The sequence below is a fragment of the Xenopus laevis genome, chromosome 2S, assembly GCF_017654675.1.
Source record: "Xenopus laevis strain J_2021 chromosome 2S, Xenopus_laevis_v10.1, whole genome shotgun sequence".
Taxonomy (NCBI): Eukaryota; Metazoa; Chordata; class Amphibia; order Anura; family Pipidae; genus Xenopus; species Xenopus laevis.
The window spans coordinates 75,303,112-75,447,290 of NC_054374.1; the positions used below are offsets into that span (position 1 = coordinate 75,303,112).

General features: G+C 38.5%; 1 protein-coding gene across 2 annotated transcripts; it reads right to left on the bottom strand.

Moving 5' to 3' along the window:
• Positions 1 to 15,291: 15,291 nt before the first annotated feature.
• fhl3.S (four and a half LIM domains 3 S homeolog) lies at positions 15,292 to 65,366 on the bottom strand. Of its 2 annotated transcripts, none has more exons than XM_018248253.2 (6): positions 65,214 to 65,366; positions 25,234 to 25,407; positions 24,002 to 24,176; positions 18,435 to 18,604; positions 16,647 to 16,833; positions 15,292 to 16,269 (listed from the first exon to the last, which is right to left on the bottom strand). In XM_018248253.2, exons 2-6 carry the CDS (start codon positions 25,387 to 25,389, stop codon positions 16,118 to 16,120), a joined length of 840 nt encoding a protein of 279 aa, XP_018103742.1. In that variant the 5' UTR covers positions 25,390 to 25,407; positions 65,214 to 65,366; the 3' UTR covers positions 15,292 to 16,117. The 2 variants fall into 2 exon arrangements, with proteins under 2 accessions (XP_018103742.1, XP_041439945.1); XM_041584011.1 differs by lacking the exon at positions 65,214 to 65,366 and adding an exon at positions 43,510 to 44,140.
• Positions 65,367 to 144,179: the final 78,813 nt, after the last annotated feature.

Here is a 144,179-nt window from a genome sequence, read left to right on the forward strand (position 1 = left end):
TGGGATATTATAGGTTTGTGGATGATATCCTCATGTTGTGGGAAGGCCCAGACTCTGCCTTTATGGAAATGGTCAACAAAGCAAATGAGGCACACCCTACTATTAAGTTCACCACTGAGCAGGGGGGGCAGAGCATCAACTTCCTTGATGTTACTATAACTGTAAGCGATGGTAACATTAGTACAAAACTGTATCGCAAACCCACGGAGAAAAATAATATCTTGCATGCTTCTAGTTTCCATGCCCCTAAAGTAATGAGAGCAATCCCTAAGGGCCAGTTTATAAGGGCACGCAGGATCACTTCTGAAGAGGCCAACTATTCCCTTGCAGCAAATACCCTTAAACATAGATTTATCGAACGAGGCTATAAACCAAAAAATATTGAAAACTGTGTCAGGGAAGTAGGTACAATACCTAGGAAAGAACTTCTGACATATAAAGCTAAAGACAGAAGGGATGTCTTTCCATTTGTAAGCCAATACAGTGCTAAGAGCAAAGATATAGAACATATAATCCATAATTATTGGCCATTGGTATTACAGGAAAAAAACACTAAGGAGTTCCCTGACAAAACCTCCAATATTTAGTTACAACAAAGGAAGGTGTCTCCGAGATATATTGTGCCCATCGGAAGTTAACCCGCCCCGTATACAGGGTACCCAGAGATTTTTGGGTCAACCTAAAGTGGGAACATTTGCCTGCTTAAACTGTAATTGCTGCTCCGCCATCATCAAAGGAGAAACCTTGCGACATCCAGCAAATGGTACTCCTGTTAAGCTAAATCACTTTGCTACATGTGATACAAGCTATGTGATCTATATGTTAAAATGTCCCTGTGGGCTTGCATATATTGGTCAAACCATAAGAGCAGTTAAGACCCGTATAAAGGAGCATAAAGGGAATATAAGGAATTTTAAAAAAGGAGCAGCCACCGACACGACAGTATCTAGACACTTTAATACTGCCAACCATAACCAGTCCCAGTTAAGATGGGCTATACTTGAAGTAGTTAGCCCAATGCAGAGAGGAGGCAATCAGAGGAAAAAATTGTCACAGAGGGAGGCATACTGGATTAAAAAATTGGATACTCTCTATCCAAAAGGCATGAATGATAGCTGGAGTGTCAAATGTTTCCTATAATTACACTGTTGCATCCCTTATCTCTATTATGTGTAAACGATGATTGATAACCTTTTTTAACTTTTTTACAGCCTATCGAGACGTTCTTTGATACATTTGTAATTTATTCTCCCTTGAAACTTATACTTGATTTGTTTCTTTGCAGATAACAGAATTACTGAGCCCAAGATAGTTACATTATATGTACAACTAGTGGTAAGAATATTGGGAAATCCTTCTATGTAAAATAGACATGTGATCATGTTGCTTTAGTGGTAGGCCTAGAAATGGGCAGTTCCTTTTGTGCCCATTAGCATATTAGCACTTTAGTGAAACATTTTGTATATACAACCTGTGTGCAATACCCATGCAAATTTTGCAACCTTGGAATGAAGTCAAAAGATCCTTTGGACTATTTTTGTACTATTTTTACATTTTTATTGATTTTATGAGCACATATTGTGACGACATCAGCACTGTATCACGGTTGAACTATATTAATGATGCAAAAAGGCTATTATATTTTTATTAATATAAATTAAGATGACATCAGCACCGCACCACTGTTGATTGGCATACGATGTTTTATGATCTCACTTCCTGTTTTACACCTTAAAAGTTTGTTCACATAATGATTTGTACACTTGATAAAGGGCTCTGGGCCCGAAACATGTTGTGTGCAATAAAGAGCACTTAGCAGCAAGTTCTGCCTCTTCGTTTGCTTTCTCTCAGCTCTCTTGTTAATTGACCTAATTCCTACACCTGGAGCGGGGGTGCCTTGCTGAGATTGAGAGCATAGCTGCCAGTTCCCCAGTCACCCTGTTATATTGTCCAGAATTGTAAACTGGTAGTGACATAGTTAGAAGTAGGCGTGATTAGACACAAAGGAGTTATACTCGCTATTGAGAAGACCTATGACCCGCAAACCTGGAGAACCGCCGCCCCGCCTCTATACCTGCTCCTGAAACTTCTACCTGCTACCCGCATTGTACCGCAGGTTTTTTGCGGGTAACCCACGGGTAACTGCGGTACCCGACCCGCTACAGGACTCTAACAGGTGGGGATATGCCACTGGTCTCTGAAAAGAAGTGCAGATGCCTGCGGCAATACAGGTAAGGCATCACACACTGCATGAAGCGATTATAGGCATTTCACTTTGCATGCCTACAGTGTTGTTTGTAGTAAACAACCCCCTTTTGTCTTTTAGAATTTGGAAAAATAAATATATTTTAATAAGCAACTTAAATGGATTTTTCTACACGCTCATCATAATGAAAATGCTTAACTACCATTTGAATGGTTTAGTGAACAAGAGCAGTGCAGGGATTCACTGTTAAATTGTGTATTTTGCATTTGATTGAAAAAAAGCAAAGTACAGTGTATAATATGGGACCCCAGAATACAGATTATGATTGTCAACATCAGAGTAATACTGTTATCCTCCCTTTTTTAAAAGATCTCCCATGCTTGTTATATAAATAAAATATCCAAAAATGTAATTCCATCTTTTTTTGTCTTCAGATGTTCCTTACAGTGGCGTCAATTTTTGGAGGGACATATCAAATCCATCCCTGCCCCACATCTGTCACCACCACTGCCCCCATCACTGTCTGCTTGCATCCACACCTGCTTGGGCCAAGGTAAGAGAGGGGCTGGGGAAGCAGACCCCGTGGCTCAGGCCCCCTTGTCTCTCAGGGGGGAGCAGGTCAGAGATTAAATAATCTGTATTACTATGTGAAGTTGCTTGTGGCTGGCAAAAGGCTGTATGTATGCAAGTCATCAGCAATAATGATGAGTCACCATACAGAGAGGAGGTGCAGCGGTTAACAGACTGGTGCAGAGCCAACAACCTATCTCTCAATGTAGACAAAACAAAGGAGATGGTTGTTGACTTTAGGAAGACTAGGAGTGACCACCTGCCACTGTACATCGACGGCTCTAATGTGGAGATCGTCAAAAGCACCAAATTCCTTGGTATCCACCTGGTGGAGAACCTCACCTGGTCCCACAATACCAGCTACTTAGCCAAGAAAGCCCAACAGCGCCTCTACTTCCTGCCCAAGCTGAGGAAATCCCATCTCCCACCATCCATACTCAAAACCTTCTAAAGAGGGACTATCGAGAGCATTCTGAGCAGCTGTATCACTGTCTGGGCTGGGAACTGCACTGTCATGGAGCGTAAGACCCTACAGAGGATAGTGATGACAGCAGAGAAGATCATAGGTGTCTCTCTTCCTTCCATCATGGACATTTACACCACTTGCTGCATCCGTAAAGCCACCAGCATTGTGGCTGATCCAACACACCCCTCACACTCCCTGTTCACACTCCTGCCATCTGGAAAAAGATACCGAAGCATTAGGGCCCTCACTACCAGACTGTGTAACAGTTTCTTCCCCCAAGCCATAAGGCTCCTGAATACTCAGGGACCGGACAGATCTCCCACACACTCACACTCCATCTGACCTTATTGTATAAATAAATAGCCATTGGATACAATTGTTCTCTATGAGCACATCTGCGCTTTATCATGTTCTTTATCATGTTCCTAATACTATCATATCACAATGATACACCCATATACCCATGTCTGACGTTTAGTATTATTTACTTAACATATTACATCTGCTGAGTCTGCACTGTCATGTCCTGTCCCTGCACTGTGCTGTCCTGTTTTGCAGGAGTTGCATATTTTTGCACTTGCACTTTTTGTCTATTGTCCTGTACATCTATGTTGTGTGTAGCACCATGGTCGTAGAGGAACGTTGATTCGTTTCACTGTGTACTGTATAAAAGTGTATAGATTAAATGACAATAAACTCACTCTTGACTCTTGACTCATTTGAAAACCACCTTTCATACCATGCTCTCTCCTGTAGCGATGTGGACCCCCCTCTGGCCCTGGAAAGGTGAATGTGCAAGGGGGAGGGTGGGGCAGCAGCACAAAAGCTTAGGATGGCAGAGGTGTAAAATTTGCCCTGCCTAAATATTAGTACCATTGTATACATACACCCAGTGGCAGGGGATTTTATTGCACCTGGACCCGATAGAGTCATAAGTATATTGTGGGCTACAGGGCAGGGGAATTCTCTCATGACTTGCGTCATGTTGGCAAGTCATGATGCAAGTCAGGAGTGGGTCCAAGGAACCTTCAATCCACTCTCATCCACTCTATCTTGTATTTGACAGGCACTGCTAATGTATTGCTAGAGGCAGGATCCTCAATGGAGGAATCTTGTATTTATTGCTGGCCACATCCAGGTTTTTCATCATAAAACTTGCATACCAGTAGAAACTCTGCTTCTTTGCTTATCCGTCACTTTATAAACAAGAACAAATGTTTCAGTAGTGAGTAGCATTTTAGTATTTGTAGGGCTTTGTTCCATGCTCTGTTTACATGGGCCTAGTAGACGAAAGGGGGTTGTTTACTACAAGCAACACGGGAGGCAAAGTGAAAAGCCCACAATCGCTCAATGCAGTGTGTGGTGCCTTTTCCTGTATTGCCGCGGGCTACATATGGGTGGAGGCACATAGACATCCTCCCCACCTGTTATTTTAATACTTAACAAATATCTTTAAACTATGTTACAGAACACAACATGGATAATTGCACAGTATTAAGAGAATGCTTAGTGGAGAGAATTTACAGTTTATTATTGTGCCTGTTGCTAAACGTATTGGAATCATTCCAGTAAAGCTGAGAGCCAAATGTATAATCTGCTTTTTATAACGCATGGCACTTGGAGAGCTTCTTTTTCTGAAGTTGCCTCATGAGGAAACTTCGGGCGACTTCGGAAAACGAAGTGCTCCGAGTGCCATCCCGCCGGCGATTTAGATTCTAGACTGCGGGAAGGCAGGTCGGGGAGATTGGTTGCTTGAAGAAGAGGCAATTTGTCACCTGGTGACTAAATCTCCAGAATCTCCACGTGTGTCTCTGCCCTTAGGGCGAGACACACATGGAGATTTGGGGAGATTTAAAGGAGGCGATTTGTTGCCGGGCGACTAATCTCTCCGAATTTCCACGTGTCTCTGCCGTTAGTGTTCCAGTAGTCTTAGCAGCTATTTGAATTAAATATGTGTCATATTCTTCAAAGGAAACACAAGAAATGTGGCCATGCATGCACAGTTGTGGTTGGGCGTTCTAATTGGATTCAACCTTCCCCTGTGCATGTATAGGTATTGTGTGGGCAATACTGACAGACATGCTATCTATTAAGAACACAGGTCATTTCTCAGCATTTAACTCACAAGCGGATTAATCACATAACATTACATATTTTTTTATAAGTATTATTTATTAAATTCTAATGAATTAGTACAGAAAAGTGTTTTTTCTAAATTGCTCAGGGATCCCCACAGTAACATTTTTCTTTTAGTTTAAGGCACAGAAAGCTTCCTCTGGTAGCTTCAAAGGGAAAGTGTTGCAAAAATGAAAATGTAATATAAACTTCAGCTAGCCGAAATATTTACTAAATATAATCAATTAATGCAGAAATAGTTACTCTTCACTCTCCCCCTCTCAGTAATATCTTTCTCTGCATGCAGCTTTGCGTTGGAGTCGATTATTTTGAAAGACAGTTTGCTCTACTATATTGTTTTGGCAAAAGGAACACACGGTAATATATTAGTGCTGCATTAGGGCAGGGGCACATGGGGAGATTTGTCATCTGTGATTATTTATGAGTGGGTGCGGGCAACCAATTTCCCAAAAATGTCTCTGTAGGAAATCATTGAAATCGTTGGTGGTATGACAAACATATTGCTTAGTCGCCCGAAGTTTTCTCCAGAGGCAACTTTGGGCATCTTAGTGATATATTGGTCATACTGAAAGTGATTTCAATTATTTCCTATGGAGAGGCATTTTTGGGGAGATTTGTCGCCACGCTCGCTCATAAATAAATGGTTTGTCGCTTGTGGTTAAATTTGTGCTACTGCAGGTGACAAATCTCCCAAAAATGCCAACTTTCCCTAACACTTGAACCACCACAAGACAGCAATTCAACTTAATTGGGAAAATGTTACATTAAAAAATGACTTTAAGAGTGGCAAATCACTATTGGTGTTTTTAGGCTAATGTAACACAGTATATATTTGGGGGCTATCCACCCTGTGTGTGCGCAGTGATAGCCTACTTTTTGCTGCAATACATATATATAATTTAAAACATATGCCTGAACATTGGGAAATCTAAATAGCAAGTACAGTATGTGCATTTCCCAGCAGTCTTCCAGCACATACAGAATGTCGGTTCACTTGCCCTGTCTTTTACCTAATCCAATGAATGAATCATTTGCTCTGCAACTTGCTGATTTCACTTTTAGCTGACGTAATTCTCCATTTGCCCTATGGGATTTCCAGCTGTTATACTTTACAGAGTTTTTTTCGTGTAATGGTAAAATTGTTTAAAACTATATACATTTTTTTCCTATTATTGCTTTTAACTCTTTTAACTCCTTTGTATCTGTTCTTCCTCAAACTTTTAGGGTTAAATGTCCCCTGCAAAGTCTTTATTCTGCTCCTAGCAGTTTTACGAATGGTTAGGCTCTCTTGTCCATAATACAGATTGCCTGGCTGGCAATAGTGTCCTATTCCCAGTCACTCACTGGAGTCTGGCCATAAACATGTGACTGTTCCAAGAAGTGGCATATCGCCAGTTCAGTGAGAAAGCAAATTAGTCACCCATTCTGAGGAAGTGTACTGTATTATGATTAGCATTTATTTATATAGTGCCAACATATTGGCAGCACTGTTACAGAGGTTATACATAATTCACATCAGTCCAGTGGAGCTTACAATCTAATCCCTATCACACACACACATGCTATGTTCAGTTTTATCAGGAGGCAATTAACTTGCCTGTATGTTTTCAGAGTGTTGTGTATGTGGAAACTGGAGTACCTGGAGAAAACTCATGCAGATGTAGGGAGAACATCCAAACTCCTTGCAGTTTAAACCAAGGACCCCAGCACTGCACTGCTAACCACTGAGATTTCCACACAAAAAGGAAAACTAACACCCCCCCACACAAAAAGCCCCCCTAAATTTTCAGGCATTGCCCCACTCCCCTCTTCCTCCCTGCGATGTGCATTCATTTTAAAAAGAATTCTTTAAAAAAAATCTGAGCCTTAAATGCAGAGAAGCGCAGTGTAGCTCCCTGTTGCCATCTTCCGGCTCTTAGTATTGTCCTTTGGTCTCTTCACTGACATCGGGGGCGTAATTAAAGAGGAGGTAAAAGGGCCCCATGAGGCCCTAATTCATGTACATTTTGAATAAATATTGGTAAAACAAGTCAACCTCTAGATATTTTGGGGCCTGAAAAATAATTTTCTGTGGGGCCCAGTAATATCTAGTTACACCACTGGCTGACACAAAGCCTGCAGGAGCCAAATCAGGAGTCGGCTTCAACTGCGCATGCGCAAATTGAAGACCATACGAATAGATGGAAGATGGCTACCAGGAGCTCTGCTGCACTTCTTTGCATCTAAGGGTCAGATTTTTTTAAAGGGTTTTTATTAACTAATGCACATCTATCATAATATTGCCTTTGAAAGCTACTTAGAACTTTGCCATAAAGTATTTGCACGATACTTTTACATTACCTGTCTGATGCATTAGAATCTTTAACTGACAGGCTGAGATGGGACAGTCAGGTTTGCAACACAGTCAGGTTTAGGAACTTCAACTAACAACAAAAAACGATCTATATGACCTATAGTTAACTTTTAATGTGCATTCATATCTTAAAAAGTAGTTTTTAGTGTCAGTATCACTTTAAATGAGTATACCCTTCACCTGCACCTCTGTATTTTCCATCCACTATATTATATAGTATTAGGTTGCCACCTTTTGGCCCGGTTGAATCCGGGCATGGGGCAGGCCCATTGCGCAATGGGGGGGTTGTGATGCTGCTGGGGGATCGTGATGTCGGGGGCTGGGTTATGACATGGTGATCAGCTGATTGCCGCATCAATCATAGGGAATTCTTGTTTGGAAAACCGAGCAGGCAGCCTTTCAAAAAAAAAAAACGGGCTGTCTGGGTCAAAACTGGACAGGTGGCAACCCTATATAGTATTAATTATGTTGAACATGAACTGCACTACTGGTCTGATCTTGTGGCCTATGGGTCAGTAACTATGTTCAACTATTTAGATGCCCAGCCACATTTGTTAAAGTCAGTTCACACAGAAGACCTACATTATATGGTGGTGCAGACAGGGCTCAATCTATCATGTCAGTATATCCATAGTGGATCTCTCTTTTTTTTTGTCTGACTGCTATAATAGGTGGCTGTGTATCAGAAGACTATGAAATAATAAGATAGAAAGTCTGCACTAACCATTTCTTCCTGGTACTCTGGTTTCCTTCCACACCAAAATCATATGGGTAGGCTAATTGGCTTCTGATAAAATTGACCACAGAGTGTGTGAATTTGACAGGGTCCTTAGATTGTATGCTCCACAAGGACAGGGCCCGATGGTATTAATGTATAAACGATGTAACTACTGTGGAATATATGACAAAGCACTGTTATAGAGATTAGAGTACTTTCATATGGAGAAATAGTCCATCGCTTGTGGTATAATGTAGACTTCCTTGCACAGCAGGGGGGTGTACAGCTGCAAATGCACATTCCAGCTGCCAGGGCAATGCAATAATAAAACATAGCCTCTATTACTGCCCCTACAATTGTACAACCCCCACTTTTGCCAGTGAAAGAGTTAACATGTTTTTTCTGATTCAACAAGGTCTTTGGACAAGCTGTTGTGAGCCTTCTTCCACTGCGGAGACACAAAGCTGTGAGTATCTATGACAAGGATAAAATCCAGATGTGTCCTTGGGTCCCTCCCCCACTCCTAACTCAGCCCTTAACAAATCCTGTTTCATTTCCTTTTTTGGCTAAAATCACAGAGCTCCCAATCCATTTCAGGGGCACCCTGCAGTCTGTTTTTTATAAGCCCTTCAGTGTTACACAGAGCTTTTCTTAACTCCTATTCTGCTGCTTTGCTGGCCTCTCTAACAGCCTAAGAATTCAACCCCATAAATAATGGAGATTTTTCACTCTTTGGTCATATGCCAGAATAAACTCTGTTTTACTTTTGGCCCAAAAAATGCATGTCCACATAAAGGAAATGTGTAATTCAGCCCACACTCACATACATTTAACACTGTAAGGGTAAATGCACCCGTATTTCTGTTGGACATTTAGCAAAAATTAAATGGGCTGTAAAAAAAATATGTGTATAATTAAAGAGTATTTAATGGTAAGAAACCCCCAAAGTTGTCCTGCATGAGCAATTGTAAGTGTAACTAGTTGTTTTTGATTTCTAAATGTAGGTATAGGTATCGGAGCCGTTATCCAGGATGCATGGGACCTGGGTATTTCCAGATAATCATTCAAACGTTAAATAAACCCAATGAAAGTGTTTTGCCACCAATAATGATTAATTATATCTTAGTTGGGATAAAGTACATGGTAATGTTTTATTATCTAAGGTGATACGCAGTTCTTAAATGCAGGCTCCAGCGCATGCTTACTTGTAGGGGGGGGGTTTGTGCGTTTGCAAAGTTGGGCATGCCTTCACTAGGACCCCGTGGTCTCGGGCGGATTAAATTGGAAATCCAGGCCTGTATGGGTGATGGCCATACAGCAAACGGTCTTCCACTGTCGAGAAGTGGTCGCTAAACAGTTTTCGGGTTCGCAAAAGCTATATTAAATTCGTGCAAAGCAAAATTTGTTTGCGCAAAGACAACTTTCCGCATTGCGAATAGTTTTTCCGTTACTGACTTTTATTACATTCTCCTGTATGACACAGCTAGATGTTACTGAAAAAAACTTTTGGAGCAGGCACTCAATGAAGGCAATCTTCCACCAGGCAGATAAATTCAAAGTGAAGAGTTTATTGTGTCCACAGCCTTACGCGTTTCGTGATAAGCACTTAATCATAGGCTATGATTAAGAGCCTATGATTAAGTGTTTATCACGAAACGTGTAAGGCTGTGGACACAATAAACCAGGGGTGTCCAAACTATGGCCCGCGATCCATTTTTAATTGGCCCGCAGCAGGTAATGACGAGCTGCTTCTGGATGAGGAGGGGCTGCCCAAGAACCCAGATGTTCGCATCGTGCAACTCAAATTCCTGCTGAGTCTCCCCGAGCACCGCCAGGATGTACCGCTCCGCACTGAGCTCTTAGAGGCAGTGACTGTGAATAGTGAGCAGTGTAGGGGTAGGGTTGGGCAGTGGGTCGGGGGAGGCAGTGGGATCGGAGAGGGACGGGGGAGCGAGGGACTAGGCCTGCGAGAGATCTGTACTGTAATTTTGCCTGATGCTGCTGGGGAGCTCCCATTACTCAGCACTTGGGCCCCTCTGTCTTTAGCCTGGACCAAGGCTCCTCCTTCTGTCACTGAGCTCCCAGCATCCCCTGCGCTCTGGATGATTATTACACAAGCCATTGGGCTCCAGGCAGGTGGTGCTGGGAGTTGTAGTGTCTGATCTCAGCTTCTGCAGAAACTCTTCTCTGATGGGAATGATGTATAATCTCTGTGCATCACTGGGGAATATGTCAGAGCTATAGAAACAAAGGATAACAGTAGAAATGTCATGTGACTCCAAATAGATAGGGCCTAAATCGTTAGTTAGCTACCTCGGAAGGCTGAATGTGAAGCTGAATGGTCGGCCCCACACATTTTCACCTCACCAAATCTGGCCCTCGTTGCAAAAAGTTTGGACACCCCTGCAATAAACTCTTCACTTTAAATGTATCTGCCTGGTGGAAGATTGCCTTCATTGAGTGCCTGCTCCAAAAGTTTTCTTTTGCTTTGTCCGCTCCCCCGTGCTGAGGGCTGAGGGCTGTGCACCTGGGCCTCTTCCCTTGTGTGGTGAGTTATCATTTTCTACTTACAGACCCTAAACTACAGATTTATTACAGATAGATGTTACTTTGACATAAAGGTTAATAAGCATGCTGATTTCTATGGGCAAATGTGTGGTTCTGATCCCTATTCTTACAATATCAGGGATATGGCACAAAATTTCAGTTTGTGCATTGAACACTTGGCCGCACAGTCACTGCCGACACATGATTCCACACCATGTGCTACAAGCAGCAACTAAATACATTTTTGGCTCTTTGCCGTGGTGTTTCTGACAAATGTAAGAAAAACCAGTCAAAACATTGATTCGTTCTGTGCACCACCACCAAGTCCTGTTGAGTGCTACACTTTTTTTTAACTATATAAACCTGGCTATCTTGAGCACCAAGGTTATATTTACTTATTTAGTTGAAGTGGGTCAGCTGCTAGTCTGTAAGTATGTATGCATGCACAATGACAGGCAAGCAAAGTGAACAGCAGAAGGCAGTATCACTGGGTTTTCTCTAAAGAAGGATCCACCAGGTGTGCCACTTCTGGCTAATACAATGTATATGTAAAGGATTCTGTTTCTACTTATTGTGGAACCACAGAGTGAGTAGATATTAGCAACAACTCAAGGAGAAGGTACAGTACTGAAATTCATATCGGCACTGTTTTGTATATTGTCCGTGCAGATCCACTACATGCACACACACACAGCATACAGTAGGCATAGATCCACTGAAATAATTTTTATTATATTTCAAGAAACATTAACCAGATTTCCAATACAAACATTATACAGAATGAAAAAAAAGATAACATTAACATTTTATTTCTAAAGCTCTGATATGCCCGCATCAAAGTCTTCAAACAACATTTCTTCATAGTAAACCAGAATAGCGCAGGATAAAATAAAGCATGCATACAGTATGTGTGTGGGAAAGGGGATTTTTTAACTAACTGTAGCAGGGGCCTGAAGCTCTTTTATATGCTGTTAAAACAGCAGTTTAATGAGTAAGGAGATTTTATATAACGTCTTCTTCATGATAGATGTCTGACTGCAAGCAGAGAAGCAAACAAAAACAGGAATGCTGTAGAACTGAAGCAATGTGGAGTCTTGGCAGCTGTTGGAACATACAACTACCACAATGGTTGTGGGTGTGGATACCTATATGATCCAAACTTTGACCCACTGATCATATGCTCTGATTGCATGAAATCTGCCCACAGGTTAGCTATTCAAGGTCCTTCTTAATTCATGAGAACCAACAAACTGCTACACTGTCATGGGAGAGGCTGGTGTTAGATTTTCCTGTCTGGGTTGACTGACAAGATGATGACGATTGACTGAAAGATGAGCAGACAGTAGCACATGCACCAAATGGTTGTTCAACAGATCCACACATGGAGCAATACACTGAGCATGACAGGTAAACAACAGATGGGGCACATAGCTGCCTAATTCCTATGCACAACAACAGTTGTTGTCTCCTCTTGTACATAACAGATGTTTCTGTTTGTTGTGATTATACGCTGAGTTTATGGTGTTACAGAATGCCAACTCTTCTCAAGAGATAAGTAACTGAAGCAAGAATTACCTCTAAGATAGTGTATACCAAACCCAATGGGTTTGACCCAATTTGTATCAGCCCAATTTGGCTTGCCAACTGGATGGGCAAACTGGACATAAGATCTCCTTGTTTGGCAATCTTGTCAAACAATATGCTCTTCCAATGTCTGGTCAGCTTAAGACTATATTTTCCCTTTAAGGTGTACTTCACCTAGTTACAATATTTCTATTGTGCAACTATTTCTAATTATTCTATTTACAGTATATTTTTTCTTTTTTTTTTTTTACATTTCAATGGAGGTTTGTGAGCTTTTATATGAAACATTTGTGAATCGCATGTGTGCATGTATATAATATTATATATTTAATAAGTATCTATATATAGATTTATATAATAGGATAAATAAAGACGAATAAGCTAATATCCTTCCATGTCATAGTTTTCACACACAAAAACCCAAGGGGCAAAATATTTAACACTAAGGGGGTTATTTACTAGGCTCCGAATACCCGAAATCCGAAAAATTCGTGATTTTTTTTTATAATAAAATCGGACTTTTAAAAAAATCACGAATTTTTCGGAATTTATTAAACCCCGAGGGCTAAAAAGCCGAATATTAAAACACGGCATCTCAAACCTGTCGAGGTTGCAAAAACTATGTTTTCGGAGTTTTCGGGTGAAAACTCCGAAAAATTCGGAGATTTCGGGTAAAATTCACTAAAAAAACTGAGCTTTTCCCGCAAAGCAAATTTTCGGGAAAATGTAATAATAAATAAGCGTTAAAAACCCCAGCGGGCTTGATTGGAGTTTGTAGCAGCCGATATAAATAACCCCCTAACAGTTATTGCAGCACCTGAATAAATGCCCTTAAAGGGGACCCGTCACCCAAAAAAATATTCAAAATCCTATTTTATCACATTAATCAAGCAAAATGAACTTTAATTACACTATATCAATTATTTAATTCTTGCTTCCTTCAGTCTGGGATTTCAAAATCATAGCAAGCAGGCAGCAGCCATTTTGTGGACACTGTTATTAAGACAAGCCTTGTATCATCTCAGAATCTTGTTTGTGCACCAGAATGGGGGACCTGATGTCCATCCCCATGCCCTGGATACACAATTAAATGGTGAAGAAAATGGTGGAATGTGTGGAGAGCAGTGACATCTAGGAAGTGCTGAATGGAAAGTGAAAGTAATTGTCTGCCCCGCCTCTATGCCACTGGCATAGAGGAGTGGCAGACGATATTTGACAGCTGAGATTTTTAAATGAGCTTACAACAGCTATGAATGCTTTAATAAAAAATAGGAATTGGATTTCATGTTTAATTTGAAAAGGACTTTTATTATACAAATTTTTGTGTCTGGGTGACAGGTCCACTTTAATGACAGGCACAAAAGGTTAGGCACCACTTTACTGGGAAAGATCAAATGAAGGACCCAGTCTCTTTCTTTAATGCAAGTTAAATGGAAATAAATGCATTCACTGGGTAAAGTGCAGAGACATTTTACCACCAATGATCAGCACATTTTAATATCCCTCATACAGTCAGAATGTCAGCCTGGTGCTGAAAAATCAGCCCCAGGATGAAGGGCAGAAGCAGGACTTAAATAATACTGCTCTGTATCATAACACCCCAGGGCTAGGCTGAAAGTGTCCTACTAGCAGATTAGATGCATCGGGCAAAAGGGTATATTCATCAAAAAGCTCACCAATTTGCCAGAGGGGAATTTTGCAGCTCTCTATTTTCTGCTGTAGGTTTTTCATGCATATTGACCAGAAATTAATAATGAGGGCTCCTCTAGTGAACGATTATGGGTTCTAACCCATTTGTAACCTCATTTTAACCCTTTGATAAATATCACCCTAAATTGTGACTGTTGGGAGGTACACAACCTCAAAATATTTAGATAAAATGAGATGTGACTTCTGTGAAGTTCATGCCAGGGTCTCAGTCGGTTTCACTGATTAAGGGGCTAAGGATATTATACAGTTGTGTTCAGAATAATAGCAGTGTGTTTAAATAGTGAATAAAGCTCAAAATCCTTGTAATAGCTTTTATTTCCATACATACAAATGCATTAGGAACACTGCACATTCTAGTCCAAATCAAAACATAAAGAAAGATGAATCAAATTTGTGTTATTCCTTTACAGAAATTGAAGAAAACTGAATATTAGGTCTGGAGATTGGGTTGGCCACTCCATGGCCAACAATAGGATTTTTCAGGGGCTTCTTGAAGATAATTTGGCTTCATATAGGAGTCTTCTATTGTAACTGTACTGATAAGTAAGTTTGATCCTCCTGGAGCTGATCATTGGTTTTTTTGGCTATTCTTTAATCCATCCAAATGGTAGTTTTACGATTTCCACATCTTTCAGGTTGCCATTTTAAAGCATTTGAGATCATTTTAGCTGAGTAGCCTATCATTTTCTTTACTTATTTATACATTTTCCCATCTCCAATTATCTTTTTAATCAAAGTCTGAACAATGTCTGAAAAAAACCCATTTTTAAAAAGAAATACACTATAATCAGCATGCACATTAGCTGTCTTCCTTCCTTAAATAAGGGCCGCAATTGCCACCTGTTTTTTCACAGAATGAATGACCTCACTAATTTAACTCCACACTGCTTTTATTTGGAACAAGCTATTATTATTTTGAACACTGCTATTATTTGGAACAAGCCTCAATTAATGATTCAGTTACACAGAATCAGCAGCATGCATGTCATGACTGTTGGATCTGTTCGTTTTCTATTACTCTACTACACCTACTCGTAAATTATTTGCCATGTAGAAAATTTCTACCACAAACAGGGATTGATCAGGTTAGTGATGTCGGACTGCTATTATTCTGAACACAACTGTATTGCAGGGGAGACAAAATGCAGGTGTGTATACGATTACCTAATGACACAAAATAACACATAAAACATTTGAAATCAACACCTGGGCTTAATACTATAGTGTCTATATGTAATAGAAACAGTTTTCTGAAATTATATCTGAAAGGTATATAACATTGTCATCCATACATATGAGTAAAATCTAACAAACAAATACCATCGCATTTTAGCTCTTTAAATAGTAGCACTCCAGTTGCATAAAGCAAATCGTGCCTGGAAGCAGTATAACTTAGCATCACTATGCACCATTCTAGGCTTCTTTTCAATGATGACACAGAATTCCCATGCCTAACTATTAACACCGTTTGCTTTCACAGTGCAATCAAACAAGATGAAAAAAAAAAGAAAAAAAAAAAAAGAAGGAAATTAAATTACAGAGCATTTTTCAGGTGATTACTCAGCAGCATAACCACCCATTACCTCAAAAAAAGCTAAGACAGCCTACTACTAGCTCCAATCAACATCAACAGACACATATTGCTGGAGTTCAAAGCCATAAAAACAGATATAAAAATCACTGTGCAAATTCTAAAAGCCTGTTCTATAGGAAATAGGTGTATTTTCTTTTTTTGCATCTTGCAGTTTGTTACACAAGAAGCCTGTAACACAGGGCTGCAGGCCTCTGGCAGAGAAATGACACACCTTGACAACAGGCTCAATTAGATTATAAATCACTGTTACATGCACGGCAAAGAATGTCCTCATTGTCTGGGATAAAACCCTTCCCCACCAGCGAAGTAGAGCAACGGGAACAATTGAAGCAGCTGTGATGCCAGTGTCTCTCTTCGAAGGAGACATACTTAGCTCCCCCGAAACCTGGGGAAAAACAGCAAAAACAAAAGGAGTATTTTATAATTGCTATACTAAATGAAAGAAAATATCATCATTATATAAATCAAGTACAAACGAAGAAAGGGGTTGCAGGCAAAGTTTGGCAGCAATCAGCTGGGAGACAAAGAAGCAAGAGAAACAAAAATATATATTAAAAAAAGTATTTTTCAAAATTATTGTTTTGACAGAAAGTTTAGAGATATAACAGAAAAGTGAACATCCACTTTATATTCTTTATTGGAGCTTTCTATCCAGTTCCAGCCTTAAACTGTTTCTAAATTGCTACACTCCCAGTGACATGCCTTAAACGCCATGTTTAAACTATACTCTTTAAAAAGACAGCTGCGTTTTTAAGGAAGTACCTGTGATAGGCTTAGTGCACCCTGCACATTTCTTGGCATAGAGGTTCCCGAAGCATTTGACGCAGTATGGCTTTTCATCCTGGGAAGTGAACTGCTGCCCAGCCAGCTGGGTTTTACATCCGGTGCAGACAAAACATTCCTTGTGCCATGGCTCATCTCGATAAGTAACCCCTCCTTTGGTAAGAGACTGCATAGCAAAGGAAGATAAAAAGGGTTAAAAAGCTAAATGCTATGTTTACCAACTAAGAATATTCATAGCAGCAAACAAATATTTTCCCATCAAGCAGTTTCTACTAACAATTGTCATATTTCATGAAAAGCAACACTAATCGTTTCATCCATAACTACTGCCCTGTTTTCAGCCTATTAGAAAGCAGGCCATTTTGTTTATGGTCATTCCCAGAAATTAAATGGCTTGTCACCGCTTCACATAGAAAATCATGGGCAAGGCTTTACCTGCGACAGATGCAAGTGGTGAAAACAACTTGCTTAGACTGAAGGCAGAGTGCTTCCCACTTTTTTTAATATGTCAGTTAAGCACATTTTAAGACTGTGGTTCTAATGGGCCAACACTAGTGTTATGTATGCATGATATCCATTCCCAGCAACACTGGGGGCAACTTTAATATAGCTTTTGCAAACCCGCAAAACATTTAGCAACCACTTCCAACTGTGGAAGGAAGATTGTAAATTTTATAGTTTTGCCCCAGTGTGAAGTACAGGTAAGGGACCTGTTATCCACAATGCTTGGGACCTGGGGCTTTCCAGATAACAGATTTTTCCATAATTTAGATGTTCATACCTTAAAGGAATAGTTCAGTGTGAAAAGAAAAACTGTGTAAATAGATGCTGTGCAAAATAAAAAATGTTTCTAATATAGTTAGTTAGCCAAAAATGTAATATATAAAGGCTGGAGTGAACAGATCTCTAATAAAACAGCCAGAATCCAACTTCCTGCTTTTCAGCTCTATAACTCTGAGCTAGTCAGCGACTTGAAGGGGGGCCACATGGTACATTTCTGTTCAGTGAGTTTGTAATTGATCCTCAGCATTCAGCTCAGATTCAAAACCAACAGATATGGCCCATGTGGCCCCCCCCTCAAGTCTCTAATTGGTTACTGCTTGGTAACCAGTCAGTGGAAACCAAGAGAGCTGAAAAGCAGGAAGTAGTGATCAGACTGACATGTTATACTTCAAATCACTCCAGCCTATATACATTACATTTTTGGCTAACTAATTATATAAGAAACATTTTTTATTTTGCACAGCCTATCTATTTAACCAGTTTTTATTTTTACACTGAACAATTCCTTTAAGTCTTCTAGAAAGTCATGTAAACATGAAATAAACCCAAATAGGCTGGTTCTGCTTACAGTAAGGATTATTATATTTTAGTAGCTATCATGTATAAGGTACTGTTTTATTATTACAGGGAAAAAGGAAATACTTTTTTAAAACTGGATTAAATGGACTCTATGGGAGATGGCCTTTCCATAATTCCCAGTTTTATGGGTAATGGATTTCCAGATAATGGATCTGCTACCTGTAGATGTAATAAAACTTCTTCCGGATAGTTTTTTTGTTTGCTCCAAAACATTGCGACACCTTCAACACTTTACAGTGGGCAATTAAAATTAGCGATGCAGTAACTGTCTAATGAAAAAAAAGTGTACTTTTTTTCGTATGTGAATTGTTTTTGAACTTTTATTATATTTCCGAATGCATTAGTATTATTCATGTTCAGGTATCACAGATAGTCAATTATACAAAATTAAGTTGCACTACTTACCTTTTTGCAGTGTGTACAGCGTGGGGCTAGCTTGTTCTCATAACAAGGCATACAGTAATGGTTCTGGTTCTCTGGGATGAAAGAACGGGATCCAATTGGTTGCTGGCAGCTGTTGCAAATAAAACAGTGTTCATGCCAGGTCTGCCCATTGTATTCTAATTTGCGGGAGCCTGCAGAGAAAACATTTGTCTGTTTTATTATCCAGTCAAGCCTGTTAGCCTGTAAGGCATGTTTACATATAAAATATAAGCAAGGAGAAAGATTTCAAGTAAAGAAAAATAAGCTGCACAGGGAATTATTTGGGTTCAATTTGTGGCTAAAACAAATGGATAAAATTATAACAGTTAGGTACTTTCCCATATCCCCCCCCCACCCCTCGACAGCCTCCAGGCATGATAATCTTTGCTAATGAATAACCTGATATAGAATAACCTGAGAACCTCTTTGTATTACTCAACATGTGGCCCGACCCACTATTCTCTTTGCTTTATGTAATACATGCACCCCTATCTGACCTCGAACTACTTTTATATTTAAGATGGTTTGGGATGCATCACTGCCACTATCATCCGAATTGACACCTAGAAATTACTTAAGGTTATGTTTATTCACTTATATATATTTTTAACCAAAAGCCGTCACATGGAAATATTAATATTTAATACTAGAGTCTGTAGTCTGCCACTAGGTGGAGCACAAAGTGCAAATGAATAGTAAAAAACATCATGCTAAAATCCTTGGAAAATAGCATTGCAATTAAACTAGATCTCTCAGCCTGTTCTTTACTCCTCTAGAAAGATAATATTAGGATGGTACCGGTATGTACTCAGAGTAACTGGCATTAAAGGCAAGTTTAATTGTTGCTAAAAGTTCCAGTTACACCTAGGGTTATCACCTAGCTGGTATTTTGTTGGCCTAACTGGTTGATGTGCCCAATGTTCCACCCCAAATCCCCACTTCCAGCTCAGCAGCTTTCTTTCCTGCCCCTTTATTCCCCACCCTACCACTGAATCTTAGCTCCATTGGCCTGATCTGTTCTCTGTCCCACAATCTTATATGATAACCCTACCCATTTTATATCATCATGCCTCTTGTGGTCCCCTCCCGCACCTATATTGAGGAAGCCAGAATTTTTTTCAGAAGAAAGGTGGCAACCCCTTAACAACTGATACATTTGTCTACGTTATACTTCAGGACTATCAACAGACTAAAGTAGGTAGGTACAGACCATGTTATGGTATCTATAGTCTATGGTAGGAGAATGCAAGGCTACTGAACTCTTCAAGTTCATCCACAACAAAAATATATACAATTTTAAGCAGAATACAATTGAGTTTAATAGATGTATATGTTCTGTTTTATTAAATAAAGGATACAACAAAGCACTGGAGTCTCTCTGTGCTGACAGAGAACTTTATCAGTGATTCCCTTTAGAATACATCTGTTTTCTAGGAAAAACCCAGCTGAGCAGGGTATAATTGAAACATTTATCATTCGAGAAAGCCTTTAATCCAGTTTTGCTGTCCATGGAAGACTTTGCCTTTTTCAGGGAAGTCCAAAACCCCAAAAAGAACCAACCAATATCTCAAACAGTGAAATACTTAGGGGCAGATTTATCAAGGGTCAAAAAAATTCAAATTTCTAGCTATATTTGTGTACTTCGGCTATCGAAAAGGGCAAAATTCGATTTGAAGTTAATAAGAATTTGACTATTCGAATTTTGAAATTTATCATGTATTGTCTCTGTGAAACTTCGACTTCGACCTTTCGCCATCTAAAACCCGCCGAAACCTATTTGGAGTCATTTTGTGCTTGAAAAATCAAAGTTTTTTGGGGCAAATACTTTGATTCGAATTTGATCGAATGCACTAAAACTTCGATTGGAACGATTCAAATACAGCCTATCCACCCTAAGTTAACAACTTTAGATTATTTTTAATAAATTTCGATTGGTCTTTTTAGATTCGAATTTCAAATTATGGGAGTTAAAAAAAACTCCCATTACTTCGAATTTCGACCCTTGATAAATCTGCCCCTTAATATTATGCACTTAAAATTAAAGAAATCCAAAATTAAAAAGCAAACCATCCCACAAAAAACAGTGCTACGACATATATTAGCAATCATATTTAAAGAAAAGGAACACTAAGATGCAAATTTGCTTCATAGTAAGCAAAATGGATACCCTATTTAAAAAATTAACCAGCAAAAACACAGCAGGGGATAGTGACACTGCCATTTTAATCTGCTCCTATGTGTTTCTTGCATGGGCTTGATTTGAGTGCATTTGCAGAATATTCATTTTTCATTAGTGTAGTGCTTATGTGCTCAACCTAAGCAAAAATAGTGCCATTGCACTCCCAAGTTTTCCATTCAGTTCATTTTTTACAGAAGAGGTAACCTGGTGAATGGTTATCACTTGCCTTGTAATATTCTTTATAACCAAGGCAACACAATATTCTATAAAATGCAAGAAATATTCATCTACTACTCTCCACCTAAAAAACCTATGACACAATTCACTGTAGACTTTGCAGTTATAAACATAAATGGTTTTCTCTAAATCATAAAACAAGCCAGAAAGACCATAAAAATGTATGAAGTTTGCATGGTGCAGCATGTAGGAACACTCTCTCACGAGGCCTCAGCTTGAAAGGCAGCAACATACTGTATCTAGCAATGGTATGCAGCAACCTTTACAACAGCTAAAGTGAAGAACCAGCAGACATGAAATAATATGCTGTTGGTAGAGTGGAACAAGAGAGACACAAACATGCATTCCAGTGACGGCCATCTTCAATATCAATATTTGCTCCTTTTTTCTGGTCACGTCCACTTCCGATGATGTCATTTCCGGTACACAATGACAGCACTTCCGGTTTTACTCCCTTTTTTTCCTGATTATATCTACTTCCGATGATGTCACTTCCGGTTTATAACGACAGCACTTTCTGATTCTTGATGGTCAGCGGGTCCGGGTTGCAGAGAAGGTATTTGCGGGTCGGGTTGCAGGTCCAAGCGGGTAAGAATGCGGGTTGCGGGTGCGGGTTGCCGATTGCAGGTCGGGTCCCAAAAAATGGACCCGCGCAGGACTCTATTCCATGCCACACTACTTTGAGCCTCCCCTGCTGTGTTTTACTAGTACGCACCCAGCATAGTACATGCCAAAAGGAGGTCCCGAAATGTAGATTCTACAATTGTTGGTGTTTGGAGAGTTTAAGTAGATGACCAAGATAACAATTGATGATTGTATTGTACATAGTACAGTGGAATTAAATGACTTCTCCAAATTCTTACAAGTCAGATGTGAAAAACAAATTAACTGACCAGCTGGACTTGAATCTAATAAGGACCACAGTTTACAATGCAAAGAAAAACTGTGCATTTTTTTAATGGTTTTATTCCCTTCATATACAGTATGAATTCAGTGCTCTTGAAGGGACAGATAAGTAAATAGCGCTTGATCCAGAAAGACTTTGAACTGAGGAAGATGTGTGCTTATTAAAGGACATGTCAACTCCCCTAACACAAATTTTATCTGAGAAACGCCTTTTAGCATGATTTACATACCGACCACTGCAGTCCTTGACAAGTAATCCGTTAAGAAGCACTGTTGTTTTTCTCTTCCGGCTGGTTTCCAGCACTGTCAGCCTCTCTCCCCCCTCCCTTAGGAATGTGTGCTGTAATTTGGCGATACGAACATGCGCAGTTCACAAAAAAAATCTAGCACATGCGCAGATGACTGTGTTTAGCGTCGGCAAAATAATCAAGCTGCATTAAGAGTGACCTCTGAAGACACGCCTGTGGCTTAGTTCAGCCAATAGATAAAATAGTCTTTTGTTGTTGCTATGGGCGCTGTATTGTGCCGTTTTAACTCTCTGCTCCGCTGCTGCTAGCCCATATTTCATCTGACTGCAGCGAGGAGAGCAAGGGAGCAGAGAGATTAACTATTGCACTGCCAAAATCTAAGTAAGCTATTTTTAAAAAAGGTCAGGAGGATGGGGCTATTGGCACATACGCATTGATATCAGGAAGAGCGCATACAGGAAAAAATGGCCGCCGGGTTAGTCAGTGCGCAATGGTTCAAAGAATGCGACGGTGCAGGGAAACTGGAGCGCTTTTCAAAGCGCAACTAATGCGGTTCACATGGGGCTAAGGTAGGCTACACAGGGATACTAAAATAAAAAAGCGGCTTGACTTTTCCTTTAAATTAACGATTTGTCTGTCAGATGAAAGGGAATAACTGTAATGTTGCTTCTTCATCCCTATATCTAATGTATGTTCTGCTGAGCAAGCTCAGGTACTTTGGCTCTGAAACCGTTTTTGACAATTGATTTATATAACATTTGTTGATTTCCTATGGACTTTGACAATTTAGGGATGTGTTTTTCACAAAGTGTTTATTCTTGCACAATGCTTTACTGTTTTACAAGGCTATGGTCTTTATTACAACCTGAGTGAGTGACTCAGATTGCCAAGTAATTTAATTGTGCATCAGGGGAGCCTGGGTTTGGCTGCCAACGTAGGTAATCACTTAAAGGGATACGGTCATGGGAAAAACATTTTTTTTTCAAAATGAATCAGTTAATAGTGCTACTCCAGCAGAATTCTGCACTGAAATCCATTTCTCAAAAGAGCAAACAGATTTTTTTATATTCAATTTTGAAATCTGACATGGGGCTAGACATATTGTCAATTTCCCAGCTGCCTCAAGTCATGTGACTTGTGCTCTGATAAACTTCAATCACTCTTTACTGCTGTACTGCAAGTTGGACTGATATCACCCCCTCCCTTTCCCCCCCCCAGCAGCCTAACAAAAGAACAATGGGAAAGTAACCAGATAACAGCTCCCTAACACAAGATAACAGCTGCCTGGTAGAGCTAAGAATAACACTCAATAGTAAAAACCCATGTCCCACTGAGACACATTCAGTTACATTTAGAAGGAAAAACAGCAGCCTGCCAGAAAGCATTTCTCTCCTAAAGTGCAGGCACAAGTCACATGACCAGGGGCAGCTGGGAAATTGACAAAATGTCTAGCCCCGTGTCAGATTTCAAAATTGAATATAAAAAAATCTGTTTGCTCTTTTGAGAAATGGATTTCAGTGCAGAATTCTGCTGGAGTAGCACTACTAACTGATTAATTTTGAAAAAAATTTTTTATTTCCCATGACAGTATCCCTTTAAGATTAGAATACATAATACACCTGGGTAAAGTTCAAAATTCAAACAAATAAATAAATTACATTATTTAAATGACATCAAAAGCTTAGAAAATAGGGATTCTCCTTCCAGAAAAAGAGGTTCATTCTGTGCATATACATCGATATCCAGATTTTGTGCAGATACATCCAGATATAAATCCAAAACCATCTACTGCTGGACTCCATGTGTGTTAAGGTTGCCTATGATGGATGTGAAGGGCAAAGCAAACTAGGATAATGTTGGTTTAAAGCAAGTTTTTAGCAGTCAGTGCTAAGGAGGTCACTCACAAGCAACATATGAAATATGGAATTTGTCATAAATGGAATAACTGGCAAGTGAAACATTTACCACTTATACTGTACCTGGCATGACTGTTTTCTCACAACTGATGCACTTGGAGGAGAATTCATTGCTGTAACAGTCATTACATAAGAGTTCCTCATCCTGGCATGTGAAAGGCTCATCTGCCAGAGAATGATCACAACGAAAGCATCGAAAGCAATGCTCATGGTAATGGCGATCTTCGTAATACAACTCCTATAAAGTGCAAACACAATGACATCAGAGAGACTTGGGACACAGAGTAACTACTGGGAACAGAGTTACAAGTGAGTTAGCTGTAACTAAAATCCAACACATCAATAATGAAGCCACAGTCCAAAATGATTTATATTACTTAAGTCCTAAGAAGAGTGCGACACGGGACTGATTTTTGGTCTTGCATATCAGCTGACTCACAGACACTATGGGGCAAATTCACTAAAGGGTGAATTTTCACCAGAGAACGATTCATCACTTTGTCAGGCGCAAATTCGACACCACTACACTAATTCATTAAAATGCAATGTAGCGCTACTTCGTCAGCGTGAGCATTTCATAGCAAGCTTCGCTAGCGTTCATTTCTGCCGAAAATTCGTTAGTACTCTTACGCTTTGGTCAATTTGAATAGGGCGGGTACATATATGTCGTATAGATGTATTTATTAGACAATCTTTAATAGTTAGAACTGAAGGCAATCCGACTTTAAAATATGAAGAGGATGTAGCTTAATTTTATCAGTTCGCCAGTTATAAGGTGGCGAAGAAAACTCAGGGAGTGACGTTCATTTGCCTGTGCGAAAATCTGCCTGGCGATACTGAGCAAGTGATGGTCTTTTTTGCTAGAGAATTGTCCTCTACGCCTTTTAGCAAATTGGCACTGTCCCAGCGAATTGTATTTATGGCAAACTTTCGCTAGCGACGGCCACTTCGCCATTTAGTAAATCTGCCCCTATGTTGGCCTGAGTAAGAGTATGCATTTTGGTGCAGAAATTCTCTCCATGTAACAGCACAATTCTAAATAGCATGCAAAGACAATGTTATAGTAAAAGAGGTTTCTAAAGTAGTAAAAGATACTTTTAGTTTAGAGGTTTAATTTAGTTAATTAAGTACTAAAATCTACCCTCTTGTTCATATGAAGCACTGCTCTCTCAAAAAACCAAGAGCAATAAATGATAGAGATGTGTCCTGTTACAACTATAACCTGGATTATTTAGTGTCAGGTGATCAGTGAAAGCCCGCACAAAAGTCAGCTGTGTTCATTAAGCATTACCTACCCGACAATCATGGCCAATAAGTTCTTTACATTCATCACAAGTGTTGGCAAACAGGGAATCATAGCAAGGAATACAGTAAGGACCCTCTTCCATCTGGATATACTTGCGTCCGTACAAGGACTCCTTACAACTATCGCAATCAAATGGTTCACTCATGTCTTCTCCAGGGAGAGCCTGTAAAGAAATAAACACTGGGTCACTATTTCAAAAGACTCATGGGTTGGAATTCTAGGAATTTAGCAATCATTTGTGATGCATTTTCAACAACAGAGTGCAAAGGGAATTGCACATTTCTTAGCATCAAAATACATTAAAGGAGGCTATAAAAGAAACCCACAAAGAAGCCAGCTCTGGTGCGATAAATGATAGACTTTGTATTCCACGGTAAACAAGTGGCTGCATAATCTGCTTAATGAGGGAAACAAACTATTTTGGTTTGTGGAATTTGGTCTTGGTCTTTATTCTGCAGACTGCCAGTAATATAAAGCTGATGCACAAAGTATTCTTGGCTTGGTTTTTATTTTATTGGAACCTGTTAAATTATGTCAACTTGTTTATCTAAACAGACTGGTGGGGTGAACTGGTGTTTTGCTCCAAAATGTGCAAGTGGAAGGAATGGCTTTAGGTTATGGGCACACAGGCTGTTGGCTCCGGCTGTTGTTATCCTGTGTATTTTTGCAAGCTGAGAGAAGCAGATCTGCTCAGTGCCCCTGTTAATAAATCTAATAGGATTGTATTGTCACCAATATGGATTCATGCAGCTTAGTTACCATCAAGTACACGTTATTGTAACTGTGCATTACAGTATAGAGAGAAAAAGGAAATCATTTAAAAAAAAAAAAAAAAAGAATTATTTCATTAAAATGTACTGCGAGAGTATGTAATTTGGAGCTTCCTGGATATTTGGCTTCTGGATTAGGTATTCCATGCTTTTAATATATTTACAAAAAAACAAGTCTTTTGGCTATATTTTATTGTAATACTATAGTTGTCAACACATTCTACTGTACAATGATATTTGCATGGGCTACCTTCAAAAATGATTGACTGAACAGCAAATTGAGGTGTTCCACCTGCACTCCCTGTGCTTCCCTGTGTACCCTCTTTAGAAATTACAGATTCATCCGAATCATGAAATGTGTCCAGGGTTGTCTGCAAGATACCAGTAGCCTGATAATTATTTCTTTCCTACTTACAAAATGTACAGCACATGCATATTAGTGGTATCCAAAGAGATTATTCTGGTAAACTGTAGGCATTCACACCTATGGGACAATGAATAATTTTGAAGTCTCTATGTGAATTGCTTGGCACAGTGGAATGGTGCATGTCACTGAAAGCTTTTTATTCAGAAGCTTTCCAGTTTGCAATTTCAGCAGTCTGGTTGATAGGGTCCAAATTACCCTAGCAACCATGAGCTGATTTGAATAAGGGACTGGAATATGAATAGGAGAGGGCCTGAATTGCAAGATGAGTAATAAAAAGTAGCGACCACAACACATTTAAAAAAAATAAATAATGAAGACCATTTGTAAAATTGCTTATAATTGGTCACTCTATATAATGTTCACTTAAATGTGAACCACCCTTTAAAGCTAGACTAACAGACTGCCAGAATGTATTTTTTTCATACAAAAGACTTTCCATTATCTTGTCCTTCGTGTCTTACTTCACTATTCCAAAGCCGAATGGAAGTCATTCTCTCATTGGACCCTGCCAAGTAACTTGTCATATGTCCCAAACAGCTAAAAGTTGAACAGGATACTCATCTCAATAAAATGAGAACTTGGGGAGTGCTGGCAGGCGTTGCCCACAACAGAATCCGTATTTATTGCCTGCCCTGGGCAGGGGGTAAGAAAAGGGCTGCCATGCGCCATCCCCCAATGCTGCACTCTACACCCATTACCAGATTTCCCAAGCACTAAGGTCACATATTTTTGGGGACATATGTAAATCAAGTGGCATATAATATTTAGCATTGCCTGTATGATGATAGTGACTTTAAAAGACACATTTTGTCCTCATTAAATCAGTTTTGTCCTGGCATTTAGAGCCGATTTACCTTCTGGGAAACATACTGTATGAATCATAGAACAATGGTTATGTGTTTAATATAGTTCCTGCTTATAAACATTGCCTATGCACCTGTCTCAAAGAGCCTTTGTTTTCTCTCCTGAAGCAGAACACAGAGGCAGCATTTAATAACACAGGTCTGATTCACTGGAGCCCTATCAGAGTAATTCACACAAAGGCTGGGAAAGCAATCTGTCTCCTACAGAATGATATCTACTATGCAAACAGTTGTGCAAACACCAAAATCTCTTATCACATTCAGTTACAACTTTAAGGGTTGGGGCAGACGGGCAGATTCGGGGAGATTTAGAATCGCCTGCGCTAATGCACTCGCGGCACTTCGATTTCTGAGTGCATTAGCGCAGGCGATTCTTCATTCAAGCAGGCCGAAGGCAGATGGAAGGTAGTTTGGGGAGATTGTTACCCCGCAGAAGAGGCGATTAGTCGCCAGGCGACTAAATCTCCCTGAATCTGCCCGTCTGCCCCAACCCTAAAGGTGGCCATAGACACACAGATCGGATCGTACGAATCGAGGATTCGTACGATTTTCGGATCGTGTGTGGCGTGTGCCCACATCTTTCGCCCGGCGGAGATCGGTCGTTTGGTCAGGTTTGATTTTGACCCGACCGATCCCGCCGGAGCTCATGGCACATCGTAATCTGATCGTTCGGCCATACGGCCGAACAATCAGATTACCCCCGATATAGCCATGCCTGTTAATGGCATATCGGGGAAAGATCCACTCGTTTGGCAACATCGCCAAACGAGCGGATCTTTGCATCTATGGCCACCTTAAGGGTGAAGACACACAGAACTACTAGTAGCAGCTACTTTTTGTGGCTTCAAAATACCTTGCCATAGACAATACTGAAAATTGCCTCTGCTAAAACTCACTTAGTGTCTTAGTAAAGCCAATTATCACTATTGTCTATTTTGTAGCCATGACAAGTAGCTGCTACTAGTAGTTCTGTGTGTCTTTGCCCTTAAACATCCACCCTTTTAACAGCAATCTCCCAGCATTATGAAAACACAAATGGATAAATATATTGTCAACATGTATTCTTCTGATGCTATAATAAAACCTATAGAGTCAATTTTCATTTTAAAGGAGATATTCAGTATAAAAAATATGAATGTACAAGTGCGTCATACTAATTTAGATATGGAAGAATTGTGCTTTAAAAAGTAATTTTTCAGGCTGATTTATGGAATATTTCTGCAAAAACCCTAATAATCCCTCCCTTCTCTTCCACTTCCTGCTCCCTGAATTCCCAGGCTGTGCAGGGGAGCCGGCAGCTCTCAACTCACTGCACTGTAGGACAGGAACCAATCACCAACTAGCAGGACCTGATAGGGAACTGAAGCGTGTCTGTGCTTGTGTGACTGCAGGGCTGTGATTGGCTATCCCCCCCTCCCTACTGTGCTTCTGGCAGGAACCATTAGGACACGCCCACCCCTTATTTGAAACACAGACAGGGACCAGAGAGCATCTATAGGGAGCTCCAAAAAAGGGGCTATTTTTAAATATAATATTAATTTGTAGCACCATGTAATAACAACACCATATATTACTTATAATTGCCTACAAAATTAGGTTTTTTTTCACGTATCCTATAATTATCCATTAATACAAAGGAGTTACTCAGAAAAGGCAAAGTTTGCCCAGAATCAGTAATCTTGAACAACCAGCGAAATATTTGCTTTCTTTATTTTATATATCAGTCCCACAGCCCAACTGTGTGTTTTTAGTACAGGTCTGGGGGGTCTTCTTGGAGAGGTTGGTGGAAAGAACGTGGACTATGGTTATTGTTTGGCTATCCTTTAGGGTCAAGTTCCATTTCATTGTGAAGTTGTTTGTAGATAATACAACATGTACAAGAAATAGCTTCCTTACCCTAAATGTGTCCTGATATGTGACAGCTGATATAACAGCTGTTATCTACACAACTGACATAAGAAGCCTGTTATTTGCTTCTCCATTTGCACAGTGACATATCACACAGGCAGAAGTTATGTGGGTGGAAAAGGACTTGGTTGTTCTCATAATGCCATGCATACGCTAAGCATCCTAACCTAGTTTTCCATTGCTTTGAGGTTCAACCCAGGTTAGTGGAGTCAATAAAAAATAACAAGTTCCTTTACTGAAGTAAAACAGCACACTCTTTACTTTAATGCTGTAATTAAATGCAGAAATAAAGGGTAAAACATTGTTTCTCCTAGTCTACTGACATACATTCATGCATTCCAGAAATTACCATATTCTGCTATGGATGGAAGCCATGAATCAACCAAAACTAAAATAATAAAGCACACATAGGTTACTGTTTTTAACCACTGTGTTCCCTCTGTGTCCTATTCCAAATCTAGATACTTCTTTGTCTGTTCAATGCATACAGGAACACAGAAAATAGTATATACACACAGTCAGCCTAAAGAACATTTAATTCTTAGCTTTTTGTCTTGTTGGAACATTGTGACTCGTAGCTAGTAGTTTTTTGTAATCATCAAAATATGCAGATTTCTTGGAACTCTGTCACAGTTAGAGGGTTCTCGAACAGTTAATTATGTATTAAAAGGTGCTATGGGTCTAGTTACCTATCAACAGATTGCATTTACTGGTCACCTGTTTAAATGAAAACATCTTATTGGTTGCTGTGGGTTACAGCACCTGGGCAAACTTTGCACCTTTAACTACAAATTTATCGAGGTGATATATCAAGGTTGAATTAGAATTTTTGCCACAAATTGGGGTTTTTTTTGCACAAAAACTCAGTTTAGGTCCATTCATTGGAGGACACTGTGTGGAATCTGTTTAGCTTTACACTATTAGCATGCACACTATTGGCTGACCAGAGTCCTACTGTCTGGCATGGGCAGCCTCTTCACATTCCTGATACTTCACTCCACCACCCAAAAGAAAATTCTAAATAATACAACGAAACCACGGAATATCTTGTTTAATAGTTAGGGATGCACCGAATCCAGGATTCGGTTCGGGATTCAGCCTTTTCAGCAGGATTCGGCCGAATCCTTCTGCCTATGCATAATTTGCACATGCAATTTAGGGGCAGGGAGGGAAAGTAGCGTGAATTTTGTCAAAAAACAAGGAAGTAAAAAATGTTTTCCCCTTCCCACCCCTAATTTGCATATGCAAATTAGGATTCGGATTCAGTTTGGTATTCAGCTGAATCCAAAATAGTGGATTCGGTGCATCCCTATTAATAGTAGAGATACTGTAGTGCACTGTGAAAGAATACAGTACTGTGAAATTAAATGGTATAAGGACTGGGAAGGGTACGATTTCATACATATCTCTGCTACAATAAAATGGTTATAATACTAACATATTTAGGACAATATGTTATGGCGGTCTAATATTATGTGTCATGAGAAAAGTAAACAAATTGCCCTTTTCCTGAACAAAATTATTATTTTTTATATAGCTCTTGAATCAATGCTGTGACAGATAATGCCTGTAGTTTGTGCAGCTATTTGTGGCACTGCTAGAGAATCTTGTATATAAATGAATGAGATCTGCACTTCTTAACTGCTACAGCTTTTTTTAAAAATTTCTCAACACTTCTGCATTTACTCCAATAATTGACTGCAAATCCTCTATCCTCCCACTTCTGAATTCTGCCAAATTATTACAAAAGTTGATAATGGCAGATCTGTGAGGTACATCTTAATTTTTTTCAAAATAAACAAATTACCTTACAGCTTCTGTCCCCTTTGCTAACAACCATATACCCTTTGTGCAATCCAAAACTGATGGTGCAGCTCAAACAGACATGTCACCAATACAGCATGCTCTGCATAATATGTTCCGTCTTCTTTATTAAGCCACAGGCAACACAATGCGAGTTTAAACAGCTTGGCTAATTACAATATATACTCGAGTATAAGCCGAGTTTTTCAGCCCCCAAAATATGCTGAAAAACTCTACCTCGGCTTATACTCGGGTCAAGCGCAAAAACGGTCGCCGGCCAAGAATAGTCGCGGGCATCCAAGAATAGTCGCCGACGTCCAAGAATAGTCTCCAAGAATAGTTGCTGGCATCCAAGAATAGTCTCCAAGAATAGTCACCGGCATCCAAAAACGAGACGCTGGCACCTCCAATGGGAGCAGAAACCCTCAATTTTTCGATTGAAACTTACCAGAAGCTGCTGCATTTCTAACCCTAGGCGTATACTCGGCTTATACTCGAGTCAATAAGCTTTCTCAGTTTTTGGAGGTAAAATTAGGTACCTCGGCTTATACTCGGGACGGCTTATACTCGAGTATATACGGTAGTCAATTGCTGTAAAATTAACAAGTGTAAAAGCTGTGGGGAGCACTGCACAGACTGTTCTGTCTTTCAGACACTAAGATCATTGATATCAATATTACTATTGATATTATTACTACAATAAAGATTTCTCAGTTAAATATAGAAATATTTCATATATACTGTAGAAAGTAAAGTAGAGTAAAGAAAACTCTTTAAGACATTTTCTGTTGTAATGCCTCACTGTAAGGCAGAAAAATTACATGTAATGATGTGTTACATGTAAAAATCGTTCTTGCTTTCTTATCTGAGTTAACTGAATGAAGTGCCACATTTTAATGTGTGTGGGTATAAAAGATGATTCATCACCAAAGTCATAATTACACCTATCTGGAGCTTCTACATACAGCGAAAGTTTTTTTTTTACAGAGACATGTTTGTGTAGAACGGCAAACTGATGTCTAGAGGATGAAAGTGTATTTCGTTGTTAAAAAGGAAATGGATACAATCTATTACAGGTCACAAAAGAAACCTACACTACAGTCAAATACCAATTTTAAGTCCCCTGATTTTAAGTTTTCCCGGATTTTTTTTTTTTTTTTACAGTCCCTTCTAATGGATTTCAGTGAGAGCATTTCCCAAATTTTAAGTCATAATTTTACATCATAATTTTGCTCCATTTTCATTAAGAGCCCCTGTTTTTACCCTGTGAATGTTAGTTTTCCTGTATTTTAAGTATTGTTTTTAAACCAATGATTCGATTTTTACAGGAAAAACCTGATTTTAAGTATGTCCATTTTACATTTCCCTGGATTTTAAGTTTTTTTCCCTGGTCCCATGGAAAATGTAATCCTTATAGTGATCCAAGTGTATCAGATAATATACTCACTATGAGTTCAGAGGCTAACTAAACATTCATAGTGTATGTAGGGTCTTCTAAATACAATATATATCGACCTATTGATACATGAAACGTAAAGACAGATAGATCGTTTGATCTGTCTGATGTATATTAGGTAAATGCCAAATTACTAGCACAAAGCATAACGGGAGCCAGCCCCATATCATATTTTGTTTAGTAGTGGAGAAAGTAAAACATTGTGTAAGGAGATGGTAAAGCTGTCATTTGATTACATGCAGAACATTGTGTAATTCTGTGACACCAGTGATACAGACATTACCAACAATGTTAGCTTTCACACAGTTTTCTAAGGAAGGGCAAAACATTGCAATATTCTTTTAGAGAGGTCTCAATAGTGAGCCACTAACCCATAGAGCTTACATAGGTAGAGCTTTCAGGTGTGGCAACATAGGACGATCAAGTAACCAAAGTCCAATATATTTGTAATAGTCATAAACCACAGCTAAATAAGGAGCGCCTTCAATTGTGCAATAAAGTACTTAAAATGTCTACAGATGGTCAGACATGACTCTTGGCTGTTGGCAGTCAACTAGCCCTGTTGTCAGCTCCAATCATCATTGATTGTTGTCTATTGGCTCCCTTTTAGGTATCAGTTGCACTGATTGGATAATTTCACTGGTCGAGGACTATGAACCCGTGGATGCAATGAATGGCACTGCGTGGGTTCACCATGTGAATCACTTGGGTGGCTAAATCAAGAAAATATTCTCATAGTTAATGACCTGGCCAAATAAATTGATGTTTTTATGCACTATGGGATTTGGGATCTGGCAGTATTCAGTATAGCATAAAAGGTACCCAGTTGTTGGGCAGATTTTCTGGTGCTCTGTAGCAGCTGAATTAGAACATGGAGAAGAAGATTGAGCCTGGGGTTAATAATCTAATTGCATTGAAGACCTGTGCAAAGCCTTTGGAAAAAAAACAGCATCTATGGCCAAATCCAGTCCTCCCCAATGGAATTTACAGCATGTATGCTTCGCTATGGCTATAAAAATTATTTTGATTACATGTTAAAATTTGCCCAACTGACTACACAGCTGTCTTCAACCATTATAACAGACATTTATTCTACATGGAGTACAGCACTGATGCAATGAAACATTGTTTAGGTGCAAATATGTATACTTTAATTCATGTTAATGGATAATTACAAAATATATCAAAACTTTTCTACAAAATGTATTGTAACATGTAAACAAGCATAACAGAGATGCCAAGTAAAACTTGCTTTAATTAAAATTTGGCAAATTCCTTGACTTTTTAGGCCTGAAGGTAATAAACAAAAATTTAAATATTACTCGGGCTGACAAGAATACTTGAGTGATTTAGCTTGACATAAGTTTAACCATAAATGTGAGCAGCTGAATTAGGCCCTCTTCCAGTAAAAGCAAGCCTAGAGGTTACGATAAATCAATACAGTTAATCCACCCAATAAACAGTCTCAAAACAAATAACTGATGGTGTAGCACTAAGCTGTGGCGACACTGATCCTTAAGAACTCTCTACTTGTTATGGTAAAGGAGTAGATCAGTGGCTAATTCATTGAACTCGAGGGAGGCCCGAGTTTCCTGTTTCAACACCTTGGGCAAGTCATTTAATCTCCCTGCTCTTCAAGCTCTTTAAACTGTATTGTGTAGGAACTCTGCATGTAGAGCTGCATACATTTACCAGAACTATGTCAGTACAAAGACAACAATAATAATCTAGCACCAACTAACTCCCTACTACAATAAGTAACACTTTCTGTATTGCGTAGGCACTTTCAATAAAACCTTTAACAAAAACCTAAATTTAGTTTGAAAAAATGTCTTTCACCATATTTTAAAATGCTACATTTTGCTTCTAATTTTTATTATTAATAAAAAATCTTGAGGCAATATATTCTGCAGTGCTGCACAATAATATAGTAACACAAAAACAGCTTTTTCTTCAATAAAAAAAAAGGATATGCCGTTTTTTGTTAGAATCTTGTACATGGACCTTAGGCCCAGAGACACTTTGCTGCACTCATGAACTGCGTTGCATAGGTTGCTTTGTTTTTTTCCAGTGACCATCACAAAAATACATCAGATGCTTTCAGGTGATTTCTATTCAAAGCTCCAAATAAATGAAATCTATTGAGCATTACCTTGCCACATGACCCACAAAATGGTGGGACAGCAAAATGATCAAAATCATCAAGTGTGCTATTTCCCTAAAAAGTCTGGTGGGTCATCTGCTTACAATCGTGTGATAATTTTCTGATGAGACCCAGGCTGTCTGAATGCCACCTTCAAAACCCAATAATTGGTATAGAATTGTGCCCCTACTTTTAATTAACATTGTGTGTTGTAGAAGAAAATGTCATTAAATGAAATGGGGGAGCCAATTATGCATCCCAGAAGGATAACAATCCCTGAATCTGAAAACAGTTGGGACATGAAATACAGTACAGAATTACATGCAGCACAATTTTTAATTTACACTAAAATTGTTATTTATAAAGTTAACTTAGCTTGAATAAATGTTTATATGTTAAGACATTTTATTATAGCCCAATTATAGAGTCCATTTCCCAACCACAACTATGGTAACAAGAAATGTAATGCAAAAATGTGCCTCATTGACTCAAAATAAGGGATACGTCTCATTACATGTGTATGGGAAAGGCATATGGCACACGTATCTGCTGCAACTGTTTTTCCCCCAACATTCTTTAATGAAAGGAGTTAAGTTACACAGGAATGAAGACAATAGTACAAGTCAATCACCACCACAATGAATGCTCACATAATATTACTTGGCAGCTGAAAAATCTGTTAACTGCCATCATATTTCACAATTACCCCTCTGGGGGTCCTGATACAAAGGAATTCTGATCTACACCATATATCATTTCACGATGTCTCCAAGTTATCTCCTCCTAAATAGATATATTGCGGGTAACATTTTCTACATGTGCTTCTCTGCTGCCATTTGTTTGGTCTTGTCCTTTTTTTCCATGAGAACAATGAGTAAAAAATAATCGTGGTTTTATTATGTAATATTGTAGGACCCCTGTTTGTTATTGTTAATTGTTGTAATGTGATGTATACACTGTAACTAGATAGCTATATATATATATATATATATATATATATATATATAAAATCGATGCAGGGATCAGCACACTCTAGTAAAGGTGCATTAAAGTGTTTTTATTTGTAACACAACATTGTCCAACGTTTCGGTCCCACCTGGGGACCTTTATCAAGGATGATGTGCTCTGAGTGAACAATAGTTTATCATCTATATATATATATATATATATATATATATATATATAAAATATCAAAACAGGGGGGTTGTGGGAGCACTCTAAAGGCTTTAAAATATATATATATATATATATATATATATATATATATATATATATATATAAGTATAATAAATGCTATTGCATTTGTACCCATAACAGGGGTTATTTTGTTACAAAGTTATGATCATAAAATTGATAAGCCACCATACCACGTCAAGGTAAACCCCCGACGTGGTACTTTTTCGAAGTACCTAAAGACAAGCGGAAGAGCCCTTCTGCCAATTGCAGAATGGCTCTTCCGCTTGTCTTTAGGTACTTCGCAACTTTTTCGTTATTTGTGTCCAAATATGCCAACCCATCCTTGGTATGATATGAGGAAGACTGGTGTTCGGGCCCCCTGTGGTATATTCACTCCTTCACATAAAAATCTTTTTGCCCAGTACAATATTGTACCGACCCCTGTCGTTTCATTTTTCTTGACTTTATTGTTATTATTTTTTATTATTATTTTTCATCATAATTTTACATTATTATATTTGCATCAGTCTTTGCAATTTCCTTTGAATTTTCATTGTTTCCGGTAGTTTTATTTTTTCATTTTTCATTCTTCATTTTTCCTCTTTTTTCCTCTTTTGCCAATTTTTCTATTTTTTCTATTCCTTTTACTTACTCTACTTTTTCTTTATTGTTCTTATATTTTCTCCTTTTCCAGCCTTTTCGGCTATGTGTTTGTTGCTTGCATTTTGTTATCTCTTTGATGCCACTTTGCCTCTCTGTTCTTACGACAGTATTCGTTTCTTTTTCGTCTTTCTGGTTTGTGGCCTTAGTTTCCGTTCTCCCTTCTATGCCTACCATCATACTCAATTGATGTTCTTATACTGATATACCGATATAGAACCACATTGTGTTTAAACCCTCTAGCTGTTTCTCCCTGCTGTCTATTATGTTACCATGCTTGATTGACATATGAGCAATGAATATTTTTCGAAACAGTCTTAATGTCTAATTCCAAAGACACTGCTCAATATTATATTGGCACAGTGGTATCTAACTACTCTGAGCGCATCCATGCGATGGAGCGGCTCTGAATTTTGTTTTTGTTAACTATTCTCATTGATATTAGCCCCTGCGTTTGAGTAACCGCTTTTAAAGTATTTTTATTCGTTTTGCCTGATTTTTGTTCCTATTTATTAGTTCTTTTTTCTGTCCTTTACGTTAGTTTTTTTCATTTATCATGTCATTCACTCGTCACTTCCTCTGCCTTCGTTTTGCTATTTGTTTTTTTTGATTCTGTTCCCGCCACACTGTGTATTTATTTCCGTTTGTTTGACACAGTTTTCACTTTGAGAAAGGCCGTTTGTGAAGGAGGTGAAGACGGCTTAAGTTTGGAGCCGAAACGTCGATAATAAAATAAGTTTTTGATTTTTACACTTTATGCAAGACCTGGTTGTGCGGTTTATTTGCAAATTTGATATTAATTAATTAACCAGCACCTAGGCGTTGACCAGAACTTGGGAGTGCTCCAGATCGTGATTTTGTATATATATATATATATATATATATATATATATATATATATATATATATATATAGTGATGAAATTCATTGCTCTGAGGAAAGAATGTTTTCCCTAGACCCTTCCTTTAAATTTAAATTGAACTGTGTACATTTTAACTCAATGCTCTTTAATTTTGGGGTCTCATTCTGATGAATTAACACATTTAATAAAGCATTAATTGCTTTGATAAATATGTCAAAAATTATTTTTCGCTCTCATGCAGATTCAGGAAAAATGTGAATAACTGTAAATATAAAGTATGTATAAAAGTACAACTACATTGCTTTTAAAAAGACGTTTACATGATCTATAAGGTGTCTGAGAAAATTCTGGAAGAATTCTGAGAAAAAAAATGATTATTTTGTGAGCTATCTGTACTTTCCTCTTGAGATACCTTCCCCCTTATTCAAGTGTCTGAGCCACCACTGTTATTTTATTATTACTAGAAAAAGAATGTCACATATTGGTTTTTCATGTTATATTCTGACCTTATTGAAGATTCAGTGTCACCCTCTGGAAAAATGCTCTTAGTGTGGGGTTCATTTAGCTACAGATAGAAATACTGTAGAACTCTAAACTTTGGTAAGGAATTCCTATCCCCTGCTACCAGCGCTGGCCTCCCAATGTTTCTATCCTGCTGATCTGCCAGCACAGTATTTTGCTTGGAGCCACTCAAGGCTTCTTGTTTGAGCTACAGATTATTTTGTTTGACCAGCTCCCATGGTGTTTGTAATGCCTTTCGGGTCTTTTCCACTGTAAGCAATACTCTGCTTTTATTATGTATGTTAGTCAGTGACCCATTGCTGAACCCAGCTATTTAAGTTTTTTTGCCTGTAATGCTGAGATTCTGTATGGACTTGTGAACCGATTAACACCCTGAACCCCAGAAATCAAGGATGCATATTCTGAAAAACATAAAAAGTTTTGGGTTTAACCCCAGCTTTGTTATACAATATTTGTTTATGCCCGCTTTGTTTTATTATTTTTATTTGGCTTGTGTATAATAGTTTTAGTATCTACGACATCAAATAAGAGGTTTCATTTACTAAATTGGGAACAAAGTGATATCTTGCTAGTCATTCAGTCAAGCAAACTGTGGAGAGACAAGAAACTCTATGCTTTGCTTGCCCTTTACTTCCTAGCAATGCTGTACGCAGCACTTTATTCATAATTACATAATTATGCATACAAACCTAAATCTGAACATCACAAGGCCCTCAATGACTCCAGCCTATGTCCAATAAATAATTGTTATAATAGAAAAGGCTGAGAGAATGCATCTGTTCAGACTCTATTTCTGAGTAAAGTTTAAAACTCCTAATTCTGATATATGCTCAGTATAAGGAAAATGGCATACCAGGAGATTAATTGCCAGTGTTAAACCTCTGCTCCTGCGGGCATCTACTCTCCTGTAAAAGCTCTTCCACCAGCAATAATGTAAATTGCTGGTGGTAAAACCCATGTGTCGCTTCAGTGTTCTAAAATGGCTAGACGCTTCCTCTTGAGGCAAACTGCTTAGGCAATGGCCTAATACAGTAGCATTGGTTACTTGTAAAGGGAGACTTGTTGAAATTCACATTTGTGTATTTTTATTTGAAGGGGAGTATCCATTTGCTCTGAAACTGCCTTTATGTAGCCAAGGAAAAATGGCGGAATGCTAGTATGGCTATAAGAAGCAATAACCTTTGAATAGAACAGCTTTTAGACAGACATAGAAGCACCCTTGTTTTATTTATGTAAAAAAAAAGTCATGACAACACATGCATTGTTCGAAAATACACTATTTGCCATTTTAATGTCCCTTTAAGGCCTGCACAGAATTACGCAATTTATAATACTGCCTTCACAATGGAAACAATGTTCATCTGCCCTTTATACTACCACAGGGAGCTTTGAATATGCTGCTTGTAGATAGCTAAATATAGGTTTGGTTATTTCCTATGGGAACTATGCTAGTCCTTTAAGCATGACATACTTGAAAACCTATTTGTAGCCAGCTACAAGTATCAGCTGCAAATCTCGCCTACTCGCTTCCCATTTGCTCCTGCACCATGACAAACAAGCAAAAAGTTTTGATTTTTTTCTTATTACATGGAGCTGAAACGACAAGCATTATATTATTAAAATGGTAATACCAGAGATGCCAACTTCCGGAGAACCAAATCTGGATGATTTTTGGCCAAAGCAATCCCCTGGCAACTCCTCTGGCATAGATCCTGTAGTCAGGGCTGCCATTAGGGGGGTACAGGGTGTACTGTATTCAGGGGCCTTAAGATGGGAAAATTTGATTTGTGAATTAAGAAAGGGACGGAGCTTGTGGAGAGTTTTGGATGATCATGAGGCGAGGAGGATTTTATTTTACACAGGGGCCCTATTTTACTTATTGCCAGTGATTACCTATGGTACCCCTCTCTTTTGTGGGTATAAATATAATTGACTGCCAAAGACTCTGTCAGTTTGTAAGGTCTGATATACTGTCCTGTTTTCAGGTAAAGCTTAGTCAGCCTTCCAATAGCTAGGCTAGTGGGCAGCATTCAGGACCACCTAAACCCCAGCCTTGTGACTAGGATGAAAATTATAATCTCGATACCAGGGGATGACAATGTAATATAATGCATGAATATATTTAATTGATGAACAATATTATTACTAATATTAGTACTATAAACGTTATGAAACTACACAGAGTATATAGTCTATCTACATTTTCTACACTACCATTTCTCTATTTCTCCAGGTAACAATCACATTTAAAATACTTGTGATCACACCATGTTATTTTATATTTAAACAATGTGCAAATAAGGACAAACTCACACAGACCACTTTAATGCCTCTCTAAAGCTTGCTTAACTCCCAGCATGTGTGCAAGACTCTAGCACTTGTGCATGATGACAAACACATAGCACTGGCAAAGTTCAGCAGTAGTGCAGACCTACTACACATTGGGACTATGTTAACTCTTAAAATGAACCTGCATGAGTGTAATCCTATGCTGAAACAGATTTGGTGTATTAGTTGCCCTTTAAATGAGTGATTCACTGGCATAATACAAAATCAATCTAAAATAACATACTACCGAATAAAGAATTATAATGCACGTCACATTTTTGGCTTTGCCCTCTGCATTTTCCTGTTGCTCATAGAGTTAATGATATGGTTGCTGTTGGAGTTGCCAAAACACATGGTAAAAAGTAGTGAACTTCATCCCTCTAGCATGAGGTCACTGTGAAAAACACTGTGATTATGAGATGGAAAATATAACGGCAGAGAGAAGAGGAAATAAAAGGGTTCTTAAGAGGGGCATTCCGCGTTAGAGGCAGATGAATCACTCAGGATTATTTATGGCAGGTAGTAAAACCCCTCTTTTGCAGCACTGTCAATAAGGGTTAAACAGGTTACCCGCAAATGATATCTGCTGGTTGCTATGGGTTACTGTTCCTGAGCAAATTAAGTGCCTTTTATTACATAACCCCCTTTATGGCAAAAAGCATCCAAACAGATTTTTAACCAAAAATATACAGTACAGTAACTATCTAAAATGACAGCTCCCCGTTGGAACACTCACGGCTTAATTTCATACTGCCATTGGAATGTCAGCACAAGAACTAATCACCTGGAGTGTGGATTTTTATGGATGAGGAGCTGCAAGTCTAATATCACCATGCACAATGCCAATAATTGTCTTAATGTATAATGCAAAAAATAACGTTTGGTGGACCTGGCATCATAGCTGGGTGCTGTCTTATATGGATTGGGGTAGGGACCCACTGAATTGGGGTAGGGACCCACTGAAAGCAATCTTGAGGCTACAGTGTACAGTCACATCTGTGAATATTCCAAGATTCCTACTTGGCAACAGCTTAGGTAAGGACCTTTCATGTTTACCCACACGAATGCCCCTATGCACACAGTGTTTGAACAGAATGACTTTGCTGAGATGTGAGTGGAAGAACTTGAGTTGCCTGAACAGACAGAACCCTAACCTCTAGACAATTAGATGAACTGAATGGCTGTACAGGCTTGACCACCCAAAATCAGTGCACAACTAATGCTCTTGTGGCTGAATAAAATCAGGCCTATCAACAATGCTCCATGCTCCATGTTAGCAACCCTGGTTTTGAAGTAAGATATTGGTCAAGCAGGAGCCCAAACAATTTTGACCATATACTATGTATATATATATATATATATATATAGGAGGCAAATGCAAAGTTGAATCCAGATTTTCTAGTTACTCTTAAAATCATAAGGTCCATGACTATGTGACTATGCATGATTTGGGAAGGGAATAAGTGCACATCCCAACTAGAAGAGGCAAGTGAGTGAATGGGAGCCAACTTGTATCTAGTAAGTTGGTGCTGCTGCTGGCTGCTTTCCTAGACATCTTAATCACTGCATCACAAATTACCTTGTTAGTTGGTTGATGATCCACCAAGGATGATCCACCAAGGAGTAGGCATGATCACGATGCACACCTAACAAGTTTTCGTTTAAAATGAAAACTGCTTCTTGGCTCATTTCACACTTAATAGACTCAGAAATGTCAAGACTGCAGCCCCACCCCATTTTTTTGTAGAAAGCTGACCCATACTGCATGAGTCTCTCTTTGTTAGAAGAACCTGCAAAGTATATTGCAGATCAGACTCCCCCCCCCCAGACATGATGTTGTCCCATTATGATCTACATCCATAAAAGCAGTGTTAGCATTCTATTCCATGGAAAATATGACTTCATTATTATATAGATTTTTGAGAAAATGTAAATTGCTACATTTAAAGGGGACCCGTCACCCAAAAAAGTATTCAAAATCCTATTTTATCACATTAGTCAAGCAAAATGAACTTTAATTACACTATATAAATTATTTGAATCTTGCTTCCTTCAGTCTGGGATTTCAAAATTGTAGGAAGCAGGCAGCAGCCATTTTGTGCACACTGTTATTAAGACAAGCCTTGTATCATCTCAGAATCTTGTTTGTGCACCAGAATGGGGGACCTGATGTCCATCCCCATGCCCTGGCTAGACAATAAACGGTAAAGAGAACGGGGGAATGTGGGGAGAGCAGTGACATCTAGGAAGTGCTGAATGGAAAGTGAAAGTAATTGTCTGCCCCGCCTCTATGCCACTGGCATAGAGGAGTGGCAAACAATATTTGATTGACAGCTGAGATTTTTAAATGAGCTTACAACAGCTATGAATGCTTTAATAAAAAATAGAAATTGGATTTCATGTTTAATTTTAAAAGGACTTTTATTATACAGATTTTTGTGTCTGGGTGACAGGTCCACTTTAACAAAAAAATATTTCTTATGTAAAATAACATATTAAATATCTGTATGAAAAGAATAAAACAGGAGGGTGATTTGGACAAGCTGTTTGTTGGCAGTGACTTGAGATCTACTGATCACCAACTTAAAGTTTACTGACTCCAGGTCTAGAGCATTTAACAATTAAATAATGTTGCACAGTGGACAAAATATTAAACAGATAAACCATGATGTTTGTTTTAACCAAGCTAGCAAGCATTCAGTTAAAAGTCTCGAGAGAGCATACGTTTTGGGTTTAGTCTGTGCTGTGTTGGGATGAACTTTATGATATCATTAACCACAAGATAAAGCAATATTTAACACCCACTCATACAGCATTGTTCTTGTTTTTCCAGTTCTAGTCTCAACGGCCAGGCGCTTCTAACATCCAACAGATTCTCCTAATTACAGACCATAGCCACCCAACAGAGAAAAACATACACATAATTTTTAAAACAGCCATTCCCAAACATAGAACCATTCTGCCAGGCTGTTATTTTGTAAGCTAAAAATGACTGTATCCCAGCGTAGGAAGTGGCCCATGCAATTACAGTGCTGAACAGTCTAACTTTATATGGCGTCATTCCCTTTCCCTTATAAAGGGGGCAATGCGCAGCTATGTTTAATATAACTACTTTAACTTCTTGCTCTCTCTCTCAGGATTTGACCTTGTAAGCTATAGTTAAGGGCAATCATACATGGGGCTCTTTCAAATAAAGGGACAGTAAGCACCAGTCAATTATCATACTTTTAGTGGTGATTAAAATAACCTCTGGATCGTTTGATTTTTAATGTTTAATGTATAATGTTAAGTAAAACAAATACAATATTTTCAACATAAGACCTGGGCTAATCACTGCAAAACTTTACCTTCAATCTGAGAACCTCTCGGAGAATTCAAAACATGTCTCATTCCTTTAACTAAATACAGAAAAAAGAACATTCACAAAGTAAGAAAAGATGAATACTATTGAGTATTGCAGATTCAGATCCTACTCACTGAATTATGCATCTTTGATCTTTCATGCAGAATGCTTGGGATCTGGAGTATTACGTAGAAGGGGTCTTTATGTTATTTGGATCATTATACCATAACTAAATATTTTTTAGACCAAACAACAGGATTGTTTTGCCACCAATATGGACTTGTGATAACTTAGTGATCATGTAATACAAGGTATTGTTTTATTATTACAGTAAAAAAAAAACAGAAAATCAGTGGAAAACAAATATTAGCTCAAAATAGACTCTATGGGAAATGGCCTTCACGTGTGGATAATAAATACCATACATGGTGTACATATGTATATATTTCACCAATCTGCAACATATATAATGCTGCAGATTAAACAGAAGTACTTATGGTTACAGCAATTCTTAGCAAATGATTCAGCCACGGCCTGTAGTTGAGCATCTGGCCTCACTTCAATTCTTGCCGCCATTGGTCCATCCTGATAAAGCACATAGCCTCAGACATAGGTCCACAGACCTCAGACAGTTTCTAAAGAACAAAGCATTTTTGCGGAGTGAGGTAATGTGTTGCTTGTGGATCCCTCTACCACACATATGTGTAATGTGAGGCTGGAAAGACCACCTCCAAATATGCAGGCTCAGCTTTTACTAGAGCTGAATTCTGCTTAAAAAGTCAAATGGGTTCTACACATTGACTGAGAATCATCTGTGATATTTTATCCCTATGTATGACATTCAAATGGTACATTCAAACGGCTTATTGCATATATACTTGGAAGCAGGTGCAAAAATTAGATACATTTTACAGTAAGTGGAAATAGTAATATAGCAAAGCGTATAGTCTATTGTATTATACAGTAAAGAATGGGGGATATCAATTATTGTGTTCTTCTCTGAATAAAAACAGGCATACTGTTCATATTCGTTTGACCTGACCTGTTTGTCCTGACCCTGCTATTCTACAGCTATAAGAAATCTACTATATATAATATATAACCATTGCTCTTTTGCCAAATTTGAAATTCATACATTAGAAGAGGATTCTCTACTAAACAAAATCTTGCTAAGAAATTAAGTTTACAGATTACTATGGATGCATCGAATCCACTATTTTGGATTTTGCCGAACCCCCGAATCCTTAGCGATAGATTTGGCCGTATACCGAATCGCAATTTGCACATGCAAATTAGGGGTGGGAAGAGGAAAACATTTTTTACTTCTTTATTTTGTGACAAAGTCGTGTGATTTCGCCCATAATTTGCATATGCAAATTAGGATTCTGATTCAGTTCGGCCAGGCAGAAGGATTCGGCCGAATCCGAATCCTGCTGAAAAAGGCTGAATCCTGGCCGAATCCTGGATTCGGTGCAACCCTACAGATTACCACAAACTATGACGGTACAGGAAGGTGGAGAGTTCTGGAGCAGGAAAAAAACAACCACCTCTGGTAGAGAACAATCCAATGATTACCATGGTCCATAACATTTTTAATAATAATAGTCATGGTGTAAAGTCATTACAGGCTGACAATAAGATCCATTTGCTTTCAATTAAAGCCAAAAATATACAGAAAAAAAATAAAACCTTCCCACTGTGGAGGAAGAAGGACAGACAGTAAAGGAAGTCCAAATCCCTCCAGGAATATAGCCATACATACAAGGAAACATATGCATTTTCATCACAAAGGACACCAAAAATAAATACCATAGATGTTTTTATCACTGCCTTGAGACTCTTCAATCATTAACAATAAAAACAGTTACCTCAAGAGAAAATAGTTTTTCCTGTCTTTTAAAGTAGATTCTTAACTAAAACAAGCATGTTTACTACTTTTTTTATGGTGCCTGAATACCATAGGCAGTCAACCAAAAGGAGCACTGCAGCTGTGCAAATGAACGATGGTGTGGTATACTGTGCCTCAGTGAACGATGCTTGAAAACATATGTTACCTTTCATGAGGGCTACAAATGAAAGAAAAATATGAAACAAGGTTGTGTGGTTGAATTCACTTAAAAAAACAAATCCCAATGTAAAGCCGATAAGTTTATGATCTCACCAGTAGTATGTGGGGTCTGGGTGCTCATGCCCCAGACCTACAGCTCAACATGGAGGTATCCAACCAAAGAAGAAAATGGCAGGCACTCACAGATCCCACAGACAGGCTTGTAAAAGAACTGAGAACTTTATTTTAGGCCACAAAGTTAATACATAGGCATTTCGTACCTTGTGGCACTTAATCATAGGCTGTGGTTGAACTCATCTACAAGCACAGGACTGATGACACATTTTTAACCTATGGGCATTGGAATTTGTGCATGATTTTTCCCTGCAGGAACAAATTAGGATCCACGTAGACTGAGTGCAAGTTGCGGCACAAGTGTGGCATGCTGGTCTGATCAGTGTCAATGATGGAATTCGCATATGATTTACTAAATGGAAGTCAGATGTGTGTGTAGAAGCAATACACTAAGGAAATCTGGAAGTAACTCCAAAGGTAAATTCACTAAGGCTAGGGTCAACAACACAGATTGTCTGCAGGCCGAGAATCTGCTGCCCCACTGCTCCTCTTCTTCTGCTGTGCGGCAGGTGTGGTGGATTTTGATATGAAATGCAAAATCTTGCATTTCAGTGCCAAAATCCACCACATCTGCCTGTGGTAACGTTTCCAGGTGCAGGCAGCCCAGAAGAAGAGGAGCAGAAGAGAAATACAGGCCAAGATCTATGCTGTGTGGCCCTAGCCTAAATGGAAGTCAGTTGTGTGTGTGGAAGCTATATACTAAGGGAACCTTGGAAGTAAAGCTGGCCATAGATGCAAAGATCCGATCGTACGAATCATCGTACGATCGGACTTTCCCATCTCCCGACCCGCCACTAACCATTCAGATCAAAGTCTTACCAGTCAGATTAGTTAAAGAACAGATCAGCAATGTTCTGCCCCTGACAGCAATCGTACGATATCTATGTCCAACCAAAGCTATTGACAGTCTCCCACTGAAAATCGTACGATCGGCAATACACGCAAAGCTATTATCGGCAGCCGACAGAAATTTTCTAACCTGTCCGATCGACCCAACGACCGATCTCCGCCGGACGAAAAATGTCGGGACTCTCCACACACGGTTCGAAAATCGTACGAATCCTCGATTCTTACGATCAGATTTTTGCGTCTATGGCCAGCTTAACCCCTCCCAAGGTAGGTGTTGATGCTACAGCTCTCTTGCATCCTGTACTTTGTACCTTGCAATTGATCAGAGCATGCTGCACTACCACTATGTGAGGGGCACACATAACTGTGTCCAATGTTGCTATTGCATGTGTTAACTGTATAAAAAAAATCTTACGTCTTTTTGCTTGTAAAACTGAAAAATCTGTATTGTACTGTGTTAAACTAGTAATAATAGATTCCTACAGATATGATTAAATTGTGCTAAAAGAAGCTAAATTAGGGAAATAATATGAAAGAATATTTTATGGCTAATGCAAACACAGATGTATGAAAATAATGCATGTTGGTAAATGTATGACTTTCATAGTTTTCCTCTCTCTGAATTACTTACGAAATAACAGATAGGGATGTAGCGAACGTCGGAAAAAAAGTTCGCGAACATGTTCGCGAACGTCCGGACAAAAATGCGAACGGTTCGCGAACGTTGCGAACCCCATAGACTTCAATGGGAAGGCGAATTTTAAAAGCTAGAAAAGACATTTCTGGCCAGAAAAATGATTTTAAAGTTGTTTAAAGGGTGCAACGACCTGGACAGTGGCATGCCAGAGGGGGATCAAGGGCAAATATGTTTCTAAAAAATCCATTGTTGACACAGCGCTGCATTTTGTGCTGTAAAGGGCAGAAATCACACTACGTCACTCAGGTGGTGTTTCTGGAGACGGTATTATTATTGATATTTAGACAGAATGTGAAAAAACTCACACAGCTAGGTGGCAGTGGTTTGAAGAACAGATGCAGATGAGAGATCAGCAGCAGGACAGACAGCTGCCCACAGCAGCTACATACAGAGCACTGCAGTAGAAGGTAGATTACTAGCCAGCAAAGCTACCTAACCTGAAATGTCCCTCAAATCCCTGCAGAGTTCTGTCCCTACAATACAGAGCAGTATCAAGTAGATTACTAGCCAGCAAACTTACTATCAACTGTCCCTCAAATCACTAACAGCTCTCTCCCTACACTAGCTCTTGCAAACACACACAGGCAGAATGAAAAAACGCTGCAGGGCTTCAGTTTATATATGGAAGGGGAGTGGTCCAGGGGGTGTGGGGGTGGTCCAGGAGGGAGAGCTTCCTGATTGGCTGCCATGTATCTGCTGGTCTGGGGTGAGAGGTCAAAAAAAAGCGCCAGGTAAGGCGAACCCGAAATGGCGAACGTCGCGCGACGTTCGCGAACATTCGGCGAGCGCGAACAGCCGATGTTCGCGCGAACAAGTTCGCCGGCGAACAGTCCGCGACATCCCTAATAACAGACTCCTTTGCATTCAGTGACTGGAATTTATTAGATTAATCTCCTACAGGCTTAGGGGCATGAGTTATAAGTGTTTTCTAAGTCTGTACCAGCCCCCTCTAGTAAATATTGTTCCTGAAACCGAAATTGGTTGCATTCCAGAAACTGAAATTTTGGAGTTAATGAGTCCTGCACAATTACAATAAAAACTAATTCTATGCTGGTACTAACAATATGTATATAGTCTGTTATTCTGTGCTAATTGCCTTGTTAGGGATCTTCTTTTTGCCTTTCAGGTCATTTACTTAGCAAATGATGGTCTGAATGTCAGGACTGTGTGCAAAGTGGACAAATATTTGGATGGCTAAATTGTGCAGGTCTGATGACTGTATTGCAGACCCTTTCATAATGAATGATTGACTCCTATAGGCAATTAAGTAGATACAAACTAAACAAGTCTATTATATTGCACTGCATGTTGCTAGCTTTACATTCAGCGGTAAAATGTGACACTGTTAAAGGGCACATATCACAGCTACAATCAAACAATGGATGACTGTCACTGCTATTTTGTCCAATTGCGGTCTATCAATTTTTCCTACTTACTTTAATCGGAATGGTTAATGGTAAATCGTTAAGACTGAAATGAACAAAACTTTGTTAGTCGCACAAAGAATAAAATCAGCATGTCTATAGGTGGCCATACACTGTAAGATTCGCTCCTTTGGCGAAATGACCAAACTAACTAACCTTTCCCCCGACAAGCCCACCTTTGGTGGGTGATATTATGGCAATGTGATCAGTTGGCTCTAGGGCCAAATGATCGCATTACAATAAAGGGCATACAATCGATAGGCCTCCCTGATCGATATCTGCCCAAAAATTGGCCAGCTTTCGATTGGTCCTCGATCCGAAAAAAATTAAGCCTGCCGATCGAGATCTGGCTGATTTTTGGCCACATATCGATCAGGGAAGCCTGTCAGAAGGCACGCATACATGGTCAGATGAGCTGCCGAACTGGTCTAAAGGATCCAAATCAGCAGCTAGATCTGCCCTTATGACCAGATTTAGCGGTAGCTTCTGGATTTGTAGAGACATAGCAGCCTGTATTAGATTGCTTTATCATTACTGAAAATCTGATTCCAGAATCATGTAACAATATAAACAAAACGGGACAGATACTTTTCAAACAACTCTCACATTAAACCCACTATCAAAAATTCCAAAGTTATGTGTCCTTGTAATTACAGATTCAATAGAGTTACCTGTGAATCTTAAAGATAAACATTATATGAGCAATGACCCACAGGGCTTTCAGGAGATTGGGACAGGGTGCAATGGGGGTCAGTTGTTTGGGCTACTTATCAGCATGGCAGGCAAAATACCAAAAATCTCTATTGCCCCAGGTGAAATGGTACTAATAACTACCCACTGGGGCAGTTCAATTAGGTTTTTGTTTTTCCTTAGTGTCAGTGTAAAAGAACATAGCTGTTTTATAAATAGTATACAGAGGCCCAAACAGCTCCCCAGATGACCAAATGTTAATGTCTATGGCATCTTGAGCAGCCCCTCAGATTGCCAGTCTGGGCCTGATTGCATGGTGTATGTTAAATCAACAGAAATAAACATGTGTGTTGAGCATAATAAACAGGAGTTCTCTTTACAATTACTGTAAATCCAGTATCATTGTTGTGTTTTTACCTCTACTACCTCTCCCTCCTTCCTACTGTAATAAGGACCATTTGTCGAAACAGACCAAATAAGCATTGTATCACAGGCTTAAATTCACAGTGCAAATTCATTTTAGTGCAATGGCATACAGGGAGATTTGTAGCTTTCACCGACCCAGTGATTTATAGCTTTGAGGGAGTGGGACAAAATGCTACAAATCCTTCTTCCATTCTAGTGTCAGGCACAATCACTGCCAGTAGGCAGGAGAAGACACAACTGGAGCATTTCTTATACACTCTGTATGAGGGTGATGATGCTACAAATCTTCCACTTACCGTATATACCCGAGTATAAGCCGAGTTTTTCAGCATCCAGAATGTGCTGAAAAAGTCTACCTCGGCTTATACTGGGGTCAGCGGTACCCGACCCGAGTAGCTGAGATTGCAGTCACTTTTAATCATTCCTATACCAACAGTACACTTGGGGAGAGACTGCAATATCCCACAATGCCCTCTGTTGGTTATATGAAAGAATAACAGTGCGCTCTCTGTTGGTTATATGAAAGAATAACAGTGACTGCAATATCACACAGCGCCATCTGTTGGTTATATGAAAGAATAACAGTGACTGCAATATCACACAGCGCCATCTGTTGGTTATATGAAAGAATAACAGTGCGCCCTCTGTTGGTTATATGAAAGAATAACAGTGACTGCAATATCACACAGCACCCTCTGTTGGTTATATGAAAGAATAACAGTGACTGCAATATCACACAGCGCCATCTGTTGGTTATATGGAAGAATAACAGTGACTGCAATATCACACAGTGCCCTCTGTTGGTTATATGAAAGATTAACAGTGACTGCAATATCACACAGCACCCTCTGTTGGTTATATGAAAGAATAACAGTGACTGCAATATCACACAGCGCCCTCTGTTGGTTATACGAAAGATTAACAGTGATGGCAATATAAAACAGCACCCTCTGCACATGGTAGTGGGACAGTGGGACAATACACACAGTAATCCGTTTGGCAATTCTCTGTCACCATCAACTTTGCAAAGAAGTCCGGTTGATCGCTGGGGGGGTTGCTTTGGCAGAATGTGCGCTGCTGGGAGACAGGGCTGTAGTTGTGTCTAGGCTTATACTAGAGTCAATAAGTTTTCCCAGTTTTCGTAGGTAAAATTAGGTACCTCGGCTTATACTCGGGTCGGCTTATACTCGAGTATATACGGTAGCTTAGTGGCTTCTCCCGCAATCGCTCTGAAGAACCAAGGAAGTTAGAAAAAATCAAAGTACTGAACTGTAAGTATGTTCAGCACATGTTGCCAGAGGTGTGTAGCTGAATAAATGGGTTAATCATCCAAACATTCATTATTTTAGGCTTGCTAACATGGAAACATAGCTGGGCATTCATATTGTGGCACCACATTGAGAGACATGCAGTGAACTTACTGATTTGAGTTTGTTTGCCATTGCCAAGTCAAAGTAGAAGATCTCTCTTTTACCATGTGACACCCATTAAAAAGGAAGAGAGAAGGTGGAAAAATGTTTTGTACCAGAGGTAATACATGAAAGAACATTCCAGTTTTACTTTTCTTTAATAACACCAGCCTTACATTAGCAATGTTCTCATTAAAGTAATAATAGGCTTGTTTGCCACGTAATTAAATAGTATCATTTGTCAAACAGAAGTGTCTCATACATATCAGCCTCACACAACATAATGGAGAAAATAACATTAAATATGAATAAATTAATAGAATAACATCAATTTGACGTAATAGGGTGTTGTAAATATTTTGATCCACCTATATTTGTTAACAGCATGAAAAATGTGAACACCTTCATAAGTTCTCTATTTTCCATTATTGCTTTGCAATAGGACTGAGAGGAATGCATCAAGTATTTACTATACAGTATAAACTGTGCCTAAGCCGCAGCACATTATGGGCCTATTTGCTACCATTTGAAATTATTTTTTATTGCACCATGTTGTCTCTCCTCGATGACATTGCTAAGCATTTATTATAACTGGTGACATCACAAAACACACTTTATAAGGATATATTCTCCACCTTATTCGTGGCTTTTGTTTTACCAACCACCTCAGAGAAGGGAATTATGCATCAACAACAGGGAGAAGACATAGCCCTTTAATTCACTGTCTGGAGTGAATTGTTGGAACCTGTGGGTGACCCAAGGGTCCCACACCTTGTTGTGTATCTAAATTATGAGGTTACTAATTTCAATATATGTGTGAAAAAAAATTTCAAGGTTTTAGAGCAGGGGTGCCCAAAAGGTAGATCAGGATCTACCAGGAGACCTAGCTGGTGGTCAGTAAATTTTAAGACACTGTCCACAAACAGCTTGTCTAAATCACCCTCTTATTTCATGCTTTTCATTTAGATATTTATTATGTTATGGTTACATAAGAAATTGTTGTTTATTTAATAAAGTAATATACATTTTCTCATAAATCAATATTTTAGTCATTTTCCATGGAACAGAATGCTAACAATGCTTTTATGGAGATAGATCATAATGAGACAACATCACTAAAAGTAGACCTCACATTAGTAAAGTATGGGCACTCCTGTTTTAGAGGCAGGTCTGAGTAAAGCCTTGATATGTCTCACTGCTTATTAGTTTCTGCAATTATTATTGGCTAGAGGGATGGCACCAAATTGGCTAAAACTGCAACTATCTGAAAGCTTGACTTCATTTGCTTTTAAGGCTCCTGCCCCAACTTGTCCTGTGGCTAACTACAAACCAGCAGCATCAGCAGCATAACCTAAGGTTAGCATTTATAGTAGAATCTCATAAGGTCTAGAATCTATAAATTCTACTCCCAACAGATCTGAAATGTGTAAGGTTTGCTACGAAGGGACAACACCTTTTCTTTGCTCTGAAAAACAAATTGAAAGTTATCTAGGTTTGAATTATTATGGCACAAAAGAACAATATTTTCAATAATAATATACCGATATTAATTGAACACATGTACTGCACGTGACATCACAATGTTCATGGACCTGTGCAAGAAGATGCAAGTCCTTGCATTGCGCCATTCAATCTCTGCAGCGATCACATTTAAAAGAAAAATATTAATATGACATGGGCACGTGGGATGGTATTCAGGGATTTCCTGAGGTCATTGATAATAATCGCTTTCCACCTGTTGTTTCATGTTATTTTAGGAAGTCCTTGTCTATAGACACACTGAAATAATTTCACAGATTGCTGCAAACAGGATACACCTGGAAACTTAATTCACTCATTGCTTTGTCAGAACAACGGACATGCCAAAGTAGTGTACCCTGGTCTTCTAACCTACCTTGTTAGAGGCATGAAACCTAAAGGGCAAAAATGTACATTAACAGAAAAATGTGACTATAGTAAGCATTAATAATTTTTCTTTTTAGGAAACCAGTACATGTGCCAATTTTTGGGTATATTTTTGCTGACACAAAGGAATCCATAAATGCTGGAAAATGGCCAGTGGGTAAACCTAAAACCATGCAGAATATATTTTTTACAGAGGCTTCTCATCTTTTATACATTTTAGTTCTTCTGTGAAAATCCAAACACATATGGGCAGAACAGACATATTCCTTTCAAATGGTGCCTTAGTCAGGATCATATACGATACTGGTGGCAGAAGTTAGCAGTGCCAACAACCAACCTATCCTTCCAATGGAGCCACCTCTAAGCTTCCTATGACAGCTGAAAGCTATTAAGTGTTGTAGAGGAGCAGTGGGTAGAATGGCTTAAATTGGTCAAGCAGTACAGTATTTCAACCATTTGGTCCATGGGCTAAACAGGTGGACATCATATGGGGCCATACATGTGCATGGGCAAATTTTGTTCACAGATCCGCACACACACACACACATACAATTATCTGCAGTCAGGAAGCTTACCCCTTTTTTTTACTATGTTACCACAGTATCAATGTTTCGGGGGGCACACCCTCCCTTCATCAGGATGCAGACTTAAGTGCTCACCTTTATACCCATAGTCCCACCCCTTCACCCATACATGTGCATGGCCACTTTTCCATTTGTTTGGTACAGCAGGAAGTAAAGCTGAGGCTCCTCCTAACTTCCTTTTAGCCATCCAAAGGGCATTTGAGATCCTTTTCTAGCCAGAATTATCTGTCGAAATGCCCCCTGTTTGCCATACATGCTAAGATAAAATTGACCAAAACATGTATGGCCAGCTATAGGCTAAAAACCGCCATGCAAATCCATTAAAAGCAGTTTATTGGCCCCTGTATGAGGTTCTTCAAAAATCCTGCTAGCCTATATGTTGCAGATAATTCTCAGGTTAGAAAAGACCAGCAGCTAAGGACTGCATCAGCATGTTAATGGAACCTCACCAAACCAGTAGATCTTTAGGGAAATGTACTAAATGTGAATTCAGGTAACTGTGTTTTCAAGTAGATCAGGCAAGATTTTGATTCCTAGGGATATTTTAACTGTAGCCAAGTTTAGATTCTGTAGAACTTTGCCACATTGAGGGTTTTGTCATCTGTGTAACACCTGAAAATAGTCCTAGGTAGTAAAACATTGTAACTGCCACAAGCACATCAGTAAAAAAATTGAACTGTTCAAATATGCAGTGCTGAACATTTTTCACACAATTATGGGCTTTTACCAACATGCTCGCAATTACAATGTGCTTCCACAAAGGAAAATTGTTGCCAGGTTTATCACTTGCCATATGTGCCATTGTTCTGAAACAGTTTTTTTTAAAACTATAGACGGTATTTGTTTTGACAAAAACTAAATTTTTTAAATCAAAGCAACAAGTTAAAGCTTGTCCACATAGCCTTGAAAGGGGTTGTTTACCTTAGAATTAACTTTTAGTATGATGTAGACAATTTGCAATTTCGTTTTCCTGTTTTATTATTTGTGGTTTTGTTTAGTTATTTATCTTTTTTGTTCAGCAACATTCCAGTTTGCAATTTCAGCAATCTGCATTGATATGAATAAGAGCATGGAATATAAATAGGAGAACAGAAAGACTAGTAATAAAAATAGCAATATTTTTAAATGTGTAGCCTTACAGAGTATTTGGTTTAGATGGGGTCAGTGACCCCCATTTGAAACCTGGAAAGATTCTAAAGAATAAGGCAGATAATTTAAAAACTATACAACTAAAATAAAAAAAGACCAATGGCTTAGAATTGGCCATTCTGTAACATACTAAAAATGAACTTAAATATGAGCCACCCCTTTAATTTTATTTTTGTAACTTGGGATGCCAATAAGGGACATTTCTAGGACATTACCAAAATATAGAAAATAATGGGGATGAACTGCAAATTGATATGATGTGGCTTGTAGTCATTCATATAAGAAAGACAAACAACAGCTTTTATGCCTATAAATATGTCACCACATATGATCTATTAGTGAAGACAAGCATTTCCCCAGTTAAACAATAGGCGTAATTATTTAACTTTCTTGAATGAGAGGCACACCTTCTCTGTTTCACAAAAGCTCTTGAAGATCAGGCACAAGTCTAAGCATGTATACCTTATGTTTATATTATTACTTCAGAACACTTGGAAACATAACACTGGAAGTGATGATAAGAATGAATAATTGTGATTGGGTAAATACAGTAAATGTTTTTTTGGTAATTGCTGTTTGGCAGAGGATATAAGCCTGAGAAAAATGTTGCCATCTTTACTGTACTGGACAGTTAAATAAAAAAAGAGCAGGTTATTAGTTTGAGATTCAGATTTAAGTTAACAGTTGCTAGAAACAGAGCAATTTAAACCATTTGGTGGTACAAGTGTCCTCTATATAGCATCATGAAGTCTACTGATAAACATAAGGCTGTGTACACAAGTAGTGCTAAAAATAAGATATACGTACCTACATGCATTCTTTAGAGCACGGGTCCCCAACATTTTTTACCTGTGAGCCACAATCAATTTCAAAGAGAGTTGGGGAGCAACACAAGCATGAAAAAAGTTCCCCCAGGTGCCAAATAAGAATTGTGATTGGCTATTTATTAGCCAGTAAGTGGATTGGCAGCCCACAGGAGGCTCTTTTTGGATGTTCATCTGTTTTTTATAATAAAGCTTATGATCAAGCCACAAATTCAAAAAGAATCACATGCTTTGAGGGAAATGGGAGCAACATCCAAGGGGTTGGTGAGCAACCCGCTTTAGAGCGTTGCTGTCCAAGATAAGAGCAGATAATTATAAAAAAAACAATTATCATATCAAGGGATTTATGAAGATCTTGGGTATGCTAGGGCCATGAAAATTTCTTAGAGAGTTACAACTCACCCCAAGTCTACAGCTAGAAAGTCTTGCACCAAAGCATATCCATTAACCACCTACAGCAGCCTATTAGAGCATACTGAGCATGTGCATTGCAATACAAAGAAAATGGCACATGTAAGAACTTTAATATGGCTGCTTTACCTCTGGGCTAGTATTATGAAACCTATGCATAATGTACCCAATTTAATCCAATTTCTTGGTTATGCCTGAGTCACCCTTTAAGCCTACTTCTCTAAAATAAACTAATTCAATCACTAATAACTTAATTTAAACTCATAAACAGTCATAATAACTGTAGTCCAAAAGAACATACTTACAGTCTCTAACAGGAGTTTTACCGTCACAGCCACACCCATTATGTAATACTCCACCACACAGAATACCATAATTATTTTGTAGTGTAACTTTAAAATATACATATGATGTTTGCCTTCAGGTCATGCTACTACTCATTCCATTTTGTGATGATGATTACACAGACAGGAGCCTGCCATCTGTTTAGAAACACGAGTCACTAGCAGTCTTGCCAAGCAGTGCCTTCATAAACCATTTAAGCTGGCCAAAGACGCAAATATTTGATCGTACGAATCAATGTACGATCGGACTTTCCCATCTCCCAACCTGCCACTAACCATCCAGATCAAAGTCTTGCCATTCTGACCAAATAAAGTAGTTAAAGAACAGATCAGCCGATGTTCTGCCCGACAGCAATCGTACAATAGACAAAGCTAGTGACAGTCTCCCACTGAAAATCGTACGATCGGCAATAGACGCAGCGATATTATCGGCAGCCGACAGAAATTTTCTAACCTGTCCGATTGACCAAATGACCGATCTCGGCAGGACGAAAAATGTTGGGACTCTCCAGTCTCCACACACGTTGCGAAAATCGTACGAATCCTCGATTCATACGATGAGATCTTTGCGTCTATGGCCAGCTTTAGTCTACTCAAGATCCTTGTGGATACTTTTCTATAGCTTGTTCATTTGCTTCTTTTGAACAAACGGCTTCTAAAAAATGTAATTGATACTTACGGATTATATAAATATCTTATATGAAAAATAAAAGGAATGGTTTGTTAAAACCTCAAAAATTGTTAATAAAAAATAAAAGGAATGATGTAACATTGGCAAGCAGCAAATGGCAAATTAATAAAAATATGGCTATGGCTTTTTGCAAAACAGATCGGTCACTTGACAGTCTTGAGTAGGCAGAGATGAGATTCCAGTTACGATTACAATAGTGATCTAATTCAAACTGTATACCATTTAACATGACATATTGAATTGTATGCACATTACAAAAGCAGACAGAAAAGTTTGTTCATCTATATTAGCAGGTCCAAAATGTCACCTTATTATAATTTTGTAGTGTGGGTTGCTTCCTGTTACCAACAATAATATTCTGATGCTCTAAGCAAGCAGAAACCACAACCATTTACTTTTTCCTTATACAACGATATTGCTGGTGGGATCTTACCTCCTGCTAGGCTACACCACTAAATAACGATTATGGAATACCTAGAGTGCAGAAGTATAAATATTATATGCTTAGCGCAAACTCTCATGTTCCACTTGAGGTTTAATGGCAATGACAACAGAAGACTCATCACTGTAGTAACAATCCCAGGATTAGGCTCTAAAGGAGTTCATTTAGTTGGGGTTAAACAACATCTGAACATCCAGAATAAAATATAAATATATATTTTACCCAAACATACTTGTTTCACAGATTGAAGAAAATGTACTGATGAAACATTTCCCAACAACCCTTAGGCTCACAGTGTAATGCAACCCCTCCCTCACCTTGTTGATGGTCTCTGGGACTAGAAGTCCCTCTCCTTTACATAGTGAGTGGTACACAGATTCTCTGGAAAGCAGAGGGAAGCAGCCCTGTACTTAAGGTTTTAGAATAAAATCCAAATCCAAAAGCTGGTATGTTCCTGTATGAGCAGCTTTGAAAGTAATCCTTTCTCAGCTATTGAAGTACAATATATTTATATAATAAACAGTATCAAATTGCCTTTATCTATGGTCACTTCAAGAATTGTGGGTAACTGCAAGGCTTTACCACAGAACACACCGCCAATCCAAATAATAATCTCCTTTGAAGCTCATAGGGAGGTAGGGAGGGCACTGTGATGTCTCTTGTTAAATCCCATTTTCACTTACTGTATACAGCAAGCTGAAAATAGCATGACATTTGCATTGCACACACTACCAACCCCTCCCCACCCCAATTAAAACAAGACTCACTTTTCTTCCAACAAAACTACATTAACTAATATTAAAAGTCATAAACTTGTTAAATTGTTGGTCACAAAAGCAGTTAAACTTAATGTTTGCTGATTATTTGACCAATAACAGTCTTCATAAGCATCTGATAGATTGTGACTGGGTTGCACTGTCCCTGAACTGATGCATGAGAATACAAATATGAAGTTTCATTCTGTGACTGCCAACACACAAGGAACGAAAACTTACCTGACGGCTGGAGGATGTGCCACACACATTTTCATATTAAGTGCTAAATGACCGAAACTCCCTTATTTCCCCTTGTGGGGTATTAAAAATAGAATTTTGGATGCTGACAAAGAGGAATGTGCCCCCCTGACACTGCATTTAAAAATAGCTCCTTGTGTTGGCTACCCTTCACACTGGAGACCTCGTGCTGAGCCCAGCTCGGTGGGGGACCCCAGTTCACTCTGCCAAATCAGCTGACTCCGGATAAGATGCTAGGGGCTGATGTGGATTCAGAACCCATTAGTCAAAGCTGAGGGAGCTGTAAATAACTTTTATACAAAAGGAATGTTGACTAGACATGAAAGAGGAGAATGCCTCTGTGTAATGAAATCTCTGGAAAGCTTCCTTGAACAAGTAAGGAAATAATACATCAGAACTAATGATGGGCAAATTTATTTGCCAGGCGCAAATTTGCGACGAATTCCCGCGATTCGCTGCCGGCGAATAAATTCGCGAAACTTCGTCTGCGTCAAAAAAAAAAAAATGTTAGTTAGTACATGGAGTATAAGTTTTGTTGGCAAGAATATGGACTTCATGCAGGTAATTGAGGCTATATTCATACAAACCTCTCATAAATTTGTATACCCCTCAGCTGTGCATGATTTCATGGGTGCATCCAGGTGTACCGTGCAAGGGATTTTATTACTCAATAGCAGAAATATTGTACAGAACTGTTTGGTATTATAGATATTAAAATTATAGCTTTTTAACCATGCCCTACATTTTGTGTCTGCAGAAATCTTTGAACCACAAAAACTCTTGAATTGGCTAGACAAGCTTTACAACATACATTATTTTATAAGTAATGCTTCCCCTACACTGGTTTAATACCCCGGGCTGCAGTAGGGTGTCCTGGCAATGCAGCAAGGATGGGGCCACAATGCTGTAACTATACTTCCTGTGTGTATGTACAGTATTTTTTAATAATACATTCTTCTTTTATCTGGTAATGTCACGAGCGCCATCTTCGGCGGCACCACATCCAAGATGGAGGTGCCCATGACCCTCGTGGATTGAAGCTAGCACGATGATGTCAAGCGACCGGTGCGACAATTGAAAATAAAAGGACTTCCAAGTCACTGGTTCAATTATAGGATTTGTTTTAAGCATTCCTGGGTGTTCCTAAATTTGTATTGATTGTATTCCTGGACTTTTGACACTGTTTGAACCTTGACTTTGCTATTTATCTGCCTGCCTATTGAACTACTACCTGGATTTGACTACGCTTATTCCTGATCCCTTTTCTGTTACCGCAAACTCGAAGCTTCCTCCTCGGTCCGGACTTCCCATGCTGGGAGCAGATAGGCCCCTGAAAGGTAATATTTGTGCAACTGAACATATTGCAGTGTGCTCAAAAAAGAGCAAATTAATATATCGATACAACAAAAGTAAACAGATTTGCCAGTTGCCTGCAGCCCTTGTCTGGTTTCAGTTGTGTAAGTACGAATTATCAAGTACATAACAGTTACAGTGTCACAACTTTACAGAGAGTGAATGCAATCTATCAACGACAAAATGAATCCACTAAGTGGCGTTGCCACCTGCTAACTTGGGGTGAGATGTGTGTCATTTCCCACTCATAGCTCCCACCCTGCCTCCTGCCTCCAAGGTATGAAACTCAAATTCAGGTTTTTCTGTTCTAAACTTTTGCAGGGGGGTGGCACCTAATTATGGCTCAATACTCAGGAAGGATTTCCAACATCTTTGGGACTCTTCACTGAACTTTCCATTGCTGGATTCTAATGATCATGTCCTTATAGCTCACTAGGAAATCTAAGATTGCCGTTTACACTGGGTGCATTTATAGAGTCATTAGAAGAAGCACCTTTATCTCTATATGGGAAGTTAGGTTTAGAAAGCTGTTTGTTTGCTTTGTTAGTTTGTTTACTTTTTTATGTGCTGCACTGGAGCCTGGAGGGAACTAAAACAATGCTAAGATCTCAAAACCCTTTAGTGATGTAAAGTATGTTGCAAGTGATTGTTGCATGGCTTTTCATTACTAATGTGGGATGACTAGGTTTGCTGTCAAAAGACAATGCATGTAGGATAGTACTGTGTAGCATATATTTAATGCAGGCCAGGCAATCACGAGACATAATAAGATTCTAACCTTTTCTTTCTCCCTAGCAGACTTCGATACAGACACAATGTGAAATAAATGGCCCCAAATTTGCACATGTTTTTTTCCCAGCAAGCTCTTAAAAGTCTGTCATATCTTCTATTAGTATTTTAAGTATTTTCTACAAGTTTAGAAATAGAGGTAATATTTAGCTTCACACAGCTGCCCTCAGCTAAGCTAACACACAATGTGATTTTGTTAGTTAGGTATATATGAAAATAAAAACGTTACTTCATGTAGCTTTAGTGACATTCAGTTACTGGCCTTTGCAAATGCTGCATCGACATCCCATTTTAAAGATTTGGCACACATGGCATTTTAACCCCTGCTGTCCTTTTTTGGAGAACCATGGCAGTCAAAATGCATTTCCTTCCGTGCAGCAGTTTCCCATTCCAAATAGGGCATTATCTATATCAGACACTGGCCCTGTCAGGCAACAATTGCTTGGGGATAAGGAGGATCAGAAAGGGCACAGTCACTCAGCATCACTGTTATGGTTACTTAGCAGTAAACTAAGCATATGTTTTTAAAATCCGCACAAAATCTTTTTTTTCCCTGGCTGCCACCTATAGTGACTTTAAGGAAGATAGGTTCAGGGGATACTTTCAGCAATGATTTAAAAAACAAAAAAAAACAAAACGATTTGTTTTCTGCCAAATAACCATAGTGGCTGGGGTATCTGGGTTCTTCAAGTTAGGGCACACTGACTAGAAATTATGTGAGCTTCTTCCCCTCACATCAATGTCACTGGGAAGGAAGAACATGTGCAGGACAAAGATAAGTTTATTCTGCCTATATGGCTATGGCATAACTGGAATCTGTGAGAAATGTAAAGATAACCTCAAATATAACTTTCTGGCAACAGTTTATGGATGTTGGAATTGAGATTTCACACACAAACTACAATAAAACAAAAAAAAGCAGAGCCCTTAAAAACACATGGCCATGAAGAATTGCTTGACATTATCAATAAATGATGAATTCAAAGTACACATAAAAGTAGCCTTGTTTTACTCAAGAAAAAAATCTCATGTGGACTACTGTACCACGGACAGGAAACTGCTTGTTGCAGGAAGTGTATGGTGGCACAGGCTTTAATAACTGAACACACTGGACTTCGAGAGGCTGCCAGTGCACACACCACTGGGACTTAGGGATTGACTGGAATTCTAACTAAAAACATCTGTGTGCTAAAAGGATGCCCAATCCTACTCATGAATGAGTCACTCGATTCTTAGTATCTTTTCCAGTCTTGCTGCTAAGGCCATGCAACAGTAACCATAATAACAAATTAACTGTTAGGCTGTACCTTAATGGGGTCTGGAAAAAAATATTTGACTGCACTTTAATACTAACATGTACTGTATTTCTGTCCATGACCCCCAATGCCCTTATACAATCTCCTTTGGTTGACATTTCTTAGGTTATCAGCAGGGTGACAGCTTCTGATCTTTCAGCGACCTCTACTCCCATACCAGTGGGATTGGGAAATAGTTTTTAGAATCCCAATATTTCTGTTTAGGTGACCTCTGCAGAGGGGGTGGACAATAACACTTCTCATGTTTCCATATGATACCTAAAGACTGGAATTTGTTTCAATACTGGGAAAATGGATCTTTCCATCTGCTTTACCAGCCATATGCCAACCCATCAGAGAGGACAAGATGAGTAATTGCTGGCACACTTTTTATATATGATATTTTGACATCATCAGTAACATCCAGACCTTGCCAAACGGATCATACAGCACGAAGATAGGTGACTTTGTCCTAATAAAGTAAATTGCTGCCACAGACTTTAAAGCTGGATACTATATCATCCAATTCATACCATTAGTAAACACACTGAAATAATGTAGTGACACTGCTGAAAATAGCCATAGCTTGGATTCAATAACTCAAAAAATGAATCACACACATGCTTTTATTATTCTAAGTGCACTTGTACAGTAAAACCTAACTGCATTTAGTCATTATGCTTCCAAGTCATGTGTACTGAATTCTTATGGGTGTGTCTCTCATCACCATTTATTCCCCTTTCCTCACCTTTGATAATTAATGAGACATCACAGTGAGTGTTGAAATGCACAGCTTTGTTACATCCCACCTTAAACTACCATGTCACTCTGAAAAGAACCTGTTTTCAACTCAAAATCAGTGTCTTTCACTATATGCTGCCTGTGCATACTTCTCAAATCAGGCCCACAGTTTATGGAGTGGTATTAGGTTTTCCATGTAGATTCAACATTTTTTTTTACTTTGTTTACCCTTCCTGGAGCATGTTGCTCAACCGGATATAGCACAGTGGCAGCTACAAATGCCATGTACAAATGTTTTTAAGTTAAATAATAATAATCATGGGGCAAATACAAATATTTTTTTTATTTGATTTTTCTAAAGTAGAGAGGTATTGCGCCTTAGTAGTACCATTTTATATTTGTAGTACCATCTGCAAAGGAGGTACCCCACTTCTAGGCAGCAATGCCAACCAATGCATCACCATGCTGCCCTAAGCTATCAGGTTTTGAACACAATATGCTAGTACCTGTACAATTCTTTTAATATAAGCAACATATTTGATTAAATATGTTACTGATCATATAGGGAATGGTATTAACCAGTCTATGGTCATGTTTGCACATCGTTCCTCTTCAAAGTACTTTGCATGCTATGTTTTAAAAATACTAATCCTGAACAATGAAGCTTACTTCTGCATGGATCCCTTCTTTTGTCCACAGACAAATGAAATCATATGCTGATTGTGATGTATAGAATGGATTAAATATGTAATGACATGAAAGGGCTTTTTAAAACCATAAAGCTTCCCTTCATGATCAACCATTGGGATTTCATGTGATCTCATAAATATAAAACAATGTTTTTCTAGTTAAGGTTGAATCCTTAAATATAAAATAACATCTGATACAAAGATTCTGCATATTCAGCACAGATGTCTCAAGCTCACAATAAGCATGGAGAGACCATGCGAAGAGGAAATCCATGTCTCAGCATTGGCTGATCCATCTATAAAATGAATTTCGTCATCCAGTTCTTATGAGTTTATACATGTCAGCAGAAAGAGCGAAGCAATGAAATCATTAACGTACTTAGATACAGTATATTTTGGCAGCTTGCCGGTAGAGTTTCTTTTGGATTGAGCAGAGCTCCCCCTATCTAAGTTTTATGCAAATACTCTACACAGTTATAAATGTCTTCAGTTCTAATAAAATATGACAAGTAGCATCTTGTGTTTTCTGTCCTACAACAAATCCAGTTCATACATATTTGCTGATTTTAAATATGGTTCTGTTTACTTTAACACTTTTTGTCTCCAGAACTCATCTGCTTTAATCTTTAACAGGCTTTGATGAAGACTCATTAATGAACTATCCCAGACACAATACAGCTATTTTTCTGCCAGTAACGAATCTGGTACTGGATGTATTTGAATAAATGTGTATTACAACTGACCCAATAGATGAACTACTATTAACGCTGCAAAAACAGTAATGTTACTAGAGAATATATATATATATATATATATATATATATATATATATATATATATATATATATATATATATATATATATATATATATAATACACAAAAGCTATGAATAGTTGTAAATGATATCCTTATAAACGGTGAGTTCTGATGTCATCAGTTATAAACTGTGAGTTCTGATGTCATTTCTGTCACATGACTCACTGAAACTTGTGTATTATAACAAATAAAGTACCCCCAGTAGCAAAATATGAGGATATTAGAAGTTACCTCAGAGTTCCGTGACCTGTATAAAATTATATGGTCATGAAACTCCTCGGTAATTTATAATATCTTATATTTTACAAGAGGGGGTACTTTATTCACTATAGATATATACCCATACACACACACACTCAAGCTGTTTCACTGCTGCACACACTTAAAAAGGGGATATCATCCTAGTGCTAACAGAATATATATAAAAATTACAAAAAGTGGCAGTTGCACTCAAGGGACTTTATGAAAAATGAGAAAAACTTTTTTAGATCAATGTTTTGAACCTCACTGGGGTCTTATCTTGATAAAGACCCCAGTGAGGTTCAAAATGTATGGGTAGATAAGGCCTTTTGACAACTAAACTCTTCAGTTTTTGAATCTGTTCATCAGTGAGAGTAATAAAAAGCCGGCCAGTCAAGCAGGATAGGGGTAATTAAAAAGTAGCATCTTAACACAGAACAACAATGGGCAAATTTAGGGTCGAGCACAAGAGTCAGACATACACAGACATATGATACTTCTAATAATACCCAGTCATTAAACCTGACACTTGATGGTTTAGAATGTCAAGAAACGAAAGCTCAGTACAATATGATCAATGGCAGAAAAGCAAAATAAAGGCAACGTTAACAATGCATAAATAAAAAAGTGCTGCTGCTAGGGGATTAATCAAATACAACACTCATGACTGAAGAAGAACAAAAGAAAGGGCATCCAGTCCTATTATTGAAATATGACGATCTGAAAATAAAGCGAAGGATTTACCTTTCTTCAGAACCAAGAGGCAGATGCGGGAACGCAGGCAGCAGATAGGCAGCTCAGATGCAGAGAGAAGCACGCTCAGAGCAGCCCGATAAAGCGCAGCACCGATCACTTACTCGCAGAGGAAATGACTAACTCCCAGGACTAGCCCTAATTCCTAAGGTACGCTTTATTAGCATAGGAAAGCCACGCCCATCCCGTTTTGTGCTCTGGGGAGAAAGGCGGGGCTTAGAGGCGCGACAGTGACCTGCCTGGTACCTGGTTCGGAAATCTCCGGCAGCTGTAACCCCTTGCCTGCTGGGGAGCAGCTCATTGGCTGAAAGTTGGATAAAGTTGTACAGAGGCTAAATAAATTACCAAATATATACCGTATTTCTATGTCAGCGAAGTTACAGTGCTTTATGTATAGTTTAGGTACTTTAGGCTTAGAAGTGAGCGTCCCTTAACTTGCCAGTCCAATGGGAAACGCAGCCGCTCTGCCTGCACAATTCTCTGGTTCCCTCACATAGTGTTCCATGGACCCTCATACTACTGTGTTATCAGGGCCGTCCCCGCAAGAGATCCTTTGTTGTTTTAGTTCTCTGGGTTTTGTGTCCACTGAATAGATAGAAGCCTATATAAAAAAAGGGGAACATTCCTCACTGGACAATGCTTCCAATCAGCCCCAAAACCCTTAGGAGGCAGCACCAAGCAGGTTAACAGGAGAACAAAATACCTTTATGGGTCAAATTTAATTTCCACCAATAATTTGGCTTTTCTAGTGCAAGAGCGCGACTGTCCTCTCCTCACCCCCCCCAAGGCCGGATTTATATAGCAGGCGCCCCAAGGCCCGCTGCCGTTCATCGGCCCCTTCCCCTCCCATTCCTTTATGTACAAATTTTCAGCATCGGGTCCGTAGTACTGGGGATTGGTGCACAGGAAATTTTAAAATGATTGTATCTCCTGTGAATCCCCAGTGCTTCCAAACCAATGCGGGTGTGGTTGGGTGGCATGCTGCCCCCCTAAAATTCTGTCACCCTAGGCATGTGGCCTTTCCACAAATCCGGGCTTTCCACAAATCCCTGGTCCCCCCACCGGCCACGTAAAAAAGGTAAATGAGGGGATGCACCATTGCAGGGCACTTTCTTGAAAGGCAATACTCATTAGAAAATGCATCAGACATCATTTCCAATTGATAATCACCTTTCTCTTCTTTGTTAAGAAATTTCACTTGTACTTTCAAACGTTGGCCATTAAAAGACATGAGCATTTTGTGTTCTGCCCATAAAGCTAGAAAACACCTGGAAGTCAAAATGCTTGAAATTGCTCCATGTGTAGTTACCAGGAAGTAGAAAATGTAAATTCTCTCTAAAACTCTCCCAAAAGCCCTATTTGAGGACAATGGCAAATTGGGGCATTTTTTCTGCATCTTTGAGCTGAAGTTTCCTAAAAAAGTAGGAGGAGGGGGTGGCTTTAGGCACTTATTTTATATATGCAAAGATATTCTCCTTTGAGAATCCAGAATACCAAAGCTATATAATTGATCTTGCAATTCATTGGTATTGGCTGGTGACTTACTCCTTTCCTAGACAGCAGAATGGGCTTCCTAATCAATATCTTATTAGAAAGGCAGGAAAATATCTTAGAGCAAGGACTGCATTGGAGCTGCACAGACCCCCATGTAGAATGCTCAAGGGTCCAAGTGATAAGTGAATGTGGTAATTTATTTAGCCTCTGTACAACTTTATCCAACTTTCAGCCAATGAGCTGCTCCCCAGCAGGCAAGGGGTTACAGCTGCCGGAGATTTCCGAACCAGGTACCAGGCAGGTCACTGTCGTGCCTCTAAGCCCCGCTTTTCTCCCCAGAGATTTAAACAACCACTTTTGTGGATAAATTCAGCAAAAATTTGCTCATTTGGCCACTGCAATCAAATATAAGACAATATGGACATAATGCTGTTTAGAAGTTTTATTACAGCAAGAACAAAAGAACAGGAAGTATTTTTTAGACAGAGCAAGCAGGATCCTCACTAGAGTTTCCTCTTGCATTGAGTCACGAGATTTGAGAGAGAAGGAAACACTTTAGAACAGCGCGCTGGAAGGGTCTAATCCATATGGTGCTGGACTTCAACTCCCAGCATGCTTCAAACCATAATAATATGTTTGAGTATGTGTGGAGCTATAGTCTAAAAGTGTTTGCTAAATTATGGTTAACCAATGGTGCCGCTTTGCTAAAGCTTAGACTGTACATGAAGTTAGAATGGTAATGCAAAAGGGACTGTTGTGTGTTTTAGAATTGTCATGTGAAGCTACAATTGTATTGTTATTGCTACTTGCTATTACTTCAATTCAGGCTCTCATGTTCATATTCCAGGCTCTCATTTAAACCACTGCCTGGCTGCTAGGGCATTTTTAATAAATATAGAAGAAACCACAGATTTTTCAAGATTCGTTTTTATTTTAAAGTTGAACCCCCCCCCCCTTTAGGTGTCAGCCATATAAACATTCTTATAGAGCAGTTTAGAAAGTGCTGAAGATTACTACATACAGTAGAGCCGCTGAGTAACTGGACCATGTGGGGAAGAGGGTGTTTGACTTTGTAGAGGGAAGATACGGCAGTGTATAGTGGTGTAACATGATATAATGAGGTACTTCAGAGAACTGTCAACCAGAGATAGAAAAGTGTGCTACCCAAAAGGACTGTTTAAGTAGCAACAAGATAATTACAGGCTCTGACAGAGCTGCTCTGAGGGAGTAATCACAGGCCTGGGGCTAAAGGAGAGTTTCATTGAGCAGGGTAGGGAATTCTGAAATTAAGTTGAGGGGAAGTATGGGAAAAATTGCTATGGCAGGTTTGATAGGTGCTACTTTGAGGACTATTAGACATTCACAGATAAGGAGGGCAATGCTGGTACAGTAGGCATATTTTTTATGATAGAACATTAAAGCAATACTGACACGTTCCTATAAAAATCATAGGAACGTGTCGGTATCAAGTATGAGCTGTACCCGTAATAGCCCCCCTCAAAGCTGCCCCCAGCCCCGCGAACCTTGGTGCAGCAGACACTACTAACAGATCTTCCGTATTGCTTCAGTGACGCGGGGCTGGGGGTGGAGCGATCCTTCCATAGGCTGAAGTCCTATTTTCATCCATCATTAGCCTATGGAAGGATCATGCTGCCCCCAGCCCAGCGTCTCTAAAACAGCACAGATCTTTTAACAGTTTTGGAGGGTCAGGTTAATGCAGGTTCGCAGGGCTGGGGGCGGCTTTGAGGGGAACTATTGCGGGTGCAGCACATACTTGATACTGACACATTCCTATGATTTTTATAGGAACATGTCAGTATGGCTTTAAATGAATTCTGTAGAAATTATTAGGAAAAAAAAGATTAGTGTACTAATATATACAGTTTCTATTCTCTCAGTTGCTTCATCCTATGATTGATTATATCATAGAGCGAACAACCCCCTCATATGATCCTCCCTTATATTATCCTCATCCGTCTCCAACAGTACCTCCAAAATTGGCTGTGAGGAAAACAGTAAAAGTGGCATCTTCTCAGATTATTGCGTCTCAAAAACGCAATAATGCACACATAATTCAAATAGTATCACATTAAGATTTTTAAAATATCTTTTCGTTATCACAGGACCAAGCACTTAAAGGTACGATTGTCCACCAACAAAAACAATAATTTCAAGCGATATTGTCTAGTTGAAGCTAGGAAAACTGTGGGTAGGGTCCTGCTTGGCCCTGCAAACAATTGGACAATGAATAGATTTCACTGTAAACTATGTTCTTGACTCTGTCTATACATGAGCTGTACATCTGCTGCAGATTATTAACCTGTTTCTTTAGGCTGTCATATCTCCACATTGCCTTTACATAAGAAGAAAATTATTAAATGAGCCCTTATGTTGTTCAAATGAACATATTGCATGTGCCGAATAGGCTACATGGGCCCAGGCACTTGCAATAGTACATATAGCAGAGTGAAGCTGGCCCAAGGTAAGGCACAATTCTCTATGAAATTGTCCATAAAAGCTATGTTGGCTGATTCCCATGAAGTCCTTTTCTGGAGTTCTACCTTCTCAGATTGTAATTATTTCAGCTGCCAGTTACAGATACTTTATCATGGTGCACGAGAAAGATTTTGACATTTTGATTAAATGACAGTTTCAGCTCTTTATACAGTAGTAACTGGTATTTGCACAGGCCTGATGCTTTATCCTGTTAATAGAGGATGTTGATCTATAGTTATTGTCTTGCATTTAGTGAAGACAGCTGAAAATAACAGGATATCCCTAAAATTTCCTGGGGGGGATTACTTTACAAGACATTCATTCTATTACTATGCTATTACATAAGTCAAGAGTCATATTGATGTTTTTACCTAAAATTAAAATTTTTAGTATTTTTTTTACATTTTTGTTGGCATTTTAGTTGACAAAATAACTTTTTTTTTTACATAGAAAAGGACAAAATGCCACCTCTTTATACTTGATGAACAGGACTTCCACCTGAATTAATGAGAATGTAGAGTGCCTTGCTGGATGACTGGGTTAAGTCTATGCAACTATTTAACAAATAAATAGATTATTCTACTAAAAGTAGCATGATACCTTTCAATAAATAAACCACAAGCTTTAACTCTGAACTAACTTTACTGCAGGTCTTTTTATGTGTTTCCTGCTATGTTTGTATATGGTTTTTTTTTTTACTTTGTACTCAGTAGAAATGGGGGGATAAATTCGACAGGCATGGATTCGCAGCTAATTTTCTCATTTTGCTGCCTGCAAATGTTTTGCAAAACTGCAACAAAAATTCCCAAGCAAAAAATCCGCTGCATCAAAAAAATTGTCACGTGTCAAAATTGGCTCGTGCATAAAAGTTAACACAAGTCAAAATAATTCGGACGCCCATTGACTTTGATGCATTTGGACAAAATAGTCTCGTGTATAAAGATTGTCGCTCATGTCAAAATTATTTTGACACCCATTGACTTCAATGGGTTTTGCAAATTTTCACCGTTTTACGAATGGATTTGCGAATTATAACGGCCCAGATTCGCCCATCACTTTTACTCAGTTTTAATAAAAGATGCACTGAACCCACCTGTGTTGTTTTCAGATGAATTCCTGCATCTTCTTAAGAGATTCAGGCGAATACTGAACCAAATATAACTCCTCCGTCAGAAATTGCCTGTGCATGGGCAGAAATAACCAATGCAAGCTCAAAGTGACAAATGTTTTGTTTTATATAGTATCCGGTTTGGCCAGGGTCTTAGATTCGCCCGAATCTGATACCTACTAAAAAGGCTTGCATATGACTTAATCCCAAACCAAATCCAGGATTTGGAGGATCCTAGTATTGATGATTTCCTATTTCAGCTAAAGCAGCCAATACAATGATATCTCCATGTTTAAAGCAGGCTTACATTACATTTATACAAACAGTTTGTTGAGCTAACAATGTGATTTGAATGATCCACTATAAATTACTGTCATGAAAATGGCAGCTATTATGATGGGCATAGATGTCAAAAATTTTTTATACCTGCACTGGCAGCAAGACCTTCCATTTGTCACCTGCCTGACCATTACAGAGTCACGGTGCATTTTTGCTCAAGCCATTAAACAGCTTTTATTTTAGGCAAAACTGATATGTTTATAGCAGTAAGAAAGTGGAAGTAGAAAGGCCACTCAAAGTAAACTAGGAAATACAATGTTGTATGAAATCCCCCTATTTTGGAGACAGAGAAATAAGTAGATAGATCTAATCTCCAGTTTAAGATCTGTAATAATGTGTGGAGAGAAGCTAGTAAATGCATGCCATTATTTCTCAACACTGTTTTGTAACAGTGACAGTTACACCTTATAATTTATGCATCCAGTCTGGAGTATTTAACTTGAATTTGCCATTTGTGATCATTCATTTGCTTGCCATTTATGCATTCGTTGCCAGTCTTTCCAAACATTCAGTTCTATTTATCACTATCGCATGACAAAGAATCTCTTGGGGATTAACACAGCAGCCAACATTTTATTCAAATGGACCTTCAGTACACTTTTACTACGAGTCAGAGATAGTTTATTTCCTTTTTCCTTTATATTGATGCCTGAACTGTAATATGGTGTTTTCTGTTAATTTTGAGGAGAACTTTATAAACTTAATTTATAATATTTAATATTTGAAGCTATATAACCCTATTTTATTATTGTTTCCCCAATATTGTCTTTATTGGGTTTACATATGCAATAACATGGAAATAAGAAAATAAATACATCAACATTGAATCAACTTAAATCAAGATATTAAATAACATGAATAAAACGGAGTCAAAAGTATTGTGACCATCGAGTAGCAATGTTCACCCTTATTGTTGCTGGCATTGTTGTTGTTATTGTCAGCTGTGTGACTTGTTAATAGTCTGTTGACATAGTGATTCCTGGGGGGGGTTCAGTTGTAATTGATTGTCTTAAGTTGTCATTCAGAAGTGCTCGTTTCGCCTCCTGGACAGGTCCAACACCCTGAAGTAGTTCTGTTTCATACCATGTTGTGTATTGGAAAATTTGTATAATTAAGTGTCTAGTTGTTGGTGGCAGGGTGTTCATTAATGTGAGCCAGGTATCAAAAAATCTTTTCGTATATTTTTCTTTATTTGTTAGAGTTTCTATCCAATGTAAATGAAAGATATAGTGGGACCTTTGTTGTACTAAGGAGATAGGTGGAGGCGTTTGGGAGTTTGGGAGAGCCATTTATGTAGAATGGCTGTCCTGGCTGCCATAGCTAATCATTCAGCCAGGTTTTTTTTCTGATTTTTATGGTATTAACACTAGATGAGAATTTACTGAAAACAGTCCAGGCCGCTGTAATGGTTAATTTTTTTCCGGAGAGGTCTTTCCAGTAACTAGTGATTTCCCCCCAGAAATTTTGTATATATGGGCAAGACCAAAGAAAGTGTGTCACGACTGGCTCCCAAAATCCAGAACTTGTGCTAGGCTCCCTGGTCTCGGCTCTGCATCTGCCTGTAGCAGCCGCCTTTCACTTCAGGAGGAGCCCTCCGCTGATTGGATGCCGCCAGTTCTTAATGAAAGAGGAGCCAAGCAAGAGTTCTTGATGAGCAAAGGGGCACAGTCATTATAAAGTCTTTGGACGGAAGGAACAGTTATTGGAATAGACAAAAGCATGGTCAGACAGGCCGGGGTCGGTGCGGGCAGAGTTTGGGGATGGTCAAACACAGACAGAGGTCGGTTCAGGTGGAGTTTAAGCTAAGTCAATCAGGCCGGGGTCAATACAGGCAGCGTTCAAGGATAGTCGGGCAGGCAAGGGTCAGTACCGTTAGAATCTGAATAGTCAGGCAGGCACTGGTCAGATTAGTCAGGCAGGAAAGGGTCAGATTTGGCAGAGTTCAAAATAGTCAGGCAGGCAAAGGGCAAAACAGGAATCAAAACACGAATCAAGCACACCCAGGATACTAGCAAGTAGACCTAACAACGGGCAACGAGTTTGTCCACAGATCCCCTTTAAATATATGAATTTCGCACCATTGCGATGAGGTCATGACGCTCGCGATGCACCAAAACCCGGAAGTGCTTGCCGCACGCGCCATAGAGAACCGTCAAAGGAGCAAACAGGATCAACCTGACATCCGTCCCCGCCGGCCCGCTGGAGCACCAGGGTAAATCCTCACACAGTGTATCATATCTGCTCTAGGGTTACCACATTTGAAGCATCTGTCTGAGGTGGCAGTTAGCGATGGGCGAATAAATTCGGCAGGCATGGATTTGCGTCAAATTTCCGCATTTCGCTGCCTGCGAATGTTTTCGCGAAACTCCAGTGAAAATTTGTGACAAAAAAATTGGCACGCGTCAAAACCGGTGTGCAATTATTGGGCACAAAACTTTTCAGACGTCCATTGTCCATTAAAGCATTTGGACAAAATAATCAGCGGATCGAAACGGGACAGATTCACCCATCACTAGTGGCGCTGCCAATCTAGTGAGTGATGTAGGATTTTTTAGGGACATTCACTAGCTAGTAAGCATTTCATAATATGTCTGGGGTATTGGAGAATGTCTTTTGTTTCCGATTGTGGAATTATTGATGTTAGGCTAGCGTTAGGTTTTTATTGATCCGTGGATGTTCTGATACAGTTTGTCTATAGATTTGTGCAGTTGATTTTATATTATTGTGGTGTGCCTATAAGAAGTCTATAGAGTTATTTTTATCTTTATCTGTTAGGTAGGTTAGTTTTTGTTTGATGAAATGCGTTATCTGGTTTAGGAGGAATTGTTGGTTTTGTAGGAATGAAACAGGTATAGGTGTAAGTTGATCTGTGATCATGTCTTTTACAAGTTATGCAGTCATGTCTTAATTGCATAATTACTCCAGCCATATAGTAAGACATATTTGAAGCTATATACTGTATGATCGCCTGAATCATAAAATGCTTAGGTTCAGGTTTTTGCATGACACAGCCCTCACAGACTCCATTTGATTCAACCAACAATACAAGATATTTGCCCTAAATGCAGTCAAATGCTTGTCAATTTTGGGTCTAAATAAGGCAATATATAGTTAATGTCTGGCATTCAATATTCCTTTACCTCTAAACCTTTTAAAATTTTGAGTTTTCTTTTGGATAATTACTAGTGGAAAAAAATCTGAAAACCTCTAAAAGTCTGAATTGCTTAAAAATGTTCCAATAGGATCAGCACTGCTCCCACTGACTTCTCGAGACCTCAACAGCTTTTACTTGGGGCAGAAAAATTTAAATCTGAATTTTAGCAAAACGGTTCCATAGTCAATAGTCATTTTGACTATTTTGAGTCTCAGTTGTCATTAAACATATATATAACTGATGCCCATGCTACAGACACATAAGTACTGATTTATTATGCAATGATGTGAACTACACCAACAACATCTGGAAATATCAGGTTTTCTGTAACTGGTACTACCCATAACAATGGTGCATAATAAAAAGTCACAAAGTTTGCGCAAAGGTTCTTAATTATAGCAGCCAAATCAGATTTTGATTTTTGTGGGTTATTAAACCTGGTTTACCATTTACAGTAGCTCAAAAGTAGCACGGTAGGTAGCCATCACCACAACAGATTTACATGCATTTTTTTTAGTCATCTGACAAATGCCAAACCCATAATGAAACCCTTAGGGAAACACAAAAAAAAAGTTGCAGAGTTTGCCCAAGTCTATTCACTCTTTCTTTAAAGGGATACTGTCATGGGGAAATTTTCAAAATAAATCAGTTAATAGTGCTGCTCCAGCAGAATTCTGCACTGAAATCCATTTCTCAAAAGAGCAAACAGATTTTTTTATATTCAATTTTGAAATCTGACATGGGGCTAGACATTTTGTCAATTTCCCAGCTGCCCCAAGTCATGTGACTTGTGCTCTGATAAACTTAAATCACTCTTTACTGCTGTACTGCAAGTTGGAGTGATATCACCCCCTCCCTTTCCCCCCCAGCAGCCAAACAAAAGAACAATGGGAAGGTAACCAGATAACTGCTCCCTAACACAATATAACAGCTGCCTGGTACATCTAAGAACAACACTCAATAGTAAAAACCCATGTCCCACTGAGACACATTCAGTTACATTGAGAAGGAAAAACAGCAGCCTGCCAGAAAGCATTTCTCTCCTAAAGTGCAGGCACAAGTCACATGACCAGGTGCAGCTGGGAGATTGACAAAATGTCTACCCCCATGTCAGATTTTACAATTGAATATAAAAAAAAATCTGTTTGCTCTTTTGAGAAATGGATTTCAGTGCAGAAGTCTGCTGGAGTAGCACTATTAACTGATGCGTTTTGAAAAAAATATGTTTTCCCATGACAGTATCCCTTTAAGTTAATCAATAAATGCTATCTGCTGATTTCTTACTATGGGTAACTAGACCTGTAACTTTAGAGGGTAGAAAGGGTGAAAAATTAAAAGTATTTGTGTTTTTTGTCACTGCAATTCTTACAGGAACATGGTGTACTTTAAAGTACTAGAGTAATATTGTGCACAACAAATACTCATGCTCTTTTTTACACTTCCTGAGCAAAGGTGTGCTCTCTGTTTGTTTGTGACATGTAAAACCACAAATAAAATATTCCCTTTAACCTCAGACTTTGCAGTCAGCATTTGCAAGGTGGTGTTATGCAGCCTGTAATGAGTCACAGAAGAAATACATAACATTTTTGAATAAGTGATAAGAAGAAAAAACTATTTTGGTTTCATGAAATATTACAAGTAATTACAAGGTTGAGCATGCAAGTAAGCAAATAGGGATCTTTTGGTACCAAACATTCCTATTTACATGTTAATCATAATTATTAAAACATAATGTAATACATTCCAGATATAGGAAACTAGTTTGAGTTCCTTTCATTCAAAATTTAGTGCTCAATTACTGTGGGCAGAGCTAAAGTGTTAAAAGCAACAGGCATGAGGTCTGGGAGTAGTCCCTTGATGTAAGTTGAAGTATGGGAGGGGGGCCACCTGAATAAAGACCAACTATTAAGTGTCATTTTAAGAATGAGAGTAAGGCTTAGGGTATTTAGAAAAAAACAGCCAGTAAAGTTACCCAGGGTGTAGAGGCGATAGACTCAGGATTAGAAAGAGCCTGCTGTTAATTGCACTTGTGAATCAGCAGAGAATAAGATGGGGGGGGCTATTAGAGGCATCTTCAGAGGCACAGAAGCAAGCTTGTACAGAAGCCCAAAACATAAATGCATAGCATTTCTACTCTACTTCTGTGTTAGGCTTTAGTTTTCCTTTAAGTGAGTACATGTGTGGGATCTGTTATCCAGGAAGCTCTGAATTACGGAAAGGCCATCTATTTATCCAAATAATCCAAATAATCCAAATTCTTAAAAATTGTACCCTTTTTCTCTATAATAATAAAACAGTATCTTGTACTCAATCGAAACTAATATATAATTAATTCTTATGGGAAGCAAAACCAACCTGTTGGGTTTATTTTATGTTTTAATGAGTTTCTAGTAGACTTACGGGGGAATGTAATAAAAATCGCTAACGGAAAAACTATTCGCAATGTGAAAAGTTATGCCTTTGCGTGAACAAATTTTGCTTTGTGCGAATTTAATATAGCTTTTGCAAGCCCGGAAACTATTTAGCGACCACTTCCGACAGTGAAAGACCGTTTGCGAATTTTATAGTTTGCGCCAATGCGCAGTCAATGTAATAAAACTTCTTACTGAAAAAGTCGTTATGTTTGCTCCAAAAGATTACGACACCTTCAAGCACTTCTAATGAGTGCGCAATTAAAATTCGCAATGCGCAATTAAAATTCGCAATGCAGTAACAGTTTAAGGAACAATATTACATTGCGAGATGTGGATTTTTAGTCTTATTGGTGCGAATTGTTTTGCTCTTTGCGACTTTTATTACATTCCCCTGTTAAGGTATAAAGATCTGAATTACTTTCCTCCAACTAACACCAGTAACATCCCGGAAGTATCCATCATAGTTAACAATTCCACTATCACCCCCTCACCCCAGGCCCGGTGCCTTGGGGTTATCCTAGATTCTGCCCTGTCATTTACTCCTCATATCCAGTCACTTATTAAATCATGTCACTTCCACCTAAGGAACATATCCAAAATACGATCATTTATCACCCAAGATGCTGCCAAAATTCTTATTCACTCTCTCATCATATCACGTCTAGACTCTTTTAATTGGCCTTCCCCTCCAGAGACTGTCACCTCTCCAGTCCATAATGAACACTGCTGCGAGGCTCATATACCTCAGCAACCGCTCCTCCTGTCAATCCCTGCACTGGCTTCCGTTACCTTTCAGAATCAAATTCAAATTAATGACACTGACTTTCAAAGCACTTCATATCTCTGCCCCACCCTACATCTCTGAACTCATCTCTATATACTCACCCAACCGCTTACTACGCTCCTCTACTGACCTGCTACTCAACTCTTCTCTCATTACCTCCTCACATGCTCGCATTCAAGACTTTGCAAGGGCTGCACCCCTCCTCTGGAACTCTCTTCCAAGGTCTGTCTGACTTTCTCTCAACCTTTCTGCTCTCAAGAAATCTCTTAAAACACACTTCTTTCGAGAAGACTACCCTCACTCTGCTTAACTACCAAACGCAATACCACATACAGTACCACATTTCTCAACCACTTAATTCGATCTTGCCCACTCCCACACTTTGTGTATTACTCCCTTCCCTTTAGAGTGTATGCCTATGCATAGGGCCTTCCTCACCTTTTTGTACCTGTATTGATTGTGATGTATGTAACTCCATATGTTCTATGTATATGATTCATGTCATTTAGTTGTATAGTCACATTTACTTTACAGTGCTACGCAATATGTTGGCGCTATATAAATACATGTTAATAATAATTACGGAAAGATCAATTATCCGGAAAACTCCAGCATTCTGGATAACAGGTCTCATACCTGCACTTTCAGTAGCTCTCATTACCACCCTGCCTTTGTCAGCACCATCTGAGAAGTTGGCTTTTTATAACCTGTTGATGAGAGTCTGTTGCAATACAGCAGTTAACTGTGAGAATTAGAGTTGTGTGTAATGAATGTTCTGAACCATAAGAATTGGACAGCTTTCAAAAATATGAATTCATGTGTTAACACACATCTACTTTAGTATTGTAGCAAATACTGTATATTAGGGAACAGAAAACAATCCCCTGCAAAATATAGTATAGAGCCCTTCTCACAACATTGTGGACCAATTATCTATTTTGCAACATACAATGAAACCTCAATTTTACATACCCCGATTTTAAGGTTTCCAGCATTTTACATTTTTTTTGTGGTCCCACCAATTCATAATACATTCAACTGGTGTTTTCCCTGAATTTTACATGTTTTTCCAGATTTTACAGCAAAATTTTGTCCAGATGTTCCCAAAAATGTCAGTTTGTCCTCTGTGAAGTTTAAAATGCTAATCAGTCGCATATTTTGCAATGGTTCTGTCTGTAAATAGTGAAGTCCAATCAGACTGTATCTCATACACTCATGCACAAATCTCTTATTGCTTTAGGTTGTGTATCTGGCTGTCAGAGGTGCCTTGCACAAGTGATCCCATAATGTAACAATAATGCTGCAATGCTTAACCTTTGCCATTAACACAGTAAACATTGTATTGTAAAAGGACAAGGAAAGTCTAAAATAGAATAAGGTTAGAAATGCTGTATTTTGTATACTAAACATAAACTTGAACTGCACCACAAAGCCTAATCAAACAAATGATTTATGCTTTCAAAGTTGGCCACAGGGGGCTGTTATCTTGTAACTTTGTTATACATCTTTGCAAGACCAAGACTGTGCACATGCTCAGTGTGGTCTGGGCTGCTCATGCATTATGAGTAGGAGTGGGATTATGCATATGAGTGAGTGGGATTATGGGTATGAGTTGTATTATGCATATGAGTGAGTGAGATTATGCATATGAGTGAGTGGGATTGTGAGTATGAGTGGGATTGTGAGTATGAGTGAGTGGGATTATGCATATGATTATGCATATTTATGAGTATGGGTGGGATTATGCATATGAGTGAGTGGGATTACATGTACACATGAGTGGGATTACAAGTATGAGTGGGATTATGCATATACGTGATTGGGATTATGCATGAGTGAGTAGGATTATGCATATGAGTGAGTGGGATTACATGTAGGAGTGAGTAGGACTACACATACTTGCTAATAAAGTTACATTACCAAAAAAAACTTCTGAGCAAGGTCATCAGGGTGGCTGGATATGCAAATATAAATGATTATGATAGAAAATGGCCGCCTGGTTGAAGCACATCGTGCATTCAGGAAAACACTACAGTGCAGGCAAACAGAGGGGATACAGATACTACCTGACCCAATACAGAGACAATGATGCATTTTGTGTGGGGAATATGTGCCCAACCTAAAGACATGGTAAGGGTTTATAGCGTTTACATGTCCTTTAATACAAACTTTCTCCAACTCTCCATAACCAGTGGCTGCAGCAAAGTATCCTCCAAATTGAATCCCAGTTTATCTGTTTAAATCTGGCTCCATGATCTTTGTCCCTGCAGCTGGAGTTGGAAACAGTAAAGGGGATGTAAAGGCAAAAATAAAATCCAATACAAATCGCCTCACAGACGCCGACTGCTCTACAGGGAAACAAACAAAGCTGCTTGAGTTCTGCATGGCTGGGAAGTAAGTGGGGGCTCCCCCTGCTGTTCATAAATATTGTTTCCCTGCCCAGCAGTTAGGGACCGTCTGACAATTCCTTTCCACAGCAGTAAATGAAGGGGGAATGTCACTGCGTACAGTAAGTTTTCTTATAAAAACGGTACACATTTTTTAATTAAAGTATATTGGAAATAGATTTCTTTTTCATAAAAGAAAGTAAAAATGGGATTTTATTTTTTTGCCTTTCCTTGTCCTTTAAAAGTAAAACAGACTCCTGGGCTTATATCCGATGGCTAAACCAGTTGGTCCCCTAGTCTTACTTTCATTTCTAATGTTGTTTAAGCTCTGCCACTGTACTTTAAGCTTAATTCTCCCTTTAAGCGAAATTAAACCTTCTGATTTGAGGTTCCTTTTATTTCTTTGTATAACTATTAAGGAAAGTTGCTTTGAAATCCATCCAGGCCCTTCTTGGAATGATTCATACATTGCACTAAATATCTTTCCATCTTTCCCAATCATGCTTCTGCTGACGTCATTGAAGTTGGACAGGCAAGAATAAGTTTATAAAAATAAAAACTGTGGTGCGGGGAACTCGCAATGAGATTCATTCTCATCATGATATGACTCAACTGCCATTTGTTCTCCATTAAACATAGAAAAATCTTCAAGTTGCTCTTGTTAAAGGCCTTTGTGAGATGGGTAAAATGTATGGAATACACAATGTAAAACATAGAAACTCTTTCACTGCTGGAGGCACCAACAGCACCAGACCAATAGTTTTAGGTTTTAATGTAAAATAAAAATCTAGACATGAATCTTAAAAAAACTTCAGTACACATGCTTTTCATATGCCCAGAAATGTTTCAATAAGTAAACTTTTTTTGATGTGAAGTGCATTTTGGTGCCATGTAAATAATTACTTTTTTTCTCAAAAGAGCTCAAAACACAGGAACAGTAAAACCATGAAAACTTGTAGAGGTTCCTAACATGGCAGTTTTGTGGTCTTTTAACTTTTAGATCATTGTGTTATATACATAGACCAGTGTTCATTTGTTTTCATTATCTGCATAATGTCTTTGCTGCTTCAGGTATGGGATCTGTTATCCAGAATGCATGAGACCTAGGGTTTTCCAGATAAGGGATGTTACTGTTATTTAGATCTCCATATCTTTAGTCTTCTAGAAATAATTTAAACATTAGCAATAAACATTATTTTGGCTCCAATAAGGATTAATTATATCTGAGCTGGGAACAAGTACAAGGCACTGTTTTATTATTATAGAAAAAAAGGATATCGTTTTTAAATTATTTTTTGAAAATGGAGTCTAACCACAGATTGGTTAGCTTTCCTGTAATTCAGAGCGTTTTGGATAACAGGGTTTCGCTTTAACGGATCCTATACCTGCATGTCATACCCCATGTTTTAAACTGCAGATGTTTACCTACCTGACCATAAAGATTAAAGGAACAGTTCAGTGTAAAAATAAAAACTGGGTAAATAGATAGGCTTTTCAAAATAAAAAAAATGTTTCTAATATAGTTAGTTAGGCAAAAATGTAATCTATAAAGCCTGGATTGACTGGATGTCTAACAGAACATAACACTACTTCATGTTTTGCAGCACTCTGAGTTAGTCAGGGGTGTGTGACTGCACCCAGGCCAGAACCCCCTCGGGGCACTCTAGATGTTCACACTCATGCAAATCCACCACAAAAATCTTGTCAGGAGGGGGGTGGGGGTCTGGCTGCACGGCCTGCACCCAGGCCCCGCAATTTACATTAATGATGTAATGGGGATTACTGATCCTTTTCTTGCTTGCCCTGGTCTTTTTATTATTTCAAAATTATACTACTAAATTGTAGCATAACTTAAATTATTGATGCATAGTGTCTAAGTGGCTCATATTATAACTATTGTCTGCCACAATTAACTCAATGTGATCTTTCAGTTACTGTCCTACTTAGCTAGCTATGTACAGTTGTTAACAGTAGCTTGGTTAGTACTTAACTTGGAGTCTACACAGCATTTTAACCTCTCCTCAATTAAAGGAAAACTATACCCCCCAAACCATGTAGGTCTCTATAAAAAGATACGGCATAAAACAGCTCATATGTAAAACCCTGCTTCATGTAAATAAACCAATTTCATAATAATATACTTTTCTGGTAGTATGTGCCATTGGGTAATCATAAATAGAAAATTGCCATTTTAAAAAATTAGGGCCGTCCCCTGGGATCGTACGATTCACTGTACACACAAACATACCTAATAAACCATATATGTTAGGTCACATGAGCCAATTAACAGACAGGGTTCTGTCTTTTGCTTCAACACTTCTTCCTGTTACAGTTAGAGTTCTAGTATTTCTGGTCAGGTGATCTCTGAGGCAGCACACAGACCATCACAAAATGGTGGTTCAAGGCAAGAGATGTAAAAGGTCAAGATTTACTTAAAGGAAAACTATACCCCCAAAATGAACACTTAAGCAACAGATAGTTTATATCATATTAAGTGACATATTGAAGAATCTTACCAAACTGGAATATATATTTAAGTAAATCTTGCCCTTTTACATCTCTTGCCTTGAGCCACCATTTCGTGATGGTCTCTGTGCTGCCTATGAGATCACCTGACCAGAAATACTTCAACTCTAACTGTAACAGGAAGAAGTGTGGAAGCAAAAGACACAACTCTGTCTGTTAATTGGCTCATGTGACCTAACATATATGGTTTGTTGGGATGTTTGTGAATCCTACGATCCCAGGGGGTGGCCCTTATTTTTTAAAATGGCAATTTTCTATTTATGATTACCCAATGGCACATACTACTAGAAAAGTATATTATTATGAAAATGGTTTATTTACATGAAGCAGGGTTTTACAAATGAATTGTTTTATGCAATATCTTTTTATAGAGACCTACATTGTTTGGGGGGTATAGTTTTCCTTTAATTATATAGACCAGTTTTGGTAAGATTCTTTAATATGATGTAAACTATCTTTTGTCATTTTAGGGGTATAGTTTTCCTTTAAGATCTGGAAGATCACCAAACTATAAACTTCCTTTAACTGTCAGATGTTGTGGAGAAGTCTCAGGCACTGTCATCTGACTTTCTATCAATGAAGTCACATGTGCATCCATGCAATAGCTATGGGAAATCTACAGGATATCACGAGTGATATTAGTGAAAGAGATCAAGGGCTGAGTTTTTCTATTCTGTCACCCAAAACATTTCGGTTTTTAAATTGAGTACTTTTAGCTCTTTCACTACTGGTTATTAAATTGTAGGAAACATTGTAATACAGATATGACCATGTTTAGTGATCTATAACCTCTGGGTACATTAATTGTGTGTCATTACTCCTCAAGGCGATATGAATCACTGGTTAAATACAGATAGCAAGAACATGAAATCAGTCTTACCGACTTCCATAAATCCTAGACAAGCAGGTCCTAAGTATGCAGAATTAAAACATGCTCCCTAGGGCATTGTAGTGGGAAACAAACTTGTTTATAGGCCCTAATCCCAGTCTGTGGGAAGAAAAAAACATGTGATCTGCCATTCACTTTAACCTTTCAGTTCCCATAGTAAGAGCTGATGTTCTGAATATAAAATATTTATAGTTATATTGGATACCTAATTGCTGCTGAACTATCATTCTAGCTTGCTTTTTGTATAGTTTTGGGCAAAAGTGCTTTCAAGTACTAGCTGTTTTGACGTTTGGAAACAAAGGTATATACACTATTCATATAATAATTATATAATAAGAAAATAAGGGCTAACTTAAAGACCTGTGATTTCTATAAAGCATCTCTTCAGCAGGCCTAAATTAACTGTGTATCTCCATGGGTGTTTTTACCATAGCTGACTCTTAGGTAAGCAGGTTGGGGGGGATATTAGAATGGCAAGCAACCAGGGCCGGGCCAAGGTTTTTTGGCACCCTAGGCAAGGGCTTCAATCAGTGCCCCCCCACCTGGTATTGCACTACCATTTCCCACCTTACCCTTCATATTGCCACCTGTACCTGTGCCAGCAGCCATTGTGTTGCTCCATGTACCTCTGTCAGTGGCAGTCAATCCCTCAAATTGTTCCCAAGCCAATCTGTACCTGTGCCAGCATAAATCAAAACATCCATCATATTGTTACCCCCAATCTGTACCTATATCAAGGGCAAAAATCAATCATATTGCCCCAAACATCTGTGTACCTGTGCCAGCAGCCACCATATTGCCCCATGTACTTGAGCCAGCAGCAGCCAATCCCTCATATTGCCCCCAATCTGTACCTGTGCCAGCAGCAGCCAAAAAGCCACAATATTGCCCCAAATATGTACCTGTGCCAGCAGCAGCCAAACATCTATCATATTGCCCCTAATTATCTGTTTACCTGTGCAAGCAGCAGCCAAGAGATTGCCCACAAATATGTATCTGTGCCGGCAGCTGACGAGAAGGAGGTGGGAAGAGCTTCTGCCCACAGTATGAATCACAGGCAAAAGGGTTTATAAAATTTAAAAACTATTAAAGGCCAAGCAAACCAAGGTTTAAAAAAAAAACCTTTAAAGTGCGCCCCCCCCATAATTGCGCCCTAGGTGGGTGCCTACTCTGCCTGCCCCTAGTTCCGGCCCTGCAAGCATCTAGAGACCAAAATGGCTTATATAATATTTAAATAGTGTATTTTAAATAATTGTATTTAAAAGCTCTTGACTTCCTATACTGGCTTAGCATAACCTACTCCAGCAGTGCAGAATGTACTGCTCAATGTTTAAAAAATGGAAAGAGGGACACAAGCAAGTGGTATATGTGTCGTAGATAGCTGAGGGTTTTAACCAGTAGGTAGATAATACTACAAGGATGACTTTATCAGCACAGTGGAGGGGTGACCCTACAGGTGAAATAATAGTAGTGAGTTGAAGGGGCTGACAAACTGGTGGCAGTGTCTTGGTCTGCTGAAGAGGGTTAGCAAGTTAGCAGAATTTAAGATATATAGGGTTAATCCTCTTCTAAGAGCTGACATATTAAGAGTTGCAAAAGAGGGTGACATTTGTGAAGATGGAATGGAATAATCCTAGGCCAGAAGTGCTGACTGTGAGTAGGACACATGAGATTGATGTGTTAATACAGGATTTAAAGGAAATGGAAGGGGTGATTTCACTGCAAGCTATAGACAGAGGTGGCTTTATCCAGCTGTATTAGGAGTGACAAACTGCAGGAGCTACTCTACTGTAGTGGTTAGTGCTATGGGAGAGAATTTCAGACAGCTGTGGGAGATTGATCTCATTGCAAGGGGCTGACAGAGGATAAGGGCTGTGTCACCAGTGTGTGGTATAATGTTCCCAAAGGGGTGCGTGACAGATAATTAAAACTAGGGGTTAGAGTGCTGGGGGCTGACAGACATTAAGAACTGTAGTAGATGGATTTATTCTGCTTTAGGGTATGCTAACAGAAGCTATGAGATAGGGTTGTGACAGTGTAAATTAAACTGAAGAGGGCTATCAAGGAATGACAGCAGGGGTTTCTCCTGCTTGATTGAAAGTGTGGGACCGAAAGGTATTAGTTGATAGGTTGGACATTTAGAGCTAGGATGCTGTGTTATAGGTCCAAGTGTAGTTTCATAAAGTCCATACATTCTGTAAAGTAAAGGTATATGTCAAAAATCATCATTCAATCCAAATGGTTCCAGTGTATTCAACATATCAATCTACAGTATTTAGCTTCACATTGTAGTAGCAGCCTTTTTCTGTCACCACCCCTGCTAGTACTAGCCACCTGAGACTAACACTGCTGTGATTGTGTTCAAATAAATGTTTCCCCAAGGGTGTATGTGTCTTAAGCTGGCCATAGACGCAAAGATCCGATCGTACGACTCAACGTACGATCGGACTTTCCCATCTCCCGACCCTCCACTAACCATTCAGATCAAAGTCTTTACCGTTCCGATCAGAACAGATCACCCAATGTTCTGCCCCTGACAGCAATCGTATGATACTTATGTCTGACAACAATAGTGACAGTCTCCCTCTGAAAATCGTACGATCGGCAATACACGCAGAGATATTATCGGCAGCCGACAGAAATTTTCTAACCTGTCCAATCGACCAAACGACCGATCTCCGCCGGACGAAAAATGTCGGGACTCTCCACACATGGTCCGAAAATCGTACAAATCCATGATTCGTACGATCGGATCTTTGCGTCTATGGCCAGCTTTAGCCTTCTCAATCTTTTAGGTTCATTAATTCTAACTCTAACCTACCTGGAGGTTTGTCTCACATACGTATTCCCACCTGGGCATTTAAGGCCATATACCACATAGTCAGCATTACACATGCTGTATTGCCTAACTGATATTTTGTTACCTTTAAATGGATGAGTTACATATTCACCTTTTATAATTGAATTGCAACATCCACAGTTTAAACATGAGAATGTACCCACCTGGTGTATTTCTGTATTCTTGACAGATCAGATCTTATCAATTTGTCCGCGAGATTGGCACCCCTTTTATTAGAGAATATGGGCATTTCTTTACAATGTTTTCCCAATGTGATGTCTTTTGTACACTGTTAGTATAAGCACCTGATGAAGGATCCCTGATCCAAAACATGTCGGGCATTTAAAATAAAAAGATGACTTGCTGATTTACAGTATATGGTTCTCCAGAGTGATACGGTTGCCGATTTGGGACATTTTGTATATAGGTCTGAGAGTGCAGAAAGCTTTAGCTGTTATGTGAGTTTACAGATGCCTACATTTCTGTATGTTCAGTGTTACTAACTTTGTGGGGCTCATTTTCTGTGTTATAGCTTTCCTTACACAACACACACATTTCTACACTTAAAGGGGCAGTAAAACTCTTTTTCAACATTAGTTCAATAAAGAGACCTTGTGCTGAACATCCCTTTTGCCTACTATTTTAATTAGAAAATAGGTATGGTGTGTTATACTTGCACTAAACAGGGCAAAATGGAAACTTAATGTAAAGTCGCATCTTCCTAACTTTTGAAGCACATCAAAACAAATCAGCAATCCACTGAAAAGCTTCTGTATAAACAGATAATTTCCTTCTCCAGTCCGTACACATATAGATTTGCTTGCTTGGTGATGTTGGCAAATGAGCCACCTACATACTAAGCCAAACTGCGCAATGCCAAACACATTGCCATCCCCAATGTTTTTCTAATTTACTTGCCCATTGTAAGAATACAGGTATGGGTTATCTAGAAACTAGTTATACAGAAAGCATTTTATCCAAATGATCCAAAGTTTTTGAAAATTATTTCTTTTTTCTCTGTAATAATTAAACAGTACCTTGTACTCAACACTTAACACAAATATAGTTAATCCTTATTCGAAGCAAAACCAGACTATTGGGTTTATTTATTGTTTACTTGATTTTCTAGTAGACTTATGGTTTGAAGATCCAAATTGCAGAAACATCCGTTGACTGGAAAACCTCAGGTCCCAAACATTCATTATAACAGGTCCCATACCTGTACCTCCAAATATGTATTAGAAAAGTTCATGTTCACCAGGGTCACTAACTTAAAAACATGAATTTACTTAATAGTACTTAACAGATCAATTTAGCTGCTGTTCCCAAATTTATGTAAACAGGTATACAACTCATCTGTAACATTTATTCTTCTACAGTTGAACAGTTTTTTTCAGGGGCAAAATGGCAAGCTACTCAGTACAGTGTTGTGTTTTGCTTCATCACTATGTTATCATTGTGCACCACCTGCTGGCAGATTCTCTTGTGTTACTAGTAGATTACTAGTATACATATTCACAGTAATTGTATTTACTCAATTATTTAATGCACAGGTGCTAAATTGCATCCGACCCATTTCAGCGAATCAGTAGTTAGTTTTAATCTGTAAACTGAGAGTAAGAAACAAAATCCAAATTCTGATTATTTGCTGTGAATAACTGTAACAAAATACTTCTGGGCAGTGCATTTGGTTGAGCTCATTGTAGATAACATAGGATACTAAAAGCCTAACATGGCAAAAGAAACAATATGTAAACCTTAATAAAACTGTCAAATTACTCAGGATGCTTTTCCAAGCACTTTTGCAACTGCCATTTATTTTCATTTAGTGCTTAGTACTATACTGCAAATATTTTTTTTGATCATTTTTTGATCATTTTGAAACAACAACGCTACCTGCTGGTCAGCTCCAGTAACTGTATGGTCATTTCACCATTATAAATAAGGGCAGTGGTATTTTTTTTTTTTTTATTGCATATTGCTTTTGTGATAAGAAATTAGATTAAATGTCACCTTACAATAGACACAAAACATCAAAAAAAGACTTTTATCCAGGCAGTTGATGATCTCAAGGAAAGGAGAGGCCAAAATGAAATAGCACCATATTTCTCTTGTACAGGAGGAAGAATGGCTAAAACACATAGCCTATGCAGACAAAGATCATAGCCCTTGAGACTGTGAATGGTCAGAGTTGTATATGACTCAAAGAAACATTATAGCGTTGCCAAATGTCTGGTAGATAAGTAGTTTGGCCTGTAAAAATCAAACTTGATGGCAATACTTTTATAGGTATGGGGCATGTAATCCAGAATGCTCAGGACCTGGGGTTTTCTGGATAAGGAATCTCTCTAATTTTGATCTCCATACTCTTAGGGGGCTATTTATTATCCTGTGTAAAATTGAATTCACAGAAAAAAATGGTGTAAAAAGCTGTGCAAAATAAATGGAGAATATATCAAGCTGTGTTTTATTTTACACCATGCAAATGCCAGATTGTCCAACATTATATTACACTGCTACAGACCTTTGTGAGTAAGTTCTGGTGGAAGTTGCTGAAAGAATTATGCCATTTTTATACAATTCTTTACATGGCGATGCGGGGCACATCATTCTGCTGTTTTTTTACACCGCATAATGAATCTACCACTTTTAAGTCTGCTAAAAAATAATTGAAACATTAAATAAACCAAAAAAGATGGCTTTGCCTCCTGGGATTAAATATATTTAGCTAGGATTAAGTGCATGGTGTTTTTTTATTACTGCAAAAAAGAAAATATTTTTTACAATTTTCAATTATTTGATAAAAATGGAGATACACTTCCCATAATGGAACCCATACCTGTACTTGGGAAGGCACTTAAAGGGATACTGTCATGGGAAAAATTTTTTTTTCCAAAATGAATCCATTAATAGTGCTGCTCCAGCAGAATTCTACACTGAAAACCATTTCTCAAAAGAGCAAACAGATTTTTTTTTATAGTCAATTTTGAAATCTGACATGGGGCTAGAAATATTGTCAATTTCCCAGCAGCCCCAAGTCATGTGACTTGTGCTCTGATAAACTTCAATCACTCTTTACTGCTGTACTGCAAGTTGGAGTGATATCACCCCCTCCCTTTCCCCCCCAGCAGCCAAACAAAAGAACAATGGGAAGGCAACCAGATAACAGCTCCCTAACACAAGATAACAGCTGCCTGGTAGATCTAAGAACAACACTCAATAGTAAACACCCATGTCCCAGTAAGACACATTCAGTTAAATTGAGAAGGAAAAACAGCAGCCTGCTAAAAAGCATTTCTCTCCTAAAGTGCAGGCACAAGTCTCATGATCAGGGGCAGCTGGGAAATTGACAAAATGTCTAGCCCCATGTCAGATTTCAAATTTGAATATAAAAAAATCTGTTTGCTCTTTTGAGAAATGGATTCCAGTGCAGAATTCTGCTGGAGCAGCACTATTAACTGATTCATTTTGAATTTTTTTTTTTCCCATGACAGTATCCCTTTAATAGAGATAGATTTTTTTCTCTGGGAAAGGTAACAATGCTACACATGGTTTGGCAATTGAGGAGTTAAAATTTTCATCTTTGGTACAGTGTTTGTATTCCCATGTCCTAGCCTGTATCTGTGCCAGAACTGTTTTCTGTTCAATGTTGTACACTGTATGAATGTACTATAGTGGCTGGCTTCTGAGGAGTGTCATGTCTTATGCTATAAGGATTAAAAGCCGAGTACGGTAACTAATAATCAGTGTTACACGTCAAGAATTCAAGATAGAGTTGCTTAATTGGAACAATTACCACTCATCTCCCTGCAATGGGTCCCCAAACCCCCATCATAGTCCCAAGGCAGCTACTGAACCAGTAGATGATTATTATGTCGAGAAGTTAAGATATTGTTAATTTTTGCTGCCAGTCCAGAACATCAGGTATGATCTGGAACATACAGCGGCAGTAGGCCAACTCAAATACTTGTAAGGAGAAGAGGATTACAGAGGTGACAAAAAGTAACAAAAGGTGGAGGTACCCTATATTTTGGAAAATGTCAAACTATATTTATACCCTGAAAACCCTTCTTAGAGTGGTCTTTTAAGTACTTTTGCATGTTATATTAATTACGTTTTTTTTTGTTTCCAAGATGACAACTGATAATTATGTTTGTGACACCAGCACCACCTGCTGGGCATTTTGGCCCAAAAAATTAAGGTGTTATGTAAGTTGCTTTGATCGTACAGATAGGTGTTTTGTCCTGTAGTCAGTTTGCCTATCTCCCACCTCCAGGGAGTGCTGAACAAACACAGTCTGTCTTTTATTAGTGCCATGCTGACCCACGCACATTTGAGCATTGACATCATTACATTGCATTCCACCTGCATTTGCTGTTTGGAAGTGCCTGTGAGACAGTGTGAGGTGAATGAACAGGCTGTATTTCATTCTGTGCTCCCTGCAATCTGCACTCTGCATTTCCCTTAAAGTGAAATGCAAGAAAACTGAACAAAGGGGAAGCAGGGTGAAACACCCATAAATGAGACCTTATACTAACTAGAGAAACCACTGATTACTCTTCTAACTAAATTGCTTAAGCAAAATAGCATCACACAGTTGGTGCTGCTGTTACCAAATTCATTATATTGGCAGTTGGCAAATGAAATAATATAAATAATATTGAGAAAAATAATGCAAAGAAAAAATAAAATACAAAACTGTTTAGAAGAGAACTCTGAGTAATTTTATATTGATTTGTTTTTAAGGTTTACATAGCCTTGAGGCACCACCTAACGTTTGCAGGGTAAGGAGCAAGTGTAAGCATCTCAGACATGTTAGGCCTTGTTGCCGGAATAAATTGCAGTGTTTTGCAGTAATCCATAACAGCATTTATGTACTCATTTCATGAACGTTGAATCTTTCCACAGATCCATACCTCCCAACATTTTGGAAAATGTTGCCGCTTGTAATTTTTTGACAATGCCCATTTTTGTGGCCACGCCCTCTAATTACCATGTTCATTTTACAAAAGTTGGCAGGTTATGAAAGTTTGAACACATTCCTGTGTTTTTTTTCCAGTTATTACAGTTTTGCTAATGAAGGTGAATTGCCCTTTAAGCTGTGAGCAGGGCTGGACTGAGAATTAAAACAGGCCCTGGCATTTCAGGTACACAGAGGCCCAAATCAGCCCACACAGAGGCCCAAACAGCCCACACCAGCCCACTAAATAGTGACTTTCTATGGCACCTTATAGCAGCCCCTCTGGCATTTGCCAGAGCCCACAGATTGCCAGTCCGGGCCTGGCTGTGAGTCACAGCTTCCCCAAGAGACCTGTTATCTTATAATGTTACAATTACTTATTTGCTTATCTGAAATTGTTACAAAAAGTTTCCAAGTGCACCTGGTGGCTGTTCTGGCTCTCTGCCAAAAGCCAATTAAGTTAGAAACATTGTTTCTTTTTCTGGCTGTTCAGTGCAGAGAAAAACGGGACTTTCCAGTACAAATGAGGGACTGCAGGTTGAGCTGTCCTTCTAAAAATGGGACAGTTGGGAGGTATGTATGCCCAACACAATTTGCATTGCAATAATGCAGCGACACAATAGAGTATACAAAAGCATGCAGTGGGGCTTCTGATGATTGGACTGGCAGCTTCTTAAATGCCTAATCTAAGTCCCTTCCTTGGCTGGACTTCCTTACCCAGTTAAATGTTCATCTGGGTCACTATGCCACTAGCCTCCTCCTTATGGCCACTACTGCTTGTGCTAACTAGTTTGCTAACTGCTAGGGTTTCCACTTGGTAGGTATTTCACCTGCCTAGTTGGTAAAACAGATGCTAGCAGTGATGAACTGGAGGGTCTGAGGCCCATCGGGGCTTCTGACACAAAGGCCTTCATCCTCCCTCCAGGCCCCCCTGTCCAAGCTACAACCCCCCTCCAGACCCCCCTGCTCCCCCCGCCCCATCGGTAACCCCTCTAAGTCCCCCCGCATTGTTCTCTAGTTGCAGGCGCGATTGTGGCCAGAGGGGGAGAGTGAGGTTCAGTGAAAGCAGCAAACGGGTGCATGTCTTGTGTGCCGGGCCCACCAGGTTTATCCCTATGTCCTGCCTGCCTAGTCCAACCTTGGATGCTAGAGTCAGGACTACCCTATTAAGGCCCCCTCAGTTCAGCTCCCATTGAAGGCACCTTTTTTATTCAGTAAATCTCCAGTTTAAGTTTATAAAGTATTTTCCTGGTCACAGCACACAAAAACAAGCTTACAAAAACTGCTGTGAGGATGTTACATTGTATGTTCTGAACTCAGGGACATAGTTAAACTAACCATGGAGGTCTTGACATAGCTCTAACAGCTTAAGTTATTGATATATGACTATACAGATTTATCTGCATCACTGGAATATGAATAGGAGATGACCTGAATAGAAAGATGAGTAATAAGTAACAATAACAATACCTTTGTAGCCTTAAAGTGCATTTGTTTTTAGATGGGGTCAGTAACTCACATTTAAAAGCTGGAAAAAGTCAGAAGAAGAAGTCAAATAATTCAAAAACTAAAAAAAATTAAGGACAATTGAAAAGTTGCTTAGAATTAGCCATTCTATAACATACTAAAAGTTATCTAAAAGGAAAACCAGCCCTTTAAAGGTGACATAATTTCTAATGGCCTCTTACCACTGAGGGTAAGTCTGTAAGGTGGATGAAAATGATGTTGTATGAAAATGTAGTGTATGATGATGTAAATGCGAGAAAATGATTGTTATGTGCATGTGTAATTTTAATGTTGAAAAATTGAAGTGCAAAAAGGTGTATTTACAAGGTTTGTCCAATAGATGGCAGTGGGTCCCCATTAGTTATATAAGGGTTATATAATAGTGTTATGTAAAGTGTAGTTCCTACCCCAGCCACTACAGGGAAGTAGTGAGAAGGCAGAAAAGGTATAAAAGGGATGGTTCCACCCATGGTGTGGTTAGTGGGATTGGAAGGTTTAAATAGGTAAAACTGTAATGGGGCACTTGGTGCCATAGCCAGTGAGGGCAAAGCTAGAAAGGGTAGCTGGCACCCCACCAAGGAGTAAGAGGCTTAGTAGCTGTGGCTCAGCCACAGATAGGGAAAAGAGAGATAGACAGGGCAGTGTGGACAACCCAGGCCTGTGGTGAAAAATCCTACCTGGAAAACCTCGGGGGCGCTGCTGTGGTGGCCCGCTGGCTGAAGGAGGGAGGTGGCACACGGAAATTCCTACCGGGTTGAGGTGGAGGGCTCGTAGGACGTACGGCGGACTGCCTGACCGGTAGGTGGTGCAAGAAAGGCCAAGAGGCTAAGTTCACATGTCCAAGGTCTATGGGTAATAAGAAAACATCTGTAGGACCGTAAAGAAATTTCTTCAAATAAACTATTATTACGTTTTTTTAAGAAATTGGTGTAGTGTGCCTTTAATCACTGGAAGGCCCCCTACAAGTCTAACTTGCAGGATAGACAGAATAACTGATCAGCCTGTACATGCAGGGAATGGAAGAACTGCTGTCAGGGACTCCTTCTATGGGGGACTGGAATGTTAGTAAAGGGGCAGGGCTGCTGTTTAAAGGGGACAGAATTTGGAGAGGTCAGAGCCTGGCCAGGCAGATATATTAGGTTCATGACTACTTACTGCAACCCAGTGGCCTTGCCAAGAGATGTGCTATATTATTAAGCTTGTTGAGTCAGTTTATGATCAGGCCAAAGAGGACCATAGTATATACTGTATAATAGTTCCAGACAGACCCCATTCTCCTGGAAACTTGAATCTTAACCAAAACCAACCTTGTAGGATATTGTCATCTAGTGGCAAACGCAGAAAATTGCATTTAACCATATTACATTTACAAAATTTACAAAATAAACAGTGTTTCCCCTCTGACAGGCACCAGTGGTTCTGTGGCCTGACTGGTAAGCAGTGGGAGGTAAAATAGTATAAACGAGTAGGCAATCCGTGTGCCTGGATAAAGATCAACACTGGATAAAGTAGTACTCATTCTTGTGGATAGGTCACGACATTGGAAAACTATAACAGTGTGCCGTATTATGAGTCATGGTGCAATTATATGGCTTTTAATGTTTAAGCATAAAGGGTAATTAGTGATGCATGGGTTGGCCTAAAAACCACATGATCTGCAGGTTATGGGGCCAACCAATTGCATACAGAGGTGTGCAGTGGGCCATATTCACCACCTGCCCAGCTCATGACTGATGCCAACCCCTGTGCCAATATACTTGTTTTTGCACCCATCTCAGGGGATGTCAGAGATGGGACGGGGGTGTATATATTAATCAGTGTGGTGGGTCTGTCTATTTACAGCAAGTAGTAAATAGGAGTAGATCAGCATGCATCACCATTTCCTCTGTCTCGTAAGATACCTGTTTGTTATAGTATGATAAAGTGCTGTGCAGCTTTCTGAATCTATATATATACATTTCATTGATTTTACCAGAGTTGCAGAAACTGAAATCTCTTAGGAAGTTTGAATAATTATTGGTTATGGATTGGTATAATAAGCAAGGCTAAAAAATGGTTTATTGAAACCTGCATAAACACAGGTACAGTGACTTTTTGTACCCTTTTTATTGACCAAGGCTGAAAGTGCTCTGAGGTATTCTCGATTCTCCTGACCCCTATCCAGATTCCTGCACCTTAAATCAGTTGTTTATTTAAATAGCACCTCCACCAAATTGAAATTGCAATTGAAAGCAATATTTGTTGTTGTTGTCCATTTATGCATTGCAGGTTTTGACTCGTAAAACAATGAATAAGAAGCCAGCTTTCCTTGAGCCAAGACTACAATTCCCACAAAGCATGGTAATGGCATCAAAATATAAAAGCTACCGTAGCTCTTAATCTACCCTTAAGACAATGCATTGTGCTTCAAATGACATCATTGGGAAAACATAACTGAAACAAGGCAAAAGTATTAAGTAATGTTGGCACTCAGTGTGATAAGTATGAGCAATAACACAAGTAAAAAAGAAATAAAATACACTGTCACTATCCCATCTAATTCTTGCATGGTTTATGGTTCTGATAACCAACAGGGTAAATGTTCAGCAGATGGCACTGTTGGATAATGATTCCACTGCTAACCATTTGTAGATTGTTGTTTGGAACAAAACAACAGTAAACCAGCTCGCACCCCTATTCAACTAAATATCAGAATATACAGGCTGCATTGTTCTGCCCTCCCCCCCTGTGGTGTATAAGTTATATAACATTATTAAATGCTATCCCTGCCACTTGTTTTGCTAGCCCCCCTTATAGTGCTGAGTTAACCTTTCACACACCTGTAAAACACAAGCTTTAAACCTTTTCTTACTTTTTCACTATTAGTTTGTTGAGGTGGAACCAGTTATAATTGCAAGACTAGGAATCAGAATGCAGCAAATCTATGGAGAGGTTAAATAGGACTGGAAGGTGGGGGTAGCATGGGCAGGTCAGAAGCAGGAGAATTCAAGGAAGCTGCAGGAGTTGATGCAGAGTTGAGTTATGGAGATTTGCAATTTATAACAAACATAAGGCAAGGGTAGAAGGGTGAGCATACTAGAAAAGGGGGAATGGGGTATGAAGGGAACAGGAGGGGAGAGGATTATAAAACAGAATGGAGGTTTAAAAAGAAGAGGTTATCAAAAATTTAAATTTTGTCTCTTTAAGTTACAAGGTACAGCATTTTGCTGCCCCTGGTAACCTACAGGCTGCTACTGCCTGAGGTGAGTTTCTCAACTTGCCCCATGGCAGCAACGCCCCTGGCTGGGATTACTGGCCAGTCTGCACCTACTAGGATTGTTAGGAATTTGGTCCAGCAAGGGTGGGGGTTAATGGCTCCTTGTGTACCTCCAATCAGCATTTAGAGGAAGCCTTTTATACATTCTGCCCTCTGAGGCCCATCACCTGAGCAAACAGGTTTTCTGTGTGAGAACTTAAGTGTTCCTGGAAAATGTAGTTCTAGGGAGTCAATGGGTTGCAGTTAATCAACTAGTGGTTTTGAATACTGATCTGTCTGACATTGCTGTTGTATTTCTCCTTGGTACTACATTCATTTCTGTATTCTGACCATGCCACTGCCTCATTACTGGTTACTTGTTCTATCCACTAGTGAAAGAACCTGCCTGCTGACCTTTGCTAAACCTCATGTCTCTTTTTGTGTTTGGACACTGCTGAAATCATGTACTCCTCTGCTGTGAGCAGCTCATCTGTCTCTGTGCAGGAGAAGTTTGCTACACAAAAAAACACTCTAGATCTACACACTAGCCCCACTAGGCAACTACTTTGAGTGTCTAATCTGGAAGGTATTTGCACTGGTCTCCCAGCCACTGGGATCCTATAAATCTAAACTCGGACAGTACGAGAATGTCAGAGAAAGCGTCTTGCTTTTAGGCAACTGGGGTTTTCATCCACGATGTTCTGTGAGGCCACAGAGGCCTTTAATTCCTTTACATCTTTTATATGCTGCAGGCCTCTGGAAACTTTCAGGGAAAACCTTAAAGGTCCTTGGTGTGGTATAGCTCCCTTACCAAACTAAACCCCAGACACCTAATCCAAATCTCCCTCTATTTATAGGGCCTTTTACCTTATTCAGTAAGGGTTTTTGTCAAAATATCAGTCCCGAATGTGTACATATTGAATTTGTACATAACCATAAAGTAAGATTTAAGCAAACAACAGATTTTTGTATACTTATGCAGTCTTATAAGTAAACTTGCAGTTTATTTCCCTTTAAGCTTATTATTATTGCCATTTCTGTACTGGCAGTATATTTGGAACCCCACTACATTTTTCTTCTAGACCAGTGTTCCCCAACCAGTGGCTCATGAGCAACATGTTGCTCACTAGCCTCCTGGATGTTGCTCCCTGTGGCCTCAAAGCAGGTGCTTATTTTTGAATTCTTGGCTTGGAGGCAAGTTTGGTTGCCTAAAAAACCATGTTTTCTGCCAAACAGAGTCTCCTATAGGCTGTCAGTCCACATTGAGGCTACCAAATAGCCAATCACAGCCCTTTTTTGGTACCTCCTGGAACTATTTTCGTGCTTGTGTGGCTCCCCAAAGTTTTTACATTTGGATGTGGCTCACAGGTAAAAAAATTGGGAACCCCTGTTCTAGGTCTATTTTATCTGCCTAATATTGTTGAACTTCATTTGTTATTTAAGCACAACACGTGGATTTTCCACTTGATGTCAGTGTGCCTCTGTTTTATTCAGCAGCTGCTACTGTTTGTTATTCTGTGTTTCCATCCAACTTGACTCCATCTATTATTAAAAAAACAATCTTCCTAAAGTGTATATACTTGGCACAGATTTGAAACCTGTGCCTTGTCCCTTTATTCACAGCCCTTTTGTATAAACATTTTCTGGGAGACTGCTTTCATTTGTTTATTGGTTCAATTTCTTAAATTACACATGAGACAACTATTGCTCCTTAAAATTAAAATGAAAGACAACTGGTCACTTTTTGAATGATCATCTCTCTTTTGTTGTTTTCCTTGTTCGCTTACCCACACAGCAAGGTGATTTCAATTCATTAATTCAGGTCAGTCTGTTATATTTTTAAACTCATAGCCAGGGCCGGATTTACATAGCGGGCGCCCCTAGGCCCACTGACATTCGTCGCCCCTGTCCCCTTTATTCATGCAAATTTTCATGGAGATTGTATCTCCTGCGCATCGCCAGTGTTTTTGAACCAATGTGGGTGTGGTTGGGCAGCATGCCGCCCCCTTAAAATACTGCCACCCTAGGCCCGGGCCTAGATGGCCTTTCCACAAATCCAGGCCTGCTCATAGCAATCGGATGATTTCAAATATTGGAACTTTTAAGGAGCAATGTAACTACTTATCTGCTTCTTACGCAAATGTACATTCTAAGCCCATTATAACAGGCTATTAATTAATGAATATGCTGCACATCATCATCATATTAAACCATGTTTTATGTCTACCTATGATGATCCAAATACAAATGACAAAGTTCTGTATTTTAATAACAATACAAACAGTAATGAAACTAACTGGCACGAGGCCTTGGTGTAGGCCATGCAGTCGAGCCTCACCCCCCCCCTCCAGAAGCAGACATTGCGGTGGAATCGCATGTTCCACCACTGAAAACAAAAATGTAAATGTGTTTCTGAGCAAATGGTAAATGAGCATGGCTACACCACTCAGTAGCACATAATACACATAGTTGCTTGGGTTTAAAAAGTACACAATAGACAATGTAGACACTCTGATTTATTTATGTTATAGTCTAGATCACAACTGTCAATCCTTTGGCTGTGCAGCTGTTGCTAAACTACAAACCTTAGCATTACCTGCCAGCTGACTGCATTTGGGGTGACTGTATATGGTGTATACACCAGTTAGCTTTAGGTTGAACAGGTAGGAGCTTTTATTGGATTTACTAGGGCTTATTGATGAACCATCCACAATGGCAAACTCATGTAATCATGGCACTTGTGAACTAACATTTATACTGCTGCAGTAATACTGTAGTACTGTCAAATACAATTAATACGGTCTTATGGCAATACCAATTCATGGGGTTCAATAGAGAAATAGGATTATGAGCTAAGCAATGTATGCTTGATAATGAAATAGCAAGGACCAAAAAAGGAAATACTATACATAATTAGGCATATAACAATTCGAATACCGAAAACATATTATTGTACGGCTCTTTTATAAGCCTGAAATTCCACCTTGGAGTTCTTCCAAATTTTAAGCAGAAAGTCCCTTTTATTGCTAACATGCAGTATGTAGCCTCGGCCATACCTAAATTATATTTGGAAGTAAATTGTTTTCCAACGAGCCAAATTAAAATGACCATTCTTGGCAGGATCTCCCTGAGCTGAGCTTTTAAAGTAAATGGAAACTTAGCCACCTACTTCATTGCACAACCTCTAAACGTGAGCAAGTCAGTAACATTGTATAGAGGTTATTTATTAATCCTTAATTATATAAATGGACTGAAAAATATATGAAAGCTGCTTAGAGAAATAGAAGCAAGCCTTCACAAGACTGCCAATTTTCAATTATCTGTATGTCCAGCGGGAACAACTGCCACCTAATGGGGCAAACTTTGTAGAAAATCTATATTCCATTCTGCCTTTTTTGAAACCAAGTACTCTTCTTAATCTGCATTGGATTCTGAGTCCTAGCTATCTGTATTAATATGGTTTGACCTATTGGGATTGCAAAGATGGTAGAGATGTACAACAATATCCTGCTTTTTCCATGCCATTTCATTTGTTACATTCATACCCCATACATTGATACTGTGCCCCCCACATCTGCAATCAAGGATGGTGCTTTTTATGATGAGGGAAGTAAGATGCTGGGCAGAGGGGGAGTAGTAGATGTGAACTATTTGGATTTTGCCAAAACCTTTGATACAGTGCCCCACAAACAACTGCTTTCTAAACTAAGCTTATTAGACATACTGCTAAATTTTTCTTCCTTCAATAAGCTACTGTGAATTTGTTGGGTGTCTGGCTGCAAAGCCTCAAAAGGGGTCATAAATTACTATGAGATGTCAGAGATAGCAAGTCAATCTGTCTTGGCAGAGTTCAGAACTCAATTCACTTTGAATAAGTAGGAATGGATGCACACTAGTGAAAATAGCGGCAGTACTTCATATTCCCTTGAGGCCAAGGATGCATCAAATACACTATTTTGGGATTTGCCGAATCCTGAAACCTTTGTGAAAGATTTGGACGAATACCAGACTGAATTCAAGCCCTAATTTGCATATCCAATGTAGAGTCAAGAAGGGTGAAATAGAACTGCACACACACATTTTTTTTACTTTCTTGCTTGTGTGAAAAAAACGTTACATGCTTTTAAGGATTCAGATTTGGTTTGACCAGGAACTTGGGATATGGCCAAATTCAAATCATGCTTATAATCATGTATCGCTACTTGAAGCACATTATGACAATACAGCTAATTTAAAGGGGACCCGTCACCCAAAAAAATTATTAAAAATCCTATTTTATCACATTAGTCAAGCAAAATGAACTTAAATTACACTATATAAATTATTTGAATCTTGTTTCCTTCAGTCTGGGAATTCATAATTATAGCAAACAGGCAGCAGTCATTTTGTGCACACTGTTATTAAGACAAGCCTTGCATCATTTCAGAATCTTGTTTGTGCACCAGAATGGGGGACCTGATGTCCATCCCCATGCCCTGGCTACACAATTAAATGGTAAAGAGAACGGGGGAATGTGGGGAGAGCAGTGACATGTAGGAAGTGCTGAATGGAAAGTGAAAGTAATTGTCTGCCCCGCCTCTATGCCCATGGCATAGAGGAGGGGCAGACAATATTTGATTGACAGCTGAGATTTTTAAATGAGTGTACAACAGCTATGAATGCTTTAATAAAAAATAGAAATTGGATTTCATGTTTAATTTGAAAAGGACTTTTATTATACAGATTTTTGTGTCTTGGTGACAGGTCCACTTTAAAGATTCAAAATAACAGTGCATTCATCTTACATTAAAACTGTATATTGACACTACCCCTGCAGTCAAGTTGACCCCATTGCAGAAAGATAGGCCTTTTTTTGCTGAAACCTATGGCTCCCTAATAGCGATAAAGGGCTAAACCTGTTGCTGGGATTCATAAAAGTCTTTTATACAATGTGTTGCTTCAGACGGGTATTCCCACTGTCTAAATTCTCACATTCTGCTCCCTGTTCTTTCCTCTTACACACTTAACAAGTGGCAGACTTCAATAAGATCAGTGCTGAGTCAGGGATACTCTCTGACATGTATCACATAATGATGGTATTTCAGCTGCAGCTTAAACAGTTTCACCAGCCTTCTGATTAGAGATGACCTGATATCTTTTTGACTTGATGGACTTGAGTTTCCTTTTGTGTTGAATCTTAGTAGAAGAGGATGCCAGCCTGTTCATTTATATCCTCTGATTGAAAAATATCTCAAAGGGCTACACATCTAGTTGCAGTGTTACCATATTTAGAATATAAAGAGGATCAGAACTGGGAATGATGAATAACATGTCTGCTTATGGAACGTGTGACCCTCAAACACTGTTTCTCTCTTTAATGTTATTGCACATACAGTAAATGCTACATCTGAGAAATGTGTTGTTTTGAGTCATCCTGATCACATGAATGGATCATTTTTAGATTTTCGATTCTTCGATTTCCTTCTTTATACAGCCAACCAAAGCAATCACCTTCCCATTATGTGACAGAAATGCAGAGCTGGAAGCCTTTCTCACCTCTGATCTGCCTTCTAAGATTGTCCCCCCTGTATAACTTACAGATCTAAGTGATATAACCTCTTTCTCAATAAATAGGAAATGTTTCATTATCTGTACTTTTCTCTCTTTCGTATAGGGTCAGATTTCGTGGAGAGTTTAAGAAAAGGCAATTCATAGAGCGAAGTGGAAATATGTATATGAAGCTTCACTCTCACCTCACATTATTCTTTCAACCTTATGTTTAACATCTTCTGTCTTTGTTCTTTCCTGAACTCTGTTGTAGATCTTTTATACAAGAAACCAAAGATTAAAAATCACAAAACATATGTTACATCTATTGCTCAGCATATCTATATATCCTGACCAATCTTTCTGTTGATTAATTTATTCTTTTTTAACTGTTACATAACTTGAACCCTCCTAATGCATAACACGTGCATGTGTTTGGTTGGGCAGTAGGCAATAGGCTGTAGTGCAATCGCACCCCCTGCTCCCCCAGTAGCTCAGCCACTGGTTCACAGCCACAGATTTTCTTTTCTTAAAAGGTTTTAGAACCCGTAAGAGAAAAGGCTTATGCAGCATTGTCTTGTGAATGTACTTTCTCGTGGGAGGGAGAGTATGTTTTTGTTCCGGATATACAATGCTGCACATTGACTGCACACTGGGTCATTCACACTTTCTCTCTCTCTCTCAAGTACTTGCTATGAAAAGCTTACTGAGATTTGCTGCATGGTTTGATATTTTGAAAATTAATTTGTCAAGCTTTGTATTCCACCTGCTGCATTAACACTTTGTTTACCCTGAATCATAGAATCTACGGCACTGGCTCTAAACGTTCATAGTAGACACACACACACACACACTGGATATTCTTTTTGGTCAGCATGAAAACTGTGTGTTAACATGGTTCGCAACAGATCTTAGAACCCCTGGCACACAAATTCTTTCTTTTTCAGGCTTTTTGCAGTACCGTTATATGATCTATCAGGGCTAGTGATAAGCAAAATGTTTTCCCGAAGTTTTGCCTTGAAAATTACGCTTTTGGACTGTAATAGGCAAAAACAATAGTGAGGCATCCAAAACATTTGTCGCGCTTATTTGAGTTTCAAAAAAATGTTGTCGTCCATATACTTTAATGCATTTTGCCACATATTCGGCGAAGCAAGATAGGTCAGATTCACCCATCACTAATTCAGGGCACCTGTTATGCAGGAAGTTCTGAAAATCTGGAATGCTGTTATCCTTAATGTTTACTCACACAATTCCTCTATACAGGCTGATATTCTGTATAAGACAATGGTGGGGGGCTTTAGGACCCTAGTCTTCTGCCTAGTCTGAATCCTTTTTCTGGCCCTGTAAATAATTGCTGTCAGAGGCATGTATGTGTATCTTTTACCTGCTTCTTCTGCTACCAGAATTAAACCCAGAGGATGGAAAAGTCTGAATCAGAAAATCCGGCATCTCAGACCTGTCAAGGTTGCATAAAAGTCAATGGGAGAAGTCCTAATGATTTTTTGATGTTTGCTGGGTTTCGTGCAATACCCCGAAGTTTTCTGGCAAAAATCTGAGTTTTCGGGTGTAAAATCCAAAAAATCATGAAAACTGGATAAAAAAAATCAGAAAAAATCGTGAAAATCCTGATTTTTCCCGCAAATTTTTTTTAGGGAAAATGTAATAATAAATAAGCGTAAAAAACCTGAGCAGATTTGATTGGAATTTGTAGGAATTTGTGCCCAGCACCTGCCACCATTGCACCATGAACACATGCCTCTTTTGAATACCCCTAATTCCGACCCTGGTTCCCTGTGTATGAGCATTAAGTTGTATTGGGAATAGTAAATTACGCTCCATGTCCCTCTTAGTCCCCTTAGTCCTGGTCCCCCAGAAGACACAAGAGTGCAGATTCTCTAAAGGGGGAACTGGCCAACGCAAGTGTAAATTCACCAGAAATCCATCCGCAGCGACATTTCACTAACAGGTGTTGGTGACAATTCGCTAGTGAATGGGACCATTGCTAGCATTTGTTTGCACTCCATCGCCAGGTGACTTTTTGCTCTGGTCAATGGTCGTCACTCCTCAAATTCTGTAAAGTGCGAATTTTACCGAACGTTACCTCTTTTGCCCCGAGTTGACTTCCCCACCTCAGACCTGCCGAACTGCTAAAATGAAGCTACATCTTCCTCAATCTTATGGCAGTTACATCATATCCTGTCTGCCGGAAATGCATTAAAGTAGTAAAAATGCTGGCGACTTGTCCTTTTTTTTTTAAGCGGGATTGCCTGCAAAAGTCCTAACTATTAAACTTTTTTGGATTAACATTTCCCCCCAGACATTTGAGGAGCATTTGCACCAACATCTCTAATAAAGACGTCCATACGACTTTAATTTACCTGCCCTATTCAAATTGACCTAAGCGTAAGAGGACTAACGAAGTTTCGCTAGACAGAAGTGATCGCTAGCATAATTTTGCTTTGAAACGCTCGCACTGCTGAAGTAATGCTAGTGAAAAGTCACCAGCGTTTGGCGCCCAGGACACAACTTTGCATTTTAGTGAATTAGCCAAGTGGTAATGAATTTTTGCCTGGCAAACTGGCGCGAAGTGTGGCGACAATTCGCCAATTAGTGAATCTGCCCCATGGTCTGCTCCCTCTATAGTTATGCCCCTGTGTCTATATCAGAGTCAATCATTTTACAGGAGTCTGTAGATACCAAGATTACAGACTACTGTCGGAAAAGCACAGGAAAGACAGGGAACATACTAAACACTTGAATATGATGCAGCAGATTACAAAGAGGGTTGTGTTCTGTGGGGATAATCGGGGATGTTCTTTGTCATTTAGACAAACTGATAGAACACCGGATCATATTACCCTATATTCAGTACAACCTCCCATCTCTACTTTATGTTCTGCGGTTGAGTTTTTTTTTAGACTCACTGCTGCCTGAAGGAGATGTGCGGGCAGACATCATTTTAAAAGCAGACAAGGTTACACATGGGAAGAAAGTTATCAAAACAAAGCCAAGAAATATAGGTATGGGACTTGTTATCCAAAATGCTCGGGACCTGGGGTTTTCTGGATAATGGATCTTTCTGTAATTTGGATCTTCATACCTTAAAGCTGCTAGAAAATCTTGTAAACTTTAAATAAAACTGACAAACTGATTTTACTTATAATAAGGATTAATTATATCTTAGTTTAGATCATGTACAATGTACTGTTTTATTATTACAGAGAAAATGGAATCATGTTTAAAAATTTGGATTATTTAGATAAAATGGTGTCTATGGAAAGCGGCCTTTCTGTAATTTGTAGCTTTCTGGATAACGGGTTTCTGGATAACAGATCCCATACCCGTACTTGCAAATATTAATTCATCATAGAAGACCAGATAGAGTTTGACATGCCTCTTTCTAACATTTCTTCCCCATTACGGGTAAACAAGACGTGGCAACATTTGAGCTCTGACTCAATGGGAAAAGCAATTTTCTTTTTTATCCTAAAATAATGGATTATTTTCTAATTCATATTTTCATACATTTATGCATGTGTTTGTATAGCATTGTTTGTGGCGTGCCATCACCGTCTTAAACAGTTAATAATGATAGTGTCATGAATATCCAACAAATCTACCGGGTGTACATTTCCATCATGGTCTCACAAATTTTGAAGCATGTGCTTCGAAAAAATTTAGATGCAATAAATCCATAAGGATCAAATCATCTGATAAAATCAACTGTCAGAAATGGTCAGCTAGGCCTTGTATGAACCCCTTTTTGGGTTTAGCTTTATTTATAAGGATGATTTTGGAGTAGCAATGGTATTAGGATTTATTTCAAGATAAGCATAAATGATAAACAGAATCAGTATGGTAAGTACAAAATTAGAAAGGGGAAGTTGGCATGGTAGGGAAAGTCCGTTATGGGTGGACTTTGCCACAGAGAATGATGAAATAAGGATGAGATACATGTGATGTGATTCATTAAATTATAACCAGATGATATGATTAAAAACCATTGAAATACTGCAATTTTAATTAGAATTAATCAAAACATAATGATCTCAATGTGGTTTTATGTTACAAAAATGTTGTAATGGTCGGGGAAGAGGGCTGCTGAATACAGTTGTATACAATTGTATGTGGAGCTTGTTCTCACCACAAATCTCCTTTATTTGATCAAACTAGTTTCCAAGGACTCTAACTGTGTGGGAGATACTTTGCCTCAATGCAACATGGCCCAGAACATTTAGAACCACTTGACCTAAACTAAGTCCTACATTAAAGATGATCATACTGAATTGCCCATTACAAAACATTTGAAACAGGACCATTTGTTTACATTTTCAGGTGAGTTAGGGTGTTTCAAACCTTAGATAAGGCTTCAGACGCTGAGCCCAATGGAGCTCAATAGGGATTATGGCCTTTATTTGTTATTATATTATACTGGTTTCTTACTAGGGGGCAAATTTACTATTCGCCAGCAACGGCTTCGCAGGCAACGCCTGGCGAAAAATCACTCAGACAACGCTAATTCACTAATTCACTAAAATGCGAAGTTGCGTCCAGGGCGCTGAATGCTGGTGAAGTTGCGCTAGCGTTAATTCGGCAAGCAGAGCAAAGTTGCACTAGCGTTGGCTAATTTGCAAACGGCAGGAAGTTAAAGTTGAATGGACATATATGTTGCAGCAAATACATTACATTACACAAGCCCAGGGAACCTTAATAAAAGAAAATAAAGTTGTTACAATGCCCTACACATGAGCCCACTGTATTGTTTCTGTGCCATATGTTAGGAAATGTAGGGGGAAGCCGGTTACCCCAAAAAAATTTTATGTTCTTTTGCAGCCTATCACCCTGAAAAAAGGAATAGACGCTAGCGTTGTTTGAAAATTTTTCAACTAAATTTTGAGGAACTCCTATCTACTTTATTGCACTTCGCCTGGTCTGAGGTGGTGACGGCAAGTCTGGTGCAAGAGGTAACGTTCAGTGAAATCCGCATCTTATTGAATTTGCGCAGTTACGTCCCTTCGACAGAGTGCAACTTCGCCTGGCGATTGAGTGCGAATGAGCGTCAGTCTCTTTCGCTAGTGAAGTTACGTCTGAGCCAGCTAGTTAATCGGCAAAGTACTGAAATGACATCACGCTGGCGAATTTTCAACAGCGTAGTCACTTCGACCTTTAGTAAATTTGCCGCTATGTGATTGAATCTTTTTTTTTTAATTTTAGGCTTTATAATTACAAATGCAGAATTTAGCTATTAAATCCTTTGTGAATTGCACTCTGCTCATTTGCATGACACTGGCGCCAGGCAGAAGCAGTGAGTCTGAGAAACATCATAAATGGATTCATTTAAACCTGCTAGATTGTGTGTACATTAATCAAGATGAATGCAAACAAAACTCTAGTGATTATATAGGAGCTTTGACTCAAATGGGAAAAGCAATTTTCTTTCTAATCCTAAAATGGTGGTTGGATTATTTTTTAATCAATATCTTTCATGCATTTATGCATGTGTTTGTATAGCATTATTTGTGCAGTGCCATCACAGTCATTATTAACCAGTTAATAATGACAGTGTCATGAACAGGGAAGCATAACAATCTAATAGTACTGTACACAAGAGGAGAAAGAGGGACTGTGCTTGGGTCACTTCATATTGTACATTACATTACACAAACGGTGGAGGTGCTTGTTTTTCTTCAAACTTGCATCATTGAATGGCAGGACTCATTACCAGAACTTTATCTAGTATAGTGTCCATTAGTCTAGTGTGTATACAGTATATAACATATACTAATAAAACAAAAATACTAGTAAATATGCTTATAATACACAAAAGCCATGAATATCTTGTAAATTATATCCTTATAAACCGTGAGTTCTGATGTCATCAGTTATAAACGGTGAGTTCTGATGTCATTTCTGTCACATGACTCATTGAAATTTGTGCATTATAATAAATAAAGTACCCCCAGTTGCAAAATATGAGGATATTAGAAGTTATCTCGGAGTTCCATGACCTCTAAAAAAACACTCGGCCTTTGGCCTCGTGTTTTTATATGGTAATGAAACTCCTCGGTAACTTATAATATCCTTATATTTTACAAGAGGGGGTACTTTATTCACTATATATACTATAGCAAAAAAGGGAAAGTTGTGCTTACCACTACATTTGAAACCATGAGGTGGGGGTGCTATGAGGCTGTGATCACAAAAATCATTGAATTAATTGCAATATATGGAAAAACAATCAATGTGTTTAAAGGGGAGGGCATTTTTTGGTAGCTTTATACACAATGGGGGTAATTCACAAAGGTAGAGGAAGCATTTTTATGGCGTAAATGTGGTGTTAAAACTGGTGTAAAATAAGGGATGCACCGAATCCAGGATTCGATCTTTTTCAGCAGGATTCGGATTTGGCTGAATCCTTCTGCCCGGCCGAACCGAATCCTAATTTGCATATGCAAGTTAGGGGCGGGGAGGGAAATTGCGTGACTTTTTGTCACAAAAACAAGGAAGTAAAAAATGGTTTCCACTTCCCACCCCTAATTTGCATATGCAAATTCGGATTTGGTTCGGTATTTGGCCGAATCTCTCGCAAAGGATTCGGGGTTTCGGCCGAATCCAAAATAATGGATTCGGTGCATCCCTAGTGTAAATACAAACTCCTTTTTTACAAACAGAATACCACCACCAGCTTCACATAAATGTAGTTACCTGAGTAGATTGTCATTTTAAGCAACTATGCAATGTACGCCTATTACCTGGGAAGTTAGGGTTTCTTTCTAGATGTATGGTGGCCATACACGGGCCAATAAAAGCTCGGTCGGAAGCTTATTGGCTTGTGTATGGGGCCCTCCGACAGGCTTCCCTGATCGGACGGGATAAAAAATACCGTTGGATCGTGGACAGCATCTATTCGTTGATGTGGTCCCGCAGGGAGAGATCCGCTTGTTTGGCGACATCGCCAAATGAGCAGTAGTCAGTAGTAGTAGCAGAGGGACGGTGTGAGGGAAAAGCTACTAAATAACTTGCATAAGTGAGTGGATAAATTAAGAACAATGCAATCAAAAACATCATGAGCTAAGGAGGCTGATGCCTTTGCCTGATACATGAAGGGGTGGGAGTGATGGGGGCAGATATCAGGCTTCAGCTTGTAAATACATGGCTGGACTTCCCAGACAAGAAGGAAAAATTTACTTTTCCACAGGCTTCCATATTTTTGGCTGTATGGGAGCAAGTAACAAAAAGTAAGGTAACATTTAATGTATATAGTCAATGTCAACTAATCTGCTGCTGGCCAATAAGATTATAGTAAGGGCAAGTCTGGACTTTTGATGACACGATGTTCCGATGTGACCTGCACTGCCAAGGGAAAAGACGCTCCTCCCTCACTAAATTGCCCTTCTGATACCTGCCTGCAAAATTAACACATTTGGGTATGCTTTAACATGCTTTTAGATATGAATTTGCACCACAACTTTATTCTGGGGGGAACATAATTTATAGTATTGTAAATTATGTTTACCGAAGGTGGACTACCCCTTTAAGACACTTTTGTGAATATGTAGTTAAAGAAACTGCCATTGTTAACGATATTTTCATCGACGTTTTTAAAATGGAGTAAAACTAATCATGGGGATTAGCAGCCTATTGTCATAGTACAAGTCCCATTTTCTGTATCATAAGAACTTAATAACAAGTTTATAAACAAGAAAGAAAGTATATTTTATAACATTTTATTTATAAAAGTAGGTTATTGCCAACATAATATACAGTAGGTGGTAAAACATGTTTTTATCTCACATTTAATTTTTGATAAATTAATTAGGCAATGTTAACATTTTGAGTGAATATATTTTATAAATCTTTTTTTTAAAAGAGAAGTAAAGCCACTCTGGCAAATTTTAGTTTTTCTCCCAGGACACAGTCCACCCCCATCATGCCCAGAACTACAGAGCTGCTCAGCAGTGTTGACTCCACTCTTAGTGGTGTCTTTTCTGTTCCCAACATCCATCTTGGTGATCAGCGAGCAGGTGCATACATAATGAAAGTTAAAATGGACGTCTGTACATGTTCCTAGTTGAGAGACATGATGGGAATGGCCAGAGTTGAGGTTTGACTCTAAAGTTCTAGATGCACAATGGGAATCAGTGCAGTTGGTGCAAGTGTAACTTATATGGTTGCTGAGAGGGGATGGATGATGTGGGCACTGGTGCTAAAACTAAAAATTTGCCAGAAGGTTTTACTTCCCTTTTAACCGGAGGCAATGCCTAATGAATATAACTGATGAGGTACTGCATTCATAAACTGAGACATGAGAAATTCACAGTTAATGTGATAAAGCATGTGCCATTCTGCCATATTGGTTGTTGAAAGTGTAATTTAATCTCTTCTCTGAAGGGCAGAATCATTAGTACAAATGTAGATTGGCGAGTCACCTGATGGCAGACAGATTTAGGAAGGAAGGAAAAGTTGAGAATGGTTCCTGCGTGGGGCTGAAACATTGGATTAATAAACCTGTTTTTTTAACATAAATTTTTCAAAATCCATGAGTACCACTATTTGAAGGCTTTATACATTACATTTTTGGCTAACTAACTATATTAGAAACATTTTTTATTTTGCACAGCCTATCTATTTACACAGTTTTTATTTTCACACTGAACTATTCCTTTAAGGTCAAATAAAGTCTTGAGCTGTATTAAAAGAGACATAGATTCGCAGGGGGAAGGGGTTTTTTTCTTCCACTGTTCAGAGCACTTGTAAGGCTACATCTAGAATATGACATAAAGTTTTAGCCTCCAGCGCTCAAACAGGACATTATTGTATTAGAGAGGGTACAGAGAAGGGCAACTAAGCTGGTAAAAGGTATGGAAAATCTTAGCTATGAGGAAAGACTGTCCAAGTTGAGGTTGAGAAGAGGCGCTTAAGGGATGATATGATAACTATGTATAAATATATAAGGGGATCATATAATAATCTCTCTAATGTTTTATTTGCAAGTAGGTCTTTCCAGGTGACACAAGGTCACCCATTCCGATTAGAAGAAAGGAGGGTCCGTCTAAATATTCGGAAGGGGTTTTTTACAGTGAGAGCTGTGAAGATGTGGAATTCTCTCCCTGAATCAGTTGTACAGGCTGATACATTAGATAGCTTTAAGAAGGGTTTGGATGGCTTTTTAGCAAGTGAGGGAATACAGGGTTATGGAAATAGCTCATAGTACTAGTTGTTGCAGGGACTAGTCCAATTGTCATTTTGGAGCCAGGAAGGATTTTTTTCCCCTTCTGAGGCAAATAGGGTTTTTTTTTGCCTTCAAATGTTTTTTTTTTGCCTTCCTCTGGATCAACTAGAAGTTAGACAGGCTATATATAGGCTTGTGTGTCTTTTTTTCAACCTAGCTTACTATATTACTACATTACTTTTAATTACTTTTTGCTTGATTTTTGGGAAACCCACTTTTTTATACAGGATTAAGGGAGGCAAATACATTCCCAAAAACTTGTCGGGAGTGCCTTCAAAACCTAATACATTTTACTGGACTGATAGATGTTGATTACAATCATGTACACATTTGTATGAGGCCATTATTAATCTGATCCTTTATTCTCTAAGTTATTTCATTATTTTTATCTCGTTAATTTTTAAATGACCGGATAAGTTGCTTTGATATTTTCAATACTGGCAGTGGCGGAACTACCGGGGGAGCTGGGGGTGAGAGCGGGCCCCCTCAGGGCCCCCCGGCAGTCTGTTTGCCGCTGAAAATGCGGCCAAATGTGGCCCTACAGAGGGGGGTGGGGCCCGGCTGTGCGTCATGCACCAGCCTAGCATTTTTAATTGTAATGCAACTCTTAAGGGCTCATTACGAACAAATATACCAAGGGGCATATTTATTATGCTGTGTACAAAACAGTGGGTTAATACTTCACAAATCACCAGGCTTCACCGGGTAAAAAACTGTGTACATTTTTAAAGCATTTTTTCTTCCACTGGAAACAATGTAAAAATAATGCATTTGCATGGTGTAAAATTACACATACAGGTATAGGATCTGTTACTCAGAAGCCTGTTATCCAGAAAATTCCAAATTACGGAAAGGTTGTCTCCCATAGACTCCATTTTATCCAAATAATCCAAATTTTAACGAATGATTTCCTTTTTCGCTGTAGTAACAAAACAGTACCTTGTATATGATCCAAACTAAGATACAATTAATCCTTATTGGAAGCAAAACCAGTCTTTTGGGTGTATTTAATGTTTACATGATTTTCTAGTAGACTAAAGGTATGAAGATCCAAATTACAGAAATATCCATTATCCGGAAAGCCCTAGGTCCTGAGCATTTTCAATTTATTTTACATAGCTTTTTACACCATCTATTCCCATAAATTGCAGTTGCCAGTATCAACTAATCAAGTCTTTTACTTTTATTTTCTTTGTAGTAAATGATTCAAAACTCATTGCTGATTAGTTGCTATTGGCAACTGCTCTTGTGGAACCAAGATCCATAAATAAGCACCTTGAAATTATTTAAACTGCTTATTTATCTTAAGCACCACCCAATGTTCCCCCCTTAGTCTTCGGGTTCATGTGCAAGTTTCAATCTTTGGTGCACATTTTATTATTATTGTTATTATCATTACCATGTGTTTATAAAGTGCCTACATATTCTGCAGCACTGCACAATAAATAGGTGTTTACAATGAATATACAGTCCATTATTTAAACATTGACCACAACTGTCTTGCAACACCTGCTTTTATTAGGTCAGCCCCTTTTATGCAAGCATTTCCTACCATTTGACCCATGGCTCTATGTTTGTCTCCTATATAAGCAAGTCCACGCAAACTTATGGCTCTTTGTTCTGTAACAGTTGTGTTTCTGATTAACCTTATAGAAAAGGTGGCGACATATACCAACTGTACACACACACAGACAAATAATACTGTTTTGACAGGTTACTAATGAATTTATTTAATTGTTTCACGGCTCATCCTTTTAATCTTGACAAAATTCATCATTAACATTTAATTAGTAATAGAGCAGGTCTCTTTCGAGCCTTATGCACTGGGCACATTTTTCTTCATTGCTCCCTTCCCCCCCCCCTCCCAAATGAAAAGCTAATTGTCTTTTCCTGCTTGAGATTTGAAGCCACTCTGATTAATTTATCATTAATTTTTAATCAGCCTTTTATGATGACTGTACTGAATTATTGTCTCAGGAACACATCCATCACAGGAGCAGCTCCGCACTCCAGACCCCTCTCTGAGGCTTGGAAAAACCCCTGATAGAAGCAAAGCCCCAAGGTCAGAGCTCTATGATAATGTAGAAGCAGAAATATTTGTATCGGTGTAGGGCTAAGTGCACCAGTGCAATATGTAAATCATCACATGCTAATGATTTTGTGCTGTGGTTTGAAGAACTTCAGGCATTGGGGCATGAAAAATGAATGGAAAAAGGGCATCATTAACCACCCACGGGACTATAAAATTCTCTTGTTTTAATGTTAAGAAACCTTAAATACTGCCAGCTTCTTTATAATAGCCCAATGTTTATAACACACTTTGGAATTCTTGGCCATCAATCATTGTAAACCTCATTTTCTCATTCATATTCTGTAATAAAAGTAACTGCATGTTATTAATCCGCGATCGAAAAGATGGGCTAACTTCTACAGCACTTGGTGCTAATTTGACACATTTACTGTGCATTAAAGATGAAAATATCACCTGTTAGCCTATAATGAAGAATATTGACATTGCTTATCTTATGATGAAAACATTATTTATCCATTAATGTGTGTTACCTGGGAGTGGCCAAACCGTTAACTTTGCCAGGCTTACAATAAATATGTTCTATATACTCCTATTAAACAGTTAGCCCAGTCTAATTAAGGCTCGACCATTTATGGTTCCATATAAACAAGACAGCTTCTATTATCTGTTATTTACACATTTTCGCAACATTTTACAGAGATTATCATTCACACGCCAGTCCCTGACCCAGAGGAGCTTACAGTTCCCTATCACACAGATACTATAGTCAATTAACCTGCCTGTATGTACAGAGGTAGAAAACAGGAGTACCCAAAGGAAACTCATGAAGACATGAGGAAAACGTAAAAAGTGAAAATCTAAACTATAGCCACTTTTTCCAGACACAATGGAGCCCAATTCTGCATAAATGCTGCATGTTCCACTCATTTTAACAGGTGTGTCAAAAAGAGACTACTTCCTGATGTTTTAAAAAGAAAATTGTCTCTTTTTGTCTGTAAAAAATGTCATAATTAAGCTACTATAATTTATTTTGCCCTATTGGGGCATAGGAATGTGCCTGATGTGTGCTAAATAATTGTAACAGATGGCAGAAGGCACAATTGCAGTGGTGTGCAGGAACAATAATGAATTGTGGTACTTTTTTTTGCAGTGTGAAAGCTATAAATCAGAGCTCATGACTGCTAAAATGTAAATGTAACATCCTTTCATTCCTCCATGCTGGACATATCATTACTATGCCAACCAAATGGGTTCAAATAAAGAGCGTACAGCCTTTTAATGGGATGGCATTTTCTCTCTGTTCTGAAACTTTAGAGAACTACTTTAAACTAAGTGTTCTTAGCTTAAAAGGCATACGTTTTTGATACTGAATATATCAACAGATCTTTTTCACCTTTTGCTTTCTATAGATATTCTGTGAACATTATCAACAAGTATGCCAGGGCTGTGCTATTCCCATTTTTACATTTACAATTTACAGTAGATAATGAACTTTAACAAGCAAGGCCCTCTTTATACTGAATCATATCAGTCAATAGTTTTATGCAGTTTGTAAGCTTTATGTATACACCTCAATACATCACGGTATTTAAGGTTGAGGGGTACATTAAGGGGGTGCCACTTATTCTACCCTTAACCTGCCTCCAACAAGTGAACCCATTTAGGACATAGTTACCATTGTTAGGGATTTCATATATTAAAACTAGACACCCACACTGATTTCTTCCTTGGGTGAGGGGCAATGAACTTAAACACAAAAATGGCTGGTGGACTGAGTAATAATTTCATTGATCCTACCCAACAACTAAACTGCTATCATTAATTTACCGACAATCCTCCCTCATTCCTTCAAAATGATTCACCCCAACATCGGAGCATTGGTGAGAGCTTCTCCAAACTCCTCCTATGCCTGACTGCCCTTGAGTAAGTAACATGCCCCTGATAAAGATTTGTATGGAGCAAAATGAATAGGGATGGCAGACATAGGTGTACTGGAGTGTGGAGTAGTGCTGACCAATTCTAATGCTCAGAGAAGGGTGGCGGATGTTTGAACTAATTATAGCATTTAATTCATTGGGTGGGATCAATGAATATGGCATTCTATAGTGTGTTTTATAGACATTGTCCTTTACCTATGGAAGTAATCTATGTGGGTGTCGCTTTTAATACATGAAATGCTGTAATTTTGTTTTTTAAATGTAAAATAAATGTAGAGTTATTAAGAATATCCCTAACAATGGTAATTGATATATATTGAGAATATATTGAGATAAATTCCGACTTTGACAAATAACCCCCAAAATGTGTAATGTATTTGTATTTCCTTTTTAGGCTAGAAATAATACAAATAAGATGAGTTAGCTCACATAAAACTGGTACTTTGAAAGGGCAGCAGAACTGATTGTAAAATTTGCGGACATTACTTTAAACACAAATCGTTAGATGCCACCACAGCAGCTCTATTAACAAACACTTCAGAGGACTTCAGAGGAAGGGATCATCAGAGCACTTCAGAGGAAGGGATCATGATGGAGAGTAATGAATTATATTTATAACTGTAATTAGGGCAGCTGTTGAAGTATTCAGTATTTAGCCGGACAGGCTGATAAGGGTCTGTAAATTTTAGAAGCAATTCCACTTATCACTATGTATTGGATTGGCCATAAAATCCCCTTATTCATCCAAAGTCCTCACGAAGCTCCAGAATACCTTGATGGCGCAAATCTTAGCTGCCGCACGAACCAATTTAGCGAGACATTGGCTGCAGAATACTATAGATGTTCATGCTGCACTTGCAAGAATTACCCAGACGCAGAATCTGTTGTATTTAACGGCTTTATTAGCAGACAGGGTGGAGAAACACACACAAATTTGGGCCCCATGGAATGTGTTTCTACAATCTTGATTGAAACTGTACCTTGATATATGTTATACTAAATGAAGTTGTACTGATGTAAACCAGTTGAAATATTTTGTACTGAAAATGATGATTGCATTATTCTCTGTCTATGCATCTGTTTTTGAAAAATAAAAGAGATTTAAAAAAAAAAAACCCCTTATTCATTCAACCATTAGTTTGTGTTTTGTAAGAAAAAGGAAGGCCGAAACAGCTGTGAGTTTTAATATTCTGAACAATAGGACGAAGGAGGAACCACGAGCAGTGAAAAAGTGGTGATACTCCTGAAGTAATTGCGCATGTATTTTTATGTAAAATGAATAAATATGATTTATATGACCTATTCTTTAGCCACACGTTTGCTGCATCAGTTGAGGTGGACTTCTGTAAGAATCCTGGAGCAGAAGTGCAAGGAGCAACTTTGGATGCAACTAAATTTGATGAATTCCATTTTTTTGCTCCCCAACTGTGGCTATCTGTGCACAGCTGCTCTTTGTCAATATCCCCTAGAATGAGTTTATGTTTACTATCGAAGATATTTCTAGTATCCATTATGAAAGGCATAACAGTTCTTGTACTAGAGCCTCTTAAAACAAAAAAAGAAAGTGTCACATTTTGACTGCTGACATTGCAATGTACTTAAACTTTAATACTAACTGGGTATTTGGGGCCACACAAGTATTTTCAGTTCTGCTTGCAAGAATTGTATCACCTTCAACAAGTGCCTTTGTTTGTATGTACTGGTATGGGATCCATTATATGGAAACCTGTTATCCAGAAAGCTCAGAATTATGGGAAGGCCATATCTCATTCACTACACTGTAATCAAACAATTCAAAATTTTAGTTTCTTTTTTCTGTAATTTTAAAACAGTACCTTGTACTTGATCCCAACCAAGACATAATTAATCCTTGGAGCTTTCTGTATAACAGGTTTCCAGATAATTGATCCCATGTTTGAGTTCTTCAGTGGAGAGTACTAGCCTTTCCAAACAAGTGTTACTCCCCTTTGGTTAGCGGTCTTGTACTTGAACCTAATCATTAATAAATGAACTTTTTATTTTTGTGGATTACACCTATGATAACTCCATGGGTCCACCAGTGCCTTAATGTGCTTCTGCTTAAGATGAGCCCAAGATGTACTTATACTAGATAACTGCTTCCAATCAATTAGAAAATTGTTGCTGGTTTCGAACTTGGTTAGATCATTAATGAGATGTTGATGGAGGGTACAGTATTAATATTTATAAGTATTTAGAAATGCTAACATTTTCATAGTGTTGTACACCAGAATATAGTTTACTTACAATTGCTGACTGATACAAGAGGGTCTTGCTCATTGGAGCTTACAATCTAAAACATGTTTTCATGCTTTGTACCATGTAATATGTATGTCCTGACTTGCTATTTGCTTGCTTACTTTTTACTCCACTGTTACCCTTTAAGTGGAATTATTTGGACCTTTTTCTGCTTGGGGCTGTTTGGGCACAAGGACATGTTTGGCCTTTAGACAGCTTGGGGGTTTGTTTAGGCCCCAGGTCTGTTTTCTACCTATAGTGTGCTTAAGGACATGATTTGACCATTGTTTATGTGCTTGGGGCATTTTATTGAATTGGACAATACACACTGTACAAGCATATAATTTCAACATATTTCAAAGATTAATACTGACAAGAAAGATGGCCAAGATAGATTGCAATTCATGGGGAAATTTGCCAATAAAACATTTTTCTCAAACCTAAGAAATCTCTCAGCACCATATTTCATGTTACAATTTCCCTATGGGAAGTAGAGAGACATCTGTGTATGTGTGCCACTGAGGCAGACCAGACAGCAAATGGGGCGGCATACCATATGCTGAACGCTGTATTTATAATTTTATCTAAGTCTCATTTTGCAAAGGAGGGGGGCAAGCAGAATTGAGAGGCACAAGTTACATATGGTTTAGCACACACAAGCACAAAAAAATGTAGAAGATTCACAGAAGGGTGCAAAGCACGTTCAGATGGCACATAGAACACAACAGGATACAGATAAAATTAATTTGCACAGGCAGCAGCATACACAAGATGTCTTGCAGCAGGAAGGATAAAATGGCATATATACTGAATAAAGTACCCCCTCTTGTAAAATATATTATATTACACACGTTTCAGTTAGTCATGTGACAGAAATGACATCAAATACCGGTGTCTCGCCGGGCCAGTCCGACACTGCATGACTCCGAGGTAACTTCTAATATCCTCATATTTTACAACTGGGGTACTTTATTTATTATAATACACAAGTTTCAGTGAGTCATGTGTCAGAAGTTACATCAGAACTCGCCCATTTATAAGGTTATAATTTACAAGATATTCATGGCTTTTTTGTTTATTTTAAGCATATAACATACTGGGGTCACAAACAGGGAAGCATTGGGAGTGCAGATAATATAACACTGACACATAGAGCATCCTAGAAGCCAGTAGTAAAGACAAGAAAGGTATGACGAAGCTAGGGAGCACATTTCTGCCACAGGCCGCAAAAGAGGTGCTTACAGTAATATGGTTAATTTTCTAGTAAAACACAAGAGCAACAATAATCTGTAAATGATATCCTTGTAAATGTTGCTTATTTATGTCATCAATTGTGAACTTAGTTTTTTCAATTATACTATTTGACTCATTGAAACTTGTGTATTTTAAAAAGTAATGTATCCACAAATTATACATATATCAGAAGTCACCTTGTTGATCTATGATCTGTATAAACACACTGGGGCAAATTTACTAAAGGACGAAGTGACTAACGTTGGGGAAAATTCGCCAGCGTGACGTCATTTCGAAACTTCACAGATTTATTAACGGTTGCCGGCGTACCTTCGCTAGCTAAGGAGAAAGACTCTAGCGGTAATTCGCTCCCTAACGCCTGGCGAATTTGTGCTCTGTCGAATGGACGTAACTACTCAAATTCACTAAGATGCGGATTTTACTGAACGTTACCTCTTGCGCCAGACTTGCCTTTGCCACCTTAGACCAGGCGAAGTGCAATTGAGTAGATTGAAGTTCCTAAAAAAATAGTTGAAAATTAGAGTCTTTTCCTATTTCAGGGTGATAGGCTGAAAAAGAGCATACATTTTTTTGGGAGTAACCAGCTCCCCCCCATACATTTCAACACCTTTGAGCACTTCGTAAGATTGCGCAATTAAAATTCCCAATGCAATAACAGTTTAAGGAACAATATTACATTGCGAGATGTGGATTTTTATTCTTATGGGTGACAATTGTTTTTCTCTTTGTGACTTTAATTACATTCCCCCCTATCTCTGTGGTTGCATGTCAGGATTGTAGCACAAGCCAACGAACATATACAGAATAACGAACATATACGGAAGGACCCGAACGTTATTTGCTGAAAGCTTCATTTGTAACTATATGAACTATGTAAAGAAATAAATTTGTGCTGACTGCAGGAATATCACCCTATCACCTCATATGTGAAAGAAGTTCATTATGCCATAGCAAGACATAAATCCATATGTCTGCATGGAGCAGGGAAGGAGAAACTGACTATATACTACAGACAGTGACACAATGCTAGCACCACTCCTCGTTTGTTGTACAACATTCTTCTGTACACGAAGCAAATGATACGATTATATCTGTTCATATAATCGTTCTCCTTGGATGGCATATCGTATGGTAAAATAATCGTCAGGTGATCGTTTAACGATACTATCGTTCATCGCAGAACGATAAAAATATGCCCGTGCATGGCCACCTTTAGACCCAACCTGACCCAGGAAGCAATCTAACTAGCAGAACCAACTATCTGTTCTCTAGTAAGTTAATCCATGACATAGTGTTGCAGCTGTATTGGCTGCTGGAAAAGGAACATAATAATAAATGTATTCCTTCTTTGTAGTCATACTGGCACAATCCTGTCAATTACAAACATGAGTCACTATCACTTTAAACATAATTCTTCTAGCACTGACAGTGCTTTGCCTACCCCTAATGTTTGATTACACAGTAATATTCACAAGCCAAAACTGCACTGCAAATTCTTTATGTTAGATAAAAGTGAAATGGGATGTTCTTGGTTAGGCTTATATTTGTTGGATATATAAACAGAAGGATCACATGGGAGCTACTTCCCTTTTAAGCCTATAAAAAGCGTAAATCAAGCAGTAGTAGAAATGCCACCCCAGAGGTTGAGGTCTTCTTGTTGGGTTTAGTGGGTATTCTTGATTATTATCTACTGTTCTCTGGAGAAAGCAATAGATGATGCGTAAGTGTGCTTATGTTATAATGGTTATGCCTGTTGTTTGTAAAGTATCCTGTTTCTTATAATGCCATTGTTGACTTCCTTAACTTGTTGACAGAGTAGAAATACATGAGAAAAACAATCACTCACAAAAGCCTGAGATGTATTTTATTTATAACTGTAGCACAAGTAGTTTGCCCTTTATAAACATACAGTATGCCCCAAGCATATCTTTAGCACCATCGCTAATAGTATTTTATTCAGTTTATGGATATTCCTAAAGCAACAATTCAAAATACAAGAGTCACAGATATGGCTAGTATATTTATATACAGTGCTGAAATATTAAAAGCATCAGCCTGCCCCGTAATTCACTGAATATATATATTAATATACAAGTCATGAATAATTACTTAGGGCATATATATAACATATCATTTGCCATAATAGCAAGAGACATAATTATCATTTTAATAATTCTCTGTGACTTTGTGGACACTGACAAAGCTTATACAGTAATCATAGTGTGAAACATACCATTAACTATTTTTATGTATGCCCCTATAATTTCATTAAACACTTGGGGGCAGATTCATTAAGGGTCGAATTTCGAAGTTAAAAATACTTCGAAATTCGACCCTCGAATTGAAATCCTTCGACTTCGAATATCGAAGTCGAAGGATTTAGCGCTAATCCTGCGATCGATCGATCGAAGGATTTTTCGTTCGATCGAACGATTAAATCCTTCGAATCGAACGATTCGAAGGATTTTAATCCAACGATCGAAGGAAAATCCTTCGATCAAAAAATCACAGGCAAGCCTATGGGGACCTTCCCCATAGGCTAACATTGACTTCGGTAGGTTTTACCTGCCGAAGTAGAGGGTCGAAGTTTTTTTTAAAGGGGAAGTACTTCGACTATCGAATGGTCGAATAGTCGAAGATTTTTCGTTCGATTTCGTTCGAATTCGAACGAATTTAACCAATTCGATGGTCGAAGTACCAAAAAAATACTTCGAAATTCGAATTTTTTTCATTCGAATCCTTCACTCGAGCTTCATGAATCGGCCCCTTAATCTCTGGTCAAAAAACTTACAAAATATATACAGTGCAAGTTATTTGCATAAAAGCCTTTCTCACCCTTTATAATGCAAATACATTTTAGCAAGAAAAGCTTAAACATTCGCACAGCATCAGCTGTCCAAATGAATTATATATGCAAGAAAATCCCAATTTTCCAATGTTTATGTCAGTCTCCCTGCTGTTGTTTAACTGTTACTTTTTTGGGGTTTATTTACTAGTTTTGCAGTCTAGTTTAGGTCATACATTGACCCACAAAGGCAGGTTGCAAAGAGTATTTAAAGGAGAAGCAGGGGCGCTGTGCCATTGAGGCAATCGTGCTCTCTGCTCTAGCCTCCTGGACTCCTGGACATTGTGGACTGCCCCTCAAGGGAGTGGACTGGCAGCAGCATCAAGCTGCCTAGGGTGGAGGAGGGGGCAGTATCGCCCCTGAGGAGAAGTAAAGTCTAACTAAAGAAATAGGTTTTTGGGCTTCTGTACCAGCCCAATGGAACCATCGTTCTTTAGCAGGGAAGATCTCTGTCTCCAAAAACACCCGTTTCGTTCTCTGTTTTCTTTTCTGCTGATTTACTGCACATGCTCTGTGCTGCTGTCACTTACTGAACTTAAGGACCAACTCAAAATATACTGTTAATAAAGACTAGAAATGTTACAATATAAGACTGATTAGTAATTAATACATATAATTACTACAGAAACCAGTGCAACAACCATAGCTTCAGCTTATAGTACAGGCAAACCTTCTTTGCAACTACCCCCAAGTTTAGCTTCTCAACAGCTGCTCAGAGCCCACTGAACATGTGAGTGTTGCAGACACTTTCCAAGATGGTGACCCCCTGTGACAAAGTTGAAGTCCTCGATCATTGCTGCTATTGAGAAGATACAACTTCAGGCTGGTGCAATAAATTCAGTATGTAAAATACCAGATTCCTTTTTAGGGTTTAGTTCTCCTTTAATCTGTAGGGTTCACATACAGATTGAATGCTTTCCTAGGAAGAAGGGGCTTACATTATTTTTTACATTATTTTTTTTACATTATTTTTGTTATCCCTTGAACTAAACAGGACAAACAGGGAAATTAAATCTACTCCATGTTTACTGGACCAATCGAATCTACTGCAAAAGGAAAAAAACTTCTGTGTAACTCAATAAATGACTTATTTGTTGAGTGGAGATTTTAGCTTATTTTATCTTATTCGTTGTACTTATTATTATGTACAATTATTATACATTTAGTACATTTTATTATTATTATTATTGTTATGAATTGTTCGCTTCCTCTAAATCAACTGTGTTTTTTTCAACTTAATTTAGTATGCTATTAGGTTATATCTAAAAAGGAACAGCTTCACAAGTTTTACAATGGTTTTTCAATGTTTAACAATTGTTTTACAAGTTTTACAACGGTTTATTCATTATGAAGAACACCAGTAGTATGCCGTTGGTCGGTGTCATTGTTGTTGACTATGGTATTGGAACATACTCCCAAAGCTGAACAGCTATGACAACTCTGATAATAAATGTTAGATCGCAACCATTTTCTTTAGACCATTAGCCAAGCTGTAAATCTAGTGTGTTAATGCCTCCCAGCTGAAGGTGAAAACGGAGGCTGATTTAAAAGTACATGAAAGATGGTGCCAATTCCTTACAATGAAGCTTGATCCACAAAGCTTCCTCTGTCCATAAAAGTGGCAAAATATACCTTTGTGTTTAGCCTGTTAAATCCAAACCCATTACAGCAATGAATAAATGGATGCAATCTAATGATATGTTAATTTGGCTGCGAGAAAATAAAGCAGAATGGTATACTTAAGAAAATGAATTGTGACATATATGACATATATAGCTGCATATGAGGAAATCTTACAACATATTTGGGGGGTTATTTATCAAGGTCTGAATTTATCTCAATATCGGCTGCTACAAACTCCAATCTAACCCGCTTGGGTTTCTAATGCTTAGTTATTATTACATTTTCCCAAAAATTACCTTTGCGGGAAAAGCTCAGATCTTCAAGATTTTTTCTGCGTTTTCACCCAAAAGCTCCGAAAACATTGTGAAATTGCCCGAAACCCCTGACACAACCAAAAATCAATGGGACTGTTCCCATTGACTTTTATGCAACCTCGGCAGTTTTGAGATGCTGTGTTTTTATATTCAGGCGTTTTTAGCCCTCGGGGTTTAATAAATTCTGAAAAATTTGTGATTTTTTTAAAAGCCTATTTTATAACGAAGTTTTCAGATTTCTGGGATTTTTTTTAACAATCACCATGTCTACCATATGCTGTTTTTTGCTGCTTTTGCAACTAAAAATTAATTACTAAATAACTAGAAACTAAAAAAAAAATAGCCTACCATCAACCTGATTATTTGATGAAATGAGTTACTATCATAGTAATATTAATATATTCGTATTAACCTCTAATTGTCCATGTTCCTACATATAATGCTCTTTGAAAAATTGTTATTAAGGTATCTGTGTTAAAGCAGACTAATTTCTACATTATATCCAAAATTGCAAGGGGGGACTAGACCCGCTCCACACAGCCGGCTTTTTTCTTTCACTCTGGACAACCCCCGCCTGATCTCATGAAGAAATTACTTGTCTGAAGCAGAGGCGGGTCAGGCTTGCTGGCCGCCCTAGGCAGATCAGCCAGATCGCTCCCATCCCCATCAATCGCAGTAGCTGCTTTCGCGCGCATGCCGGTTTGGTATAGGCGTTTGCGCGCACATGGGCAGTAGAGGCTTTTGCACACATGCCCATAGAGGTGTTGGCACGCGCATGCACCTAGAGGCGCAGTAACGGCATTCGTGCACAAGTCTAGTGGCAGGTCCAGTCTAGGGTTAGGAATAGTAGAAGAAGAGGTAGCTGCCCAGCAACCCCCAATTGTTACGGCCTAGGCAGCTGCCTCTTCTGCCTGCCCCTAGTTCCGGCCCTGGTGTGAAGTATGGGGCAGAGGGGAAATTGCAGCTGGAAAGGAGGGACCACAGGGGCCCAGATGTGGCAGTCCTGGTGGGCCCAATGCCCCCCTCAGTCCAACGCTACTGGTGCACACTCACAGGCACAAAAAGTTTGTCGTTCAGTCTGCAAATGACCTTTTCTGCAGCTCCAGCAGGCCCCAGTGTGACTTCACCCCCCTTGCCCCTGATAGTTAATAGTTCTGGCCTTTTTTGGTGATGAAAATGTGTCCATGTTTACTCACATTGCTCCCTATTTCTAAGGGATGTGGTCTATAATGATTGATAGTGCTTTCCTGGCCATCCCTGGGCAGCATAAAAAGAATGGGCTAATCCCCTACTGATCTAATCAGACATGTCAGAAAACAGTGAAAGTTTTATGGACCCAGACCACTTTCATCCCATATCTTCTGCTGTGAATGTTGAACAGCAATGATGGATTAGTCCAATGATCATGCAACAGGGTATGCCAACATTACATCCAGAATGGTAAAGGCCTTAAAGCCTTGGGGTAAGATTTGAGGGGTGAAGCAGAATGGACAATGAGACAATTTGTCTCATATATAAGCAGCAGAGCGTTGATGAAAGAGTTAGAGAAGATAACGGAGTCTGCTTTAGTAAATTTAATCAACATAACTGCAGTCAATGACTGCAGTAATATCCATCCATTACTAACAAGTCTGGCAATCAACAACTGGGTATGTCTTCCCCTCAGGCAGTCAGTAGGGGATTAACCTATTTGTTTTATGCTGCCAGATAGGATGGCCAGGGAAAAAAAATCACGGAAAGTGTGAATTTTCCCTTTTGATTATCAATGCATTTCATTTGATTGCAAACAAAATATTATGGAAATCAAAGCAAAGGAGATTGAAATATAATAATAGTTATAGATTTAGCATAGGCACAGGTTTATAATATACTATAACAGGCAAAAACAAGCTGCAACCCTGTAGAAATGAATTCCCTTTTCAACTCAGGAGCTTGAAAATACTGCAACACGAAGATGTGAATGCAGCAATTTTGGAGAGGCTGCTCTTTAATCAGACTGACTGTATGGTTGATACTAGGCTTGAATTTGTGCCCCTAGTGGGGTTAAACCATATGCTTAGAATAACCTCTGTTGTTCTTTTTTTTATTTATCTGATCCCTGTGCAATAAAGCACCCATGAATTGCTTTTGTAACAGAGTAAAATTAAGCTGGCTTTCCTGTACAACAGAACCTTAGCATATCAATTTATGAGACCCATTTAATATTCATTTAAATGTTTTTGCATCTGCCTCTGTGGCTCCCCAATTTGCATTTAAATTTGACTGTCTCATATAATTCCTTTCCTCATTATTATTATTTGTTCTGGCCCTGGGTAAAACCTAAACTTCTCGGCTTGTCAACACAAACAGCAAACATAATACAAGGTTGTCGCAGCTTTCAAACGCCAAGTGAGAATTGGAGCTGTTTTACATCAATAGTTCTTTATTCCGTTCCACTTTTATACACGTGTAAACAGGAGCAGTCAGCAGCTCACAGGAAACAACCCGAAGACTGATTATAGGAAGCCTTCCAAAACTTAGTGCCTTCTAATTGATGGTTGGCAGCTCAAAGGCCAAACACACTTTAGGGATTTTGCAAGAAAAAAACGCTTTAACTAGTTTTTAAAAAAATCTTTTAAATAAGGCCAATAACGCCAAAAAAAAAAAAAGAAAGAGTATTATATGAATTTAAAGACAATTCATTGTTTTTTGTTACATTATGTTGGTTCAAATCAAGTGCTTGCTTCAGAAGCTGTAAAACAGTTTAGACAGGATGGGCTGCCATTCAGGTTACACTAAGCATGATGGGCTCCAATTTGCAAAGCAGATAATAGATTTTATTAGAATACAATAGATGTAATACTTAAGGTGACACAGGGACTAGTCATGTCTCTCTATATAAATTTGATAATTTCTAACAAGCTTCTGTTTTGGCATACATTTCACGTGCAAAGGCTATGGGTGTCCTAAAGTCTATTGAATCCATGGCAAGAAACAACAAAACTTATCAATTCTTGAAACAGTGACGCAAAAGCTAGGTCTTCTTCAGGCCAATGCCATACATTTCTCTAGATAGGACTGTTAGTCACAGAACATGTATGTTACCTTACTTATTATATTTGCTCCATTATTTTGGAGGGGGGTCCCCCTTGTAAGTTTAAAATCCTCTTGCAATCACTCTTAGGGTGAGCCATGGCCCATGGCATAACTATATATTACTGGGCCCCACAGCAAATTACTTTTCGGGCCCTCAAAATGTGTAGAGGTTGGCCAGTTTTACCAATATTTATTTAAATTGTATATAAATTAGGGTCTCATGGGGCCCCTACTTACTATGTAGTTACACCTCTGCCCATGGCCATTCTGTTTGTGTGTGTGTGTGTGTATATATATATATATATATATATATATATATATCTATATATAGATAGAGATATATATATCTATATATAGATAGAGATATATATATATATATATATATATATATATATATATATATATATATATATATATATCCCCTGTTCTAGGCCACAGGATGCTATTAAGCTGAACTAAACCTCTATGTATGTGAAAAGTATGTACTTTTCATTCATTACGGGCTATAGGGAACCATATATTACATTTGGGGATGACTGTCAGGCCTTTGACCTTTCATCCCACTAGCAAGAAATGGGATGGGACAAATGTATTGTAAAATCCGGGCTGCAATATGTTTTATTGGGTTAATAAGGGAATACCATCAATAAACAGGCAGTGCTGGTTTTTCACATTATGATTGGTTTAATGTAATGAAACAATACAGTATTTGATCTGAATTTCTATTATCTTTAGAGGAACTTAACAAAGGATAATTTATGTTGAAAAAAAAACCATACTTAAGCCATATCATGACACATATTTGTTGGGCTGAATGAGTTGTGAGCCTGGCTGTACCTCTGAGAAGAGAGGCTTTAACCATAGTTTATTAAAAGGTTATCACCTCAACACGGCTGTATGATCTATAGAACAGCTGCTCAGCAGTCTGTAACTAACACTGATTTCCAGGTTTTACAACTATGTTAGTTGCTGCTGAGTGCTTTCCACTGCTTAAAGGCACAGCTGAAATGAGGCAGAGCATACTTTGTCACCAAGAAATAAGTCAAGAGTGAGGGAGTGGAAATTAACCACATGATTTAATAACTTTCTAGCCTTTTATATTAAATAATTTAAAATCTACCATGCTGGTTCATTGTTATGTCATTAGTATAAAAAGCTAAATGGTGAAAATTTGCTATTTAAAGGGAGACTTTAGACCTTTTATACATTTTTCTGAATGTACGCCTAAACTTTCTAAGGGCTCTTACACATGCATTTTTCTAGGTTTATAAATGCATGCTGAGCACACATAAGTGCGTTTTTGTCAAGTGCAAGAAAATGCAGTATGCTGTGTCTTAAAGGGGATTGTTCGCCTTCAAACACTTTTTTCAGTTCATTTGGTTTCAGATTGCTCATAAAGACTTTTTTTCAGTCACTTTCTATTTTATATTTGTGACTTTTTTTCTAATATTTAAGTGTAAAGTTTAATGTAAAGCCCATCTGGGAGGGGGATTGTCGACGCTTTAGTGATTAAATAAAATACACTGAATCGAATGTGGTTCTCCAGAGTGCACTTTACTTTTACCTTGTATATATTGTGGCTTGGACGGTGCCACTGACTCTGTTGTGCAGAACCTTGATACACTTGGAGTGAGGGACCACACGACAACCAATAGAATTACCTGTTGTCGACTCTTTAACTGTTTTAAGTTGATACATTTAGTTGATACATTTCTTATCTTTGTCCCTGCTGAGCAGAATCCCTGAGTTTCATTACAGGCAGCTGCTAGAATTGATACAATAGTTGCTAATATTCCACAGATTCTGCTGAAAAATGTATCAACTAATTGTATTAACTACAGTAAATGTAGCAAATTGAAACAGTCCAGAAATTGCCTGGATTACCGAGCTGCCAGAATGAAACTGAACCTAAAAAAGGATTTGGAAAGTGAACAACTCCTTTAAATGGATGCAATCAGGTAATGAATTTAGTGAATAACCCCTTGGACCACCCTGAGCAGCTACAACACTGGGAGAAATACCTGCACTTTGTTTGTGTTAACCAAAGAGAACTTAGTATATTGTGTTTGACTGTACCTGATACATTGAAAATACTGAAAAGTATTTGCTTTTACCTGTTTAATAAATTTATATTTTTTGATGAGCAACTGGCACCCATCATTTTGTTAAAGTATTGATTATTACAGGATGGCATCTTCCTCCATCTTTGCGAGGACTCAAGGAGAAAAGAAATGTCAGGGTGTTCTATATAATTTTATCTCTGTATAGGTCCCTGGTAGGGCCTCATCTGGAGTATGCAGTGCTGTTTTGGGCTCCAAAGGGATATAAATGAGCTGGAGAGAGTGCAGAGACGTGCAACTAAACTGGTTAGAGAGATGGAAGACTTAAATTATGAGGGTAGACTGTCAAGGTTGGGGTTGTTTTCATTGGAAAAAAGGTGCTTGAGAGGGGACATGATTATACTGTACCAGTACATTATAGGACATTATAGACAAATAGCAGGGGACCTTTTTACCCATAAAGAGGATCACCGTAGCAGAGGCCACCCCTTTAGACTAGAAGAAAAGAACTTTCATTTGAAGCAACGTAGGTGGTTCTTCACAGTGAGGACAGTGAGGTTGTGGAATGAAATCCTGGGTGATGTTGTGATGGCTGATTTTGTTAATGCCTTTAAGAATGGCTTGGATGATTTCTTGGACAGACATAATATCCAAGGCTATAGTGATACTGGAGGGGTTGGATTGAACTTTTTTCAACCCAAGCTAGCTATGTAACTATATAAAAGCAACTGGTAACGGAATACACTAAACACAGAGATATTATTAAAAAGAAAAATAACATTACGTATTACGTTATGTATTACTGAAGTGAAATAGGGCTGTACTTTGATTGGAATATGTCCACTGTGGACTAAATAATATTAGTATTTATAATGTGCCAACATATTTCACAGTGCTGTATAATGAATGGGTGCATATGCTTAATATACAGATTTAGATACACAAACAACCAATAACTAATAAAGAGGGCCCAAACAAGCTTACAACCTAAAAAAAACAAGCTTATATTAATGCTTCTTGTTTGATGTGCTTTCCTTGAGATGTGCATATTTTCCAAGACTGATACATTTTAATGTTCATTAAAACCCTTTAACATTCTGCATTTGGCATATTTATAGACATGTTCCACACATCTCCCTTTTCAATGTCATTTGGAAGATGAATGCCCCGTGCTGCCCTCTGCTATGGCTCAGATGAAATCATTAGGTTGAGGAGGCAGCTCTGTGAACATTAAACATCCTTCTATGGAAATCAGGAGTATGCAATTACTTTAGATATCCAACCAATATATATATATATATATATATATATATCTATATATCTATATATATATATATATATATATATATATATATATATATATATATATATATATATATATATATGAAATAAGCATTAGGCTTCCCTTCAGCGGCTTGATAAGATTATAACAATGTTTTGTTTTCAACTACAGTGAAATGGGGTAATTTGTATTACTTTGTGTAATAAACAAAACAATGGCATGTTATACTGATTATGTATTCTGAAGTGGCCGAAAGGCAGAATATTGCTTCTTTGATATCACTGGTGTTATAGACTTACGCACAATTTGAGCTCTCTCATCTGTGCCTCCGAGTCTTTTGTTATAGTGCACTTTGTTTTTATAACATTCTGTTGCTTTAAACTGCATAAAAGGAAAAAGGCAAGACAATTCTGTAAATGTCTATAGACACAACTTAAAACAGGGAAGGCAACTTACCTAAGTAAATGTTCAAGAATTTGAGGATCATTCAATGAAAAAGTCTAATGTACTGTGTGGCGGATAAAGGGAACAACCTTCCTTATAATGTAAAAATATGATTACTTATTTTTGGCGATGACCATAAAAAAACAGAGGGAAGGATTTTTTATGGAGGATTCTTTTGCACCATTTGTTCTGTTGACTCTGTGCACGGTTGCATTAATAATCCTTCTCTTTTGTTGCTGCAGCTACAAATCTCATCATACTGTAGTTTAACCACTGATAATATGCTGGAGTTCAAGTCTAGCAATATTTCAGTGATGTAGTGCTGATGTACATGTTTGTTGGACTACAGATCCCATTAAGGAAACCTTACCTTCCATAACAGTTTCACTTCATCCAAATTTTGCCATAGTACTGGTACTTGGAATAGTAGTCTCGCCTTGGGGCTCCGCTTTAGGTGCCTGCCTCATCCTTAACCACAGAACCCCCTGGTATAAAAGCCTGAGAATATTACATAGTCCAATTAAACAATTAATTGGATTCAGATGGATTTGTGAGTTCAAACAGCATACTTTAAAACATATACGACCGTCATATGTACTGTCTCTGATACTGTTTTATTTTTTTAAATTACTATTTTATTTTAATGGAGGTATACAAATAAATATACATTTTTTGTGATATGAACAATATAACAAGAACTTGTGATGACATGTCTATGCCTGTGTCTATTATTTACATAAGAAAATCACATTACCTTATTTATTTTCTTATATGTAATTATAAAACAACAGAGCCCCCCTTTAATTAAGAAAGTTTGTTTATAGAGAAATAATTTGTTCTGTAGAATTCCCCCAGCCTGTGAGTTCACTGTTCAGGTGGTTAACAGTGGACTGGTTTCATTAAACTCTTGTTGAACAAAGGGTAAACTGCCCCATCAGGTAGGGTTGTTGGCCACTTTTAATAATGTTATTTTAAAAAATAAAAGGGGTTATGTAATAAAAGACACTATGGGGCCCATCTACAAACAATCAAATTTAGTTTTTTCCATGAATCTCGTAAGAATTTGGGGTTTTCCTATATTTCTAAAAAAAAAAAAAACGCCTAATAATTTGAGATTGAGTAAGTGTAAAAGCAATGAAAACCCCTGATTAACCCTTTGGCTAACGTGAACTGGACTCTCGACCTAGTGCTTCCTCCTTGGTCTGGACTTCCCCGCTACTGGAGCTGCAAGGCCCATGATCTTTTATTACATATTTGGGTAATATGCTTATCAAGCCCTCGGTTTTAGAAAACCTGCCCAGATTTTCCCACCATGTTGGCACTTGACATTGCTCTTGATAGTGGATATTGGCCACTCTGCACTCTCTGAATTTGCATTGTATGTAAATATCTCCCTATTTATCGTCCAGAATGCTTTGAAGTCTCTCTGTATATTTCTCTCTCTCTCTATTTTTATATACAGTACATACATGCATGACATGTCCCAGAAATATCCTACAAAAAAAGGATAAGGAACACTGTACTAAAAAGCAGAAACATTTCAAGCACTTATTCCCCAGCTATTTTAGTAGTAAAGTATGCTTATTGTACAGTTTACAAACTGAAATGTGTTGTATAATATGAAAGATAAGTATGCACAGCTTGAAGTTAGTTGCCTTTAGGGTGAAGGCATGCTTGAAAATACAAATGCAGAGCTTCAGTTATATATATATCTGGCAATACCTTGATCCATTCCTTGTTAAAACATTTATATTCTATGGGGGGAATGTAATATTGGTCACAAGCGCGAAAGCATTCGCAATGCAAATTAAATGTTTGCAAAGTGAAAAATGTTGCTTTTGCCAACACTTTATATCATACACGACATTAAGATTGCAATTGCGAATTGTATAGTTTGCGAACATTCGCAATGTATGTAAAAAAATTTCACAATCGCAAACCAATTTTTGCAGCGAAATGTTTAATAAAACTGCAGAGTAGGTGTTACAATATGCAATTAAGGTTCACAATATGCAATTAAGGTCTGCATTACAATAAAAGCCAAATGAAGAATATTACATTGCGACAGGCACATTTTTATTCCCAAAGTTTTGCTCTTTGTGAACTTTATTACATTTCTCCAAATGTTTGTATATTTCTAAATGTTCAGTGATTGACTTTTCCACTGTCTCATTACTCCTGGTGCAGTCCACCACCACAAATTGGCATTTAAAAAGCTAGTATAGGTCTCCCCCTTCTAGCTGATGAATTTCTATTTGCTACTGACCTTGCCATAAATGAACATATTGTTTATAGAACCATCTTCAACCTTATCTAACAGTTAGCCTTGAAACTTGTTATGTTTCTGTACAATCAAGTTTCTTTCTGCATACATTAGCAAAATATCCAATCTGCAAGGAAAAAGGGAAAAAAATATTTTCAGCTTGACCTGACTTATATGTTTAGAAATAGAAAATGGTATCGAAATGAACCAGAGTTCAGAGGTTATATAGGCCTCAGACTAATTAGGATTCAACATAATTTTAGCGGATTTTAGAAAGTGCTTACATACTCTTTAGGGACAGGTGCGAAGTAAGGGCTCCCTTGTACCTTTACAGGTATCATTGGCAGTATCATTGGCAATAAATGCAAAAATTAATAAATGAAGTCCGGTGTATATTTCCAAGTATTTTTTTTTGTTTCAGATCAAACCCCAAATTACATGAAGCCCACCATAAACCATTGTTTTCTAATAAACAACAATCACAATTTATTTTGTGAGATGAATAAAATAATGAATGAATATTGTCTGTTTGGGATTAGGTAGAAACAGAGTTAATCTGAAATAAGAATTGAAATGGTTTATGCATAAAAGAAAGAGACAATTTTATAAAGACAGAATACCTAACTCTGCAGGATTCTAATAGCAATTACCATAGTTGCAATCTGATAACTTTGCTGAGGGTATCCCTTGATTAGACTTTGCTGCTTTCACTCCATTTTGGCAACAATGTTATGCGTTCAACAATTTCCAATCACATTTATTAACGTTTTCCTTAATTAGTCCTTGAAATACCAGGAAGCCTTTTAATGAAAATGTAAATGAAATATAAATGTTCTTCATTAGTGAATATTTTCTGAAAGGCTCTTAAGAATATAAAGAAATTGCTACAGTGCATAAAGATTTCCCTCTAAATATGTTGCAAAAAATCCTTGAATAAAAATCCTTTCTATTAAAACAACAAAGGTAATTTATTATGCATGGGGCAGGGTGTAAAGAGCAACACAGACACAATCCACCGCAAAATAGAATGCAATGACCTGCACTTCTCCAATAAATACATTGATGTGTACTGTGTCTAGCAGCACTATATTAATGAGAGGCAGAGTAGTCCCCTCTACTGCCCCCCTAACTGTCCCCTACCTTGTGTGTCATTCAGAGATGCAGAGTTCAGCAGAGACCCAGATCCAAGTCATTGGAGAGTGAGCCCTTAGGGGTGAAATTGGCATCCAGGCATTGGTAAATATACCTGCCCATCTTTAACTGTATCTTATTTGTGCAGAAAGCTCTTTCAGGTTGGTGCGAGAATATTAAATCAACATAACTTCCAAGTCTAGGGATTCTAGCAAGCCTATTGATACTTGGAAAGTTTTGGGTGATGCATGGTCTATTAATCTGAATGTATACACAGTAACTTGCAAATGATTTTATGTCCCTGTGGCCAGCTATGCATCTGGCTTGTAACATTATGATGAATACAACTGCATTTCTAATGTCAAAAAACATTTTTGCCAACTGAATTCTTTCTCACCAAGTAGCTGCTCTCATTCAGACACAGGGTCTTCGTAATTAGGTCTAAAATATCACCAGAGAGTTTATAAGGCCAGCTGTAAATGCCAGGAAAGTACAACATGTGCCCTTAGCTGCCAAATTTTTGTTAGATCAGCAGAAAATAAGGGGTCCTTGAACACCTGACTCCTGCACTTTCGATTACAACTCGTCAAGCTTGCTGCTGTGAGGCCAAAGGTAACATTTATCATCTTGTCAGAGCAGCAACTGCTCCTAAACCTCAGTCTGGCCCGAAGGTCACCCTTTAGAACACTTGGGTTCACTTTCACTACCATTTGTTGTTTCATAATACAAGACCAAAAAACAATAGTAACCTTACATGCTTACCTGGAGAATAGGTTATTTAGCTGGGAAGATAAATTGTTCACTTTCTGTTATGATATGATTTTAGACAGCAATTTTAGGATACCATCAAAAATGAGAATAGTTTGTGTCAACAATTTCTTCAGTGTTATACAGAAAGAATAAACACTCAGAGGCAATATAATGAATAAATAAATACCAAATGGGGTAGATTATCCCATATACAACAGTTATAGGTTAGTAATGACTGGAAAGTAAAGTGCAAAAAAAGCAACTAAATCCTCCATATTTTTGCCCACTGACTTCCTGCTTAAATAAATTGCAAAGATTGCAGCACAATTTTCAAACCATGACTGTGGTTGCACTCAATAAATGGGCCCTTGACCTGCTATACATATTGATCTGCTTTTAGAAATCCATCTCTAAAAGGTACCAGGAGCGGCTTTTTGCCGTCCCTGTTAATCTATTTGTCGCTGCTGTCTGTGGCAAGTTTTTCAACTCAACTCACTAACTTGTGGATAATCAAGTTAGTTGTAGCCTGGAATGCCAGTCTGCAGCAGGAAGGGGCAGCAAGTTATTGTCCTGTATTAATGGAGAAGATTCAGAGGTCAAGAGGGTCTTGCCCCCTTGTTTACAAAACCATGGTAAAGGCTCATCAAGAATATGCAGTACAGTTTTGGCCTCCAACCCTTAGAAAGAAAATCAATGAAATATAAAGTCCAAAGGAGTGCTAATAAGTTGATAATGAATAGAAGGTCTCATTTTAAAGTAAATGTTAAGTTTGGGTTGTTTAAGCTAGAAAACCAAACAATTAGATCCTTCCAGGGCACAAGTAAATGAATTAACATTAGAAAAAAGGTTCCATCTTGGATGGAATGATGAGGAATATGAAGTTGTGAAACTCTCTTCCTGGGGCTGTTGTATCAGCAGAAAAGAGCTGGATGCCTTTTTAGAATGTGAGAAAATACCAAGTTAGTGGCATTAGCTCCAGTACACAATTGATCCAAGGGCTGGACCAATAGCCCTCTTGGGAACCAGGAAGGATCTCCCACTCACAAGAGGCTGCAGTTGGATAACTATCAGTTAGCGAGGTCTCACTTAGGTATTAAGTTTGAAAATGATGGTTGTGTGTCTTCTTCAACTATGTAATAGGTCCAGTAAAATGTTGTTGTTCTGGGCTCATTATGCCCATAATCATGCCTTGCAGTAGCCATTTTCTCACTTAAACTACAAAGGAGCTGTGAGGAGCGCGGTCCAGCGCGTCCTCCCTCGCCGGCGTCCTGTCCAAGATGGCGGCGCCCAGGGCGGGCCACGTGGGTCTTCCTCTTCGGCGCCTCGCCTGGACGCGGCGGATTTGCGCCAAAATGTACAGCGTCAACACGCAGCGTCAGCTCGCAACGCATGACGTCACTGCGCACGTTTTGGCGCCAAAGAATTGTTTGAAAGGCCATTTGTGACTCTCTGCCTTTGCCCGTGAATAGGTCCTACTTCATTGTGTTCCTGGGTGCTATTATCATGTTTGGATTCTTGTTATTTGACCTCTGCCTGTTCCTGTTTACGACTACCTGCTACCTGAACTGATCTCCTGCCTGGCTGACTACTCTTTCTCTTGATCCCTTCCTGTACCGCGAACTTTGGTGTGTAACCTGCTAGCTTCCTCCTTGGTCCGTCACTTCAAACTGAGCCTTCAGGCCTGACAGGAGCAGCAGGAGTGCCGTGGAGTAACTATAGGGGAAGCAGACCTTGAGGAACAGGACGGGCCTGGACCATGAGGTCCACTTTCTCTTTGGTTGTAGAAATTGCAGTACCCAGAATGCCCCATTGTTTCCCAGCCGCTCTCTTACCTATATGCATTTGCAACACCAACCCATGTTGGTGTTGCAAATGCATTCCTGGCCCCTCCAGCGTGAGGTAGGTATGCTACTGTATGAACCATTGATGTAAGTGGAGTTTGTAGCACACAGAATTATTATGATGAACTGTCATTTGTGTTGATTTCTACACTGCATGGCAAAAATAAACATTTGTTAGTGTTTTCCATCTTAAGGAGTTCTAATCTGGCAGGGGAAAAGAAGATGCTTTTGCCTAAAATCACTGGTAACTAAGACAGGTAAGAACAATAAAGCCTTTGTTACTACTCAATGCCTTAAGGTGGCCATAGACATAAAAATTCTGATCTTTCTTGGAAAAGATCTTTCGTTTCAATACACACGTGTAGAGCTGAATCGTCAGATATACAGGTAGATATACAGGTAGAAACAATAGAATTCTACCTGTATCTGATGATTTAGCACTAACAATGGCCGATGTTTGGGTGCCTTCAAAGGCAACCAATCAAAATTTTCTGTCCAGCCCGATCGACGAGCCGACCGATATTCAAGTCTTCTGGCGATATCAGTCGGCTCTTTTCCCACCATACACGCATTGAATATCATACAAAAATTTGTTTTGTACGATATTATCTGTGCGTCTATGGCCACCTTTACTCAAAGAGTCCTTCACCTTTAAAGCTTCCGCATATCCTTGTCTTCATTTCAGTAAAGAAGTCAGAGAGAACATTGTTTATAGCTGTCTTTCATCATTGTTGGAAAGCTGTTGCCATATCCCGTTCTTTTCTTTTTTTCTTTTTTTTTTTTTTTTAGAAACACGTTGTTGAGCAATAATTTCTGTCTGCCAAGATATAAATTTCCCTGAATTAATTTTTTTTCCTTGCTTGCAGTTATAGTGAAATACATCTTACTCAGGTCTTGATAAATTAAGACACAAATCTTTTATATAAATTATGGATGGGACAGGCAAGGTGGCTGGGGTGAGCAGATGGGATCACAGCATGATTCCATTACAAGCACAAAAGACTTTCTTCAAATGGCTTTGCTGGCTCCTTATAATGGGACCTAACACTATGTTTGCCTCTATCATCAAAGGAATGCGGCAGTGAGAGAAGGATGGAGGTAATCTCTAATATAATGACTTCAAAATAACAGAAGTCAGTTGCAGAAAAAATAATTTAAATGCACCCAGCCATACAGAATGTCCCTAAACCATTAGATTATACATTGTAAATATTTTATCTTGGAAAACAGATGTCACAGATCTGATTGCAGGCAATTATAACATATGAATAAACCATATGGATGTATATAAATCTTGCAACCCTTTGTTTTTTTTATTCACTCCAATGAAATTGCAAGCTCTTCTGCATAGATATTTCTAATGCCAAGGTCTCTTTTGGTACTACTAAAAGGCTTCACAGCACAATACCCATTCATGGCACCTCGCAAAGGCATTTCAATAGAGTGTGGCTTTCTATTTTCACCGAAGGAGTCTGGGGAGAGGCGTTTTTAGTGAGTAATATAGAAGTAATAATAATCTGTCAAATCGAGTAAGAGGTAAAGAATTTCATTAAACAGTAACGGATCTAAAGGGAGATACGTTTCAGAAGTGCTTCAGTTTGCTAGCTCGAGAGGCTGTAATTGAAGCAGGTCTTTTTAACAAACTGCAGCTGTAAACAGTCCCTTGGTGAACTGATTACAAAGGCACACATTTTACAGACAGGTCCAATGGCTCCATACAGAATATCCTTAATCCAGTGGAAATAGTTAAATCTATTGTTTAAATAATGCTGTGTATTACTGAATTCTGTCATTATATTGATGTTTCAGATTAAAAAACAAAACAAAAAACAGTATATCACAATACTTTGGCACGATTCTACAAGCCACTCTCCTAATAGAACCCCCTATAGTACCAAATGCTTAAGGGTAAGTGTAGAAATCAATCAATTCTTGCTAGCTTGAGGGAAAATTGTTCAAATGTCCATACTGGTTATATGGTGCGAATGGTGTTGATCTCTATTGAGTTATACAGGGCTAATACATTATGTCCCACATATTGTAGTTGTTCAGAATTTTAAATCTACACACACATCAGGGATTTAAAGAAAGAAAATCAGTCAGATGTCTGGTATGTAACACATTGCTCATAATTATAAGTCTTAGTATACAGGTATAGGATAGATTATCCAGAATGATTGGGTTTTTTTTCGGGATAATGGATCTTTCCACAATTTGAATCTCTATAACTTAAAGGGGAAGGAAACCTCCTCGGCGCTAACCCCCCACCCCCCCTCCGGTGTATTGCCTCCCCTCCCTCCTCCCCCCTGGCCTACCCCTCCCGCTGGGCAAATGCCCCTAACTTGTTACTTACCCTTCTGCGCAGGTCCAGTCCAGGGAGTTCACAGGCGACATCTTCTTCCACGCGATCTTCTTCCTCCTTTGACCGGCGCATGCGCAGTATGATCATTTCGCCGGTACGATCTACTGCGCATGCGCGTGACTTTTGGCGCATGCGCAGTAGATCCATACCGGCGAAATGCTCCTACTGCGCATGCGCCAAAACGCTGGTCAAAGGAGGAAGTAGATCGCGCGGAAGAAGATGTCGCCTGTGAACTCCCTGGACTGGACCTGCGCAGAAGGGTAAGTAACAAATTAGGGGCATTTGCCCAGCGGGAGGGGTAGGCCAGGGGGGAGGAGGGAGGGGGGCAATACACGGGAGGGGGGGAGGGGGGTTAGCGCCGAGGAGGTTTCCTTCCCCTTTATGTCTGCCAAAGTCATTTAAACATTAAATAAACCCAATAGGATTGTTTTGCCACTGTACTATTTTATTATTACAGATTATTACAGTCAGTTTTAAAAATTTTAATTATTGCTTGTAATGGGACTGGCCATCTCTGAGCTTTCTGGATAACAGGTTTCCAGATATAGGATTCCCTAACTGTATAATAAATATTTCCTGTAGATAAGAAAATAGCATATGTGTGTCATCAAAATGGGGATTCAGTTGTTGTATCGCTTGCCTTTATGGTGTATGTATGTACTAGAGATAATCATTTTTCAACTGTAATTATCTTTACATTCACAGTTATATTAATTTCAGCACTTGAAATATTAAATCTATTTCTGTGTGGAAAGGGAAACACGGATGGACAGGTCAGAGAGCATCTGTCCCAGAATAGGTTATAAAAGAGTACTTCCAAAACAGCAAAGTGTTTTTAATGCAGCTACTAAAAAACCTGAAGCTTTTTATGGTGTTAGAATTTCCATAATTGTACTGTATTTTAATTGCACCTACCAAAGGCAAAGAAATGATACTGTTTTATTAGTTCCACGTCCGTTTGCTAATGGCTAGCTTTTGCTAATTGCTATAATTTAAAATGTAAGTTATATTAAATAAAATGGAAATGTTTTTCTAACATAGCAAGAACAAAATAATCGCATATTACATTTTCTATCTTTCTTGTAACAATAACTTGCCTACAAATGCCATACGCATGAATCCCCCTAACTGACCAAGATAGGCAGCGCTGTGTTTGACGTGTCTATTAAAGACCCACACCTGCCAAACAGTGTTTGTTTTTCTTTCCTTATTGGCTGGTGATTTTGACCAAGAATTACAATTTTTGGCTCACTTGGGTGACGTTTTTACCTTTCCAGATAAAGTTTCTGGGTCTCCCTCATCCTGACAAGGGAAGTCCTGTTACTACAATTAGTGGAATATAATGTCACAAACTCCACAAACTGCAAGGAAATGTATTATGTCATTGGTATATACTTGCGGACCTTGTAATGTTCCTTTAAGTCAGTGATCCCCAACCAGTAGCTCATGAGCAATACCCTGAAGTTTTTGGGCAAAAATCTGAGTTTTCGGGTGAAAAATCAAAAAAAAAATCTTTAAAATTGATGAAAAATCGGAAAAAAATTTGAAAATTGGATTTTTTCCTGCAATGCAAATTTTTGGGAAAATGTAATAATAAATAACAGTAAAAAACTCCAGCAGATTTGATCAGAGTTTGTAGCAGAAAATATTGAGATAAATTCGGATTTTGATAAATAACCTAGTGAATAGTAACGAATGCTGTCTGCAGTAGTGCGCATGGTGAAGTAACAGAATGTAGTTTTTTTTTTTTAAATACATATGTGGGATCCCTTATCTGGAAACCTGTTATCCAGAAAGCTCAAAATGACAGGAAGGCCATCACCCACAGACTTCATCTTTTCTCTGTAATAATAAGACAGTACCTTGTACTTGATTCCAAATAAGATATAATTAATTCTTATCGGAGGAAAAATCTTGCTGGGTTAATTTAATGTTTAAATAAGTTTTTTTTAGTAGACTTAAGAAATGGAGATCCAAATTACAGAATGTTCCCTTTTTCAGAAAACTCCAGGTCCTGAGTATTCTGGAAAGCAGAATGTCGATGAAACCTAAAGATTCTGATAGAATGTTCAGTACAGCAATATTTCTGCATATAGTAAGATGTTACACAAGTTATTTGTAAGCTCTATATATAATGTAGTTATCTTGACTTATTATATAACATTATAGTAACTAGGGGGGTTATATAACATTGTTCTCCTAATGTAGCTCAGAAGTAAAACAGCACTTTTTACAGGCCTCGTGGATTTAAAATTTTGAAAGCCAATTCTTGGTTACTATATTTATAAAAGAAATACGGCTACCTACATTTCATCAGCAATACACTTAGCAATATGTATGCCTTTCTGTGACAAGGTACTTGTAAGCTTTATTTGTGCACTCTTTATTGTGGTTATATAGTGTTATTGTTCAACACCATGTTCTGTGCCAGCTAGTGGCTTACCTTCTGGGTTATAGGATATCTGTATAGAATACATGAGAGATAGAAATCTACTGTTTCTGTCTGCTGTGTCTCAAAAAAGAGATAACTATAAGAACTTTACCAATTTTAAAGGAAATTAAAAAAAGTTTTTTCCCCTAAATCCTGTGAAACATTAATGTGTTTTTTTTATGCTGAGTATAAAAATTAAGCTCCCTTGTATTGTAGAAAAGGCTTTTAATGTATTGCACTTAATGATATACCAGAGGCTGATCAATAGAGCAGGGAGGGAAGCCTAGGGAGGCCAAATAAGCTATAAAATACTCAGACATGATATGGTTTACTCCGAAATGTATAAGTGTTTTATAGAACACCTGCTATTTAGTTGTTTGGTCTAAAATAGGCAAGAATTGTCCCTTTTTAATATTAAATATTCCCCTTCAATTGAAAAAATAGCACTATAGGGCTGTATTTATTTCTCTACAACTAGAGGACACCTAAACCTAAAATGCAAGCTCCATACAGAATATCTTTCTTAATCCAATGGAAATAGTTAAATCTATTGTTTAACATAATGTGGTGCATTACTGCATTCTGCCATTATATTTATGCCTCAGATTAAAAAAATAGAAGAAAAACAGAATAGCACAACACTCACGTTGGCAGTTTCCATGATTCTACAAACAAATCTCCTAATAGACCCCCTGTGGTACCAAATGCTTGAGGGTGAGTGTAGAAATCAATCAATTTCTTGCTAGCTTAAGGGGAAATTTTTCAAATGTCCTTACAGGTTATATAGTATGAATGGTGTTGACCTCCATAGAGTTATACAGGGCTAATGCATTATGTCCCACATTCTGTAGTTGTTCATAATTTTAGATCTACACACACATCCTCAGAGATTTAAAGAAACAAAATCTTGTAAAATGAAAAAAAATCACTGGTATGTAACTAGGGTTGCCACCTGGTCGGTATTTTACCGGCCTGGCCTGTAAAAATTATGCTTGATGCCAATGTTATTAATAGGGAAAACAGCAAAAATACAGGAAGACTTGTATTTTATTCCAGAAAAGGTGGCAACCCTATATGTATCACATCGCTCATAATTATATGTCTTAGCATACAGGTAAAGGATCTATTATCCGGAATGATTGGGATCTTTCTATAATTTGGATCTCTATAACTTAAGTCTGCCAAAGTCATTTAAACATTAAATAAATCCAAATAGGATAGTTTTGCCACCAATATGGTTTGATGTAGCTTAGTTACCATCAAGTACAAGGTACTGTTTAATTATTACAGAGAAACAGAAAGTCAGTTTTAAAAATTAGAATTATTTGTAATGGGACTCTAAAAGAGATGGCCATCTCTGAGCTTTCATTACAAGGTCCCCTTTTTACTATTAAATATTCCCTTTCAATTGAAAAATTAGCAATATAGGGCTGTATTATTTCTCTACAACAGGGAAACTAAACCTAAAATGCAAGTTAATTCAATTCAAAACATTATAACACATTATGTCAGCTACCAAACCTTATGAAAGTTAAAGGACGCATTTATCAAAATTGAGCAAGTGTGCACATAAGCAGTAATCCTTAGAAAGTATTACTTTTTTACCCAGCAGCAGATAAAACAATAAAAGCAATAATTTGATTGTTTGCCACAGGTTAGTGTCTGTGTGCAAATTAGCCTAGTATAGATAAATTAGTGCCAAGGTGTTTCAAATTGTTTTTAAAGCAGCTGTTAAATCAAAATAGCAGATGAACAGTAGAAGTGAAGCTGCAAATTAGTATGTTTCTTGGTTCCCCAGGGTCTGTGACAAATTAGATAATAAACATCAATTGTTCAGTTGCTTAGTATAGGTCCCTCTGTAACAGTTTTCCCATCTATAGTCTTTTGTTTTTCTCAGACAATTTAGGTTCAAAAAGTCTCTTATTTTTCTGCATGGAAAGTGCAGGTCTAACAACTTCAATCACACAAACATATTGTGGACAATCTTGTAAAAATCCATGAGGGCTTAATTGCACATTGTGCCAATTGTTGCTCAATAAATTGTGCATCTCAGTTAGGAGCAAGATGGAACATAAGTAGGAGGTGGGAATGTGCTGAAGAGCAAATACCTGCACCCAGGGTGCAAAGTTCTGGGTAGCTTGCTAAAGTGAAACTCTAAAAACAAAGACAAAGACTATATCATGTTAGCCAGTAATAAGTCGTCATTAAAAAAATAGATAAATAAAACATTATACCCAAAAATACATTTTGTTTCCTTAGGCAAAATTATGTATAAAAATAGATTTGACCAAACGATAGTGCTAAAAACTGGACCTTCAGCCACTAAAGACTGGAAAACATTTCTGAATCCTAAATATTAACATGCAGCAGTGCTATTTTAGTATTTTACTTAAAGGAACAGGTCAGTGTAAATTAACGACTGGATAAATAGGCTGTGCAAAATAATATAGTTAGTTATCCAAAAATGTAATGTATAAAGTCTGGTGTGACTGGATGTCTTACATAATAGCCAGAACACTACTTTTCAGCTCTCTAACTCTGAGTGACTTGAAAGGGGGCCACATGGGACAAAACTGTTCAGTGAGTTTGCAATTGATCCTCAGGATTCAGCTCAGAAGCAAACAGTTATAACCTATGTGGCCCCCCTCAACTCATTGATTGGTTACTGCCTGGTAACCAATCAGTGGAAACCAAGAGAGCTGCAAAGCAGGAAGTAGTGTTCTGGCTATTATGTTAGACATCCAGTCACTCCAGCCTTTATACATTACATTTTTGGCTAACTAACTATATTGAAAACCTAATCTACTTACCCAGTTTTTATTTTTATACTGAGCAATTCCTTTAAAGGAGAAGGAAAGACATTTTATACTTGGGGATGATAAAAGTAAGGCACTTCCAAGTGATTTTATTTAATTACCTGACACTCTGGGCTGGTGCTCCTATCAGTAGGAAACTGCACTGGCCTGGGGTTATTCCAGTGAGCACCAAAGAGCGATACCCTTTCTGCTTCTTTGCTCTTCAAATTTTCCAGGGCAGACGCATGCACAGTAGAATTAAATAGCCGGCTTTTTCATTAAAGTTCGTCTTTTTGCTCTACTGCACATTTGCAGCTGCAAACTGAAAGAAGAGCCAGGAAGAGGATCACTCCATGGTGCTCGTTTGAAGAACCCCGGGTCAGTGCAGTTTTCTGCTGATAGGAACACTGGCCCAGAGTATCAGATTAGTAAATACAATACTTGGGGGTACCTTACTTTTAGCACCCCAAGTATAAAATGACTTTCCTTCTTCTTTTAGGGTTATGTTCTTATTATAGAAGGAAATATTAGCTTTCCACTAGTCATGCCTACCCCTCTTTGGATTCAATAAAAATTCAGCTGGAACCTCACAGATCTTCTCTGTTTACTTCCTACAAATAAAGTATTCTACAAACATATTACCTGTAATTTTGCATACATAAATACATCATCCAAACATAATACAATGCCAAATACAATATCTAAAACGAGTGTGTGTGTTTGAAAATTCCTGAATTATATTTTAATGCCTCTTAGATCCACATCCACAATTCTAATATTCTTAATCTCCATTTTACCTCATTGGTTTTGTGTTGCTTAATGTTGTTATTAATAAATTGATAATTAGCATCCTGAGGTATATTATAACTAGCAACGGGAATTTGATAATGAGTTGCTTGCTATGCAAGGGTCAGGAATGTCTCTGGATTTATTACTACTTTGATAAATAGTGTTGGGCTTTAACGGCTGTCTACATGGGCTTTGCCCTTAAACCATTGCCTACAATAATAAATGTCCTACAATTAGGTCCATGATTAGAGTAATTGTACAGACACTATATCCATGAATCGAAAAACTGTTGCAATTAAATTGGGCACTGTAAAGCTTTTTTTCTCACATTGTCAGACACTTTTACACTTTTTGCAATTAAAGAAAAGAATAATCAGAGAACTTCTTTGTGCTGTCAATTATCTGCCTGTGCATTTTTTATTCAATTTATTTATAGCTGAATTAAATTTGCATTGCTCAGAGAATTTGCCTTACCACTTTTACCATTTTACTTGTAATATGCAGCTTTATACAACACACTAGCACTGTTTATCTGACCCACCATTTTTTTTATTAAAAAAATTTATTATATAAATATATTT

Excerpts from the sequence above, each read along its gene's own strand:
- fhl3.S (XM_018248253.2), bottom strand. The coding sequence starts at position 25,389 with ATGAGTGAACCATTTGATTGCGATAGTTGTAAGGAGTCCTTGTACGGA. Across the intron at positions 24,177-25,233 it reads TTATTGGCCATGATTGTCGG|GAGTTGTATTACGAAGATCG; the intron begins GTAGGTAATGCT and ends TGCACTTTATAG. Across the intron at positions 16,270-16,646 it reads GTGCACTAAGCCTATCACAG|GTTTCGGGGGAGCTAAGTAT; the intron begins GTACTTCCTTAA and ends GTTTTTCCCCAG.